This window comes from Canis lupus, chromosome 38 (assembly GCF_011100685.1).
Source record: "Canis lupus familiaris isolate Mischka breed German Shepherd chromosome 38, alternate assembly UU_Cfam_GSD_1.0, whole genome shotgun sequence".
In the NCBI taxonomy this organism is placed as follows: Eukaryota; Metazoa; Chordata; class Mammalia; order Carnivora; family Canidae; genus Canis; species Canis lupus.
Window position 1 is genome coordinate 5,545,928 of NC_049259.1, and position 144,179 is coordinate 5,690,106.

The window sequence follows — 144,179 nt, forward strand, 5'->3', positions numbered from 1 at the left end:
AATATTTGTCATGTATGACTGAAAGTAATAAAGACTACTTTTAAAAGTTTCATGTATGCTATAACATAAAGACAAACATGTTTTGTAAACTGTAAAGAATAACAAAAACATAAGAGATGCACTCAGAAATATTAGATGATTAGATGCAGATGATGAGGGTTATTAAAACAATGTGGATCATATTCTGAAACAAGCAAAATCCATAAGAATATCCATATATTCTCCAATAAATATAGGATTTTCCTGATCTCCAGAATGTATGAATGATTTTAAAAGCATAAAGGCATAGCAAATTCAAAACACTTGGCAAGTTGGAAGATTCACTTCCCATTAACCTAAGATGTTTATATAATACACCATTTACATAAGGTTTGCTCCCCAAGGGTTTTCTGTTTCTTCATGGCACCGATAGAGAACAAAATCTGAAATGAATCATCTTGCACTATAAGAAGACTAAAGAAATACATTATGTCATGATTACTGTTGATGTTTTCTTTCCCTAAAGCTCATATTTAAATGATTATAATAAAGACCACAAACTAATGTCCTCACTACAATGTAAAATCAGAAAAAAAAAAACCTCAAAGTCTTTCTTTACAACAATAAGAGAATTATTAAAAGGATTTATTTGTTCATTTTATTTTATTTTTTTTATTTTTATTTTTTTAGAGGAAATTTTGTTTAAATATATTTTAAATCTTCATTTTGAAATAATTGGATATCTTTCTCCCCAAATTACAAGAATAGTACATAGACTTTCTATATGCCCTTCACCCAGCTTCCCCAAATATTAACATTCTATAAACCATAGTGCCAGCATCTAAACCAGGAAATTAATGTTGCTACAGTAATATCAACTATTCTTTATACTTTATTAAAATTTTGTCAATTGTCCCACTAGCTTTTTTTTTATTCTAGAGTCCAGTTCAGTCTTCAATCCAGGATCCTATGTCTTCATATTGTCACATCTCCCTGGTCTCTTCTGTTTTGTGGCCATTTCTTCATCTATTTCTTTCATGGCAACACATTTCAAGAGTACTGGCCAATTACTTTGTAGAATGAGCCTCAGAATGGATTTGTTGGATATTTCCTTATGATTGAATACAAGTTACATGTTTTTGATAAAAATATGGCAGAAATGTTGTGTTCTTCTCAGTTCATCATAGATGGTGGCACATTATAGAGTCAGTGTCCCTGCTACAGATGCTAACTTTGGTCATGTGGGTAAGGTGCTATCTGTAAGCTTTTTCCTCTTTGTAATTAATAAACATTTTGGCAGGAGGTGCTTTCAGATGATGCAAATATGCTTTTCATCATACTTTCTTTTTCTTTCTTTCTTTTTTATTGGTGTTCAATTTACCAACATACAGAATAACCCCCAGTGCATTTGTTCATTTTAGAAAGAGAAAGAGTGCACAAGTGGGAGGGGCAGAGAGAGAGAATTTCAAGCAGACTCCACACTGAGCACAGAGCACAACAAAATTCCTCAAAGAATTATATTTTAAAATTAACTAATTAGAAAGATAAAAAAAATATTCATTTTGAGGCTTTGTGATATAAAGGGAGAGGGCAATTCCCAGAGTAGCCTTTGGAAATATAAAATACTAAGTCATTAACAGAAGTCTTATGAGAAATTGTACTATGGTTGGATTGTACCATTAGTATGTAGTCGATAAAGACAGTTCATGCTGTTTTCAATAATACATAATATTATTGAATACTTAATTTAGCATTAATAGTAACAGAAAATAATGAATAACAAATTATACAAAGAAAACAACATATTATCAGTAAGCTTATCAGTTAAAAATGGTTACTGTTAATATATATAAGAGAAAATACAGTATCTTAAAAAAGAGAAAAACGTGGAAATTAACACAGAATTGAAGTACCTTGTCCAGGATTTCAAATATATTATGTGGCAGAGTTAGATTTCAAGCCCATTAAGTCTGCTGACTAAACCCATGTGCTCAACTATCACACTGAATCTTAATATCCTAGTGAAATATATTATATTTATGTATCCCACCCTGCTAGATTCTCCTGGAAAAATATCAGACACTAACATTTAATTTGACTTATGTTGTTTTTAAGGCTGATGACCCTCTCTAAGACATGCAGATGATAAATTTAATACATGCAAAATTCTTTTACAAAACTTAGATACAATTGTTTTGAAGTTAATATGATGCTGTTTCTGTTTTCATAAAAGTCTATAATAGCAGTACATATTTGATGTGATTAAAATTAATTCATTATAATGAGCATTTCAAAATTCAGTACTGTTATTTTCAAAGAAATAGTATTACTCAAAAAATCAGTTTTAGGGAATCTATGTAATTACAGTTTTTACTATCAAATAGTTAGTACTACCGATATTTTCCCAATAATCACAGTAAGGATCTTTTGCCAGTTCCTAAACATATCACAAAAATACAAAATAATATATAAGGAAAAGAAAGCACCTAAAATTCAAAGGAGCAGATGGATGAAGATATAAAGGTGCTTTTTCATCATATTACCTTTGAACTAATACTTTGCTCTATTTCAATAACAATAGACTGATATTATGATTCCTTCTCCATTTGTTTCTACAGTGAAATCCTTAGTTAAAAATAAATAATGTAGTTCTAAGAAGTTAATCATTTATATTTCAGAATGTTTCACTTAATGCAGTTATTTGACAATTTGTCTAAAATGATCATACCTACATATTTTAACATTCTAATATTTTTGCCTCAGATAGATACTTTTTATTAGTGGCAATACAGTCAGCCTACAACCATTTCTTTCATCTTCACATGTCACATATTAGAAACCATTAATAAGCAGAATGATGCCTTGGAAACAGCACTATTCCTGAATCAAAGACCTGGCACTGAGTCACCTGCTGTGTGACTCTGGGAACATAATATTTAAAAGCTCTAAGCCTTCTTTTTTCCTTCATGAAGTTGGAAAACATGATTAATGTACCTTTCAGCATTATTTAAGGCTTAAACATGGTAATGCAATGATAAAGTGAATGTAAACTATAAATAATAGACAAATATAAAATTTAATTTTATTATTACCACAGCTTTAAAATCTAAGGTATTTGCAGATCCTTGAACACAAAAAGGATATTAGAAAAGGTAATTGGTTGTACTATTTAAATGCAATAACATTATCCCACAGAATCTATTTCCATAATGAGAATAATTATTATCAAAACAAAGCAAATATGTGAAAAATCGTTAAACATGGCATATTAGTTATCAATTGCTGTATGATGAATTGCCACAAATATTTGCACCATAAGACAAACTTTTCATCTCATGTTTTCTGTGGGTCAGAATATTGGGAGTGGTTCTGTGGCAGCCTGAGCTAGGAGGTTCTGACATGGGATTCTTACTAGGGTGCAGTCAAGATCTTGGCAGTGGCTGCAATAGTTTGAAGGTTTGAGTGGCACTTAAAGATCCACTGCCAAAATGGCTCATTGACGTGGCTGTTTGCAGGTAACAGCTCCTTGCCACATGGGCCTTTCCAAAACTGGACCACTTTCTTATACCACACACAAAAATAAACTCAATATGGATTAAAGACCTAAATTTAAGACTAAAGCCATAAAATTCCCAAAGAAAAGAGTACTCTCTTAGACATCAGCTTTAGGAATATTTTTCTGGATTTGTCTCTTCAGGCAAGGGAAACTAAAGCAAAAGTCAGCAATTGAGACTATACCAAACTAAAAGCTTTTGCACAGTTTAAGAAACCAACAAAATGAAAAGAAAACCCACTGAATAGTAGAAGATATTTGCAAATGATATATCCAATATAGAGTAATATCCAAAAATATAAAGAACTTAACAAAACTCAACACACATGACACACACACACACACACACACAAATGAACAGAGGTCCTAAAATGACAGAGAACCATTTTTTTTTCAAAGAAGTCATACAGATGGCCAACAGACTCATGAAAAGATGTTCAACATCATTAATCATCGGGGAAATGCAAATCAGAACCAGAATAGGATATCACCTCATACCTATCCAAATAGCTAGAATCAAAAAGAGAAGAAATAATCTGAAATTAATAGAACATTGTATGTTAAATATACTGGAATTAAATATTTTTAATAAAAAAAGATAAATAATAAATGTTGGAGAAGATGTGGAGGAAAAAGGGATGCTCATGCATTGTTGGTGGGAATATAAATTGGTGGGGCCATTACATAAAACAGTATGAAGTTTCCTTGAAAAGTTAAAAATAAAAATACCATATGATCCAGTAATTCCACCTCTGGGTATTTATCTAAAGAAAACAAAAGTGCTAATTTGTAAAGATATAATCAGCCTTATATTTATTGCAGCTTTATTCATAATAGTCAAGATATGGAAGGAACCTAACCATCCAATGAAAGATGAATAGCTAAAGAAGATATGATATATATGTATACACACACACACACATACACATATATCTGTATATATGTTGCAAAATATGATATATATAATATATTGCAAAATATATACTGCACTATAAATTTTTTTTCAAATGAAATGCTGCTATTCATGATTACATGGATGGGCCTAAAGTATACTATGCTGAGTAAAATAAGTCAGAAAGAAAAATATTAATATATGATATCATTTATATGTAGAATCTAAAAACAAAATGAAACAAATGAATAAATAAAGAAAAACCAGAAATAAATTCATAAATATAGAGAACCGACTGGTGGTTGCCAGAGAAGGTGTAGGTGAGGATAGACAAAAAAGGTAAAGGAGATTAAGGTACAGTCTTTTGGTAATAAAGTAAATAAGTCACAGGAATAAAAATACAGCATAGCAGATATAGTCAATAATACTGTATAAATACTGTATACAAAATAATTTTGCATGGTGACAGATGGTAACTATACTTAGCATGGTGAGCATTTTGTATTGTATAGAATTGTCAAATCATTAGACACCTGAAACTAATATAATATTCTCTTATTATACTATACTTAAAAACAGAAACAAAAACCACCCAGCCCCCCTTGAAATGAGTAACTAAGTATAGGACTTGAGTGTTCTTGCGACATGACTACTCTTTCCCCAATGCCAATGATCCCAAAAGAGAGAGAAAGGAAGAAACTGCAATGATTTTTATGGCTACTCTCATACGTTATGTACTGTCACTCCTGTCATATTCTATTCGTTAGAAGTAAGTTACTAAATCCAGCCCACACTGAAGAAAAGTATTAGGCTCAACATTCTGAAGGGATTAGTAGCAAAAACTTTTTTAAAAAAATATTTATTTATTTATTTGAGAGAGAGAGAAGGCAGGCACGGGGAGTAGAGGCAGAGGAAGAGAGAGAATCTCAAGCAGACTCCCTCCTGAACTCAGGGCCCAACATGAGGCTCCATCTTAGGATCCTGAAATCATGACATTCATAGATAGTGTTATTGAGATCTACCATAGGACAGGTACTGTTTTGGGAGAAGTAATACAACATGAAGTGATATATTGTTCCTACTCTCATGGAGTCCGTATTTGAAAGTGCCAAATTACATAGTATTTCTTTAATCCTCTACCTCTCTATGAAATGGGGAAAGGGTTACACCCTAGGCGTAATGTTGTTTCTTTTTTTTTTTTTTTTAATTTTTTTCGTAATGTTGTTTCTTGAATTAAATATGATAATTTCTGTACTGAGCTTAACACATACCCCAGCAGATAAAGTTTATGCAATAAATTAATTGATATCTCTGTAATTATAGGACCCATATCATTAATTTCCATGGAGGATTTTCTAGAATTTTGACTTTTTATTATCGGCATCATTTTGACTCTTTATTATATCATCATTGTTTTCCTTTACTTATAATCTTGAGACTGAATTTCACTTTCCTATTTTGCTCCATAGATTATTAATGGTAAGTCTATTAGAGGAAAGAAATTTCTTCTACTTTTCTTCTACTAACTTCTTTCCCTGAAGCACAAAGTTTGAAACAATGAGAAATGTTTGTTAAGCCAGAAAATTAAATAATGAGCTGCTGAGTAAAATTGCATATGATTGCCACCCCATTACCAGATTTATAGCTAACTTCCTTCACCAACAAAATATTTTTCCACAAACTCCATTTTGGGGCCCTATTTCAAACACAGACCTAAAGCAGTCTAGAGGAAGATAAATGTGTTGTTGAGAATGTGGCCTCTGGGTTAGGCAGGGTAGATTCGAATGTCAACAGAACTCAGAAGCTATGTGACCATGGTAAAAGCCTTTACCCATCTTAATACTTATTTTTCTCATCAAATAAAGGAGATAACAATATACCTCCATAGAGTTGTTGTGAAGGTTGAATGAAGGATTCAAGTAGCTCATACATAACAAACACAAACCTCAGAGATAATTATCAAAATTAGTAGTGGATATTACATGTCAAAATGCACACACTGAACTGATTTTGTTATATAAGGCAAATGAGTTAGAGAGTATACCTGGCAACACAGAACAGGAAACCTAATGACTTAACCAGTGTATAAAGGTTTATTTTATTCTTATAACATGAAATCCAGAGGTAAGTAGTATAGGAGGATCCCAAATGATATAACAACCTCAGGCTTTTTCTCTTCTCTTCTTTTCTCTTCTCTCCTCTTCTCTTCTCTTCTCTTCTCCTCTCCTCTCCTCTCCTCTCCTCTCCTCTCCTCTCCTCTCCTCTCCTCTTCTCTTCTCTTCTCTTCTCTTCTCTTTTTTCTCTCCTCTCCTCTCCTCTCCTCTCCTCTCCTCTCCTCTTCTCTTCTCTTCTTCTCTTCTCTTCTTTCTCTTCTTTTTCTCTTTTCTCTTCTCTCTCTTCTCTTCTTTCTTTCTCTTCTCTTCTTTCTCTTCTCATCTTTCTCCCCGGCCATCTTTAACTCAAAGCTCCTATACCCAAAGTATTTTATGTTCTAATATGGCCTCTGAAGCAATATGCCATAACCTCTAGAAGGTATGTAAGAAAAAAGGGAAAACAGTAAATCTCACAGGTGAGTTGGAACCTTTTATAAAGCTTTTCCAGAAACCCTATAGACTGACATACTTTTTATGTATAGCTCTATGGCAATCTTTACCTGCTAAAGAAGCAGGGATATTGCCACCCTAAATAAAATTAAGTTTCACTAGTTTAAGGCAAAAATTCATATTGAATAGTCAAGTAGCAGCTCACTCCTTTACCAGGTTTTCTCAGAAAAGGGGATTAAAGATGTAGATAAAGTTAGCTCAAATGGGTAGCTGACTCAGATTCAATAAGGATCTTACATCAGGAAACCCATTCTAAAGTTTAAACTTGCAGACATAGCACATTACACAGCTCAAATCTTAAATAGTATTTTAGCAATAGTTTCACCTTCACCATAAGCTTTGTCAATAATTTATATAACCACTCATTATGCAGCATGATTCAAGGTCTCTAATTCACACAGAGAGTCAATTTTCATGCCACAGACCTATCATATTAGAACAACTAACTGTTGCTTAAGTGGTAAAATCAGGTAGTAATTTAGTATTTACACTGCAGTAACATAAAGCAGAAAGACTTAAGACATGCCACAAACCCTTGAGCAACTTGGCATTTATATAATCTGATCTTTAAAATTATCATCACATTATGTTATCCTAAGAATAAAGAGAAAATATACAGGGAGGTTGGGAAACTACATCCCTCATCATTTCTGTCTAAAATGACATGGCTTCTTTTTTGAGGCAAACATCAAGTAACAGCTATAATTACCATGGTAACTACATTAAAAATAAAAAGAAAATGTGGAATGTTTTCAAGTGATAAATACACTTAAAATGCTTACTGAAGAATCAAATATATCTTGAAGCTTAATACTGCAAGATATATGTTATGGGATCATCAGTTGTAAACTGAATATTCTCATCTTTCTTAAGAGAAATAATTTCATTAAAGGACAAGTATTGTTATAAAAGGAAAAAAAAGATTTCAAATATGCTAACAGTTGAATATCTTTTACTAGAAATTAACAAAAAAGATTATGTCTAAGATGTGAAAGTGCTCATCACAAACTTCAAGTTGCATAAACATACCGTGAAAATAAGTAGAGCATACATGAAGCCAGACTACTTCTTTTCCACTAATGTGTATTTGTTTCTAGGGGATAACTCTGAATGTATTTACTGTAGACAAGTGTACTTCATGGTTTCAACAACAGACACCTCTTTTGATGCCTCCAACTCCAGTTTTCCTATATCACTTCCTGGTACTTCCATTCCCCCAAATGAGTAGACCCAAAGCACTGAATAGCAGCCTGAATCACATCTCCATGAGACACTTCCACCAAGGTAGATCTTGGTTTTCACCACTGTGCTCTCTATTTCTATCACCTTCTTGCAAGCCAACATTGTATGGTCTCTGGAGTAAGAGAATATTCTTCTAAATGATTTTCCTGTTTCTGCTCTTCCTCTCTCAGTCTATTAGCCACAAAGTAGCTTGAGTAATCCATATAACTTTAAATCATGCCAGTCCTTCTTTACACTCTCCCATGCTTTCCTTTAGTACTTAGAATAGAATCCAAATTTCTTATTTAATCTGCAAAATCCTATGTGATCTTGTGCCCATCTAGTTTATTGATTTTATTAACTCTTAATCTTGCCATTGTAATCTGGCAAATTCAGCTTTTTCTGCTGTTGAGCACCCAAGTTAGTTCCACACATAGACCTTTATGCTATGGTTCACTCTCACCTAGAGGTTTTCCTCCCTTTCAACTGGTCCTTTTGATATTTACTTTTCAGTTAAAATTCCTTGGAGGCTTTTTCTATCCTGCCTATAGAAGAACAACTTACTGCCATTTGGCTCACATTCTTTCCCTGTTTTACTTTCATAATAACCCTAATAACTATTCAATGACTCTATTTTAAAAATGATTTTAATTAACATTTTTATATTATAAAAATTTATATGTGTCCATGCTTCTTTGAGTGTAAGCTCCTTGAAAATAGAGACTGAATCTGCCATTTTACTTTTGTTTTTCCAGTGCTTGATCAGTATTAACACTGATTGATTAATATTGATCGGTATCAATAAGTATTAATAAGAACTCTACATATCTTAATAACTTAGCCTTTAATAAAAGCTTTACAAAGTAAGTGTAATTGAAATAATCCTCCATGAATAAATGATATGATTATTGTAATTGTAAAGGCATCCAAAAATTGGATGTTATCACCTAAAATATGCATTAAAATGCATATGTCTATGGGAGATAGAAATCATTACTTCATTGCTAATCTTTAACAAATTATTAATGGCAAGTTATGAATCACTAAACTAAGTGAGAAGAATATGGACATAATGAAACAATTTTTAAAGTCATCAGGAAAAATAATAATGGTAAAAGGGAGTTAGGAGGAGAAATTAGAAATTTCTCAGACATCTCAACTAAGTTCTCAAAAAAAAAAAATTAGAGAGCTGTGTGCTAGGAAGAAGAGTACTTAAAGGAAAGAGAAACTAATGGCAGAGAAGAAGTAACAGTAACAGAAAATGAAAAGACCCTTTACAATTCCTGATAGCATCATTAGTTTTCAAACAAATGATTATTTTATCTTAGCCTACCCTCACTCAATGAAACTTTTAAGGCAAAGCCTAAAAATAACATAAAATAACAAAGAAGTATAAGTCCAAAAGTCAAAACCAAAACAATAAAATATTCTACCAATTTCAGGAGAATTAGTACAAAAGGTAGTATTATTTACTAAAAGCACATTAGACTGCAAAAATAGGATCTAAAAATATGAACTCATAACCCCTCTTCTTCAGGATCAGATTTCCATGCACAATTCCTCTTTCTTTTAATCTTTTTTTTCCTTTTCCCTTATTCTTCATATATTTCTTTATTTTCTATAACCATTCCTAAATCAAAGCTTGGTTAGAATCTAATCTCTGCCATATTCTAGATGAGTGGCAATGGACTAATTCCTTGACTTATCTGAGAATTTCCTTGTATGTAAAAGGAAATGATGATAACTCTATTCATAAATTTTTGATATATGTCTTAAACTAGTGTTTCTCAATTTTTTTTTTTTAGTCTTAGGATTCTTTACACATTTAAAAATTATTGGGCCCCCAAAAAAGATTTTGTTTATGTCCTCTATCTACTAATACTTGCCATGCTGGCAATTTGAACTGAGAACATTTAAAAAAACATGTATGTATTAATTAACTTAAAACAACAATAATACACCTGTCACATGTTAATATAAAAGGCATTTTATGAAAAGTAACCACCTTTTCAAAAGCAAACAAAAAAAAGAGAAGATTAGCATTGAATTACATTTTTGCAAGTCTCCTTAGTGTCTAGCTTAGCAGAAGACAAAAGAATTCTTATATCTGCTTCTGCATTTAACATGCTGCAATATTTTATGCTTGGAGAATATGAATATGAAGAAGTTCTCATCTGTAAGTATAAGTCATTTCAGGTCGTGTTAAATATTCTTCTTTGATACTATACCAAAACTTGTTAACTTCTTCCTTAAAGAAGAGAAATAATAAATAGGACTTCATCAAAATTTAAAATAATTCTCTTCTTCAAAATACACCGTTAAGAAGATAAGACAGCAAGAATAGAGTAAGAGAAAGTATTTGAAAATTACACATCTGATAGAAGACTTATTTAGAGTACATTAAGAGCTCTCAAAATTCAATAAGAAAGTGAACTGATGAATAAAAAATTGACAAGTTATTTAAGCAGATACCTCAGCAAAGAAGATATAAAGATGGTAAAATCATTGAAATATAGACAAGACAAACTAAATTATAGGGAGACATATCATTCATTGCCAGTGGACATATTAAAAATAGACATATTGAAGTATCCAAATTTAATAAAATTCAACAAGGTTGAATTTTTATATTGGATGATAATGATGTTACAGGGATTACAGTAGGTATAATCAGATATATGACTGACCATACAAAATATGTAGAGTATTAATTATTTCTTGAAAAAAAATAAAACAAAATGATTATTATGGTCACAGATTAGGAAATAATCTGCCTTCTTAAAGGAATAACTATCAAAATTTTAAAAATATATAGATAATAATGGCTAAGATTTGAATTTTAAAAGCATCTTTTCAGTAATATACACATCACCAATCTCTATAAATACAAGAAGTATCAATTATAGAAATTTTCATTTTATTTCATTTTTAAAGATTTGTATTTACTTATTTGACACAGAAAAAGAGAGTGTCCAAATAGGAGGAATATCAGAAAGAGGCAGAGGGGAAGCAGGCTCCCTGTTGAGCAGGGACCCTGATGAAGTGCTCAATCCCAGAACCCTAGGGTCATGACCTGAGCTGAAGGCCAAGGATTAACCAACTGAGCCACCCAGGCACCCCAGAAAACTTCACTTTATTTTAAAGATATATCAGATGTAGTGCTTTGAATCCTGATCTGGGATAGTTGAAGGGCAGGTACAGTAAAGATTGCTGACTGTTGACCTGGAATGCTTCTCTAGCATGGCGCATCAGGACTCCAAGAGGAAGTACTTTTAGAGAAAATGCTCCTGGAAACTCTGAAAGCTTCAGAGTGAAGCTGTGTTATACACAGTATTCAGGTGCCATACTGTTTTGTTTTGTTTTGTTTTGTTTTGTTTTTTGGAACATCCCAGTCAACAATACCAGCTGATTTGGTCTAAACCATCCCAATAGGAGCCAAATGTGTTGGGGAAGGAATACTAACAAACAAACATGTTTGAATTGGATAATCTAGCTCCAAGTATTTCAACTCCATCTCTAAAAGCCACCCTTAGTCATTCAAATCTTCCAGCTGGGGCCCCAGACAAAGTGAAGGTAAGAAAAGTTATCCCCACTTTCCCTTTCTGATTCTTTGACTCCTTAATAATAATAAAACGCTATAGGTCATTTGATTTGGTGGTGGCTTGTTACACAGAAACAGACACCAGAAACACCAGAAAATAGCCAAATTGAGTGCTAGCAACCAATCTTATATTATCCAACATAGAAGAATATATACAACTTAGAACTGCATGCACTGAATATTATTCGCAAATCAAATGTTTGCCTTTTTAAGATAAAATCACATATGCTGTCCTTTAACTCTGTGTAATACTATTGCTTTAAAATATTAAAATAATCCTTCAGCCAACCACTTTTCAGAAGTGTTTGGTTTATATAGCCACATATTCTATGGCTGTATAAGTATATAGAAATTATTCTATTTCATGGTTTACTTTTTATTCTCCTTTTGTATAGATCTTCAAAAAACCCCAGATAACTGGCTTTAGATTTAAGTAGATTTAAGGTAAATTTAAGTATTTTCTTTTTTTCTTCTTCCTATTTTCTTCTTCCTACAAAATCACAATTTGAAAGAAAAGTTCTGTTGTATTTGATGTTACGTTGCATTTTCTTAAAAAATATTTTAACTAAGCTACTTGGCTAAATTATAACATGATTAAAAGGCATAAACATAACTGATTTAATAAATCAGCTACATTTACATATAAAATCTATAAGTTCAATTAAATTTAGGGTCATTTCTCTATTGAGTCAATCAAATATTTTCATAAATTGAAAACAAGGGAAGTAGAATATGTGTGATAATTATTTGATAATAATTTTCAAATAATACTGTCCTGTTCAAGTTTAATTTAAGGTATATTTAAGAATTTAAGAAGGAAATGCTAAAAGTACCATTGTTCTTTGGGACAATTTCAATTTCAGAAGCATTGTTTATGAGGAAGAAAACATGTTTAAATTCTATCCTTATGAACCTGAATCTACAGAAGAATCCAAAATTTAATTGCTATGGAGGGTGAAGTGAAAATCCAAACTAATTTGCCTTCTCATTCTTCTAAATTTTGACAGCTTTGAACATGTGTCTGCTTAACTATGGCTGATATCGACAAATTAAAACAAAAGGACCTGGGTTTGCCAATTCAATGCAACCTTTCTTTAAATCAATCAATCAATTAATAATATATTTAAAACTTATATAAAAAAGTCTAACAAGTCCCACATGACTTTTTTGAAGTAATAATATTATGAGAAATGAATATATATTCAAAATACACACTAGAGAAATATTACAAAGTACTTTATTTAAATAAAGATCTCAATAAAGCTTTAATAACTAAAATTAAAAGCTAAGTCTGGCACTCTTAAAAAAAATCCTGCTAAGAATGTAAAAGTTGAAATATGCATCTCAAAAATTACTTAGAAACTAAATATTTAAATATTGAATGCTTATTTTTATTGAAATTCCCATTAAAGAAACATGCAGTTAATAAATAAAGGAAGATGGTTCCCTAGAGCTATGTTGATATCATTTTTCTGCATATAAATTACTTCCTGGTGAGAGATTCTAGCTCCACATCAAAGAACATGGAGGACAGTAAAGTGGAATTGTGAAAGGTCATCAACCAGGTCACTCTTCCAGATGGTGGTCAAATTGCTCTAGTTCTAACCTGGAGTTATTTTATTTTACTCTGAGTTACATGCTTCCTTTATTAAAAGAAAGATCAACTGAAATAATTAAATAACTATCTGCTGAACAGATAATAAAACTGCAGAAAGCCCAAGCTGAAGTCTAAACATCTACACATTAGTTGTTTTTTTTTTTAAACGGCATCATTTTTCTGATTCTTATTTCCTCAAGAGTTTCAATTAACTTTTCACTCTTATCCATCTACTCCTGCAATGCCTTCCAAATTATTCCCTTATTTTACAATTTTTTTCAAGTTTTCTATTTCAGGAATTTTTTCCCTATAGTCAAGCATATTGTGTAATTAACTGAGAAAAATTGTATTTCACCCTCAGTAGGGCTTATGACCCAATAGAAGAATATGTGATCAAGTTTAAGTCCATAGCTTGAATTTGGTAAAGGCCACAGCAAGATACCTAAAGAAAAGAAAACAGAAAAAGAAAAATGTAATTGCAAGGCAAACTAGAATAGAGTAAGATGTATATAATGTGAAAATAAGATAAAATTGGAGCATAACTATATAAACAAGGAATACCTGTTGCTTTATTCTTTACTCTTATTATTGCACTTCATTACGATGGATACTTTACAGAAGCATAATTTATACACAACAAAATGCTTCAATTTTATTCGTAAATTTATATGAGTTCTGACAAATGTATATATCTGCATTACACAATTAAAACAGATTTTTAACATGCCAGAAAGCTCCCTCAACTAGCTTTCATCATACTGTATTTCAATTCACTGTCTCTTATCCTTAAAGTAGACAAAAAAACCTCTCCGAATGAATGTTGATGATTGTTCCCCAGCACAAATCATAGTATTTAGATCAAAGTAAATGATAAATGTCTATCTGAAGGACGGATTAGTATAAGGAAGACTGAAAACAGATGATGTGAAAGATGACAGCATGTGACTTTTATAAAAAAAACATATAAATTGAGACTGAATATACCAAATGTAAACATACCCTTTAATATCCACAAAAAATATCATTAATATTTGGTAATGTTTTGTTATGACTGAACTTTCCTCACAATAGCCTCTCTAGTATGTTTATACCTTGAATCAAATTTTTAAAAGATTTTATTTATTTATTTGAGAAAAAGAGAGAGAGAGAGAGCACAAGCAAGAGGGAGGGACAAGAAGACTCCCCACGAGCAAGAAACCCCCTGTGGAGCTCCTTTCCAGGACCCTGGGATCATAACCTGAGCCAAAGGCCGATGCTTAACTGATTGAGCCATTCAGGTGCCCATGAAATCAATGCTTTTATTAGGGTTTTATATTAATCATGTACAGTATTAGTTGCAAGTGACCAAGAAAATAATATTCCTAAATACTTATAATAGGAGAATAATTATTAGTAAATATATACAGAAAATAAGGAAAGAAAGAAAACATAGTAGTGCTTACAACTGACAGAATAAATGACTCAAAAGTCATTGAGATTTTCTTTTTTTTTATCTCCTTTTCATTCTCTCACCCTTCAAACTGTCATCTTAGTGTAGAAGAGGATGGCTACTGGAATTTCAGGGATCATACTCTAATGTGTATACTATCAAAGAAAAATTGGGGCGCCTGGGTGGCTCAGCGGTTGACCATCCGTCTTCGGCTCAGGGCGTGAGCGCAGAGTCCCGGGATTGAGTCCCACGTCGGAATCCCCATGTGGAGCCTGCTTCTCCCTCTGCCTCTGTCTCTGCCTCTCTCTGCCTCTCTCATGAATAAATAAATAAAATCTTTAAAAAAAGAAAAATATGACTTATTTATTCTGAGCTCATTAAAAATACACTGAAGCCATGAACTGAAAGAACAGATTTAAAAAAAAAACCCTCATAATTATGCCATGCACGCATAATAACTTTTGATTAGGAAATCATGGCAGAGAGAGAAGATTCTTTCAAATTTACTTCTTCAAAATCATACCTGCTTAACTAGGGTTACTATAAGATTAAGTTGTTCAGAAATCTTCCTAATTAGAATATGACATTTGAAGAAAGAGCTCATTCATAACCAGCATTGTAACTTAAAGATGACAATATCTCTTCTTTAGAGAAGAAAACACTGTCTACTGAAGAGAACAGAAAAAAGATAAGGCAGGATAGGAGGTGAATGTTCTATAAAGAGTGCCTCTGGAAAGTCATGTGGAACCAAAAGAGATAAATGCTGGCCCTCAATAACAAACTAATAAGAAGGAAGGAAAAAATACATACCAGAGCTGGTGAGATTTAAGAAAAATAATTCTGTATTAGAGATGACCTCCATAAGGGTAACCAGATAGTTCAATGCATGTTGAAAAATATACATAGAAAACCCAGTCATGATCCGAAAAATTTCACGTAATTGTGTCATTGTGGGTTGGAGAAGTTACAGAATTTCTAACTTATAGTTTTAGCATTACAGAATATTCCTATTAACAAAATGAAAGATATCAGAGTGATGACACCCAATGAACCTTTCTGTATATATTACATATATGCCCTCTGTAGTCACTTCCACATTGATTCTAGGTTTGGCCATGTGATTTATTTTGCCTAATAGGACCAAAACCAAGGTAATACAAGTAGAGACAAACAAAAAGCCCCTCTTGCACTGGGGCTTCTTGTAATATTTCCAACATGTGAAGAAGCCTAGGCTAATACGCTGTGGACATGCAGCCCAGATGACAACCAGCATGAACCACCTAATGTGCTGTGAGTCCATTTAGCCTCAACTGAATGGCCAGCCACAGGAGTACCTCCAGTAGAACACAACAGTAGAAACAACCAGTTGAGTCCAGCCCAAATCACTGATCCACAATATTGTGAGAAAAAAAAAAAAAAAAAAAAAAAATATATATATATATATATATATATATATATATATATATATATATATATTTTGGTGTTTTAAGCCCCTGGTTTTTGAGGAATGTGTTTGTGTATCTATAATTATAGATGAATGCCTGAAGTAGAAATAGTACCTTGAAATGCAGTACTGCCATAACAAAAACCTGAAATGTTGCTTTGTCTTTGTGACCTTCAGCAGGCGGTCAACAGGGAAAGAGGAAAAGTGGAGAGAGGCCTAATGAGAAGCCTGGAGGAACTGCAAATAAATTGCTACTATATCTATAAATACGGTGAGGAAACTACTGTGCAGGATGGGATACTGGCGACCCACGTGTGCAGAGACAGAGAAAGTACCAGGAAAGACGGCAACTATACCTAATGAGCTAGTGGATCTGGCTAAGGACATGTTCTAGCAGAATTTACAAAGTATCTTCTGGCTTCTTTTATCTGAGTATGATAAGGTACTAGAATAAAGAGAAGTGATAAAAATGAATCATTCATGTTGCAAGGTCAATTTGAAGGAAAAATATGGGAGGCGTCACAACTAGCTGATCTGGAATATAAAGCTTTCACATTTCAAGTCTGTGGACCTGGCAAAGATTCTGAAGCAGTAAGTGGCCTCAAGGTAAAGATCAAAGCAAGGTTGTAGTAGTAAAATCTTTTCTAAAGATCTCAGAAAGATTTAAACTATGCCTAATAGATCTTATCAGCTTGACAAAAATGGAATTCAAAAAATCATATGAATATTGTCACATAGTAGTAGCCTGACGCCCCTAAGGTGGAGATAAGTCTGTCATGAAATTAATGTGACTTTTGGGGCAGGGAGTAAGCCTTCCAAAATGTCACAGGAAACTCACAAAGTTATTTAAATAAGTGTACTATTAAAAACCCTGCCAGCTTGCACTGGGAAGCAGGGGCTGAGAAAATTTGAAATTAAATGAGGTCTCTTGGCCCAATTTTTGAAACAGACACTGCAGGAGGGTTGCTTTGCTGCAAACATGGACCATTTCTTTTGGAAAAAGAAGGACAATCTAAAGGAGAGAGCCAAGCACTACTGAGAAAGCTGGACTAAGAAAGTACTCCTCGGGGGCAAAACTGGGGCCTGATCAGAGACCATTCCCTGCTGCTAGAATAGGAACATCAGAAACATGGGCCTGAATTTCACAGTTTCTCTGAACAAGCTCTTCCTCTCTGTCGGTTTAAATGGGACACACATTAGCTTTCTACTGCTGCATTATCAATTACCACAAACTTCTGCCTTAACAGAATACAAATTGGTTACCTGCCTCAGAAGTCTGGGTACCAGCAACTTGCTTAGTTTCCTGCTCAGAGTCTCACCAGGTTCAGTGCAAGGAGTTGGCCAGACCCCATGAACTCTCCTGGTGCTCCAGGAACTCTTCCAAGATCACTGTTGGCAGAATTCAGTTTCTGTGGTTGCAGGATGAAGGATCGCAGCTACTAGAGAACACCTCTCTTTGCCACATGGTTCTCTTTACAAGCTGGTAGTTTGCTTCCTTCTAAATCAAAAGAAGCATGTGTCTGATGCTTTCCCTTCTTTTAAAAGACTCACTTGCTTAGGTCAGGCCTACTCAGGGCAATCACCCTTTTGATTAACTGAAAGTGAGGTGAATAGTAATCGAATCATATGAGAGATAGATCATCATATGATTGATAGACACCAGTCCCATCGCCACTCAAAGAGAGAGAGTGATTTAGGGCATGTATACCAGAAGGAGGGAATCCTGGGGGTATCTTAGAATTTTGCCTACCGCAGAGTATAAGCACTCTGAGAGTGAGGCAGCATGGATAACTCGTCTTTTTACTTCAGAGAACTCTGAATGAAGAGGAGATCCATCAGAAGAGTTTCATCTACAACCGGATTCGATATGCTCACAAAACTATGGATTATGATTCTGATGACATGATTAGATAAGACTTTGGGGATCTTAGAAGTGAACCCTTGGATGTGAAGTGTTATGAATCATTGGGTCCAGTGACACACTGTGATGGACTTTAACCCGCAAGCATCACTCTTCTCTGTAGCCATGTGCTTAGGAGGCTCCCTGTCCATTCACATGGAATAAGTCTTGCTTTCACCAACATATCAACAGCAAATTGTCACACAGACACTTGGAAAATGTTTCTGCTTCAAGCTTAAAAATCAAAGAACTGTAAACTCATGTTGGACTCCTAATAGTTCATTTTTCATAGCAATATGGATTAGTGAGTCTGAATCATGTACTTCATTTCTATCTGAAGATTAAGCAATATATATATATTTATTTATATATATGTCTCATTTCCCATATATATACATATATATGGGAAATTGGAGACATATTTCTTTCTACTAGACGAGGAAATTAAAAATATACTTTAAAAGATGCCAGAAGAAGCTTGTGCTAATTACGTTGGAATTGGCAGATTTTAAAATGTGTCTATTTTTTTTAAACCCATCTACAGGTAGGTATGTGTGTGGGTGGGTGGTCAGATAAGATACACATAAACGTGTATCTCCTAAGAGTACTTAGAAGCAATGACAGCCCAGCAGCAATGAAATACCAATACCCAGATGTTTTCTACAAACTCTACTTATAGGAAACAAAGCTTCTTGAAGAAATTGATGATCCCACAGAAAGTATAAGATTACCTTGAAATACCTTGCTGTGAAAGGAAGAAAGAAGTGGCAAAGACTGATGCAGACAGGTTATAGAAGACTGCTTGAATTTCTCATTATAAAAACTGGCAAATAGCTATTTTATTCATAACCTACACTAAAAACATTAGCTCCCATGATAGTAAGAAAAATATCTCATATAAAATATTAATTAGGAAAACAAAAAGTCTCAAAAACATGACTGATTCTCAACATTTGAAAAGGTGAACACTAATGATGTGGACTATTACCAATGTTTGTTTTCAGCACCTTTTCAAAATGTACTTTTTTTGTATATTTTTTTTATTGGAGTTCGACTTGCCAACACATAGCATAGCACCCAGTGCTCATCCTGTCAAGTGCCCCCCTCAATGCCCGTCACCCAGTCACCCCATCCCTCCGCCCACCTCCCCTTCCACCACCCCTAGTTCGTTTCCCAGAGTTAGGAGTCTCTCATGTTCTGTCATCCTCACTGATATTTCCCACTCATTTTCTCTCCTTTCCCCTTTATTCCCTTTCACTATTTTTTATATTCCCCAAATGAATGAGACCATATAATGTTTGTCCTTCTCTGATTGACTTATTTCACTCAGCATAATACCCTCCAGTTCCATCCATGTCGAAACAAATGGTGGGTATTTGTCGTTTCTAATGGCTGAGGAATATTCCATTGTATACATAGACCACAGCTTCTTTATCCATTCATCTTTCGATGGACACTGAGGCCCCTTCCACAGTTTGGCTATTGGGGACATTGCTGCTATAAACATTGGGGTGCAGGTGTCCCGGCGTTCCATTGCATCTGAATCTTTGGGGTAAATCCCCAGCAGTGCAATTGCTGGGTCGTAGGGCAGGTCTATTTTTAACTGTTTGAGGAACCTCCACCCATTTTTCCAGAGTGGCTGCACCAGTTCACATTCCCACCAACAGTGTAAGAGGGTTCCCTTTTCTCCGCATCCTCTCCAACATTTGTGGTTTCCTGTCTTGTTAATTTTCCCCATTCTCACTGGTGAGAGGTGGTATCTCATTGTGCTTTTGATTTTATTTCCTGATGGCAAGTGATGCGGAGCATTTTCTCATGTGCGTGTTGGCCATGTCTATGTCTTCCTCTGTGAGATTTCTGTTCACGTCTTTTGCCCATTTCATGATTGGATTGTTTGTGTCTTTGCTGTTGAGTTTAATAAGTTCTTTATAGATCTTGGATACTAGCCCTTTACCTGATATGTCATCTGCAAATATCTTCTCCCATTTTGTAGGTTGTCTTTTAGTTTTGTTGACTGTATCCTTTGCTGTGCAGAAGCTTTTTATCTTGATGAAGTCCCAATAATTCACTTTTGCTTTTGTTTCCCTTGCCTTAATAGACAGTGTGGTACTGGCACAAAAACAAACAGATCAATGGAACAGAATGGATAATCCAGAAATGGGCCCTCAACTCTATGGTCAACTAATATTCGACAAAGCAAGACTACCCACTGGAAAAAGGACAGTCTCTTCAATAAATGGTGCTGGGAAAATTGGACAGCCACGTGCAGAAGAATGAAACTAGACCAATCTCTTACGCCATACACAAAGATAAACTCAAAATGGATCATAATGTATTTTTGGTAATAAGAACAATACTTTGAATAAAGCTTGTTATGTCTTTCAAATAAATGTGAATGTGAATATATTATCTGTTTTTCCCAGAGACTATTTCAATATTTGATCTCAATGATAAAACTAGCTAAAGCTTCCATAGTGCTGTTCAAAGAATCTCATGTACAATAATTTAACCCCAACACTAACCCTATTGATGAATACTATTTATTTCCTCAACTGTAAAGTTGAGGAAAGAGGAACATGGTACCTTTTTCAAAACCATGCAGCTAGTTAAGGATACAGCTGGGATATGAGCCCAGGCGATCTCACTCCTGATGTTAGGCTCTTACCCATTACACTGTTCAGTCTTTAATTGTGATAATAATGTAGTAACATCTTCCCTAAATACCCATTGCTGGCTACCTTTCTTCTGGATCAGGAAATACTTGTACTTTTTGTAAAAATGAAGTGTACCAGAATCCTCATTTATTTATCATGACCCAATTTACTTCTCTAGGTATTATGCATTTGGGGAATCCATTAAAGCTACTCTCTTATCTAAATAAACAAGGAAGTAAATAAATAAATACCTCCTAATAAACAGGAGTTACTTCTGTTTTTCAAACACTGCATAAACTTTATTAACTGAACTTTTTAATGTCCCAAATCTGGCTCAGTCAAAGGATGTTTTCATTAAATGAATCATCACCTTGGTAACAATATTTATAACCCGATACTTTAAAACAAGCTAAATCATATTATTTAATTGTATAGTCTTCCATCAAATGTTGAAAACTTCTAAAGATGTTGTAATGCAGAAAACAGTTTAAATTTCTCTCAAACAAACAAAAACAGCTTTAAAATAATCAACATAGGGACGCCTGGGTGGCTCAGTGGTTGAGCATCTATCTTTGGCTCAGGGTGTGATCCTGGAGTCCCGGGATCGAGTCCCACATTGAGCTTCCTGCAGGGAGCCTGCTTCTCCCTCTGCCTATGTCTCTGCCTCTCTCTCTGTGTTCTCATGAATAAATAAATAGAATCTTTAAAAAAATAATCAACATATATCTGCCACTACCTTCCATATAAACTAAATATTCTGAATGTATATTGCTGGATGTTGATCTTTGCATCACTGAAATTGAAACAGCTGCAGTGTATATACTCCAGTATATACAATGTATATACACACATATATAAATAATATATACCCAAGGCAGTATGTAAATGTCAATGTGAGTTAAAATAATCACAAACCAGTGAACATCAACCAGCAATGTATATTTAATTTGAAAGCTTTTTAGGTAAGCACTTACAGTGATTGAGAACACAAGAATTCACAAGATTCTTACATGCTCTCTGATACAGTCCTCTACCAAATAATTATCTTCTGAAAAAGTTATCATAGAATTCAAACTCATGTGTTATTTAGAGCTATCTTGTAAGTAATTCAACTGCTTATAGCTAAAAACCTACTTGAAACAAAATAGCAGGCACAGAGTTCTCCCCCCACCAACCCAGGAAAACCAAAGATAACCAGAATGGTCTTTAGAAGGCCATGATTACTCGAGTTAATAATAAAAAGTTTGCTTGTGGAAAATAAATAAATAAATAAGACCTATCACTATCCTAAAATGCTATAATAATATTTAAAGTCATTTTTGGTAGCTCAAACAAAATGTTTTGCTTCACTAAATACACTTCTGTTATTGCATTATAAAAAAATTATCTAAAAACTCCAAATAAATACATTATGCCATCTAGTTTCCATAGTATTCATATAAATCTCATTAATAGAACATACTCCTTCTCTAAGCTTACTTCTGCTAAGTATATTTTTCCATTTCCATTGTTTGAAATTTTGGAAACTATAGGAACATAAAAACCAACAAAAGTATAATTAAAAATAAGACTATGGATTAAAAGCGAACAGCACTCATTTTTCAAATTATAGTTGTTACATAATGCTACATTAGTTTCAGGTATACAACATGGTAGTTTGACAAGCCTCTATGTTCCGCTCACCACAAGTGTAGACAGTATCTGTCACCATACAACACTATTACAATATCATTGACTACATAATCCTGATGAATAGTACTCATTTTAACAATGATATGTTTGAATGTGCATGTGTGTCTTCAGACCAAGATCTGTAGAGTTTATTCTCTTGTTTTTGATATTTAAGAATATATAACATGGTAAGAATGAGTCTCTTTTGAGAGATCAATTCTTCTGCCAAGCTCAACTAGAGAATCTACATAAAATACAAAATAAAATATAACAAAAATACTGAAGACACTGGAAAACTTTTGAGGCAACAGTACTTTAGCAGAAAGAAACACAGACTTGAGAAATGTCCCAGAAAGGAGACCATCATACTGCACTAATATTGTCCTTCAGGACATTGGCTGATTCCAGGCAAGTCTGAGGTTCTAGGTGTGGGCCGGGCATAGTACAGACAAGCTTTACATAGAAAATTAGAGATCTAAAGGCTGAAAATTCAAGTAAAACAAAAATGGAGATCTGAGCTCTAAATTGTACCGAATGTTCTACCGAAATTGTTACTGAATTTTCAAGCAGTATAGGGTAGGAGACTGAAAAGCAAAGCAGAGATTTTCTGAAAATTATCATAATTTTCTGAAGTCCTGATGTGTTGAGAAGACAAGAATTAGACTTTTCTTGCGAGACTGGTCTGTACAACAACTTAGTTGAAACTGCTGGGCAGGTTAGACCACAGATCTAAAAGTTCAACTGGAAGCAGAGACTGTCTGAAACTGTAAATCAGGTTAAACTCAATCCCTACTTTACCCATTTTGCAGAGAAAAGGGTGATCTCTCTCTAGAAACATTTACATCATCTAGAGTTTTCATAATGTTCAGTCACAATGTCTGGCTTTTAATAAAAATTTTGCAAAGCAGGCTAAGGTCATGACACAAACAAGGGTAACAAAAGTCATCAATAGAAGTTTACCTACAAATGGGCAGCCCGGGTGGCTCAGTGGTTTAGCGCTGCCTTCAGCCCCTCAGGGTGTGATCCTGGAGTCTCAGGATTGAGTCCCACATCGGGCTCCCTGCATGGACCCTGCTTCTCCCTCTGCCCATGTCTCTGCCTCTCTCTCTCTCTCTCATGAATAAATAAATAAAATATTTTTAAAAAGTTTGCCTACAGATGATCCATATATTGAAATTATCAAAGACTTTTTAAGTTCTATGCTTAATAAATTCTAAGTAATAAAAAATAAGATTCACAAAATAGACAAAAAATTTAGAGCATTTCCACAAAGAACCGGAATCCATTAAGAAGTCGAATAGAATTTCTAGAACTGAAAAATACAGTAACAAAAATTAAGAATGCAGTAGATGGGTTTTAAAATTTCATCCTAAAGTGTTAATCTGTCAATCAAAAATGTCATATTCCATTAAAATATTCACTTTCATATTGAAGGTAAAACAAGATAGAGTACACAAAAACTGTGTGAACACTTATATTAAAGAATCGCTATTATAATGGCTTATAATATAGAGTATAAAAATAAACAAAAGCAGAATATATTATAATCCTACACTGAAAACTATAAAATTTAATTGAGAGAAATTAAAGATGACATAGTAAGTGAAAGGATACCCCATGAGACAAATTAAAAGACTCATTTTTATAAAGATGTCAGTTCACCTCAAGTTCTATATATAGATTCAGTATAATCAATCAAAAATGCCATATTTTTAAATCGAAATGCTATTTTTAAAACTGTATTTGGCAATGTGAATAACCTAAGATAGCCAGAACAAACCTGGAGAAGAACCAAACCAGAGGATTTACATGATCAGATATCAAAACTGATATAGAGTTACATTGGTTAGAAGGATAGATAAATAGAACACAGGAAAAGAAAAATTTGGAGACATATTTTCAATTAAGTTATATGTAAAAAGGTGCCACTTCATTGCTACAGGGAAAAAAATAGTCTTTTTAACAAATGATGCAAAGTCAATCAGATACATGTATATATCACACATTATCAACTGTAGATGGATCATAAATCCAAACGTAAAAGTTAAGACATTAAAGTTTATAAAAGAAAACAGAGAACATATTTATGACCTTAGGAGTAAACAAAGATTTTTAATTAGGAAACAAAAATTACTTACATAAAGGAAAGAAAAACAATTGATAAACTGGGCTATCATAAAACAGATAGTAATATATAGTATATATGCCTTACATATTAATAAGAAAAAGACAGTGGAAAAATAAAGGATTTGAATATTCATTTCAAAAAAGAGGATATTTGAAAAGCAGATAAACATATGTAAAGGCATTCAACTTTATTAGTAATCAGGGAAATGCAAATGAAAACCACAGCAAATACTGCTCACACCAACCAAAATGGCTAAAAAACCAAATTATTTGTTGAAAATATGGGACAACTACAACTCTTGTTTACTGATGGCAAAATTTTAACCTGTTAAAATATCTTTGGGAAATTATTTGTCTCTACTACTGAAACTTAGCAGATGACCCAGCTATTCCTCCCTTGCACATACATGTAATGGAAATACATACACATGTTCAATGAAAGACTGGATTTTTATTAACATCATAAAGACTGAGTATTAATAAACATCTTCATTAACAGGAGAATAGATGCTAATAATATGAGAGTACGACAGACTGAGAAAAGAGAATGAATTTTTGCCACAGAACAAGAATGGATCTCACAAACATAATGTTTAGGGGGGAAAAAAAGGTTAGCTATATAAATGTATCTGTATTATTTAATTTATTAAAAAATGCAAAACTATGGTGGGAGGGGTAGGGATGTCAGTGTTACCTCTAACTGGGGAATGCAAGATAATTTTCTTGGGTTCTGCCAATGCATTTTAAAGATTTCTTTTTAAATTTGTTTTAGGGAAAAGAAGCATGCAGGCGAGAGGAGGAACAGAGGAAAAGGGAGAATCTGAAGCAGACCACAAGCTCAGCAGGAAGCCCAACGTGGGGCTCCATCTCACCACCCTGAGATCATGACATGACCTAAAACCAAGAGTCAGATGCTTAACTGACTAAGCCACCCAGGTGACCCATCTGCCAAAGCATTTTAGATCACATATATGTCCATCTACATTTTAAAATCACATTTTCAATATCCAAAAAATTAAACACATACACACACACACACACACACACGGTGTGGTTAGAAACATCAGGAATCTAGAGATAGAGTTTTGTTAGAATTGGTCTTGATTGTATGGATATGTTCACTGTGAAAAATCATGGAACTATATAATTATGACTTATGCATTTTTCTGTAAGCAAGTTTTACTTGAATAAATTTTAAAAATAACATCTTACACATGTCTTGAAAGGAAGAAGTATTAAATAAAAGGTGTTAGAGTTATTTTTTGACAGGAAAAAATTATGTTTTCTTCTTCATATCACAATTGCCATCAGGATGTACTCTAGATACATTAAAGAGATAAATGTAAAATGAATTTTTAAAAAATGTCTGATAGTATTATAGACTCTTCAGTATAATTTTTTTGTTTGTAAATTTTAAAAATGAAATAAACACAAATCAAGAAATAATCTATGGGAAATAGTAAATATCCATATAATTATAAATATTTTAAAAAGTATAAGCTGAGGAAAACAATAGAAGTGTAGTCAAATATTTGGATATAAATATTGATTTATTGATATTGATATTTACAGAAAAAATCAATAAAAACTTCTAGAAAGTGAAATTTTTTATCTTTTATATTATATATTTAAATAATATTTCATGGATAACATTAGAAAGTAATTATTCAATCATCAAATAATTTTTTTAGCATCTGGGTATATTGGACACCATGGCAGGCATTAGATATAAAGTGGTGAGTAAAAGAAACACACTTCCTACCATCAAAGGGTTTACATTTAATAAAGACATCAATAATATAAGCAGTCAAAAAATATAAATTAACATTGCAAAAATGGTTGGAAGGCAAAGGAAGGAAAACTTAATAGAGCGTTATGGGGTTTACACTGGATTTCCTATGGCTTCCTCCTCTCAGTTTTTCTTCTGGCTCCACTTCTCTTCCAGACCAATCTTTCAATGTAGAGTGTCTTAGGGTTTTGTCGTAGAAATTCTTCTCTTCACTATTACACTCATACTGTAAATTGTCTGGAGTCAATGATAATTATATCGCTAGACTAATCCTATGAATTCTAGTGGCATATAATTTTTCTCTAGTTCAAATTATTTCCACAAATTATAGACCCATATATCATTCCACTAAGTATACGTGTCCAAAACAGTAATTTTGATATCCCACACCCAACATTATCCATCCCCAAATTCTTTATTTCATTATATGTCAATTCTGTTTATGCATTTGCTCAAGCCAAAAACCCTGGAGGCATCCTGACTACTCTTTCTCATACTCCAAATAAAAATAGAAGAATATTCTGTCATCAGCTTTCAACATATATCCCATGTCTGAACATTTATCAACAATTCCACCATCACCTTAATCCAAGCCATCAATGTCACTATTCCGACTATGCAACAGCCTCCATGTGCATATCCTTGTTTATAATTTATAGCGCATTCCTCTTATAATCTATCCTTCATACATCAATCTGAGTAATCATTTCAAAACACAGATCTGATGGTGTCTCTTTACTGCTTACAATCCTCCAGGGCTCACACTTCACATAAAATCAGAAATTTTTACTATATTCCAAAAGGCCCTACATGACTGGCTAAAGGACTCTCTTCAGGCATCATTTTCTACTGTCCTCCCCGAGATGGCCAAATTCCAGCCACATGGGCACCTTGCTCTTAAACTGAGCATATGGCTACCTCTTAACAACAACAATTAATTACTTCTAGAGAAGGTTTGTATATTTGTATTTCCCTCACTAAGACTAGGTTCTGTATATAGCATTCACTAAGCATTTATTACTGAAGATTTTGCACGGCATACATTATTTTGAGTTAGTTTCTATAGTTTATCCAATCTGAGTTTCCAAAATTTCTATTTTTTCCTATAGTTAGACATTATCTTCCCAAAGAGAATAATTTGCTCAGACTTCTTTATGAAAGTTGATAATTTTCTCGAAAGTCTCATATATTCTGTTTCTAAACTACATCAGATACCCAAATTCTATTATTAGGAAATATTTCTATTACTAGGCTATCCTTCTATTTTTAGAATTCTATTAGGAAATGCACTTTTTGGGTAAGAATAGTCCCCCAAATTAATGATATGGAGTTAGTTCATGTACATTCAGAAAGGACAAAAACAATCACATTCATGTCCATATTATACCCCATGTTTCAGAAAAGTAATCCAGTTAAGAGTTCAACAGCCCTTGTGACATCAAAAGGAAATGTTCATACAATTACTGACTTCATGGTTCTTAGTTTTATCCTGAGGGAAGTCAATAAAGGAATACAGGAAATAACTTTCAACTATATTGGCTTTATATGAACATCTGTTTATTTTAGTTGTTAATACCGTTTAAATATACATTTCTTTTATCTTAAAGCACCATTATCAACATCCTATTGTTGATGAAATAATAGATTTGTTCCATTTAATTTTTTATATATGCTAATAAATCAATAAATTAAGTTATTGCTCCTTTAGAGTCTCCTGACTTTTCTCACATATACTTTCTTCTGTAGTGTATATCCACTTTCTTCTACTGATAATATGTTTCAATAAAAAGATTCATAGTCATCATTCTCCTTGACCCTGAGATAGATTTCTCACTTTGTTAATATATATTAAGATTAAGATTATTAGTCCTGCCACCACTTTACCTCCATCTCAGTTGTTCCTGAGTATGGAACTAACTACCAGTTGCCCAATCTCTCTTTCCCTGATCAATGAAATGCCACCTGGATAAAAGAATTTTGCATTTGCAACAGTGTAGGGATTAGAGGTAGTTGTCTGTAATCCTTTACTTGTGCAATATGCTTCAGCCACAGTTTCTTCATAATACTTCTATCCCTTTCTTTACTCCCTGTACCTTGTAAACTAGATGTTCTATCCCTCAAAATGGACTGCAGAGACAAGGAAGCTAAAAGAGAAGGAAAGGGTGAAGCCGTAACTACAGGCTGTAAAGGAAGCAAAGAATGGAGCCAGAAAGAAAACGAAGTGTCCGCTTTGTTCTTGCTCGTCCAGTTTTTGGTAACTGGCCTGTGCTCTGGTTTTATCTTGCTTTCTCTTCACTTTAGAACAAATTACTAGAATGTGTTGCTTAGTGTCAGACAAGCTGACTGGCTTTCCTAAGTAGCACTGAAGTTTCTCCTTCCTTCAGTTACTGGATAGATTTGAAAAACCTCTCTCCTCCCACCTCTCTAAATTTGATATCCACTAATTCTGGAGAGGAACTAAATTTATTTGCTATAACTCTATAAACTCTATAATTCTTAGACTCTGATTAGAAAGCCTCTCCCTCAGAGGTCTGAACTCAAACTCTATCTCCTACAATTCCTGCTGGTGTATGGATAGAACTTTCATTCCCACCCTTGTCCCCACCTTGAGTTACATTTCTCTACTTCCAAGCTAACATAAGACTGGCACACTATCACAAAGCCACCTTGACAACCATAGAGCTGAATATTAAGTCTGAATTCTCAAACCCAGCAAATCCATTATGAGAACATAAGGGTCCTGATCTGGGAGGACTAGGACCCTGAGACAGCAGATTGAGAAATTGGGGGTATATATATATATATATATATATACTTGAAAACCCTGAAATCCCAGACTTTCTTCACTCACAGGACCTTCAGATATAGCTTACCCCTTTGTCTCTAAAGACAATATGCTTCATTCAGAGTAGACTCTGGCTCAGAGTCTACTAGCCATAAGATCAATAACTAGAATTCTCACCACACAACCTAATAAAGAAAGAGCAATGTCAGCTAAAAGAGGAACAATACTATATCTTCAATGATCTGTAGGACTTAGTCCACATACACTAGCAGGACAAGAAAGAGAATGGATCTGGTAGGAGCTAGAACAAAAGGTACAGAACATAAAGTTGGCAAATGTTGGGATCCCTGGGTGGCGCAGCAGTTTAGCACCTGCCTTTGGCCCAGGGCGCGATCCTGGAGACCCGGGCGGGATCGAATCCCACGTCGGGTTCCCGGTGCATGGAGCCTGCTTCTCCCCCTGCCTATGTCTCTGCCTCTCTCTGTCTCTCTCTCTGTGACTATCATAAATAAATAAAAATTAAAAAAAAAAGTTGGCAAATGTTATCGATACAGTAGAAATCTCCTGTGTTAAGAAAGTAATAATATCAACCTACCAATTGACTAAGATTTGGGAGAGTGCCTTGAAGACACTTTGGATGAGGGGTGTACTGGCATTATAATGAGGAAAACAAGTGGTGGGTGCTCTCGGTAGGTCAGAGCTGGTGGTAGGATACACTATCATAGATTTGACCATCTGGATAGCAAAGGGAATGACATAAAGTAGATAATAATGATGCTTAACCCTCAGAAGTAGACTGCAATTCTTGTAAAGAATATCAATATGTGAGTAGCAGACAGGTGAATGAACCCTTAGAGATCCTTGGGGATGGTCAAGAGAACATGAATTCCCTTAAGATAAAACCGATAAGTCACCAAAAAAGGAATTGCTTAATCTACATGAACGAAACAAGCTTGGGCAATTGGTAGTCACCCTGGTTTAAAGTCACAAACTTTATGCCAATTTGGGTCTCAATCAGTTGAACCATGACTTGAATTGACTGACAAAAGAAGTAGCCAGGACCCCAGTAGAAGAATCAGGCAAAGCTATGGCAAATATACACAGGAACAATTCCTTCAGTCTTCCCCTGAAGAGGGACTTGTGGCTATTTCTTGGAATGACTTTACTCATAAAATGAGAACACTCAAACATTTCAAGGAATTTGTCTTTGCCAATATAAAGTCTCTTGGTCCCTGAAAAACAAAGCTTCCATGAATTAACACAACAAATATGCAAATACACCTAAAAAGCTACAACTACTGCCCCATCACTTTTGTCTCTTTGTGCCAGGAATCATCAATCTGATCCTTGGGAATTAATGGTTTGGTTACAGAATGTGGCAAGGGAGGGAAGAACTATGAAATGTCTGAGATTTTTACCTTCTTTATAAAACAAGTAGCTATCCAGACAGTTTCATAGATATTAGCAAGAAATATTAGACTTCTGCATCAGGGGGAGGAAAGGACTCTGTTACTCAGGGCACAGTAGGTACCTTTACCCTCATCTCATGTTCCAATCAGTTTCTTTTACCTGCCATCCCACTAGGCAAAATGAAAAGGCTCATCTGGTGTCCTGAATGCAGAGGTTTGGGATTATAGTCAACGAACCTCAAGCTTAGAGAGTTCCAATCTTTTAAATTGGGGTGCTTGCAAGCCTGCCTAACTGTTGCCATGGAAAGATAGATTATCTAATAAAGATACTGGTTAGGGAACCCATGGGTCCTCTGTCCTAGAGTGAGTGACTATCTCTATCTTCCAATGCTGTTTGTTGTATAATTATCCTTGAAAAGATAGTTCAAACAATACAACTTAATTTAAGCCAGTCAAAAATGGGACTCATGGAGAATTATCTCCCAACAATACCTAACCCTCATTTCTATACCAAATCACTACAGGTAGAATTTTCCCACATGTGTATCCTCTCTGCCACTCTGATTCCAATTTGACTGACAGGGCTGGAACTAAATCAGTCTGAAATGTCTTATGTGGCATTTAACTAAAGCTATTATCAACAGGACCCTTGCAGCAAAATGATAATAACTTGTACTATTGACTTCAACCTTATACTCCTCACTCTCACCTGAATAAACCCTATAAGCCATCAGCATTTAGCTTAGAGAGCCAGGCAGCACCTTTGTACTTGTTTCAAAGCGTCAATTCAGAAACAGCAGGATGTATTAAAGATCGCCCAGATACCACCTTGGACTACAAGTAAGGCAATTCAGCCTATTGAGCCTAACCTGTAGGGATGCCTTCCATGACTTTAAACACTTAAAGGAGTCATGACTAACCTTCAAGTGCAGGTCACTATTTTTTCAGAGGGATGGAAATTAATGCCTGATTCCTCATACAAGAAATACAATTCCAATGACACACAAGATACTCCTGGAAAGAAAGGGTTATATACCATTGTTGGGGACCCCCAAATGAGATTACTTCCATTCTCAGTCATTTTATGGAGTGGAAATGTCACCTTGAAATTGGCATGAACAAACAGGACAGACTGGAATGATTTCCTTCAAGCAGTTTCTCCAAAAACAGATGAGACTTAACGATTCCAAGTGAACTAGGAACCATATGGTCTACCAGTTGGCTGGGTGCACTTTGAACACACTCTCAACCTGTGCCCCACAGGTCAGACTTAAGGAACCTCAAAGAAAACTTTTGAGTGTTGTGGTTATTGTAATGTTCCCATTCCCATGGGAGAGTAAACATTTTTATTTTGAAAATAATTATAAAAGGTAAGTCATTAGACACTTGTAGTTCTTAAATATAACTGAAGTGCTAAGCATACTTCTAATGTCTCTTTCACATGTAGCAAAAATTGCAGTAGATTACCAAAAATTCACATATAAATTGGTGTTTATAAAGTAATATTTTAAAATTAACATAAATACTTATTTTTCTACATATATTATATAGTAATTAAAATGACAACTTGGGCAATATTAGAGCTCTGATTTAATTGAGGGATGTTTGGCTGATTACAAACAGTGTATTCATTTTATAAAGATGAAATTCTAATTAGTGTTGGCTTCCTGTCAAAATCAGTAATTAAGAAAGTTGTCAAAGTCAATCCTATTATTCATCTTGATAATGAAATTATTTAAACATCAAACATGAATGTTCTATTAGCTTGAGGAGTATAATTGTTGTTAACATTGTTCATAGGGCTTAATAAATGTATCACATCAGCTACATTATCTACCTAAATACCTGTACACAGATGCTTGTGATTAAGAATTTGTGAAGCTTTGTAAGATTAAGTTTATGACTGAGATTGTTTAACAAATAATATTTAACTTTCTTGAGTTGGTACATGTGCAATGGGAAAATATGGCTCTATATTTTTCTGAAAGTGAACCAGAATACTTTTTTATGATCTGCAAAAATAAACTGCACTTAAAGTGTCCGATTTTATGACTTTTGGCATATATATCCATGAAACCATTATGCATTACTAAACATATCCATCAATCCTGAATGTTTTCTCCTGCCTATTTAATTCTTCCTTGTAGCCCTTCTCCATCCAAGCTCTTTTGCAGGAAACCAATAATCTGTTTTTATTTCTCTTTACATGTTTGAGTTTTATATGAATGCAATCATAGAGTTTTGATTTTTGTCACGATTCTCTCATGATAATTATTTCAAGATTCATACATTTTGTTTTTGTGTTAGTAGTTAATTCTTTTTTACTGCTAAGTAGTATTCCATTGTACAGTATATTATATTTTGTTGCTCCATTCATCCTTTTTGGACATTTGAGTTGTTTTCAGGTTATAGCTATTACAAAGATGCTATGAACATCCATGCACAAGTCTTTATATTGGGATATATGCTTTTATTTGGCTTGAATAAATACCTAGAAATAAACATGATGGTAGGTCTATATTTTACATTAAAAATATTTTTTCAAACTTCTAAACTTTTTTCCTAAATGGGAAAACTTGTATCTTTCTATCTCATAGGGTGTAAGAGTGCAGTTCGTGCATATCATTGCAAATGCTTGGTTTGAACAGGTTTTTTGGTCTGTTTTTATTATTCTAATGTGCATATAGTGGTATCATAATGTAGTTTTAATTTACATTCCCCTAATGACTAATGATTTTGAACACCTTTTATGGACTCGTTTGCCATCTGTGCATTTTCTTTGGTGAATTATCTGCTGAAATCTTTTGCTTACTTTTATTGTTTTTTATTATCCAGTTTTGATAATTCTCTATATACTTTGGATAGACATCTTTTATCAGATAAGTGATTTTCAAATATTTTCTTCCAGGCTTTATCTTTTAATTTTCTTAATAGTATTCTTTATTCTTTGAATGATATTTTTATTTTTAAATAATATATATATATATATATATATATATATATGAAACATAGGACACAAAGATTTTTTTTTAATTTTTATATATTTAAAATGTGTAGTTTATTTACATGTTGATGATACATTTTGAGTTATTTTTATTATACTGCCCATGGCATGCAATTAAGTTTCTTTTGTCTTTTTTTCTGCATTTTGATATATAAATGTCCCAACACCTTTGTTTTAAAAGATTATTCATCCTATGTATCCTTTCCCTATGTACCTTCTCTCTTTCTCTCTGTATATATGCACACATTGATATCCACATACATTTTTAAACTGTCTATTCTCTTTCATTTGTCTGTTCATCTTTTTATATATCTTTATGTTAGTTCCATATTGATATGGAATATAGAATTTTGTAATAAATCTTAAAATTAGATACTGTGAATCCTCAAATTTTTTGTTTTCAAAGTCATTTTGTCCATATCAGAAACTGATTTCCTAAATAAAATTTAAAATTAGCTTACCATACTTTTTATCCATCGTAATTGGTATCTTTTGAATTTTATTTTGAGGATACTTATTGTTAATATATATAAATAGAAAATAGAACCAACTTTTTTCTTCTACCACCATATATATAAATTATATGTAAATATATATACACATATTTATTGTTTTCTTACTGCATTTGCTACCCTTCCAATTCAATAATGCATAGAAGGAATACAGATGGACATTCTTCCTTTTTCCCTGATCTTTAAGGTATTTAGTCTCAATTATTACACACGATATTAGCATTAAGTTTTTCACAGAGACCCTTTCTCAAGTTGAGGAAGTTCCCTTGTATTTCTATCTGTTGAGAGTTTTTACTAGGAATGTCTTTTAGATTTACTATTTTCTAAAGATTCATTTACTTGTTTTGAGGGAGAGGGAGCCTAAAAGCAGGAGGTGGGGCAGAGGAAAATCTCTTGAGAGAATCTCAAGCAGACTCCCCACCAGCACTGAGTCTGACCCTGGGTCCAATCCCACAACTCTGAGATCATGACCTCAGCCAAAATCAAGGGTTGGACACCCAATTAACTGGGCCACCCAGGGGCCCCTAGATTTGTCTATTTTCTATTTTGTTGGATTTATTGTCATACAATTGTTTGTTATATTCCCCTTATTAATATTTTAATCTCTGTAAAATCTGTAGTGATGTAAACTTCTCAATTCTGGTGTTTGTCACGTGTGTCTTATCAGTCTCACGAGAGATTTGTCAATGTTATAGATCTTCTGAAAGAATCAACTTTTCTCTTCCACTACCACTTTAAATCCTACTCCATACTCCATACACCATCTCTTGCTGCTGTGACACCAACTGCACAGGATGCCATGGGCCAGCTCCACCCCATAGGACATGAAGGAGTACGGCAACATAGAGGAATTTGCAGAAGAATCCAAGGTCCATGTGAACAAAAATCAGCAGGATGATGGCAAAATGTTTATTGGAGGGTGAGCTAGGATACAAGCAAGAAACTTCTGACTGAATATTTGTCTCAATTTGGGGAAGTGGTAGACTGTACCATTAAAACAGATCCTGTGACTGGAAGATCAAGAGGATTTGGATTTGTGCTTTTCAAAAATGCTGCTAGTGTTGATAAGGTTTTGGAACTAAAAGAACACCAACTGAATGGCAAATTGATAGACCTCAAAAGGGTATGTACCTTCTCTCTCTCTTTCTGTATATATGCATACATTTATATCCACATACATCTCTCACTCTCTCTCTCTCTCTGTCTGGGAAAGAATCCCCCCAAAAGGTTTTTGGGGTAGATTTAGCCCAGATAGTTCTGAAGAACAAATTAAAAGATGTTTTAGAGTCTTTGGAGAGATTGAAAAATTGAACTCCATGGAAACAGAAACAAATGAAAGAAGAAGATTTTGTTTTATCATATACATAGACAAAGAGTAAGTAAAGAAATTGTGAGAATGCAGATACCATCAAACTAGGATGGTATGGGAAGTGTGAAATAAAAGTTGTGCAACCCGAAGAGATATATAGGCAGCAATAGCAATAAGAAAAAGGAGGAAGGGGTGCTACAGCTGGTGGACAAGGTAGTACTAGGGGTCATGGAGAGATCAGGGCCAAAAATGGAACCAAGGATTCAATAACTCTTATGTTCAAGCATATGGAAATTATACTTAGTGCCTATGGTGGTGATCAAAACTATAGTGGCTAAGGAAGCTATGATTATACTGGGTATGACTATGGGAACTATGGATATGGACAGGGATATGCAGACCACAGTGGGCAACAGAGCACTTATGGCAAGGTGTCTGGAGGGCATAGCAATCACCAAAACAGTTATTAGCCATACTAAAGGAGGATGCTAGAAAACAGGATGAGATTGCAGGATAACATTGAAGATTGGTCTTCTGTTGATCAAAGATGCTTATTAGGACTTTATAATGTACAAAACACAACTGTGATCAATTGTATAAAGCTACCAATTAATTGTCTTTGCTTTGTCTTTTGCTGTGTTATGACTCAGTGTGGATTTGCGTTCATGCAAATTTTATTTGTATGATTTTATGTTAAACCCCAAGCAAATGCTTCCCTATGTGAAATAAATAAATATAAAAGAACCAACTATTGGTTAGAGTGATTTTCCTTATGACTTTTCTGTTTTTTATTTAATTATTTCCACTCTCATTTTTATTATTGTCTTTCTCCTCCTTTCTTTGGGTTTTATTTGTTCTTCATTTGTTTAGTTTTTCTTTGTTTGTTTAAAGATTTTATTTATTTATTTGAGAGAGAGAGAGAGAGACACAGTATGAGCAGGGAGCAGGGGCAGAAGAAGGATGGGGGAGGGGCCGTGGGACAGAGAAGAAGCCAACTCACTGCTGAGCAAGGATCCTAATGAAGGACTCAATGTGGGGCTCAATCTCAGGACCCTGAGATCATGACCTGAGCTGAAGGCAGATGCTTAACAGACTAAGCCACCCCAGGAATTCTGTTTGTTTGTTTTAAATTAATTCTGTGGTTCTTGATTTGAGACCTTTTTTCTTTTCTTACATAGATGCTTAGTGTTATAAATTATTTCCTAAGCATTGTCTTAGTAGAATCCCACAAATTTGGAGAGCATTTTTATACAGTAAAAAAAAAAAAACAAACAAACAACAACTTAATTTTTACTTCTTCCTCAATGTCTGGATTATTTTAAATTATCTTATTTAAAGTTCAAATATTTGGGAATTTTCAAGATTGACTTCTTTTTGGATTCTATTGTGTTCTTGGAATAATCTTTGTACAGCATAACTCTTTAAAATTTTATTAAGTATGTTTTATTGTCCAGAATATGGAAAGAAAGTCTTATTAATGTCTGATGTGGTCTTTAAAAGGATGTGTCTTCTCTTGATGGTGGAATGTGTAACACATTTCAATTAATTAAAGTGCAGTTAAGTCTTCTATATACCTATTGATATTTAGTCTATTTGATCTATCAAATACTGAGAATGATATAAAAACGTTTAACTATAATTATGGATTTGTCTTTTTTTCCTGAGATCACTGTTTCTTCCTTGTATTTTGAAGCGTGGTTATTAAGTGTACAATAATATTAAGGTTAGTATTGTTATGACCACTTCATGAATTGTACCCTTGGTCATTAAAAAGTATTTTTAATAACTAGTTTATTCATTGCTCTGAAATCTACTTTATCTGATATTAAAAGAGCTAACTCAGGTTTCTTTTGATTAATGTTAGCGAATTATATATGCCTCCATCATCTTTCTAACTTTAAACAATGTGTGTCTTTATATTTAAAATGAACAGCTTAAAGGCAGCATAGAGTTGTTACTTGGTTTTTTTATTCAATCTGACTGACCATTTTAGGCTTTTAATCCGAATGTCCATACCATGCCATTTATAATTAATGTGATGTTTTATGTCTGTGTATAAATCTTTTATCTTGCTATTTGTTTACATGTGTCCCCTCTAGTCTTCTTCCATTTACACCTCTCTCTTTCTCTCTCTTTCTCTTTCTCTCTCTCTTGTCTTGGATCAGTCAAGTACTGTTATTCTATTTTATATCTTCTGTTTATTATCTATAACACTCTTTTTTAAGATTATTTATTTATTTAATCATGAGAAACACAGAGAAAGAGGCAGAGACAGAGGCAGAGGGAGAAGCAGGCTCCTCACAGAGACTCAATCCCTGGACCCAGGATCATACCTGAGCCGAAGGCATATGCTCGTCTGCTGAGCCACACAGGTGTGCCTCTATAACACTCTTTAACAAATTTTATTTTGGTGGTTGTTTTAGATTATACATCATTAGATACCTTCCAGCTGTCTCTAAATGATATTATGCCACTTTATCAATGCTACTTTAAAAAACCTTACCAGAGATTCCTTCTGTCTCTTTGATTTTGTTGTTTTTGTTGGTGGTGGTGGTGTTTGTTAGGGCTTTTTTTGTGTTAAGAACACTTAACATGAGATCAACCTTCTTGGGGCACCTGAGTGGATCAGTCAGTAAAGCATCTGCCTTTGACTCAGGTCATGATCCCAGGGTCCTGGGATGAGCCCCACATCAAGTCCCTACACAGGGCTCCCTGCTCAGTGGGGAGTCTACTTCTCCCTCTCCCTCTGCTCTTCCCCCTTGTTCATGTTCTCTCTCTCTCTCTCTCTCCCCCAAATAAATGAATGAAATATTAAAAAAAAAAAAGAACTACCTTCTTAACAAATGTTGAAGTATACAACAACTGTATTATTAACTATAGACACTACATTGTAGAGCAAATCTCTAGAACTTACTCATCTAACATAATTGAAACGTCATACACATTGAACAATGAGCGGTCATTCAGTAGTTATGTCTTTTTAAGATATGTTAGGCAAGTCTAGGGCAGCATTTTGTCTATGTCTAAGGATCTTCCACTACTAAGGCAAGAGCTTATTGTGTACTAGATCCACAATTTCATAACTTATGGTGAGAACAGGCCCAGATATTTAGCCTGTGTGAATACTGAGTACTATTTCCTTCAATCCTTTCATGTGGCTCTTTTCCCATTCTCAAGTAGTGTCTTCATTATTTCATGTGTGAGTTCATACATGTATTTTAACCAATACTCAATATTTCTGCAGATATTTGGAATTCTCTCTGAATCTCTCCCCTTTCCATTCACTTCCCTGTGAACTTTATCACAACAGTTTCCCTAGACTCTCAGCTATATCACTTCAACCTAGAGAGTCAGTCAGGCTCTGCCACTGGCACCTGTTCCCTGCACCACAGCCTGGAAAATCTTCAAGGTGGTAATCTGGAGAGTGTTCCCCCTCACCTCGCTTGTCTCTGGTATTGAAGTATCACTCTTCTATATTACCTAATGTTCAATGGCTTTAAAACCATTATGTCATACATTTTGATTTATTTTTTAATTATTTCAGTCAGAAAGATAAGTCTGGCCCCTATTTCCCTATCTTGGCTGGAAGTAGAAGTCCTCAGAATGCCTCCTATTAATAATATTAGAGATTTATTTTATAGATCACAATAAACCCTGCTTGCATTTTTTTTTAGATATAGCAAAAAAAAAAAAAAGTAACGTCTTATGCTGCTTCCTTTAAATATTAATGCTCCTTTAGGAATTCAATTCCCTTTAAAATATAATATCTATAGTATATTATGAACTTGTAACATGTAATATTAATATATATAGGGAGGCCTCTATGCTATTTTTAATGAATATCAGATGGCATGAGTGATTATACGTATATCAGTGTATTTTAGAGACTATATTAAACTTGAACCATAATAAGCATGACCCTAAAAAAGGAAGATACACAAAAATATAACCATGAAATATAACTATCTTAGATTAGCAAATAATTCCCCATTTTTATAACACATAGCCATTGAGATATACATATAGGTCACAAGTAGGCTGTATTATCAAATGCACACTGGAAAATACCCATGTGAGTCTCTCTAGTAACTAGCTCAGTCATGCTATAGTCAAAAATAAGCGCACCACTGGCATAAGCAAAAACACTAATGATACTAAAAATACTACCATTACAAAGTTTATGTCATGCTTAATATTATCTGGGAGGAATGGACAGCAGTAGTGTCATCCAAGGCTTTACTAAATACACACACACAAAGGACATTTAATTACTTTTATGTTAAGAAAAGAAACACCTAATTATGTGTGCTTTTCTCACAAAATTCTCACAAAAGGGGCCACATAAAGCCAAGAAAAGAGAGTGATATTATGACTGAGTCTAATTAGTCTTTTAATCCTTGCTCTTCCATTTAATGGTTAAGTAAAACTGAGAGAGTTATATTTCTGAATCCAAATTTTCCACAATTGTAAAATGAAGATACAGTAAATTATAAAAATAAATAATAAGACTAAGATCAACTAGATGCTAAATACAGAATCATTTATGAAGATGTTAAGCAAATATATAATTTTAATGGGCAGAGATCAACCAAAATCCAACAAGAATTAACTGGAAATAATAAACATGTTTTTAATGATAATTATTAAACCAAGGATGTCTAGTCTGAAAAAGATGATGTTGACCTATTTTCCCCACTCTATCCTGCTAAATCACAAACTCTGGAAGTGACACAAGAGAAAACTAAGAGAAAACTCTTAAAGATGGCAAAAAGAAGGCAAACTGGTTTGCAACCTCGGGACTAAAGAAACACCATGGTGTCAGGGCAATTTGTTATCCCTTCAACAAACAGATAAAGAGCACTCAAGACTTCCCTTATCCCAATTCCTGAGCTAACAATAGAAGGCACCTAGGAAAGTTTATTCCTTTGTCAGATTAGATGGGAATCCTTCTGAACCTCAGAAGAACCCGACACTACTAGGAAAGGAAAATCTACTGAGAACCCAAAAATAAGTGGCCAGTGGAAGCATTCTCTCTCTCTCTCTCTCTTTTTTTTTTTTTTTTTTTGCCAGGTCTGAGCCTCCAATTTTCAGCCAAGAGATTCTAGAGTATATAGGTAGCCTCTACAAAAGAGACCCAGCTACAGGGAGCATCCCAATCAATAAGCATGTCCTTCCAGGCAAAGGGTATCCTCTTTACTCAAGGATATTGGGGAGAGCCTATGGAACAAGAAAAAGGGATCTAGTTCTAGGAAGTAGCCTTTTCCTAGAAGCCTATTTGTCCTATGTGCTCCAGAGTTTCCTGGCCTGCCCAGATATACCTGACAAGTAAGTAGAACAGACAGATGGGACTCAATCACAACTAACATCATGATCCAGGCAGCCTCTTTGTCCTCACAAGCCCAAGAATATCTTCACCTGCTCAAGAACATGGGGCAGCCAGGGGATAGCAGGATCACTCCACATCCCCTGCTCCCCTTCCTCCCCAGAGAAGCCAAGCAACCTGCTTTTGCTCTGCCAAGCAGCACCAACAGGGTCCAATGAGAGCAAAGCAGCACTAGATACACTAAACAGACCAAAAGACTCTAAAAATTAAGCTGTCATTAAAAGCACATCACACCGAAGTAAGCCAATACCCGGATACTAACTCTAAATAGTGGTTGTGAGCTAAAATGAAAGATTTAAATAAGACCTAGAGCCTCCTAACATAATAGACAAAAAGTCTAGGATATGATAAACAACTACCTGTCATACCAATAATCAGTAATAACACAACTTGAATGAGAAAAGGAAGTCAGTTAACACTAACACCCAGTTCAATCCAATGGAATTATCTGACCACAATTTTAAGGCAATCCTCATGAAATTATTTCAACATTCACTTGCACATTCTCTTGAATCAAATGAAAAAATAGATACTCAGCAAAGAAACAGAAGTTATAAAAAAATGAATGGAAATTTTAGATATAAAACTATATGCAAAAATTGAAATCTCTTGGGATTTTTATTAGAGCAAGATAAGAGGATAAAAATCAATAAACTGAAGTCAAAGAAATAGATTTCATTCCTTCTTAAAAAAATAATAGAGAAATAGACTGAAAAAGAACAACAACAACAAAAAAAACTAAACAGAGCCTTAAGGTCCAATGCATTGGGACAATAACAAAATATCCAACATTTGTACATTGGTGTCCAAAAAGGAGAGGAAAAACAGACTGGAGCTAAAAGAATGTTTGAAGAAGTAATAGCAGAAAACTCTCTAAATTTGGCAAAAGACACAGAAGTACAGCCCCAAGAAGATAAGAAAACTGTAAACATAAGCAACCAAAGAAATTCACACCAAGACACATTAAATTATACTTTTAAATATTGAAGGCAAAGAAAAAAATATATAAAACAGCCCCCCAAAACCACATTACTCATTTAAAAAATCCAATTAAAATGGTAGCAAATTTCTCATCTGTGACCATGGAGGCCAGAAGAAAGGGGGACAGTATTTTTTAAGTGCTAGGAAAAAAAAAAAAAAATGCTTGGGACTCTCTCTCTCCTTCCGCCCCTGTCCTGCATATGTGTACACACTCTCTCTCTCTCTGTTTCTCTTACTCTCAAAAAAAAAAAAAAAAAAAAGTCAGAAAGGTGCTTAAATGGACTATTTCCACATTTCACTTGAAGTGCTAAATGTTGCTACCAATAGATTGGTTAAGTCTATATATATTATACTCTACATATGTATAATGGAATACTCAAAGCAATCATTCTTAAGTATACAAAGAATACTCTTTGTATACTTAAAAGTATACAAAGAATACTCTTTGTATACTTAAAAGTATACAAAGAGATACTCTCATAATACTAGATTCAGGTGGACTCCCCAGAATGTTCAAGTAACCCACAGGAGAGCAAGAAAAAAAAGGTGAGAAATGAAAACAAGAGGGACCAGAAGAAGCAGCAATTTATCCTTCACCCTAGAAAGAATGATCTCCACATGCCCCACACCCCCTATATCTCTATAAATTTTTCTTACTTTTTTTAAAGATTTTATTTATTCATTCATGACAGACACACAGAGAGGGAGAGAGGCAGAGACACAGGCAGAGGGAGAAGCAGACTCCACGCAGGGAGCCCGACGTGGGACTCGATCCTGGGTCTCCAGGATCCGGCCCTGGGGTGAAGGCGGCGCTAAACCGCTGAGCCACCCAGGCTGCCCTCTAGAAATTTTTCTGAAGGTAGAAGCCATCCGAGTTTTTGTCAGAATTATTTCTCACTATCTTACATGCAAATATCTTACCCATAAATCTAGAATAGTTGCTAGTTCTTCCTCACCAAATCCTATCAGCATAATCTTAGTACATGGAAAAGTATGATGTCTTATGGAAAAGAAATGAAATCAAGTCCTCTGTTTACTAAATCATGATACAGAACTAGAAAGTTGGTATACCACATAGATAGGACAGTGAGGGTGTATCGCTAGCCTTGACAGCTGAAAGCAAACTGCTTCTGGTAGTTTTTATTAAGGGATACTAAGAGAAAAGAAAGAAAAAAGAAAGAGGAAGAAAAAGAAAGAAAAAGAGAAAAAAGAGAAGAAGAAAGAAAGAAAGAAAGAAGAAAGAAAGAAAGAAAGAAAGAAAGAAAGAAAGAAAGAAAGAAAGAAAAAAGAAAGAAGAAGAAGAAAGAAAGAAAGAAAGAAAGAAAGAAAGAAAGAAAGAAAGAAAGAAAGAAAGAAAGAAAGAAAGAAAGAAAGGAAGGAAGGAAGGAAGGAAGAAAGGAAGAAAGAGAAAAAGTATTTGCAGATCAATATCTGCATACTAGGTATTAGGGATGCACTGTGCAATAAAGACACACCTAATACAGCAGCTACAATTGGAGTTGGTTAAATTTATGATAATCCACTGCCATTCTCCAATATCTGTTTGTTTTCTGCCTAGGATGATAAGTGAGTTAAATGAGGATCCTGTGGGAATCACCACCCCTGCATCATTCATGTCCCAGATGGTGGCACTAGTCCCTGCAATCCCTCTAGTAACATGGTGTTGTTTTTAGTTCACTCTTCCTAAGCAGTGCCTCCGACTGGGCTTTTCAGGATTTTTTGTTGTTGTTGTTTTGTTTTTACCAAAATTAGGGAATCAATCTGAGAATTCTACAAACTGCCAAGTATGTCTATTTCCATTTTGCATTCTGGAATTGGGGAAATGACTGAAGGATGGGTCTGGAGACAAAACCAGACCCATTGTGAGATGGATCTGAGATAAAATCCCATTAATCATTTGATCTCCATAAGCTTCTACACTGACTAATGGCTCACAGTGACATTCTGGATCTCCTGGAATTAGTGTCAGTTCAGAGGCAGTATCTATTAACTCCTATAAAATCTGACTATCTCCTTTTCCCTAAATGCACATTCACTGTGACAATAGGCCATAGGTCCTGTTGGGGAAGGTTGGAAGAAAGGTTAAAAGTAGAAATTTATGGTAGTGTGGTGAGGTCCTTCCTCAAGGGAATCTGCTTCACCTTCATTCACACACTGTACATCAGTAAACTGACTCAAGTCTAGGGATTGACTGAGGGACTATAACTCTGTTTTCATGATTCAAGTTGGACTTCTGCTCACTAGATCTAGAATTCTTCCGCTTGATAAGTCAAACAAGAATTTAGTAGATGCCCATCTGTTTTATTTCTTGGGAATCCATGATCAGCTAGTCAACAACATAACTCTCTGTGAATTAAACTATTGTGTAGTACTTTGACTCTGCTGTCCATTACAGTATCCGTGATGACCTCCTGATATCCAATTTTCCTCAATATGGTAGTTCATAATCCAGGGCAGTAGTTTCCACTGTAAATTATGTCCTGCAGAGAAGAGTAACTACAGAGCTCTTCAAGAATGCCAGGGTGGCTCAGTCGATTAAGCATCTGCCTTCAGCTCAGGTCAGGATCCCAGGGTCCTGGGGCAGAACCCTGCATCGAGTCCTGTGTGGGGCTCAGCAGGGAGTCTGCTTCTCCCTCTACCCCTCCACCCTGCTCAAGCTCTCTCTTTCTCTCGCTCTCACACACACTCTCTCAAATAAATAAATAAGATCTTACAAAAAGAAAAAAAGGAATGCCAGGTCTCCTCTCACAAATTTATTTCTTACAATCATGGTAAGAGGAGTTGTTAAACAGGTCTTAAATGAAAATTTCCTTCTATAAAGTTCCAATCTCTCTAAACCTTTTGATACCTTCCTCTATACTATACTAAATCAGTTCTGGATTTTGGCTTCATTTAAGGCCACATTTTGAGCTATTTCAGCCAAACAACAACCAAACAAACAAAGCCCTTACTAACACCTTGAACTACAACAATGAACTGAGAATCTCTACTTAATGGCCCATATCAATAAATTTGTCTTGACATAACTTTGGTTTCTTCCATCATTGCTCCATATCATTAATATCCTCATTCTCACTCTCTTACCCAGCCTTCTGTAGTCATATGGATTAGAAAACTTCATGTGATTATTTTGGAGTGTAGTACAACTCCTCATGGGCTATACTTTGTACCTCTCCCTTTAGATCCTTCTGGAACTGGAGCCTAGTTATAGGTCTTGAAGCAAAGAAGTGTGATAGAGGTAGGTCCTGAAGAGAATCAGCTGTCCACCTAGACAACTAGAAGAGACTATTACAAATTCCTCAGGCAAAGGAGAGTAAACTTTCTCAGACATAAGTAAAAAGGCTGCTTCTATTGGCAAAAAAAGACTCAGCAAAATTTAGGGTTCAATCTCCCCAGCTTTATCAGTGCATATGTCCTCATTCTAATTTTCAGGATCCTATTCATTCCCAATCAATACCCTGACTTTAATAGAAGACATCCTGAGAGATGGGATCCAATACCAAAAACAACCCAACATTGCAGTCTACCGTTTTGAGATGTGATTAAAGTGGACCAATGGTAATTGTAGGGTTGTGATGAAACACAAAGTTAAAAACTGTAACCTATATTGCATTTTGCAGATGACAGAGAGCTATTGAAATTTTAAAGCAGTGGAGAAATCAGATGGTCAAATCTGTGTTTTATAAAAACAACTCAGGTTATGATAGTACATTTATACTGAAAGACAAAGCAGCTACAAAATAGGAAGAAAACTAGGATACAGTGTCAATATTTATTTCTGGAATGTTTTGTCTTACATTAACGATCAACTTCTGTTTTCAAGGCATAGATCAAAAGTTCTTCAGGAAAGATTAGCAGGAATTCCCTAAGGAAAGTTAATCACTTGCTATTACACTGCTTCATCCAAAATGTTTTGAAAACTTATGACAAGAGCATTTTATTGTTACTTTTTGCGCATGAAAAAAAAAAAAAAAACATGGGTTATTGGGGTTGAGCTAATTATACTTCAGAATTCAAGGAAAATTATAAAAAAATGCTATGTAATTTCTGATTATATTAAAATAGGCCTTAAGTATTTACTCTGCATTATTTTCATTCACATTTTCTGTTTCCTCCACGTCCCCAAAGATAATAATTCTAATGATCCTGATATATTGCTTTTTTATTTATATGTGTTCTCTCTGGAACATGTTAAAGTTTAAATTTATATATACTTTAAATATACTTATAAAATTTTAACTCAGATATATTCTTATGTTTCATTCATGTTGAATGGGCACCTTGAATCTGCTTTTTCTAACCACTCAATTTTTCACAGATCTATAAATAACTGATATGTTCTCCTACTAATAGACAGATTGACTCCAAATTTCCAATGTCCCAAAAATGCCACATATAATGCCCTATTGAATATCCTTTAATGTGTCCTTTTATGGATCAGTGTTAGAATTTATTTGAAATATATACTGAGGAATAGAATAAATCATGCACATTCTTGACATGACTAAACACTGCCAGATTGCTTTCCAGGATGGCTGCTTCAAACTACATCCTCATCAGCAGTGCATGAAGGTTTTATATAGATACCTCCTTCTCTACATTTCTAATCTTATTAACATAAAGTAATATACATCATTAGTTTATTCTATATTCCTCTGATTATAAATGAATTTTAATATTCATATGATTTTCAGCTTTCTGGGATTTCTCTTCAATCAAACTGCCCATTTATTGGGATCAGATCTTTTCCTAGTTAATTTTCGAGAGTCCCTTGCATACTTTTTCTCATTTTCAGACATTAAGAATATTTTCTCAAAGTGTTACTTTCTGATAATTATTCCTAGGTTGTGCTTGTTTTACTGAATAAGAATTCTTAATGTTGATATATTTAAATTCATTTTTGGTTGTTACTTTATACCTTTTGCTTTTCGTGTATATAGAAATATTTTCCAACCCTATGATGCAGTAATATCCCATGCTGTCCACATTATTTCCAGTTTTACAGATCATCTTACTTTATCTGGAGTTCACCCTTATATAAGGCACTCACTACCTATTTGGTCTTATTTTTCTTCATTTTGTTTCTCAAATGCCATCCAACCCAAATGTTCTTATATTGTAGTTGGTATTGCTGGTCTACAAATTCTGCTGTATTTCGTATATTTCTCTTGTGGTTGGCAACCTTGCCTTCTTGCCAAGACGGAGTGAGATCCCCATAGCCTAACTCCCCATCTTATTACAATCTCAAAGTTCAAGACATAATAACCCAAATAGCAATACCAGAGGAATGATGAAAAGTTAATAGCAGCAGGTAGATCACAGAGGAAACCACAGTCTAAACAATATGATCCTCAAGTGATCTAATTTCACAGTTGTTTTTCTCAATTTTTTCTCCATTTTGACATGAGGGTGGAGCTGGACTGAACTATGAGTAGACACAGCCAAAACTGCAAAATAAATCCTCCTTTTTCTAGCCAAAAGATTGTAAAGGAACCATAGGAAGCAGAGAATGTGGGAGGAATCACACTTCTTTCCTTTTATTTTTTAATTTTTTTTTTTCCTTCTGGTATTCCCTTTTGTTTCTTCCTTCTGAGATCATCCCATTAGAAAATCTTCATGGCAGTGTTCAGGTTCAGATCCACTGGTTTTTGGCACTCCTCTTTGTATTCTCCTTTCCATGGACTATCCATTTGGATGATTCAAAGTCATATTTAAAAATCCTTCAGAGTCCAAATTATGGATCCTCTGTAGCCTGATCACCAAATTTCAAGCTCTATCTCTTTAATAATATGCATATGTCTTTATGATCTAATTCCACATGCCTCAAACTATATCCTACATCTTTTACACACAAAGTCAGTAATGCTGAGCAAAATACAAAGAAGACCAAGTAATTTTACTCTTGCCACTAACATCTTACAACTCTGTGTGTTTCAGTAAGGAAATCAGGAGGGAAATGAGTGTAGATATAAAAGAGAAATTTGATAGAAATTCAGAGGAAAACTCCCAAAGAGGGATTTCCTTTATAGAATGATATTTTGAACTTTAACGGTAAGAGTCCTGCTTCAAAGAGAAAAAAATAAACGTATAACAGAGAAGTTTTAAAGGAACATTGGTCCTAATTTGTGCCAGATTATTTGCAACTGATTTCTGTGAGTTAGAGATCTCTTGCACTTTTCTTGAAAGTGGTTCAGACTAAACAACAGTTGCTCTACTGATTTTTGGCATCTCTATTTCAACACCAGCTGTAATAACTACATAATTATAAAGCACTCTGAAATTCATCAACCTTCTGAATTCTTACAAAAATATATATTAGTTTATTGTTTTCACTTCTAATACTTTAGTCCTTAAGATTCAAGAGCTAAATGAGATTTTTTCAACATGGCAATAGGACTATAACAATAGAGGGGAGGAAGCAGTTGTAAGAAGGGTAAGTAAAGTGGCAGGCAGATTGAGTGTGAAGGGTTCTGAATGTATGACATGTTCATTCAAACCTCTGACAGGCTCTATGTTAGCAACTGACATTTCTTGATACTGTCCATACGTCATGGTCACAACCAGGACTATTTTCTTCTTGGGCTGAAAATTTCCAAGGTTGATCATTACCATTCTACCCACCCACCACTTAACAGAAAAGTAATCTAGACTTATTACATAAGTAAATACATATTCAAAAAGGATAATGTCAAACGACAGCAGAAGGAGTGGGTAGTGACAAATATAAAGATAAAACAGGGAAGTAACAGAAAATGAGAACAAAGGTGCCTATGTGAGGTCTGGTGTCCATAATTCATTCAGACAGAGAATATTCATGGAGTGTATAGCATCAGTGAAAGGTAGCAAATGAAACCACATGGGAAGGAGTTGTAAAATCTTGAGACTTTTCACTCAGCAATGCTATTTTGTCTAATGCCACAAGTAATAGATTTGCGCCATTAGACATATTTCCTGGGCTTAAGGTAGGTTTGGAAGGGATAGGTTTGGTAGACAGTAGATAACTGTAAAATTTAAAATGTCCAAATGTTCACAGCTCTTCATTCTCAGTGCAGTTCAAGAGCAAGAAGTAGAATTAGAATTATCAATAGAATGAAGTTGATAATAATATAGGTAAAACATAGAGATCCAAAAATATAGGTAACATCAAGCTTGGTTAATCTGTGCTAGTATCAATAGGCAGGATAGTAAAAGAAGACAAGACAGAGGATTTCTTTTTTAAAGATTTATTTATCTATTCATGAGAGACACAGACTGAGGGAGAGGCAGAGACACAGACAGAGGCAGAAGCAGGCTCCTTGCAGGGAGCCTGATGTGGGACTTGATCCCAGGACCCAGGATCACAACCTGAACCAAAGGCAGGCGCCCAACTGCTGAGCCACCCAGGCATCCCTAAGACAGAGGATTCAAAGCAAACACCAATTTCCAATGGGGAAAGCTGTTCCTAGGGAACAGAGAAGCCTATTCATTGCTTAACACTGAGGCCTCAGGTTAAATTAAAATTTAGGAAGATGACAAAATACCAGAATTTTCCACTGTATATTTCCAAAAACATTTGTTACACAGGCTGTTAAGAGATATGATAAAAATGTTCCTAATTTGGGGTGCCTGGGTAGCTCAGTTGGTCAAGTGTCTGCCTTTGGCTCAGGTCATGATCTCAGGTTCCTGGGATTGAGCTCTGCATGAGGCTTCCTGCTCAGCAGGGGGATCTGCTTCTTGCTCTCCTTCTGCCTCTGTCCCTGCTTGTGCACTCTCTCGTGCTCTCTCTCTTTTTCAAATAAATAAATAAAATCTTTTTTTAAAAAATGTTCCTAATTCTTTGTTAGTAATATGAAGAAAAAAATACCCCAACCCACAACTAGCCCAGATTTTGTTCTCTACCTCCTCAGCTCAGCATGTTCACCAGGCTCCCTGTAATTTTCCATGGGCAGAAAATAGGGTTATCATGGGCCTCACTTGGTGAGTTTCTTTTCTCTGAGGAATTGCAGTCTTGTGGTGCCTGAATAAAAATTATATTTTGTCCAGGTTCTCGTGCCAATAAATCCATTGTTAGATGTCAATTCAATTACTCTTTGAAGTCATTTTTTCACTTAACCCAAGACTGTACAAGAACTAGTCATGTATACTACATCTAGAAGCAGGGTCAACATTTCTACAAAATAGTCATAATACAACATTCTTGAATGTATGAACAGTATTCATTTTATACTGTGTAGCTGACAAAAAATATGTTTGAATAAATTTATATAAAAATATTCAATAAATGAAGGGTTATCTTTAAAAAGGTTGCCTAGTAACATTTATCCATCTGAACATTCAAGTCCTTTACTTCTGTGCATTAATTTGTTGTAAAAGAATTAGAGTTTTCATGCTCAGTTCAATTAATTTGACATATAAGCTATTTAGCCATGTTTCTATCAGTTTAAAAATACCAATAAATAAACCCCTACCACTTGAAACGTGCACGACTATGAAATGCTTTGTATTTAAAATGCCCTAGGTTATATGGTTGAATTGATGGGCTGTTCAGATATTTCCCCCTAGTTTTGCAATTCTGCTATTTACTTGAAATGGATATTCACTCTTACATGAAGTTGTTTGCTAACTTTAATGACATTTCTGAGAATTATGAAGAATTTCCTTCAGAAACTAACACTTTTTTTCATAGAAAATGGCATTATATCAGAACTATTTATTCCTATAGGAGCTATGGAAATATTGCATTTACACAGAAAATACACTTAGCTTACCTTGTGCAACATTGTATTACAGTCCTATCTGATTAGGCTCGCTATTTGTCCACTTTGATATTGCCTCAGGAACTGCAGGCTGTGAAGTATGGGAATGACTAGAAATATGAGTTACATACCAGCTGTTGGAAACATTAAGTTCAGTATTTTCTATAAGAAGAGATAGAAATAGCATATAATATTTCCAGATGTTTTGATAGAGGAAATATTTAGTGACACTTCACAATATTCTTTTCTGTTTGTCATCCATATATCTTCCAAAATCAATTTTAAATCCTCTTGCAGCATTTTTGTGAGGGTTTCAGGGCAGTAATATCTTCTTCAACTGGCATTCAGTTCTCAGAAATCAAGAAGTAAAATATACCTTCAAGTAACATAATATAAAAGTACTATTTTACATTTTGAACTTTGAATTATTTCCAAAATGATCCTTCTTCAGCATGAACTTATTTCAATTCAAATCAGAAGTGGAAAAGCATGTAAGAACCTTGATATTTAAGGCTGAGACTAAGCAGTTGCATTATATTATAATGTTTTTCAAAGGTGCTCTATTGATATCAGAGAAAGATGTGTGAATCATGAAATCAATGGCAACAATTGCAGCTCATGCTTATCTAAAGAGTCTCTTGGAATTGTAATTGCTCTAAAAAAATATGTGCTTCCTCTTGACACAAATTCTGGTTTATTAATTGACGATTTCTAATTAAAAACATTGAACTTCATCATTCTCTTCCAAACAGGAACCTTCTGTCTTCAAAATGAGTAAGAGTTACAGCAGTTGTTTTGATTGCTGCATGTCCAAGGACTGAATTCTTAAGTCATTTTTATTTAAGCAGTTTATATAATAAGCCACAGCTTTACCATGACAGAAATGCAGTCCTATGGGAAAAATGAGGATTGTCCAATTTATTCAGGGGTCAGTATCATAAAAGTGTTACCATCTGTGCTTAGGTAGCTTTGCACATACACGGTTGTGGCAAACAGAACCAATCACTCTTATTCTCCCGCTCTCTACCCTAGGTAATTAGATGTGTTTTTGCAATCTTACTTCATCATAAAAATCACCTGGGGTGTTTGAAAGCACACACACACACACACACACACACACATACACACACATTGCTGGAACCACAGAAACCAGATGAATGAAGATGAGGAGGGGAGAAACCATGCCATGGATTCAAGATGTTGAGCAAGATCTAGAAGGATTCTTACACTCACCTAACTTTGAAAAGAATAAATAAAACCGGTGGTTCTTCTTTTTTTTTTTTTAATTTTTTATTTATTTATGATAGTCACATAGAGAGAGAGAGAGAGGCAGAGACATAGGCAGAAGGAGAAGCAGGCTCCATGCACCAGGAGCCCGACGTGGGATTCGATCCTGGGTCTCCAGGATCGCGCCTCGACCAAAGGCAGGCGCCAAACCGCTGTGCCACCCAGGGATCCCAAAAAACTGGTGGTTCTAAGAATGTAATCCCTGGACCAGAAGCATTAGCATCATCTGGGAAGTTTGAACCATCAAATTCTAAGTTCCCATCCTAAAACTACTGACCAAACACTCTAGGATTAGAGCCTAGAATCTTGTATTTAATTAACCTTCCAAGTGATTCTGATGCATACTAAAATTTGAGAACCACTGATACAGAGCAAATTTAAAAAGCATGAATCACACTGAACATGCTGGCTTTCATGTGTTGGAAGAGGCTGTTTCTCTAGCAATATACCTTGAATTAGTTGATAGCTTCCATTGTTCTCAAGTGATTTTTCAACTCCCTGAGCAGAAGGGCCTTTGCTTCACTTTAAAATCAGTCAACCTCATACAATTAACTTGATTTCCTTGTTTTACTTTATCTCTTAATAGAGATATTGAGTCAAGATACTTCACAAAATGAATTCAGCTCAGGAACCTATGATATTTTCCCCAATTACTCAGAAGATTAAAAAGTGTTGTAATTACTTACTAAAATGCCCAACGTGCATTCATTCATATATTTGTTTTTTTTTTTTAATTTATTTATGATAGGCACACAGTGTGAGAGAGAGAGAGGCAGAGACACAGGCAGAGGGAGAAGCAGGCTCCATGCACCGGGAGCCCGACGTGGGATTCGATCCCGGGTCTCCAGGATCGTGCCCTGAGCCAAAGGCAGGCACCAAACTGCTGCGCCACCCAGGGATCCCTCATTCATGTATTTGTGATTGTGATATCTTCAGTAGTAATCATTAGTTTAAAGTTAATTCACTGAAACATTGTGTGTGTACGTTTCAACGATGCCACTAAGTTATTACTTTTTATTATAACAAAAATTTTGTTAAACATAGGTACAGTTTAAAACCATTGGTCTTTCAATATCCCCTGACATATTTTGATTGTTCATTGTACAACACACTGTTCAGGGCCACCTGACAGAAGGGAAACTTTATAACTTTGCATTAAGGGAGACAGTTATACTGGAAGTTTGGTTAGGATTTGGTTTAAAGTTTTCTCTATGGATTTATTTATAAATTTAGGTAGGGTGAATGTCAAATCAGTATCACGGTTCCATCTCAGGGTCAGAAGTTCTTGCTTTTAAATGAATCCTTTTTCTGATTTCACCTCCTCAAAGCAACATTTACTCAGTATAAAAAAAAATCTAATAGCATAGAGAATAACTGGTTTTCTTGGTTACAGGAATAGTCAATGTCTAAGTAAGGAAGATCTAACATCAATACAATCATGGCTGCTTTTATGTCACACAGATGCCAGTACTTTCACTATAGTACTGGCCACGGTCTAATTTCATATCAATTCCAGAGGCCAGAAACCACCTGTTAAAAGATAAACTGAGGCATATTAAATTTTTAAGAGTTTTTTTGGCCAAAAATCTATTCAAATTGGGCAGAGTCAAACTAGAAGTGGTTACTAACCCTCTACCAACCAAGCTAAGGAAAAGACTTATATAGAAGAAAGGCAGAAGCAAAACAAGGAAATGATTGGACCAGAGCTTAAGCATTTGCTTTGAGAAAACTTAGTTGACTGATTGATTGACCTTAGGTTTTGATTTCTTAACCTTGAGGAACTTATAGGCTTAGGTTTTGATTTGCTTATGCAGACTGCTAAGATATTAGCATCACCTGTGTCCAATGGCTTCTTTCTTTATTCAATTAATCATCCATGCAAAGATGTCTTGGTGGTTATACTGCAATGGCAGTTGCTGCTGACAAACCAGATATTAGGAAGAGGATGCATAGATTCTCTTATAAATGCAGCGTGCACCTGCTAGTTTCAGTTAGGGTCCAGTTTAGCATATTGCTTCCTCATAGATATTGCAGGTTTACTGGGTACCATAACTATATCTCAGGAAATTCAGTTGACAAGTTATCCTTGTGATGTCTTCTGCCACTGAATTAAGATTGAGATTACATGATTCAAGTGAGGTAAATTAATCACTGTCTGATAAAATATCTAGTTAGCAACCTCTAGGTACACCGTGATTGTCTAGAGAAGTACAAAATTAGGTATTTGATCTAATGAAAAAAAAAATGGCTACACTGGGATAATTTGTTTAGTAAATATGAGTCCAACTTCAGGGTTCAAATCCTTGATTCACCATTTAAGAGTCGCTCAAATTGGGCAATTTATATCATTTCTAACTTCTTATCCAAGTACAATTATTTAAAAAGAGTATTTCATTATATTAATTTTTAAAGATGTTCTTCCACTTTCAATACAATTATACAAAAGAAATTATATTCTTCATCTACGTAAAATAAATATTTTAACATTATATATTAGTTAGAATTACTTATATAAATATTCTGTTAGCTATCCATCTACTTTCAATGATTCTATTCACTCTTCATTTCAGACAATTGGGCATCTCTCTATACTATTATCTTTCTGGGTAAAGATACTAAATGCTTTCTTCATATTCCCTCATTCTGTGATCAGATCCTCTTCTGGAAGACAGAGTTTTAAATTTCTCCTTGTTTGGCATTTTGTTGAATAATTTCACTCCAGCTCCTAGTTGTGGTATTCCTGAATTCTGAACTGATGTTTTAATCATATAGCTCCAGTGTCTGGTTTATTTCTATATAGATTTTTCATTACTTTTTTCTCATTGATAAAAAGGTTTCTTGTTATTTTTAAAGACTGATTCTTACGTTTAATACCTCAAATTTATAAAAGTGTCTTAAAATGGTTGTACAGTTTTTCTCCCATTCCAAATACTGAAACTCTGGTAAGATGTATAGGATCTGTCAATTCAAATAGACAACACAAATTTACGTCATCTTGGTAAGCAAGACTGGACTCTTGAGTGACTTGACTGTCCTATTCTGATTAATAGTACTATTTAGTCTCTTTAGCCTTTGAACAACAAAGCATGAGAAGGCCATTCACTTAAGTGATTAATAGGTGAAAGGAAGTAACAATTATGAAGTGCCTATTCAAAGAAGGACAACATGCAGCAGGGGTATATAAAGTTGTCTAAAATCCCAGTCCTAATCAAAAGACACAGAAAGCTATGGGGTAATACATAAACAACTATAATACATAAGAAACTGCAGAACACCAGTGAAGTACAAGATATTTTAAGCAGAGATATCTATGCACAAGTTCCAATTGCATCGTTTACTAGTTGTGAGACTTGGCAAGTTACAGAGCTTCTGAAATCCTCATTTTCTCAACTAGCATGTGAACAGAAATAATAACTGCCAGATATTCCATAAATTTGGCTACTAATCAAAGGTGCCACCAATGGGGAAAATGTCATGAAAGTTCTATGAATATACAAAAAGCAAAAATACAGAAATAAAACCTGAAGGAGAATTGAAATAGCATGTTTCAAACATATCTCAAATTGTGATGAAAACTAAAAATTATCAGTAATTAAAGAAAGGTTTGGGAGCTATTATAGATTTTTAAAGGCACTGATATTCACTAAAGTATGCAGAATACTATACATTGTTTAGTTAAAATTTATATAGTAAATGTACATGAAAACACACAATAATAAAGCACCAAGTATCTTGATGGTGGTTATCTCTCAGGAAGAGAGGAGAATTTTATCAGGCATTATTTCTTAAAGTGAATGGTAAATAAGTAGATGTTTTTCTTATTACTCATTTATGCATTATATAAAATATTTACTATTAAAAATAGTATGTCCTAATTTAAAAAAAATAAGATTATTAGTGAAAGACAGCTATGAATTTCACAATGACAACGCAGGGTATCAAAACCAAGTATGTAAGTATAGTATAGAGATATATATCCTGGTTAGCTGAATGTGCTGTTTTTTTTTTTTTTTTTAAGTTTTTACTTAAATTCCAGTTAACATACAGTGTAATTTAGTTTCAGGTGTACAATACAGCGATTCAACACTTCCATACAACACTCAGTGCTCATCACAAGTGCTCTCCTTTCATCCCCATCACCTATTTCACCCATCTCTATCTCTATCCCCCCACCTCCTTCCCTCTGGTTCCCATCAGTTTGTCCTTAATAGTTAAGAATCTGTTTCTGGGTTTGCCTCTCTCTTTCTCTCTCTCTGTTTTCCCTACAATGGTTGTTTTGTTTCTTAAATTCCACATGAGTGAAATCATATGGTATGCATCTTTCTCTGATTGCTAATGATTCTTAATCAATTAAATATATTACTTATTAAAGTATGTATCTATAAATACTCCAGAAAAGTGAGGTTTGTATACTATGGATGAGGAGCTCTGATAGTGCTCCTTACTTTCAACATGATTCACTTGTACCAAAAGCTAACGTCTAGTTAAGGAGGAGGGGGGGGTTCTGTGAGAGCTCTCTTCTGGGTTGACAACTTCTCTCCGTGTCTTTACATGGTGAGAGGGGCCAGGAAGCCCTATGGGTTCTCTTGCATAAGAATACTAATTCCATTTATGAGGGCTTCACCCTTAAAACCTAACACCAATACTTTGTCACATTAGGATTCTAACATGTGAATTCTGGGGAGACACAAACATTCATACCATAGCGCTATTGTTCGATAGCACAAGGACAACTTTTAAGAGTGAAAGGAATATACCGATTGCTCCTGGATTTGGGTAGTAACTATTCACAGTAATTGTCTGAGAAAGCCAGTTGCCCAATACATGATAACATGAGATCCATGGCTAATTTGTTTCATCTTAGAAAATGAGGAGCAATCCCCATTCCCATGGGTAGCTAAGCTGCCATAGCCTCTCCCAGTGACAGAATGGGGACTGTTGTCTTGGTAACTCACTCACTGCAATGCAAAGTAAATATAAGGGTCATTTTTTTTTTAAACAATCCTGCTTCGAATCACAAACTCTACACCCCAAGGGCTCTCAAATCATTGTGACACTTTTCTTCTACAGTGTTTAATTTTACCTTACAAATATTTGTTCAGCTTCTATTTTATTTATCTTCTGTTGTATTAAATGGTGCATTACATAGAATTAAGTCAGAGTCTGATGTCTAGCTCAATGTGATGATGGACTGCCTTTTTGTATGGAGGCATAAAAGTGTCCAGTATTCAAAGACCACTTCATTCTGTAGAATTCTTTGCTCCACAGAAATATATGTATTAGAATATCTTTTCTCTACAGATCAATTACTCTACTTCTCTACTGTTAGAAATATTTTACATTATTAACACTTATTTTGTTTTAAATTTGTAGGATCAAACTATAGATATAACAGAAGCATAAGCTATATAGTACAGAAGACAATATTTAAAAAATTTAAACTTTGTGAACTTTAAAAGTAAAAATATAAATGACAAAAAAAATATATAGATGACAGAATTAAGAGATTGGGAGAAATTATTCGGAAGAAGCTATAGAGAGGCACTACTTTATTTTTCCTAGAATGAATAGTCAAAATGATTAAAAATTTGATTTATTAAGAAATGCAGATTTGGCATAGTATTTAAAGTCTAAATGGAAACCAGTAAAAGGTTTTGTTGTGCCCAAGATTGCGAATCTGAGAAACCACCAAGGAGCCCGCACTGATGCAAGCGCACGAGGGTTTATTAGCAAGCTCGAGCTTGGGTCCAAGTGTGCCCGACACAGTGGAGCAGGGACTTGAACCTCGAAGTGGGTTACAGCTGGGTTTTTTATAGGCTGGTCTAGGGGATTTTCAGAAGGGGTGGAAGAATTTCTCCAAGTTCTGTTTACATTCTGATGTGGGGCTTTCAAGGGCATTGAGCTCTGTTCTCATTCTAATATGAGACTTTCTACCATGGGCATGGGCTCTGTTGTCTTTCTGTTATGGGATTCGCTGCTGAGGGCAATTCTGAGCTCTGTTGTCTTTCTGATATGGGATTACCTGCCGAGGACATTGAGGACATTCTGCAGTTTTTCCCATAAAGTCAGCTCTTATTCACAGGGACCTAAGATGGCTGTACTTGTGCTAATGCTAAACTTTAGGTGGGATGGCCTTAATTTTTCTCAGCCTCCACAGTTTTGCATGGATTGTTTGGTTTTGAGAAGGAAGGAAGTTGAGATATTTTGAGAAAGTTTTTCATCTTCCATAGAGGGTATTCAGAAGAATCTGTCCATAAATTATAATAAAAAAGAGGATGAGTTTGGTATTTCCTGAAATGGTGATATTAAAAGTACCCCCCTCACCGCAAAATGATGAAAATAAATGTCTTTTGAATTTAGAGACTTAGGATGAGGCAGCAAAGTATTTTACAAAATTGTAACACTTTTATAGTTTTTTAAAATTGTGTACATATTATTATTATTAGTAGTAGTAGTAGTAGTAGTAGTAGTAGTATTTAAATTAGTCATTCAGTAACACAATGCTAAATTAATTGGCATTCTTGGACCAATGTCCAACATGGAGGAGAGGGTTTTCCCCCACTCCAACAAATGATTCTGACACTATCTGATGTGAGATCATCGAGCCCAATGGTCAAGAAAGAATTCTTGAGATATTTTCAGTGCAAAAACGGTGGATTTAATTAAAGGACAGAGACAGAACACATAGGCAGAAAAAGCTGCATTATAAATGTGAGGAGTAGCTGATTTTATGGAGTTTTCTGTCCTATGGTGGGGAAGGTGATATTAGGGCTCTAAGAAATTGAGTCTATAGGTTACTGGAGGTTTGGCTATTATTAAGATTGTGTTTTTCTTATAAATAATTAAGACAGTGACAAACTGCTGGAGTTTTGTGTCCTTCATGACTGTGATCTTTATCAGTTGACCACTGGCTTTTTCCTTCCTTTGCTCCTGGGCAGTCTGAGAAGTGTCACATATATCCCACCCCCACCTTGAGGGGTGGGGTATGTTGAGTGTCAGTTTGCCTTTTGCCTTCAGCTTGCCTTTTGTTATCTTGTCACTACCTACCCACTAGATAGCATCAGATTCCACAGGCAGGAGTTCAGTTCCACAAGACTCCTCTCACTTCAGATGCCAGTCTAAAGCTTAGATTGTCATCTGTACTTCTGACCAACTGGCTATAAATCAGATTCTGTAGGGGCCAAGGGCACAGCACCTCAAATTGAGCCACTTTAGCAAATTATTTGAAATAAGAGTTACTTGGGAAATAGCCAGTCCCCCTGAAAGCAGGAAATAAATCTCCCATTATAAAGGTACCCTCCCTGTACCTGTACTAAGACATCCTTATCACCAGAGATAAGAACTTTAAAGAAAGCTGTAGAAACAAACCTTGTTACCTTTTTCCCCCCTAATCCACTACCACTACCCAAATTCTACCTAGAATTCCTTACTAATGATGTGGAGGCTGAGAAAAATCAAGGCCATCCCACCTAAAGTTCAGCATTAGCACAAGTACAGCCATCTTAGGCCCCTGTGAATAAGAGATGAACTTTATAGAAAAAAACTGCAGAATGTCCTCAATGTCCTCGGCAGGGAATCCCATATCAGAAAGACAACAGAGCCCACACCTGTGGTAGAAAGTCCCATATTAGAATGAGAACAGAGCTCAATGCCCTTGAAAGCCACACATCAGAATGTAAACAGAACTTGAGAAATTCCTCCACCCCTTCTGAAAATCCCCTAGACCAGCCTATAAAAAAACCAGCTGTAACCCACCTCGGGGTCCAAGTCCCTGCTCCGCTGTGTCGGGTATACTTGGACCCAAGCTCGAGCTTGCTAATAAACCCTCGTGCGCTTGCATCAGTGCGGGCTCCTTGGTGGTTTCTCGGATTCGCAATCTTGGGCACAACAATGAAAGTTCCCAAATAGGGACGCCTGGGTGGCTCAGTGGTTGAGCTTCTGCCCCTCAGGGCATGATCCCACATCGGGCTCCCTGCATGAAGCCTACCTGTGTCTCTGCCTCTGTCTCCCATGAATAAATAAATACAATCTTAAAAAAAAAAAATAAAGTTCCAAAATACGTTTTCTTTATTCTATTCATTCCTCACAAACATATTGCCTCTTTGTCTAAAAAGTATAAAAACTGTCACCTTGGTCATTTCTTTAAGTCTCAATTTCATTATTGGGCCTCCGTGTACAAAATAATAAAATTTTGGGATTTTTCTCCTGTTGATCTGCCTCATGTAAATTTAATTCTTAGTCCAGCTAGAAGATTTTGAAGGGTAGTGGAAGAATTTGTCCTTCCCTACACTTTCTACAACCTTATCCACAGGTTTGATTAATTTGCTAGTAAGGCTCACAGAACATTCCACTTACTAGATCACCAATTTATTATATAAGGATGTAGTTCAGGAACACCCAGATGGAAGAGATGTATAGGGCAAAGTATAGGGGTAGGGTGGGGATCTTCAATGCTCTCCCAAGTACATCACTCTTCTAACACTACCACCAGTTCACCAACCCAAAAGCTCTCCAATCCTGTCCTTTTGGGTTTGTATGGAGGCTTCATTAGACAGCATGACTGATTAAACCATTGGCCATTGATGATTCATTCGAATTCCAAGCCCTCCCCTTCCCAGGGAAGTCATGGGATGGAACTGAAAGTTCTAACACCCTGCTCACCCAGTTGGTTTTCCTAACCACCAGCCCCATCCTGAGGTGGGGTCAAAATTTACTTCATTAACAAAACAAAGGGTACTTTTGTTTCTCTCAACACTTAAATTCTAGGGGTTTTAGGAACTCTGTCTGTATCAGAAATGGGAGGGAGACCAAATGTATTTGTTATTATAATGCCACAAACGCCATTCCAAGAAACTAAATTAAAATATACTAGTTTCTTTTTTTTTTCCCCCTTTTAAGCAAAACCCTCACACCAATTGTGGTACAGTGTGGAATCTTGCAGCAGATTTCAGCTGTTTGCTATGTTCATTCCATTCTCAGGGAAATGTTCTGTTATCATTAAATAAACATATGTAGGAAAGAAGAGAATATTTATATACATATTTTTGCATATTTTAAAAGTCAACACTATGTATCCTATTGAATATAATGTAAATCTGTCCGTTGCATTTTACTTTGAACAATAATTTATTACATGTTTATAAAATATGGAACACTAGAAAAATAATCATATTTTATTCTAAATTTAGTGACATTGGCAGAAAGACAGAAGTTTACTGGAACTGCAAACAAAATGTGTCCTCATTATGCAAAAGTAAGTTAAATGTGTCTTGATTTAGAAAACATGCAAAATTAAGCTTTAATGTGCTTTTGAATAAGAGTGGTCTTCCTTTTCGTATCAGAAATAGATGCTTAAAAAAAAAAAAAAAAAAAGAAATAGATGCTTACATTTTTCCAGAGACCAGATTACTATATTTTTATTTTCTTCCAAATAATGTCTTTGTTGTTGTTGTCCTTTGACACCAATTCATCAAAATACAAAGTAACTAACATTTATGGAGCTCCCACAGTCAAGATGAAATATAGTTGTTTCGCTTTTCATTAGAAATTTCCATAAAAGTGTCTTTTAAGACAACGAATTATTATGCTTTCTCAATGTGATACTGTCCATTTAGGATCAGAATTTGTTACTTTTAATGTATTTTAATATATTTTTACTGCAGTATCTGTTTTCTAAATACACTATTTTTATGTTTCCATTAAAATAGTAGTAATCATCCTAAGTAGAGTAACAATTTATAGGCTTAGAAAGACATTAACTGTATAGGAAAAAGAGAGCATTTAGTGATTTTAGACTCTTACTAATTTACTCAAACTGTCAGACCCCTACTCTCCATGAAGTGATTCCAGCTTGACCATCAGTGAAAGAAACTGACAGCATGGACCAAGGACTTCATGTCAAATTCACACTTTGTGTCATCACAAACTGGCACTTTTTTCACTCTTTTTTTGTATTGATTTGACGAGGAAATACCATTATTTTTGCATTTTTTGTCTTACTGCTTCTGTGTGTTTAAGTTCCTACTAAAACAGATAACTACACAGTACCTCAATTCTTTTGCAAATATTTTAATGAATTTTAGTAATTCTTCATGTTTTATAGGCATATTAGAAAAGAAACTGGATTGCTACTTAATTAGAAATTAAAACTTGCTAAAGATCACATGTACAGCAAACACATAAAACTACTTACATAAAATTCCTCAACAAAAACTTCGGTAGCAAAATGAAATAATGCTCTTATTTTGGATACATCCAAGGTTGTCTCCTCACATCCAACTTTTGCCCCATCTTTCTAATTATTTCTAACTCTGTATTTTCTAACTCTATTTTCTCTTAGTTACAAATCTTGGTCTCACCTCTTTTTGTATCCTGGTCTTTGCTATTCCCACTTCAGGCCACCTACCCATTCTCCAAAATCCAACTCTCCTTAATCCTATGCAAACTAGCAAAATGTAAATCCTCTCTCAATACACTTGCTCCTGTGTAAATAAGTAAACTATTTTTATATATAATATGATTAACTGTTGCTGTAGAAAGTCACATACTTGTACAAAATGATGCCAATAAAAATCCTGACCCTGCTTTCCCTGTGTTTATCCCTTCTTCATTCCTTTATGTAGCTTTGATCATATGTCATGGTTACAGTGCATTTTCACAACTTTCATCAGGTTAATAAATTTTCTTACTCAATGCCTATAACTCTTGCTCTCAACAAATGACATTGTTTCTTTGAATTCTTTTACTTAGAAAATTGAACATAGCTAATATATTCTCCTTTGATATCTTGCCCACTCACTCTACAAATGTTTCTATTTGTATTTTTACACTCATTTTTATGTCCTCTCCTCATGCAGTCCAGGATGATCCTTATTTGCACTTGATCCTTCGCTCCATCTTTATTCTTCTCTACCAGATTTCTATTCTATCAGTTTTGTCTTTTTTCTCTCATAGATTTTCAAACTTTTTTTTTTTTTTCCAAACCTCTTAATTATTTACTGGCTCCTTTCTTCATGTCTATAAATAACCTCAGTCCTTCTCATATTAGAAATAAGTAAGCAGCAAAAATATAATACAAACAAATCTAAGATACTGTGACCTTGTTTTCCATATTTCCAACAACATCTTCATTCAAATAGACATTGTACATATTTATCCTTAATTTTTTTCTAATAAAGCTTACCTCCATTGATCTATGATAAGTGCCACTAACTCACTGACAAATCATTGATTTTCCTTAAAATCCAAACTTTCTCCTATATTTGACTGTATTGTAGTTCTCAATCTTTACAGTTCTCATTCCTTTGACTTCATTGACATACAGAGAAATATTCTCTTTATTCCTCTTCAGATTATATAGCTATCCTTACTTTGCTCCACTGCCTCCATCCATCCTTTAAATATTTGCTGACCTCCTGGATAGCTTTTTCTTTCCTTCCGCTCTTTTAATGTTATGCATTCTCTCTGCTCTATCTCAACCACTTTTGTGTCCACAGGTACTGTTAAAGAGAGGATTCCCACTTATGTATCTGATAAACGAGTTCTAAACCTGAAGTTAAATGTGTCCATGATTTCACAATATAATCTTCAGTGCTTTGTGGTTAAGATACCCCTTCAAGAATGAAAATGCTGACTGTGGCAGGCAATATTCTAAGCTGACCCCTAAGATACCTTTCTCCTGGTGTAAACACCCTGTATGATTCCACTAACTTTGGATGTGACCTATAAATATGATATATTGTTTTCATAACTCATCATATTATGTTATGTGACACAAAAGGAGGTCATTTTAGGTCTGACCTAATCAAGTAAGATCTTTAAAGTAAAATATTTTCTCTGGCTGTTCATACAGCAAAATGTCTGACAAACACTCTCATTGTCCTGGAAGAAGGCAATAATTATGTCATGAATTTTCTATGGGACCATGGTGAAGGGACTGCAGGTAGATTCTAAGAGCTGAGAGCAGATTTTGGTTGACAGATGAAAGGAAAGTAGGAGCCTCAGACATGTTACTACAAGGAACTGAATCCTGCCAACCACCTGAATGAGCTTGAAAGAAGATCCCAAATTCTAGATGAGAAGACAGCTTGATCAACATCTTGACTGCAGTCTGTGAGACCCTGAGGAGAGGTTCCAGATAAGTCATGCTTAGACTCCTGAACCAGAGAAACTGTGAGATAAAATGTGTTGATACAACCAACTTCTTAAGTTGTGGTAATTTGTTACATAGCAATAGAAAATGAATAAACTAATGAATCTGTTCAGCTATCCTATACTATTCAACCAGTCTGTGTCTTCTTCTCTAGAGCAATCTGTCCAATATCATTTTCTTTAAAAAAATATATATTTATTTAATATAAATATATTTATTTAAATAAATGTATTTATTTACACACAGAGAGAGAGGCAGAGACATAGGCAGAGAGAGAAGCAGGCTCCATGCAAGGAGCCTGATGTAGGACTAGATCCTGGGTCTCCAGGATCATGCCCTGGGCTGAAGGCAGACACTCACCCACTGAGCCACCCAGGTGTCCTGTCCAATATCATTTTCTGTAATGATGGAAAGTTCTATATATGAGCTAATACAGTATTTCCAGCCACAAAAGTCTATTGAGCATTTGAAAAAAAGCTAGTAGGGATCCCTGGGTGGTGCAGTGGCTTAGCGCCTGCCTTTGGCTCAGGGCGCGATCCTGGAGACCCGGGATCGAATCCCACGTCGGGCTCCCGGTGCATGGAGCCTGCTTCTCCCTCTGCCTGTGTCTCTGCCTGTCTCTCTCTTTCTCTGTGTGACTATCATAAAATAAAAAAAAAAAAAAAAGAAAAAAGCTAGTAGAACTGAGCAATTAAGTTTTAAATTTTCTTTAGTTTTGAATAAATTTAAATAGCCCCCTATGGCTAATGACTACTCTATTGGAGAGACTAGTTAAGGTGCGATGCTGACATCCCATCCTTTCCTCACATGGTGAACATACATACTTTCCTTCCATCACTATTAGCATCAAAGAAGGGAGCTCCATTCTCAGGAATGTGGTGTGTCAAAGAACAAACAGATATCAAGGAAGATAGTAAAAAAGGAAGACTGGCATCCCATACCCTGCTTCTAATAGAACAGCTGAGCTGAGCTGATTTTTCTGTCCATTTGAGCAGAGAGAGTAAACAATGAAGGACTCATGATGTTAAAATGGGTAAGACATGCATCAGTAAAGCTCACATTCCTACATTTTGCCCCAGCAAGAAATTTACTTTGGCCCTAAGGAAAGGTAGCATATTATCGAAAGCCCACACAACAGAACTTGTCAGTAATAATATCCCTAAGAGTAGGAAGCTGCAGTGTGTACCAGACATCAACAACACCATAGGTGTTGCTCTGAAGTGGAAAATGTCATTCAGAATAAACTGTTCTGTGATTGGGTAACTTTTTAACTAGGAGAGCATGTAAAGCAGGGCAAAAGTACAAATCAATAGGAAAGAAGTCAGCATTCCAATTAGTCTGGAGAGGGGGATGTTTGGTCATTTTTGTGGTATGAACAGTGTTGTTGCATTTATCTGTGCTCAGCCATGACTACAGAGGGGTCTTGTTTTTGTCTCACTCCATCACTGTCACGGAATGACCTTGTCTGATATTGGTGTTCTGTGAAATGGTTTTTTTCAGCAGAGGAATTCTATGGCCTTGCTGTTACTGCAAGGTCAGCTCTCAGTTGACAGCTGAGGGGCTACTTCTTTTCTTTCTCAAATGCAATAATTGGATAAAAATAAACCTTTGAGTTTGTGCATCACTGATTTCAGATGGGTCAATAAACTGATAATGTGCTGACAATACACATTTTTCATTTCTACATAGGCCACTCACCCAAACTTCTGATTCATGCCCACAGCTGTGTCCTTCAAATCTTCAATTAGATGTCCCACTGCACTTCCAAATCAGCATGTCCAAAAATGTTCTCAGGATCTATGCCTCAAACCTATTTCTCTTCCTGAATTATCTGTCTCCGCTATAGGTACCAATTTATGTTAAGCAAGAATCTCATGTCACATTCTTTACAAAAAATCACTCAACCTATCACATTATTCATCAGTTCAGCCAATTTCAATTCCTATGGACTTTGTAATCTATCATACCTTTTTAGAACTAATTTTTATTCCATGGCTCATGGATAGGAAGAATCGATATTGTCAAGATGTCAGTTCTTCCCAACTTGATCTATAGATTCAATGCAATCTCAAACAAAATCCTAGCAAGTTATTTGTAGATATTAACAAACTGATTCTAAAGTTTATATGGAGAGCCAAAAGACTCAGAAGGAGTCCACTTAATCCTGAAGGAGAAGAATAGTTAGAGGACTGACAACATTCAACTTCAAGACATACCATAAAGACAGTGCACCACTTCAAGGTAGTGTGGTATTGGTGAAAGAACAGACAAATAGATCTTTGGAACACAATAGAAAGTCTAGAAATAGACATATAAGTATACTCAACTCTTCTTTGACAAATGAGCAAAAGCAATGCAATAGAGCAAAGACAGTCTCTTCAAGAAATGTGCTGGATCAACTAGATCTTCACATGCAATCATCATCATCTAAATACAAACCCTTACACCCTTCAATTAACTAAAAGTGGATCAGCTACCTAAATGTAAATTGCAAAATTATAAAACACCTAGAAGATAATATTGGAGAAAACCTAGATAACTTTGAATATGGCAATGACTCTTTAGATACAATACCAAAATCTCAATTCATTAGAGAAATAATTGATAAGCTGGACTTCATTAAAATTAAAAACTTCTGATCTGTGAAAGATAATGTCAAGAGAATGAAAAGATAAGCTACAGACTATAAGAAAACATTTGCAAAAGACACACCTCTTATCTAAAATATATAAAACACTCTTAATATTCAACAATAAGAAAACAACACAGTTACTGAATGAGGCAGAGACCTTAATAGACATCTCACCAAAGAGATGTAGATGGAAAATAAGCAAAGGAAAAGATGCTTCACATAATATGTTATCAGAGAAATGCAAATTAAAACAACGGGATACTGTTGCTCACCTATTAGAATGGCCATAATCTGGAACACTGACAACACCAACAGCAAAGTGTTAAAACAAACAAACAAAAACCCAAAAGACTATTCTAGAGATCTATGCAGGAAGATGATATTTAAGTACATATCTGCATTTGTAAGAAGATACCACTGTCCCTTGGCTATTTAACCATGAAAAAAATTTAACTGAGGTAGAACTGACATACAACCTAATAGTTTTAGGTATACAACATAAAATTTTGATATTTGTATATATTGTAAAATTATCACAATAAGTCTTATTAATATCCATCACAATATATTTACAAAATATTTTTTTCTTGTGATAGTCTCTTGGCAACTTTTTTAATACACTATTTTTAATTATAGTCACTATGGTCTATATTACTTCCCAGGACTTACTTATTTCAGAACTGGAATTTATGCCTTTTGACTACCTTCACCTCTATTCTCCCACCCCCCACCTCTGGCAACCACCAATCTATTGTCTGTATTTATGAGACTTTTTGTTTTATTTTTAAAATTCCACATATAAACGAAATCATGCAGTATTTGTCTTTCTGTGACTTATTTCACAGAGCATAATCCCCTCAAGTTTCATCCGTGCTATCTTTTTTTTTAATGGCTAGATAGTATTACATTATATACATATACCACATTGCTTTATCCACTCCTCCACTGATGGTTTTTTCCACACTATTTACAATGTTTGAGAATACTTTTTAACACTTCCTTCCTCATCTAGTAAATGGAATTGTGGTGGCTATGAGCAGAGCTGTTCTATGGGCATGTGACCTGTGCTACAGTTGGTTTAACCCGCTGTTGTTGCGATGTTGAAATTTTGACTATTTTTAACAAAGCATCCAGCTTTTTAATTTCACACTGGGTCCCACAAATTATATAGCTATTCCTGGCTATAAGAATGGTTCTCACAGACGTCCAACCAGGGGAATCATAACTGAGCAAGGGCCTCAGTCATTGCACTCTGAAATCCACTGCCATGTTTTCTCTGAGGCCATGCTTCCTGGGGGCTGCTCCCAACCAGCACCAGAGTAGGGAAGGGATACAAAGCAAGGTCTATTCCTGGGACAGAGGGGATTCCAATGACTGCTGACTTTGGCTCCAGGGTTCCCTGACAGTCTTGACAAAGCTACTTTAGATTCTGCAGCAGTCCAGATCACCTCCACCCAGCCTTCAGTCCTCCCTCCCTTGAGCATATGTCAGATTGACATCGAAATCTGAAGACTTTCTTTTTCTGCATTCCTCAGTATTTTCTCTCATATAGGCATTTTCCCTGTGGGGAAACATCTTTGCACATTTGGTCCCCTTTTGGTGTCTGCTTTCTGGAGGATGTAGGCTAACAATGAGGATATAAATATCATCTTCACAGATTTGTTCTTGGCATTGTAATAAGACAATATGTGTACAATTAACACAGTGCCTTGTATACACAGGACATACATAAACATAACCATTAATAATAATTGCAGTTGTAGTAATAGTCATTTTAACATTTTCTTGGTTGAGTTCTACTTCTAGGACATTCCAATAAACTAGTCCTTCTAACTTTTCTCTTATTTTCCTCAAAGTTATGCTCCATAATAACTTCCAGGGTGATCTGTCTGAACAGACCACTTACCCATGTTACTGAGTGGCTTAGAAGCCATCACTAATTTTCATAGTTTCTATATTGCATGAAATTGTAACAGGGAATTTGGATTGTGCCTGATATTTTCATCTGACAGTCTATAGTCCATGATCCTTAATGTGCCCTAAAAGCCACCTCTTCCTGACCACAAATCATCTTGCTCCCATTTCTTGCCACTCTCAAATTGTTCTTCGGCAACATCTCCAGACTTCTTGCTCTTTAGCACATGCTTTCTCTAGACTCTCTAACTTTTCCTAAGGTTTGCTCTCTTATCGAATAAGTTCTAATTAACTTCTTAAGCCACAGCTCTAATAGTCAGCTTTTCTCTGTGGCCATAGTTCCTTCTCACACAACAAATCATATGAATACCATCTCCACCATTGCATTCAGTGTATTCTACTGTTTTCCTTTACATGTCCAGTTCTTTGACACAGGTGTCAGATCTTTGAGTTTATATTTTTAACATATCCATCATGTTTATATTTTCCTTGCCTGCCATAGACTCCATTTCAAAGTGTCATCTAACATCTTTGTTAGAGGAAAGAAGACACTAATGAATAAATCAAAATGCAATGCTCTTTCTGGTGTCATGAGTAAAAGTTTTAGAATTCCTTGCCTTTTGATTAAATGCTTAGTTTAACTAGAAAGGCATCTAGTTTTACATTTGTTCAATTTTATACATACAAATTTTAATGAGTTTTGGTATCTTGAAGCATAAAATATTATAAAATTATACTTTGAGATAACACGAAATCAGAACACATCTCCCCCTTTAAAAAAACTTCCTACTTTTCCAATGACTCATATTTCTAAGCTATTTAGTGTCATTTTATTTTTTTGAAATTTCAAAATTTTTGCTTTATGGTTGATTAAGTTAATCTATTTCTATATGTATTTCTACCTTCACATTTAATTTGCATGGCATGAACATGAATATGTAACAAAGAATCACCAGAATAAGCCTCATTTGTATTATCATTATTTTTATAATGGCATTTTTCTTTTGAGACCAGATGTACTAGGGGTAATGTTTTAACATTGCTGAACAAAGTTCACAGGATAACATGAGTCCATTAAAACCAATATTTCTCAGAATGAAGATAATTCAGCTCACACTAGTTTATTTTTAGTCTTAACAGAAATTGCTGATCATCAAATGTAACTATTTTTTATTCATATAAATATTTATTGCATATTTATCATTCATTTTCATAGAAACATTCTAGGAAGAGTTGCCAAATGACAAAAAAAAAAAAAAAAAAGGAAAAACAAAAAACTAAGCATGAATTCTTATAAAATAGGAGAATACATCTACAACCTGTGACCCCTAATTTTTTCCAGACAGTTTGAAAAGTTTTAGGGCCCTAACTAATGTTTCTTAGTAAAACAGCATCAAAGTAGAGGAAATAATCTCTGTAAACTATAAGTTTCGGGAAATATATAATGTCCATAACAATGATGATAAGATACTGTCATGTGAATGCCTTATTTTCTAAGTATAGAGCACCCCAAGGCTTCATCTTTGCTCTACCATTATTTGCTTTCCCATGAATGATTGATTTGTACTGATATATTGGTTTATATTCGTCATTTAGTTCATCATCTGATCAAAAGCACTTAGTTTGGAAGATGTTTTGGAAAGGGAAAATGTCAGTCTAGACCATACATTAGAAGGAATATAATTAATTCCTAAGGATCAAAATTTTATCTTGTGTATATTACCTGAATAGCAGCTAGATAAATAACCATACTAAAATTATTTTTTGAGATTAGCCTCTTTTTCCAGAAAAGAGTGAGTTAATTCAAAATCACCTAAAATATAATCATGATTCATTTCTTATCTGTGCCTTTATAAGATAAGCAAAAGTCCTTTTTTTTTTCTGAATGGATCTATCTATGCAAATTTTATATATTCCCTGAGCCCCAAATGACCTAAATATTAAGACTGAGAATTTGCCTGCTCTAAACTCTGATGCTATGTGATCATGCGTAGCATTTACAAAACCCAGCATTTTCACAGACTTTTTTTAGATATATATTCTATTCTAGAAAAGAAAAATGTTGCTCATCTAACGGATTTTTTGAGTGACTAGGAAGGTTGTATTTCTGGGCAATCATTTTTACACATTATATTTCAAATAAAACTATAAGTTTCTATATGGCAATGATGATATATTTATAGCTTTGAAAACTCTCCAGCTTCTAGCCAAGACCTAGCTAAAAACAAAACAAACAGGGAAGCCTGAGTGGCTTAGTGGTTGAACGGCTGCCTTCCGCTCAGGGCATGATCCCAGGATCTGCATTGAGTCCCACATCAGGCTCCTTGCAGGGAGTCTGCTTCTCCCTCTGCCTGTGTCTCTGCCTCTCTCTCTCTGTCTCTCATGAATAAATAAAATCTTAAAATACAAACAAAACAAAACAAAACAAAACCCAGAAAACTCCAATTAGTTCTTGTGGACCAACACTAAAATAATAAAAGAAAACCACTTTTAATGTTACTACATTATTCAAGGTGTTCAATGTAAACATATCAATGTATATTTAAATCCCAATGTACATTGAAACCATATGATTTTTTTAAGACTTTATTTATTTATTCATGAGAGACACAGAGAGTCAGAGATGCAGGCAGAGGGAGAAGCAGGCTCCATGCGGGAGCCTGATGTGGGACTCGATCCCAGGTCTTCAGGATCACACCCTGGGCCAAAGGTGGGGCTAAACCACTGAGCCACCAGGGCTGCCCTGATTTTTGTATTTTTTAAATAAAATGTACATAATATACACAATGTGTTCTAAGCCAAAAGATAAGGTATTAACTATTTATACATTAAAATAATCCTATGTTATCATATACATTAAAATAGAATAAATAATCCTATGTTATCATAAATATCTATAAATATCATAAAATTAGGAGTGGTTCTTTTCCAAATCTCATAAAGGGTCCTCGTATTAAATTTTTGGTATATATATAATCTCACTGAATACTTTCAGGAGAAATATGTAATTTATATATATGAATAAATATTTATGAATATATATTCTCCATGCTAGAGTGAACAGCAAAAGTTTATGCCCAACATGATTTGGCCTGTCAGAAACCTCAAGGAATATCGAATTAAGTTTCCATAAAAAGGAAAGTGTTTTGATAGCTTATAGTCGTCATTTTTTAAACTCATAAAATAATACAGAATTCTTCACCTCATGTAGTCAGTGCTATTACTGCCAACTATTTCAAAAATTATTGAACATAAGATCATACCTGATATATGATTTAAATGTTAATTGTCAATAAAGTTGTCAAATATTTCTTGTTTTGAGCATCAGGAATGTTTGCTTTAAGATACACAATACTTTTTACTTCAAAAAATATTTTAGACAATCAGTGCTACTGTTATCAAGAGCTATTGATTAAAAAGTATAATAAACATAATTCTCTATTTGAGGATTCAAATATCCAAAACATTCTACATATATTACATACACTACTGAAAAAAATGAATTTCTTACCTTTCCTTCCACCATGTGCTGAACCAAAACTTAATTATTGGTGCAAGATTTCTAAAATAGAAAATAAGGGGGGAAATCAATAATAATCTGGTGAAATTGAAATCAAAATGTACTCTAAGCTGTAAACAAGTTTTGCACATAATAATCAACCATCATTAACAGTAATATTTCCAATCCAATGCATTATTTTTCCTTCAATTTCTTTCCAACTATCCAAGACTCTGATATGTATAAAGAATAGAGACTTTAAATGTGCAATTCTATGAGATTCTATAATAAATGTTTGGCATAACCTACCACTCAGGTAAGTTTTGAACAGTAAGGTTATGGACTTGTCATTAAATTCATGATCAAAGATATTTTGTAAGCATAAAATGATATATATATATATACTCTATAAATACAGTAACTATAGTAAATAAATATAAATATAGTATACATATACTATATAAATAGCATATACACACACATACATACATAGACCAGTTTTGCTTTAGATGAATAACCATCTAAATAATTCAAAATCTTTTTCATAATAAACTAGCAAATCTGCAACAGGATTCAAAAATATGTATCTCAAGTCCCAATCCAGAAGTTTAAAGGAATCCAGAAACATAAAATAAGATTTGTAATGTTTTTCTCCCAGGGTTCTCTAACAGTTCAGACAGAGAGCTGAATAAGAATTAGGGGAGAGATTGATAGCCCAAAGGGATTAGAGCCTAAGAGGAGCAGAGTTGAGGTTCATGAGTTGAGAAAAAATATGTTAATGGCTTGATGATCTTCCTACCCAGGCTTTCAGCTTAGACTCCAGCAAACAGTGCTATAGCTAGAGGGTTAACCAAAATCAGACATGTCCACACAGGAAGTCCAACTTTTAATCATTTCAATATAATTGGATTTAAAGTGATTCCGTTTTATCAGAATAAGAAATAAATCTTTTCTTGATGGAGATAACACCATTCCACACCTCCATTTATTCATAAAAGTTGGCATTTAATTAAAAAGAATATGATGCATATATGCAAACAAGGTAAGATTATACAAACATAAGAGAAATAACAGAGAATAGAAATGGATTCAATTGAGAAGCCAAAAAATGATGCATTTAAATACAAACTTTAAAATAGTTATGCCGGGGCAGCAGTTAAGCGCCGCCTTCCGCCCAGGGCCTGATCCTGGAGACCCAGGATCGAGTCCCACCTCAGGCTCCCTGCATGGATCCTGCTTCTCCCTCTGCCTGTGTCTCTGCCTCTGTCTCTGTCTCTCTCTCTCTGTCTCTCGTGAATAAATAAACTCTTTAAAAAAATAAAATAGTTATGTCTACTATAAAAAAGACAGTATTGTAATCGAGATTAAAGAAAGGAAAGCAAACCAATTTGCAGAAAAATAGAACTACAAATAGGGGAACTGAAAAACACAATAACTGAAATTAATGGCTCAGTGGGTGTGTTTAACAGCCAACTAGACACAGTTAAATAAAATTGTTAAGCTGGTAATTAGGTAGAAGAACATAACCAGAATGACCTACAGAGAGACAAAAATAATATTTTAAAAAAATGTAAAAGTGAAAATAAGAGGTCAAGGGATACTGCAAGCGTCTCAGAAAGAATTGTAGTGCCTGATGGAGAAGAGTGAAGTGGGACATAAGCAGTATTTGAAAAGATGTCTTCTAATTTTCCAAAACTGATACAGGAAATCAAACAACAGAAAATCCAATGACTATTTTGAAGCAGAAAATCTACAACCTTGAGATTTACAAACAATATCTGCCTTCTGGGTCCTCCTCGAATAGATGCTTTCATGATGCAAATAGAGTGCAAAACCCCAAGCGCTGTTCATGAGGTGGTGTGGGGCTTTGGAGTTAGACTACAAAGTAGTCAAAGACTGGTGGCATCCTTTTCTGTCTACCTATTTAATATATTTATGTGAACTTAATGTGTTCAGTATTCATCTTTGAGAAGATTCTGTGGTCCTTTCTCTTCATTTTGACTTTGAAAAGTATCAAAATCAGTCCTATGGACTAAAGTGGCTCTGTAAGGTGCCCATACAGCTGTGAAGGACAAGTCTAAATAGAATTTTTTTTTTAAGATTTTATTTATTTATTCATGAGAGACACAGAGAGAGAGAGAGAGGCAGAGACACAGATAGAGGGAGAAACAGGTTCCACGCATGGAGCCCGATGAGGGACTCAATCCCAGGACCCCAGGATCACACCCTGGGCCAAAGGCAGGCACCAAACCACCGAGCCACCCAGGGATCCCCTAGAAATCTTAATGAAAAAGATAGAGGAAACACTTGGTACCTGTATTAGTATTTTTATTGCTCAGACAAAATTACCGTCTTAAAATAATGCACATTTATCACCTCAGTTCCTGTGGGTGAGCAGTCTGTCCAGTTTAACTGGATTCCTCTCTGCTCTGAGGGCTTTAGTGGCTACAATCAAGGCATCAGTCTGTTGCATTCTTATGAGGCACTAGAGAAAGATGGACTTCTAATCTTGTTCAGATTGGCGGAGTTCATTTCTGTGGGTGTAGAAGCCAGGTCCCTATAGGCATACAAGCTGTGGATCATGGACTGCTCTCAGCTACTTATGCTGCCGTCCCATCTTTGCCAGGGTGGACCCCTCCATCTCAGCAGTGAAAAACTTCCTTGTGTTGGAAGCTTCTTACACTTCAAATCTTTTGTGATTTCCTTTTCTGTACCCAGCAAGGGAAAATTTATGGCTTTTCAACAGTTCCTGTGAATTAGTTTATCTAGATTATCTTCCCAAATCATCTGTGGGATATAACATAACCTAATCACATGACTAATATCCCATCATACTCATATCCCTGGAATTTAAAAGGGAATATGGAATCTTGAGGGTTGTCTTAGAATTCTACCTAACAGAGTGCAGAAATGCTTTTACTAATAGCATTTTACACTTAATAGAACCCCAACCCAACTGAGAGATGCCTGTCCACACATTCCTGATGGCACTGAACAAAGCACCTAAAACAGTGATTTAGTCAGCCCCTGACTGAGCATCCCGCCTGGATCTCAACATTCTCCACTCAGCCCAGAAAGCAACCTAGCCCGATGGGCAAGACTATTTGAAATCACTTTATAGGGATTCTAGCTTTTAGATATCACTCTAAATTCTCTTTCTTGGATAACAAGTGACAAATGGCAAGGTAACGGGAGCAATGGTTCTTTGAACTTAGGCAAGTAACCCTGGGTTCACTACAAACATTAGGATAAAAGGAAACCGAAAAAAGGATGTATGATCGTATCATAATGACTTGAAGAGAAAAAAACAAAAAACTAAAATTGGCACTTGTTTATATCCACAGGCTGAGGAACTCTGAGACACCTGTAACACCTGCCCAACACTGGCTACACATGGAATTGACAGCATGTAATGTGGGACAGAGAAACTGGCAGGACAGAGCATCCCTTCACTTTTCAAATATATGCCAAGTTAAAGGGTAGAGTGGGAAAAAGGAAAAATGAAGGGGGAGAAGATTCTAATAGACGCTCACCCCTAAAACCACATTTTCTTTAGAAATACGTTATATCATAGTGCTTTTAGCTGCAATTCCCATAAAATATATTTTGAGACACATTTTTCTTTTTGATTTTAACTCAGATTATAACATTGGGCACATTTCTGAAGTAGAGGTGTGGTATACACACTGATGTATACTAATCTTGTTTAAATCCAATAATATTAAATATCATTTCTGTCTAGAAATTATTGCTGGCTTTCATATAAATTATATTAAGCCCTTATACCTTAAATAAGTGCTTCCATTTTTAAAATATATCATGTTTGACTTTTCCCAACCAATCTTTATTGCCTGAATTTCTGGAGTACTGAAAGCAGTGCCTTTCATAACTTGGAATATAGAATAATATGTAAGCTTCACTTGGAAAACAAGCATGCTATTCTATTTTGATTCATAAACATGTTCAATGTCATGACGTTAAGAATGGGAAATTCATGGTTATGTTTTTTTTTTTTTGGTTATGGTTGATTAAAAAATTATTTTCATACACTGGGATTTAGAAACAGAATCTACTTTTTGTAATGTCTAAGATTCCAAATTTGATTATTATTTTTCTGCAGCATGGCATGTGGATCAAGCTTTCATCTGATTTATTGGACATCAGATCCAATAGACAATATAGTGATATCACTTGTCTCATTCTATCAAACTAAACATTACACTGAACAGAATCTGCACATAAGAATATTTTATTACAGTGACTAACTGAAATCTGTTTTAATAGAAGCAAAAATGCCAGTTGGTATATGTTGGTGGCATCAATTATAATACTTTACAGAAACACAGTTTAGTAGTTTGGAGGGAAAAAAAATCAATAACATGCAAGAAAAATATTCCACCAATTTCCTAATTATTCAAATTGCAATCTTTGAAGGCTGGATTTCAAACAGCATAATCATCAGATGTTTTATGCATGGCTATTGAATGTTACGAGGTACACTGGAATAGTTAATCATAAAAGTTAAAGATGTTTTATAGCAAAGTCAGTACACATTAAGACATATAAATCACAAAATATCTTATGTGTGTGTTGTGAAAGCACCCAATAAATTATCACAGTAGTTTATGAGAAACCAAAGGACCCCTGAAGAGAGTCTATTGCTGACTAGTAACAATATCTGAATTTTGTAAAAGAAATCACGAAAGATAAAACATGAAATAACGTACAAAAAAATAACTTCAGGAACAAAAAAGAGAAGTGCTTTACTGCTTTTTGAGTCTTTTGTCTTTGGTATCCTTGACAAAGCCAAGAACTGCCCTGAGATAAAAAGAAACATGATATAAAAGAAGATGAACTCCAGGTCAAGGCTAAAAGTTTTTAGAAAAGTTAAGAGATATGATAACATGCACATACAAAAATATATTTATGTCAAGAAAATCCAAAAGATAAAAAGTGAAAATCCATAAAATAAATATTTCTAAACCCCTAACCTACCCTAAAATTTGCTCAACAGAATAATATATCACAACACTTAAGTGTCAAACAATTTAAGTAGAAATATTTGAAAAATATCGTTTTGAATTTTGAAGATTGATACTCTTAAAGTGTTATGTGTTATTTAATATTAGTTGTGAATTATATTGACATTAGGCTAATGATACAGAGAAATTTTAGTTGGCTTAATTGCCAAAGTAAGGAAGACAATGACTGTCCTTTTAACTATTTCCATTTAAAAAGTATTTTTAAAAAGTCATTACTTTTAAAATGGCACTAACTAAATGGCCTCATAATTGATTCAAAGTAATGTTCAACAAATATTATCATCTTTAAAATGCCTAACTTTAGAGGATTCAGCCTACTATATATATAGTATGGAATAGGCATAAAATTAATTTACTAACCACCCCATTTCTCTAAGGAAGAGAGGCTAAGTAATATCAAAAGTTCTAGGATAGTGATCTCTGGGTGGCGCAGCGGTTTGGCGCCTGCCTTTGGCCTAGGGCACGATCCTGGAGACCCGGGATCGAATCCCACGTCGGGCTCCCGGTGCATGGAGCCTGCTTCTCCCTCTGCCTGTGTCTCTGCCTCTCTCTCTCTCTCTGTGACTATCATAAATAAATAAAAATTAAAAAAATAAAAAAAGGTTCTAGGATAAAAGGAACTTTGTAAACATGTAAATGAAATTGAAATTTTCAAAGTTTCAAAGAGTGTTTTGGTATAAAGAATGTCCTAGCTAAAACAAAGAGGTATTCAGTCTAAACTAATTATATTTTTGAAGCTCCAGAGCACCCTGCTTTTTTAAATAATAAATTTATTTTTTATTGGTGTTCAATTTACCAAATACAGAATAACACCCAGTGCTCATCCCGTCAAGTGCCCCCCTCAGTGCCCGTCACCCAGTCACCCCCACCCCCCTGCCCTCCTCCCCTTCTACCACCCCTAATTCTAGTTCGTTTCCCAGAGTTAGGAGTCTTCATGTGCTGTCTCCCTTTCTATTTCCCACACATTTCTTTTCCCTTCCCTTCTATTCCCTTTCACTATTATTTATATTCCCCAAATGAATGAGAACATGCACTGTTTGTCCTTCTCCAATTGACTTACTTCACTCAGCATAATACCCTCCAGTTCCATCCACGTTGAAGCACATGGTGGGTATTTGTCATTTCTAGTGGCTGAGGAATATTCCATTGTATACATAGACCACAGCTTCTTTATCCATCATCTTTCGATGGACACCGAGGCTCCTTCCACAGTGTGGCTATTGTGGACATTGCTGCTAGAAACATCGGGGTGCAGGTGTCCTGGCGTTTCACTGTATCTGTATCTTTGGGGTAAATCCCCAGCAGTGCAATTGCTGGGTCGTAGGGCAGGTCTATTTTTAACTCTTTGAGGAACCTCCACACAGTTTTCCAGAGTGGCTGCACCAGTTCACATTCCCACCAACAGTGTAAGAGGGTTCCCTTTTCTCTGCATCCTCTCCAACATTTGTGGTTTCCTACCTTGTTAATTTTCCCCATTCTCACTGGTGTGAGGTGGTATCTCATCGTGGTTTTATTTGTATTTCCCTGATGGTAAGTGATGCAGAGCATTTTCTCATGTGTGTGTTGGCCATGTCTATGTCTTCCTCTGTGAGATTTCTCTTCAATGTCTTTTGCCCATTTCATGATTGGATTGTTTGTTTCTTTGCTGTTGAGTTTAATAAGTTATTTATAGATCTTGGAAACTAGCCCTTTATCTGATATGTCATTTGCAAATATCTTCTCCCATTCTGTAGGTTGTCTTTTAGTTCTGTTGACTGTATCCTTTGCTGTGCAGAAGCTTCTTATCTTGATGAAGTCCCAATAGTTCATTTTTGCTTTGGTTTCTTTTGTCTTCATGGATGAATCTTGCAAGAAGTTACTGTGGCCGAGTTCAAAAAGGGTGTTGCCTGTGTTCTCCTCTAGGAATTTTGATGGAATCTTGTCTCACATTTAGATCTTTCATCCATTTTGAGTTTATCTTTGTGTATGGTGAAAGAGAGTGGTCTAGTTTCATTCTTCTGCATGTGGATGTCCAATTTTCCCAGCACCATTTATCGAAGAGACTGTCTTTCTTCCAATGGATAGTCCATTTATTAGTCCTTTATAGTCCATTTTAGTCCTTTATTGAATATTAGTTGACCATAAAGTTCAGGGTACACTTCTGGGTTCTCTATTCTGTTCCATTGATCTATGTGTCTGTTTTTGTGCCAGTACCACACTGTCTTGATGACCACAGCTTTGTAGTACAACCTGAGATCTGGCATTGTGATGCCCCCAGATATGGTTATCTTTTTTTAAATTCCCCTGGCTATTCGGGGTCTTTTCTGATTCCACACAAATCTTAAAATAATTTGTTCTCACTCTCTGAAGAAAGTCCATGGTATTTTGATAGGGATTGCATTAAACATGTAAATTGCCCTGGGTAACATTGACATTTTCACAATATTAATTCTGCCAATCCATGAGCATGGAATATTTTTCCATCTCTTTGTCTTCTTCAATTTCTTTCAGAAGTGTTCTACAGTTTTTAGGTTATAGATCCTTTACCTCTTTGCTTAGGTTTATTCCTAGGTATCTTATACTTTTGGGTGCAATTGTAAATGGGATTGACTCCTTAATTTCTCTTTCTTCAGTCTCATTGTTAGTGTATAGAAATGCCATTGATTTCTGGGCATTGATTTTGTATCCTGCCACGCTACCAAATTGCTGTATGAGTTCCAGCAATCTTCGGTGGGGCGGGGGGAGGCTTTTGGGTTTTCTATGTAGAGTATCATGTCATCGGCGAAGAGGGAGAGTTTGACTTCTTCTTTGCCAATTTGAATGCCTTTAATGTCTTTTTGTTGTCTGATTGCTGAGGCGAGGACTTCCAGTACTATGTTGAATAGCAGTGGTGAGAGTGGACATCCCTGTCTTGTTCCTGATCTTAGGGGAAAGGCTCCCAGTGCTTCCCCATTGAGAATGATATTTGCTGTGGGCTTTTCCTAGATGGCTTTTAAGATGTCGAGGAAAGTTCCCTCTATCCCTACACTCTGAAGAGTTTTGATCAGGAATGGAGGCTGTATTTTGTCAAATGCTTTCTCTGCATCTAATGAGAGGATCATATGGTTCTTGGTTTTTCTCTTGCTGATATGATGAATCACATTGATTGTTTTACGAGTGTTGAACCAGGCTTGTGTCCAGGGGATAAATCCTACCTGGTCATGGTGAATAATTTTCTTAATGTATTGTTGGATCCTATTGGCTAGTATCTTGTTGAGAATTTTTGCATCCATGTTCATCAGGGATATTGGTCTGTAATTCTCCTTTTTGGTGGGGTCTTTGTCTGGTTTTGGAATTAAGGTGATGCTGGCCTCATAGAACGAATTTGGAAGTACTCCATCTCTTTCTATCTTTCCAAACAGCTTTAGGAGAATAGGTATGATTTCTTCTTTAAACGTTTGATAGAATTCCCCTGGGAAGCCATCTGGCCCTGGACTCTTGTGTCTTGGGAGGTTTTTGATGACTGCTTCAATTTCCTCCCTGGTTATTGGCCTGTTCACGTTTTCTATTTCTTCCTGCTCCAGTTTTGGTAGTTTGTGGCTTTCCAGGAATGCGTCCATTTCTTCTAGATTGCCTAATTTATTGGCGTATAGCTGCTCATAATATATTTTTAAAATCGTTTGTATTTCCTTGGTGTTGGTAGTGATCTCTCCTTTCTCATTCATGATTTTATTAATTTGAGTCTTCTCTCTCTTCTTTTTAATAAGGCTGGCTAATGGTTTATCTATCTTATTAATTCTCTCAAAGAACCAACTCCTGGTTCTGTTGATCTGTTCCACAGTTCTTCTGGTCTCGATTTCATTGAGTTCTGCTTGAATCTTTATTAACTCTCTTCTTCTGCTGGGCGTGAGGTCAATCTGCTGTTTTTTCTCTAGCTCCTTTATGTGTAAGGTTAGCTTTTGTATTTGAGTTCTTTCCAGTTTTTGAATGGATGCTTGTATTGCGATGTATTTCCCCCCTCAGGACTGCTTGGCTGCACCCCAAAGATTTTGAACGGTTGTATCTTCATTCTCATTAGTTTCCATGAATCTTTTTAATTCTTCCTTAATTTCCTGGTTGACCCTTTCATCTTTTAGCAGGATGGTCCTTAACCTCCACGTGTTTGAGGTCCTTCCAAACTTATTGTTGTGATTTAGTTCTAATTTCAAGGCATTATGGTCTGATAATATGCAGGGGATGATCCCAATCTTTTGGTATTGGTTCAGACCCGATTTGTGACCCAGTATGTGGTCTATTCTGGCGAAAGTTCCATGTGCACTTGAGAAGAATGTGTATTCAGTTGAGTTTGGATGTAAAGTTCTGTAGATATCTGTGAAATCCATCTGGTCCAGTGTATCATTTAAAGCTCTCGTTTCTTTAGAGATGTTGTGCTTATAAGACCTATCGAGTATAGAAAGAGCTAGATTGAAGTCACCAAGTATAAGTGTATTATTATCTAAGTATTTCTTCACTTTGGTTATTAATTGATTGATATATTTGGTGGCTCCCACATTCGGGGCATATATATTGAGGATTTTTAAGTCCTCTTGTTGGGTAGATCCTTTAAGTATGAGATAGTGTCCCTCTTCATCTCTCACTACAGTCTTTGGGGTAAATTTTAGTTTATCTGATATAAGGATGGCTACCCCTGCTTTCTTTTGAGGACCATTCGAATGGTAAATGGTTCTCCAACCTTTTATTTTCAGGCTGTAGGTGTCCTTATGTCTAAAATGAGTCTCTTGTAGACAGCAAATAGGTGGGTCCTGCTTTTTTATCCAGTCTGAAACCCTGCGCCTTTTGATGGGGTCATTAAGCCCGTTCACGTTCAGAGTTACTATCGAAAGGTATGGGTTTAGTGTCACCATCATATCTATGCAGTCCTTGTTTTTGTGGATTGTTCCACTTAACTTCTTCTTAAAGGGGAATTTTAAGAGTCCCCCTTAAAATTTCTTGCAGAGCTGGTTTGGAGGTCACATATTCTTTCAGTTGCTGCCTGTCTTGGAAGCTCTTTATCTCTCCTTCCATTTTGAATGAGAGCCTTGCTGGATAAAAAGTATTCTTGGTTGCATGTTCTTCTCATTTAGGACCATGAATATATCCTGCCAGCCCTTTCTGGCCTGCCAGGTCTCCGTGGAGAGGTCTGCTGTTACCCTAATACTCCTCCCCATAAAAGTCAGGGATTTCTTGTCTCTTGCTGCTTTAAGGATCTTCTCTTTATCTTTGGAATTTGCAAGCTTCACTATTGAATGTCGAGGTGTTGAACGGTTTTTACTGATTTTAGAGGGGGGAATCTCTCTATTTCCTGGATCTGAATGCCTGTTTCCCTTCCCAGATTAGGAAAGTTTTCAGCTATGATTTGTTCAAATACATATTCTGGCCCTCTGTCCCTTTCGGCGCCCTCCGGAACCCCAATTAAACGTAGGGTTTTTTTCCTCAGGCTGTCATTTATTTCCCTTAATCTATCTTCATGGTCTTTTGTTTGTCTCTTTTTTCCTCAGCCTCCCTCTTTGCTATCAACTTGTCTTCTATGTCACTCACTCGTTCTTCCACCTCGTTAACCCTCGTTGTTAGGACTTCTAGTTTGGATTGCATCTCATTCAATTGATTTTTAATTTCTGCCTGATTAGCTCTAAATTCTGCAGTCATGAAGTCTCTCGAGTCCTTTATGCTTTTTTCTAGAGCCACCAGTAGCTGTATAATAGTGCTTCTGAATTGGCTTTCTGACATTGAATTGTAATCCAGATTTTGTAACTCTGTGGGAGAGAGGACTGTTTCTGATTCTTTCTTTTGAGGTGAGGTTTTCCTTCTAGTCATTTTGCTCAGTGCAGAGTGGCCAAAAACAAGTTGTATTGGGAAAAGGAGAAAAAGAGAGGAGAGAAAGAAGGAAAGAAAAAAGAAAAAAGTAAAAAACAAAAGAGAAAAAAAGAGAAAGAAAAAGAAAGAAAGGAAGAAAACAGGGGTGAGGGAAGCAAACAAATCAAAAAGAAAAAAAACAAAAAAACAAAAAAACACGGGGGAGTACCTTCTGATTCTGTGTACTTTAAGTCCCTTGACTTCCTCTGGACCTTGTCCGTCTAGCTGGTGTTCTGGGGGAGGGGCCTGTTGTGCTGATTTTCAGGTGTTAGCAGTTGGTGGAGCTGCTGTGCCCCTGCCTGGCGCAGGGCTCAGTGGGGGTTGTTTACCCCGTGAGGCCCCAGGAGGAACAACAGCAGTGGCGGGGCCAGCTCTGCAGCCCTGGAGTCAGCCCCCGCAGTAGCTCCGGAGCTCTCGGTCTGCAGGGCCTGGCGGCTCCGAGGCGGGGCCGCTGATCTGCTCAGCTGGGGCAGGAGCGTCCTTGCTGTCCTGGGCCCTCCCGGCCTCTGCCTGTCCCGGGGGAGGCCGGATCCTGGGCTGTGTCCCGGCGCCCAGTGCTCTGGAGCCTGCGCTGTTGGGGAGCTCCTGCTCCTCCGGGACGGGGCTCTCCTGTCCTGGGGACACTCGCCCCGGCCTCAGCCCGGCTCCTCGCGGGGCCCCTCCCCCTTGGAGGCCTTTTGTTCCTTTATTTCTTTTTCCCCGTCTTCCTACCTTGATAGAAGCGCGAACTCTTCTCACTGCAACATTCCAGCTGGTCTCTCTTTAAATCTCAGGCCGAATTCGTAGACTTTTCAGGATGATTTGAAGGTTATCTAGGTAATTTGGTGGGGACAGGTGACTTGGGGACCCTACTCTCCCCCCGTCTTGCCCCTCCCCTCTCTTTGCAGCCTGCTTTTTGTTTATGTATTTCAAATGACAACTGTCTAGAAAAGAATTTCAATAGAGCATAGATTTTTAAATAACTCTAAATTTCCTCTCAGTCAGTATCTATGATCTATAGTTAATTGAGAAGCTACAAAGATTTAAAGTCATTCATAAAATGGTACCATAGATTATCAAATCAATAACCTACATGGTATCCTTGATTTTACACTTCCTGACTTTCTTGTTCTTCTCTCTTCATAAAAGGGAAACTATTAATAACCCACTCCCCCCTCAATTAGACAGAAGAAAACAATCACCTTATAATTATATATACATTAATGAGGCCAAAGGGTCTGACAAACAGTACACCACGAGCCTGACCCCTCTGATTCCCTCTTTAGAGTCCTGCAATATTTGCCTGTATTTTCCTGAATTATTTTGAAGCTGAAAAACAGAAACACAATATACCATTCTTGCATTATATTTTATGTAAAATTTTGATGAACTAGAATATTTAGTAAGTACATCTAATTGACAAAAACTCAGGAAGGAAGCCTGCTTTGTAAAATAGTAATATCAAAGCTCTCAGTATAGATTTGAAGAGTACAAAAATGCTACATAAAAAACAGAGCCTACTTCACTCCTAGAATTAACTGGTTTTATAATATAATGTTCAGCTCTGGGGTTTCTTTTAAAAAAAGCAAATAGAAAGGATTACCCCAAGAAAGAATACACCTTACAGCAGCAGTAACACCCAATATAACAATCAAGTCCCTGTTGCAAATACAGTGTGACAAAATATCAGCATCTAATTGCATTTGAGGATCTTATTCAGATTATGCATTAAGAGTTCTTTACGCAGGAGAACTCAAATCATTTTTTTTTCCTAACTTAAACATTAGGAAAAAGCATCTATGCTATCATACAGCAATCAATGTTAAGGAAGGAAATGCTCACAACAAATACAAACAAATAAGAAAGATAATATATATATGAGACATGTAAGACCATTACTATCTTGCTGAAAAAAAGACAGTAAAGTTAATATGAAGTGAGGGGAAAGTACTGTACATTAAAGTGCTTCCATTTCCTAATCTTAGTATTATGATTACTACCATTATTTAGAAATGAGTGTTTAGTCATGATTGGAGAAGTACATAAGACTTTTACTTGAAGGATAAACAGAGTTTTAAGGGGAGAATGCTAAGAAATGAGGGCATTTATGTAGAGCAATACCAAAAAAATAACAGTTCAAACTGTATTCAAGGAAGAGTGTGGGTAGACTTAGTTATGGAATGTAGTCTACACACATAAGGGGAGCAAACCTGGCATGGCATGGTAGATTAATGGATTAGTTAATTGAATTCAGAAACAAACACAGAACTAAAAACTCCAGTGTTAATATAAAACCTCATTTGTTAGAAACTTACATAATACAATCCATCTGTTCACTCGCTGAACAAATATTTATTGAATGCATACCACTTGTCAGAATCTGGAGTTGGGCACACTTTAAAGGTGGAGTAGACATCCTCTCGGTTTTATGGTATTCGTAATTTAGACACCATCACCCTTATTTTAACAAGAAAAATGATAGCTAATATATACCGTGGACTTACTAGAAACAGCACAAGACTATATATGAATGAGCATGGATTTGGATACCAGTAGGTGGGGATGTCACAGTCCCTGCCTGCAACCATTTTATATATTGTCTCCAAGTGTGACATCCTTACCAAAAACTGATTAATACTTATGTGTATTTAGAATATGAAATGACTAGTTATCTTCACTTAAATTACCTTTCTACCCTGAGATCTACTCTATCATTTCTCGCTTTTTTTTTTTTAAGATTTTATTTATTTGTTCATGAGAGACACAGAGAGACAGGCAGAGAGATAGAGGGAGAAGCAGGGTCCTTTCAGGGAGCCTGATGTGGGACTCGATTCCTGGACCAGGATCACGTCCTGAGTTGAAGGCAGACGCTCAACAGCTGAGCCCCCCAGGCATCCCTACTCTATCATTTCTCGAGCTCCTCTGAATTTGTGCATTGTCTGCCTTTTTTTCTAGCTACAGAAGCATTTTGTCAGCGACAGCAATGGGTCTTTTTGGTGCTTTACTCAATGTCCATGTATTATGATTAAAAACTACTAATCTTTAATAAACTGAAGAGGCCCTCTTTCTTGATGCTTCTGCCTTCTGAATTCTTTAATATGCTTAACTTTTTGCACTACACATTTCAACCTGAACTAAATGTTAAGCAGTTTTGGTGTGTACTTTTGGCGGGAAGGGTGCTATTCACCTTCCAACATTCCTGCCTCATTAATGTCTTCTGATCCAACACTTCAAGCTGTCCCTCTGGCTACTGAAATGAGAACTAAAAACATTCTGCCTATGACTCTTTGTAGCTGCTTTCTCTTGTGTATGTGTTGGCTATATAGGCCCTGATATGATAAGTAGAAAGATACTTTTATTCCAATCAATTTTCCTGAAGAATGTTTGCATATATGTACTCATCATTTATAGCTAACTGAAGCACAACTTATATAAAACACTGATGCCAATTTTGGCATCCTAAGAAATTATTTGACATTGAATAACAAAGACAAATAGTTTGTAAACATAATGGGATGTTATACATCCCTTCCTTTAAATAGTAGTAGTAGCTTTCAAAACTAAAGTTAAATACACAGGAAATAGAAGTAATCGAAGAAGTCACCACTATATTATAAACTTGTTATATTTTACTGGTTTAAATTGAAGAATAGATATTTAAAATTGAGAAAAATGTATTTATATTTCCCTAAATATTGTTACATAAGCTTAAAGCAAAAATATCTTATACTTCAAGGAATTATAAAACTATTTGGTATTTTCAAATGTCAAACTGAAATTCTATCCATTTTGAACAAGAAAATTCTCCTCATATAACATTAATTCCATCCTAGTACCTAAAAAAATGATTCATTTGATTTGAAATCTTATATAATGAAACTATGGCTTCCAAAAATCAGCACTCTGTCAAATATAAAACAAAATTGAGCAAGGAGGGAAGTCCTCTAAACCAGCATTATCGAATTTTAAAAGAATTTCCAGATGAAGGAAAAGAGCACACAGCCTTCAAAGCCCAATAATGTCGATCTCCATAATAGCAGAAAGTTTTCCTTTTCAGGTCACAAAAATACAATTAATCATGTTAGACATCAGAAAGCAAATCTGAAGCCGCCTTTGATGATCTATCCTTGTGTGGAAAAAAAGTAATTGTTGTGTATTACCCAGCTGATTAATCTTGTGCTAATTTATCCTGTATGTTGTGTGCATGCAAAATTTCTTGGGGGATTGATGGATATCATATAAGGGCTCTTAAATATATAAGAATGCTATCCTTATTCAAAAATTATTGGTGCCACAGACACAAACATGCTGTAAATTTATGTTAAAATCATAAGGTAAATAATCTACTTCATTAACATTTATATTAGATCAGTTTATATTGCTTTAACATAATCTGTTTCATACACCTGGCTGCCTAGTTGTAGGTACATGATCACAAACTTCATCAAGTTCATTCACAGCATGGTATCTGAATCCAGGGCCTAATATTTGTTGTTAATGCACCATAAAGATAATATTAGGTACTGAAAGTTTAACTACCATGAGATTTCTTAAATAGGAAATAAATCATCAAAGTAAAGAAGTAGTACGAGTAAAAGTCCAATATTCAGCAATTGTCCATTTAAAAAAATTTTATTTATTTATTTATTTATTTGAGAAAGGGAGAGAGAGTACCTGCATGTGCATGTGTGGAGAGCAGGGCATGAGCTGGGAGAGGGACAAGGGGGAGAATCTTTGAGCAGATTCCTTTACTGAACATGGAGCCTGACACAGGGCTCAATCTCAGGACCCATAAGATCGTGGCCTGAGCTAAAGCCAAGAGCTGGACACTGAATCCACTGAGCCATTCAGATGCCCCCAGGAATTGTTTTTAAAATGTCTGAAATTTTCTTCAGCTATGCTATAAATTCCTCTAATAAGACTTCTAACCAAACTTGGTCACTTGTTCCTTCTATGTTCTTATATCCTATATGAATTCCTCTTATAATAACATTTAACAGTATTGTAACTACCTTTTTAGGGCCTGCCTTTTCCATAAGATAACAAAAAATTTTGAGTTCTGTGCCATATTTTTCTTTGACACAGTTAAAGCCTCAACGTCAATGGTCCTTCCTTAGAATTCCTTTCCTGGGACACCTGGGTGGCTTGGTGGTTGAGCATTTGACTTCAGGTTAGGTGGTGATCTCAGGATCCTGGGGTCAAGTCCTCCATCAAGCTCCTCACAGGGAGCCTGCTTCTCCCTCTGCCTATGTCTCTCTCTCTCTTTCTCTCGGTGTCTCTCATGAATAAATAAATAAAATCTTAAAAAAAAAAAGCCTTCCTTTCCTGACTTTCTTGATTAGGATATTTTAGCTGTTAATTGCTCTAAGAATAGCCTGTATATATTGCACTTAAATATTGATTTGTTTTATTCATGTTCTATCACCGTATGCAACCTGACGTCAGAATTGCACTTATGCTCTTCACTACTTAATTCTCAGAACCTAATACAATGCCTGGAACAGTCAGAGCTCAACAAACATTTCTGTCGTCAGCCATTATGCACTCAATAAATGCTAATTCAATCAATGACTTTCAAACTTTTTTTTCTACATAAAAGCCTTTATTTCAATAAAATCATATGTATCATTACAAATTATATTTATAGAAACTAGATATGTGTGTATTTATAGAAACTAAATATATGTGTGTTGTATATGTATGAATGTAAAACAAATCATAAGTCAGTTAGAAAAGACAAAGAACACAAATAAAAAATATCTGAGGAGACATTTCACTAAGAAGATATCAAATGGCCAATAAACAAATAAGAATATGAAAATGTGCTACAAGGAAGAGTAAATTACAGCTATAATGAAGACCTAATCAGCTAAAATGAAATAGAATGGTTAAAAAATAAGATAACATCCCCTATTAAATATTACTGGCAATATGGAGCAACTGTAACTTTCATACAATCCTGGTGAGAATATAAAATTATGCAACAGTTTTGGACAACTATTAGAAGTTTCTAATTAAGCATATATCTATTTAATGGCCCAGTGATTATATTTTTCTCTATATATCCAAGATAATAAGTGGATATATCAATTAAAGACCTTCAGGAAAATGTTCATAGCAACATTATTCAAATAGTCAAAAACTGGAAACAAACTATTAACAGGCAAATTATGAAACTGCAGCATAATCACACAATGCAATGCCACTCAGAATTTTTAAAAAATCTGATTACATCCAAAAATGGGTGGATCTCAGAATTATTATGTTGAATGAAACAATATAAACAAAACAAAATATTTTTAAAAAGTATAATTATATGAAGTTCAAAAATAGTCAAAATAAATTCATGTTTTAGAAGTCCAAATACTGGTTAGAAGTTTTTATAGAAAAAAAAAGTTTTTATAGACTTGTATTATTCATAAGAGACACGCATACGGTAAATATTCTATATCTCGGTCTGGGTAACAGTCGCCCTGATGATATATATATGTAAACAAAAATACATAGTGCATATAGTTAACATTAGTGTCCTCTAGCAATATACATGTCTCACTCTTTCAAAAGGAAAAAATAATGAGGGAAAACTTATGAATAGTAAAATGATGGGATTTGCCCCGACAGATATTAAGACTGTGTTGATGACTGAGTTATTGACACAAGAAAAAAAGAAAGAAATCGATACAGCACATGACAGAGCAGAGTAATCAACTCATGCATGGATGAATACTTGGCCTAGGAAAGTGATGGGATTTCATATCACAGAGGAAAGTATGGAATTTTCAACTAATGGTGTTTATGCAATTGGTTCTCCAGGAAGGAAGAAAGGTAGGGAGGGAGGAAGGGAAGAAGGATGGATTCCCGCCTCAGATTCTCCACAAAAATCACTATCTAGTTGACTATAAACTTAAAAGTACAAGACTTTAAAAGTTTTAGAATAAAATATGGAAGACTATATTCCTCAGATTAAAATCTATCATTGGCATAGTGTTCACCTCGTCAAGCATTGTGTACTGCTAAGCACTTTCAAGTCTATATTGATTTAGTCACTCATGCAAGCTTGACAACAATCAACTCTATGAACTAGAAACTACTGCTATCTTCATTCTACAAATGAAGAAATTGGGCCTCAAGGGTGCATTAATTTTCTACTGATGAATAATCACAAACCTACAAGCTGAAAACACAAATATATTATCTCAACATTTCTGTGGGGGAGGAACTTCACATCCTTGACTGGGATGTCTGCTCCAGGACTCACAAGGCTGAAATTAAGGTGTTGGCTGGCTATGTGCTCATCTGGAAATTCCATTAGGAAAAGATCCCCTTCCAAGTGGTTGGCAGAAATAATCTCCTTGGGACATATGACTAAGGTCCCCATTGTCTTGCTAGCAGGTGACCAGGGACTGCTTTCAGGTCCTTCCCACATGAGCCTCTCTCTTTCTCATATTTGCAATCTATCTGATGTAAGGACCTCTCCATAGGCATAAGCTCTTGCACACTTCATCTCCTCTAACCTCAGAAAGGATCTCCTCTAACCTCCCTTCTGAAGACTCACTGGTTAAGTCAGTAGCATCTCAATAATCTCCCTTTTGATTAAAAGTCAACTGATAAGTAACCTATCACAGATATGATATCCTGCAATATCTATAAGTTATCCAATCACCAAAAAAGGGGGAGATTATACAAAATATGCATAGAAAAAGGCAGAAATTTCAAGGTCTATCTTAGAATTCCACTTACCGCCCAGGACTTAAGTAATATGCCTGAGATTACTCAGCTAGTCTAGGAGGAAGTGAAGATTCAAATCCAGCATCACTGGCTTAGAACTATGTTTTAATAATGCTAATCACAGCATTATTATTTGCATAATAATGTCTTTGTATGAAAACACAAACATTCAAATAATGGAAAATAGTAATAATACCTTTTTCTATTTTAAAAATTGAAAAATCTTATCCACAAAAGATGCATTAGAGTCAAAAGACAAGCTACAAACTGGAAAACACATCTGCAACTAATACAAATGAGAGATCAGAGAGAAAGAGGTAGGGAAAGAGGAATGAGATAGAAATAATATTCATGTATGGGTATAACTATAACAACTCCATAAGAAAAAAAATTAGAAACTTTATTTGCAGCATATAAGGAGATCACAGGGAATAATTTTCAAAACCATGACTTCCCTGAGCAGAGATGAATGGGTTCTTTTTATTTAGGATTAGGATGAATATTTACATAGGGGAACCTTGTCATCATATGTAGAAGTGGGCATAAGGTCATGCATAAGACATGGAAACATACCTAAATATACATTGTATATTATGTAAATGAGGCTTGTGCTCCTCTGGCAGAGATTTTAGTATTATAAAGGGGTAAAGATAGGTCGGTAAAGATAGGTCATTCTACAGGTCACTGCATGGTCCATCTGCACAAAGGTGAATTGAGGATTAAGTTCAAACTAGTCTGGGTGGTCTGGGCAGTTGTTATTGCTTGAGGAGTAGTTTTGATTTCCATTGAGGTATGTTATACCCATGGGTCTTTTGCCTGAGTTAAGAGATAAGCTGTAAAGAAGAGCTTAAGGAAAAATAGAGGACAAAGGTCAATGTATACAAGCAGTTGTGCTGTAAAGGTCAGGCTTTGGGGTCTAGCTGGTGATGCTACTGGTACTGTAATAGCCATACTTTAATTTTTATTTTATTTTATTTTATTTTTTTACTTTTTAGTAATACATATAATTTACCCTAACATACATATGTGTAATTTAATTTATATATGTGTGTTTATAGATTTCCAAGGCTAAATTTAAAACTTGCTGTTTTGCCTTTTTATCTTGAAAAATATTTATTTATTTATTTATTTATTTTTAAATATTTTATGGGCAGCCCGTGTGGCTCAGAGGTTTAGCGCTGCCTTCAGCCCAGGGCGTGATCCTGGAGACCCCGGATCGAGTCCCATGTCCGGCTCCCTGCATGGAGCCTGCTTCTCCCTCTGCCTGTGTCTCTGCCTCTCTCCCTCTCTGTGTCTCTCATGAATAAATAAATAACATCTTTAAAAAATAATAAATATTTTGTTTATTTAATCATGAGAGACACAGAGAAACAGAGACATAGGCAGAGGGAGAAGCAGGCTCCCTGCCGGGAACCTGATGCGAGACTCCATCCTGGGACTCTGGGATCAAGACTGAGCCAAAGGCAGATGTTCAACCACTGAACCATCCAGGTGCCCCTTGGAAAATACTTATTTAAAGATAATATTAATTAGAGAAAGACAAACCATACTTATATCAAGAATATCTTGTTTCATTTAAAACATTATTTTAAATAACTTTTTAAAAGATTTTATTTGAGGGATACCTGGATGGTTAATTCAGTTAAGCATCTGCCTTCAGTTCAGGTCATGATTCGAGGTCCTGGGATTGAACACCATGTTGGGCTTCCTGCTTATTCTCCTTAGCTCAGGGATCCGGATCAAAAACTCCTTCTTCTAAGTGACTATCCCTGAGTCATCACACATTTCTGATAAAGATTCTGTACTATCTCTTTCAAAACCCTAATATAATTGTTTCCCTTATAATCATTTAATGAGTTCCCTTATCATCATGTAATGTCTTAAATTTATGTAGGTTACATGATCAAAGCACATTTTTTATCAAATTTCAAAGTGAGAATCTTTCCAACTTTATATGTAAGATACTATGAACAAAAAGAATAATAAAACAAGGTTGTTAGTAGATGATACAGTTTTAGGGAAGATGACTACATTAACCAGCAATGAAAATGTCTCCGGAAGATATTAACATGTACATTGAGGTAACAAAAGCCAGTCAATCTAATATTGAGTCAAGTTGTACAAAGCTTGTTCAACCTCCCATACAAAATAACAAGACTTTACATTAAGAGAATTAAGGAGTTTTTCTGAGATTTTCTTGAGTTTTCTGTTACTCCATTATACACTTACCTCTAGAAAGGAAAAGAAATATATGATGATTGAAGGAATTTTTTAAATTTGCAAATATTTATCTCCTATTCACTTTCAAAAATAAAAGAGTGTTTGCAACTTATTTATTCTGCGTCTGATATCAGGATGAGATCTATTGTAAGAGATACAGGAATAAACTGCCATAGTCGAGTGAGACACAAGAAATAAATCTATGTAAAGTCACCTCACAGAAATCTTAGGAGATATCTGTTAAGAAGTAATAAAGGTAAACATAAAGAAGATAAAAGTAACGATAAAGTGGATCGAACACAGAACTTTTATTCTTGAATATCAAAGTCAATAAATGGAAAGACATTTTCCTACTGGCCATAAAAGCAAACACATACACACATACACACACAAAAAAAAAGGTTTTTAAAAAGATATCTTAAACGTGACAAAATTCTCAAACAGCTTTTTAGAACACACAGAAGAGGAAGAGTTGAAAGAGAAACTGAATAATAGAACAGAAAGAGAATATAATATATAGAACATGAAAAGAGAAAAAAAATCCTTGGTGACAGGTGGTTTTTTTTTTTTTTTTTTTTTTCCAGAGAGAAAAAGAGCAAAATAAAAGAACTAGGCTATTAGTAAGGCTACAAAAATGATAGCAGAGTAAAACCTAAACATACTTCTTTTTGAAACAAACATTTAAACAAAGTTCATATATCGCCAAAAGATAAGCACAGTTGTTCCAGTGTAAGAGAAGGTCAAAAAATGATTTAAACTGATTTCAAATATAAATAAAACTTCAGGTATACAGGTCTATATAAGATAATATATATACATTTGTCTGTTTTGTATAATATTCAATGATTGAGCAATAGTTCATATAATTTCCAGATAAGAACAATTAGACAATTCATAAAATAGGTTATGGTTTTGTATATATATCTTCAATCACAAACAATCTCATTTGAAGAAAAATTTTGCTTGAATTGGGGTAATTAGTTTTAGCTTAGAACATAGAATCATCTTTGAATTTCTCAGAAATATTATATATGTTTGAGCGTGGTTTATGGATCCAGATTTTCTGGGTAGAATCTTCACTCTTCTTGCTGGTTTCCTAATTTGGATTCGGCTTCTGTGTGCTCCGTTTTCTTCATTTGTGAAGTAAATATCAACACTACATTTCTTGATTTTCAGTAGGGACATGAATTCAAAATTCAGCATTTTCCTTTGGTCCTCACATAAAGTAATAAAGAAATATTTAAAAAGTACGTTATATTTCTGGTAGAAGTAAGTTATCACCTGCAGTTTTAATCTGTTTCACAGCTAAAAGAAATGGTAGCAGCCATCCGAAAGGATACAAAGAAAAGAAACACAGAGACTTAAGAAGGGACCAATAAGAGGTCTCAGGAAATACCAGAATAAAAACACTTAATACAGGTGAAGAAAAGATGCTGATGTGAAAAATATGCATTTATTGTTTGCAATAAAAGAGGTAGAAATGGGATTAGTAGTGTTATAATCATAATTTGAGAGGAGCCAGGGAATCAGTCTACAGCAAAATCAAATAGGGCAGGACTATTTTAATAATATTGTCTACATTTGAAGCATCAAATAAGAAGAGACACAATGGGTCATGAATGCCAGATAACCTGGAAGACAACACCCTTTCTAAAGGAAACTTGGCAAGTGGCTGATCCAGGAAAATTGATACAGTCAAATCGAGGAATAAAAATGAAGGTGGTACAGTACAAATATTATAAGAAAAATAAAGAAGAGATCAGAAAATCATAGTTATTTGGAGAACATGTGCTGAAAGAACGTTGCAAAAAAAGAAAATAAATATGGTTATTTTAAATTTTATGAGAAAATTAAATATTATTTGTGAAGTAATTATCTCCATAAACATCACAAGGCAGGGATATGAGAAGTTAGGGAACAAGTGGTAAGAAACAGAAACAGGCAAAATAGGACCTGGCAGAAATAAGGTATGAAATACAGTAAAAATAGTTATAGAAATAGCAAATTGAAAGAAGGGGGAAGAATAATGGTCATTGTAGAAATCACAGCAAGGGACGTAGAAAATGGAAACAGAAGAAAGGAAAGAAAACAAAAGGAAGGAAGGAAGAGTCAGAGGGAGGAAGGAAAGGAAAGAGAGGGAATCAAAGAAGGAAAGAATGACAGAAAAAAAAAAGTTAATATAAAGAGTTAAAAGATACTAGAGTGGGAAATTATAGACATAAAGAAATATGCAAAGGCAAGCCAACATATGCAAAATTGCACTCCCCAATGAAGGGAAATCAAGATCTAATTCAATAAAATACCTAAAATAAAAGGTGATTCACCCCCTTATACTGAAAGAGAATACCATAGAATACTGACATATAACAGGAACACAAAGACGTCCTAGGAAAGGCACTGCTCTTCAATATAGAGAGTTCTTGGGATCCCTGGGTGGCGCAGCGGTTTGGTGCCTGCCTTTGGCCCAGGGCGTGATCCCGGAGACCCGGGATCGAATCCCACATCGGGCTCCCGGTGCATGGAGCCTGCTTCTCCCTCTGCGTGTGTCTCTGCCTCCCTCTCCTTCTCTCTGTAACTATCATAAATAAATAAAAATTAAAAAAAAAAAAAAGAGAGTTCTTGAGCATCCAAACAAGAAACACAAACCAATTACACAAAGAAAAACCATGCTGGAGTCAGATTTCTTCATTTAGCACTAGAACATAGGTAAAGATCACCTGTAGAGCCATTAGGGAGATAAACTGAAGCCCAATAAATCACCTTTCAAGAACAAAGATTACAAATACTAAAATATGCACAAATTCAGAGAATATTTTTCTTTTGAATCCTTCCCTAGGAAATGAAAAGAGTGTGAACCTCATCCAACACAAGGTAATGAGGGAAATTACTGTAAAAGAACTAACGGTAAGCATTAAATATATTTAACTCTAGAATTGAATCAAACCTGGAATTTAGGCTTGCCAAGTAAGAATATATATGTTACATGTCCTAACCATCATGTAGAGATAACATTACTAATGAAATTTAAGAAAGGAAGTGGGATAGACAAGATAGCAGTAAGAGTTGTATGTTTACTGATTCTTTATAAGAATTTAGAGTAATATCTGTGTATCTATAGATATATCTATATCCATATATTTGTATATCTATAGATATTGCTCACACATATGTATATGTAATATATATGTATTTAAAGCTAACAAGGCAATATTTTCATGAATATATTAATAGTAAAAAATCTTAGAAGGTACATTTAAAGCTAGAAATAAAATATTGAAGGCATACACTGATTTTACAACTACACATGTAGGGAACAAATAGATACTGGCTTAAGCAGAAAAGAAATATGTATATCACTTAAAATTATCACTTTTTATAAAACCTAAACACTTAAAAGATAACAATATGACAACAAACAAAGACAAACAAGATTTGTACAGACAAATGTAAATGACTTACCTCTATTAAAAACGCACATACATGTATCTAAATTGAAAATCACATATATAAAACAGCATTCATATCTACATATCTACTATATATACACACACATCACAATTTCATTGTTCATCATACTTAAGCTGTTTTCCTGTCTTGGCTACTGTAAATAGTACTGCAATGAATATGGAGGTGGAGGGGTCTCTTCAAGACAGTAAATTTATTTCCTTCTGATATAAATCCAGAAGAGGTATTGCTAGATTATACGATAGTTCTATTTTTGATTTTTTTGAGTAACCTCCACATTATTTTTCATAATGGCTGCACCAGTTTACCTCCCCACTAACACTGTATCCATGTTCCCTTTTCTTCACATCCTCAAAAAAATGAATTCATAGAAGCAGAGATTAGATTGATGGTTGCCAGGGGTGGGCAGCAGGTGGAGAAAATAAAAAGTGGTCAAAGGGTAGAAATTTCTAGTCATAAGAGAGATAAATTCTGGGAACATAATATGGAGCTATATTAACTATAGTTAATACTGTGTGTATATTTGAAAGTTGCTAAGAAAATAGATCTTAAAGTTTCTCAAAACACATAACCCCCAAAATTATAATTATATGAAGTAATGGATGAGTTACCTAAAACTGTGTTTATCATTTCACAGTATAAACAATCATCATGTTGTAGACATTAAACTTACACCATTTTTACATGTCAATTATATCTAAAAAAAGCTGGGGGAAAAAGAAACAGTAATATATTTATGGTAGTCTAGAAAAATATATGCCATTACATAATAGGTTGGATACTGCAAAGACATTTCTAAATTAGTTTTATGTACACCAACTAATAAGGCCTTATTTCTCTTGGAATTCATCCAAAAACAAAAATCAGTTGAAAATATGCAATGTACATAGACTGAAATAGTCAAGCAGTAGCTTATTTTGAGAATTAGCCTAGGCAACTCCAACCACAAACAGCATGATGGAAAGCAGAGAAAAATATTTGGATATTAACTTTATTTATAAATATTTTCAGAACAAGAATTTCCTAATGTCCTTTATTTGCTTTTTTAAAGCCAGGTTAAAAAAAAAAAAAGAAAGTCATTCTGAAACTTTTCTGCTTAACAAATTTCAAAAAAGGATTTTTATGTCATCTTCAACTCTGAAAATATGAGGTATTTTACCATCATTTACCCTTGCAAAGTAAACTACCAGCTATTTATGTGAAAGCAATTTCAATTGCAATTTAATCACAAAGAACTTCATATCTCTCTGGGGGAAAAAGTGCAAGGTCAGCAGATAACTTTGGTATCTTTGGTCCTTGATCTACTGCAAGATCAGAGTTGCCAACCAGATTCAGTAGAACATTTGTTATGAGTAGTCTCTCTGGGATGAGAATGATTGTCTACTGAAGACTGATTTCTTCAACAGGAAGTCTGTATATACAACTATTCCAAGAAACAGATCCAATAATATTGGGAAAGTTAATAAAGTTAAAAAAAAAAAAAAAAAGTATCATTTTTCTAGATTCTGATTATTTTAAATATCAGTAGTCTAAGGTAATATTAACTTGTATTAGCTACATTGCATATGTATAAATTAGAGACAATTTCAAATAATATATTTAGAAAAATAAGATGCAGGTACTCTGACTTATTAGAGTAAAAAAAAAGCATATTCTTCCACTGATAATCATATTTAATTAAGTAAATATATATTCATCTAAACAGACATTTTTATTTGCAGTTTTTTCACGAGAAATCCGTGGAACTGAGTCCCTTTCAGACTTTTAAGTGAAGTATGGTAGAGCCGAATTATTTTGAATCACTGATTATGTACTTTATTTCATAATCTTAAATGTGAGTTTTCAAACAAAATCATCATTTTTGTTACCTTAATTTACCTTTTCTTACCTATATTGCCCTCCATAATGATAGTGATACAGGATTGTCAAAGACAAATGGTCTTTATAAATTCTAGGGGGAGATAATGGAACATTTTAGTAAACTGAAGTTTAGCAGGATTGGCTCCTCACAAGGCCTATAGTTGTTCATGTCTTACATTCCAGGCACATAATTGACATTCCAGGCACTGATTTGACAGCACAGAGTAGTTTTGTTGTGCTCCCTCTCACCAAAATTCTTAGATCAATCTTTGATCATAATCTAAATTTTCAGTTTATAAAATATACTACTTCATCAGGGATTTGAGCAATGACATGGGATTACGGTAGAAATCTTTGAAAGGGAAAACAAATGAAAATCATTCATTCTTATATATTCAAAAGTCAGAGGGGAAAACAAAGTTTATTATATCATCATTAATTGATATTAGTATGTTGAAGACTAGTAATAACATTACCAGATATACACAGATTATGTATGACTTGTACACTACTGTAAATGAGAAGAATAGTTAGGTGGCACTTTTTAAAACATCCCAAAAGCCTGCTGGGGGATCCTGGGAGGCTCAGTCAGTGAAGTGTCTCACTCTTGCTCAGTCATGACTCCAGGGTCCTGGGATGAAGACCCAGGTCCGGGTCCCTGATCAGTGGGGAGTCTGCTTCTCCTTTTCTATGTGCTCTCTCTATCTCTCTCACTCTCTCTCTCTCTCAAAAACAAAAACAAAACAAAACAAAACAAAAACAAAAAACAAAACAAAAAAACAAAAAATGTAGAACAAAACAAAAAAAAACAAAAGCCTGCTATATATAACAGAGAAGATCAGAAGAGATGCTTGCTTTCTCTTTCTCTTTCCCTTCCTTAACTCATCTATCCCCTCTCTTCCTTTCTTTTTATCTTCTCTTTTTTCCTTTTATTTTCTTTTTTCTTTTATTTCCTTTCTCTTTTTTTCTTTTGAAAAAGTCACATTTAATAAGGGAAACTCTTCCAAAAGTAGAGTTGTATATTAGTGAACAACCTGGCTTCTCAATAAAAATCATCTGGGGAGCATTTTAGCAGTACTGATATGCAGGGCCCAGCCTTAATTGGTCTGGGGTAGAGCCAAGGCATGTTTATTTGTCCACTTTATTTTTTGTTTGTTTGTTTGTCCACTTTAAAGTGATTCTCCGGGATCCCTGGGTGGCGCAGCGGTTTAGCGCCTGCCTTTGGCCCAGGGCGCGATCCTGGAGACCCGGGATCGAATCCCACGTCGGGCTCCTGGGGCGTGGAGCCTGCTTCTCCCTCTGCCTATGTCTCTGCCTCTCTCTCTCTCTCTCTCTCTCTGTGACTATCATAAATAAATTAAAAAAAAATTAAAAAAAATAAAATAAAATAAAGTGATTCTCCTGCACAGCCATGTTCAATGAAAACTGTTCCTATTTTTACTTTTCAGGATTACATAATATTTTCCAATTAAGTTTCCCTTCTTGGCCTTGATATCCTGTCTCATCACATCCGGAACCTAACTATAGTATTATGGATCTCAGTATCACAGTCACCTAGAGTTCTCATTATTTATTAAGTATTTATACCTCCTGACTGAAGGTGAGAGATTAAAATTCTCAATGATACAGATATTAGGAATCTGCATTTTTCATGAGTTTCTTGGTTGTTTCTGATGAAGAGAACACATGGACATACTAAGAAAAAACTGAAGTCCATAGGATTATAATCTCTGAAATTGGTCAGATGAGGACTAGCACACTCACTCCAGTATTTGTTGCAACAATGACAAGAGGTAAGTGGATACATCTTTCCCAGATAAAAACAGTATCACTTCCAGGTCCTGTTGTGGTGATTGCATTTACTAAACTTAAAGCATTTAGCACAGTGACTGGCATACATTTAAATATTCAATAAATATTATCTTGCAATATTGTTTACCTGTTGGCCTCTGTATTCAATTACTCTGATCTACCCAACCAACTACCTCACACAAATTGATACGAATATCATAATCAGAATTTTTTTTCTTTTTTTTTAAAATTTTTTAATGTTTTTATTTATTCATGAGAGTCAGAGAGGCAGAGACATAGGCAGAGGGAGAAGCAGGCTCTCTGCGGTGAGTCCCATGTGGGACTAGATCCCAGATGCCAGGATCATGTCCTAAGCAGAAGGCAGACACTCAACCACTGAGCCACCCAGGCATCCCATAATCAGAATTTTCTATGAGGCCTTAGCTTCAGATGATTTTAGCTATTCCAAAGATATCTGATGTTGACTTTGGTTATGATAATTATACACATTTTATAACTTAAAGATAAATGCATATAATTATTAAATCCAATATTGGCTCCTATGCAGTCTCTTTTATGTGGATGAAAAAAAAAATTCTACACAAATTAAAAGGCTACAACTAGAGATGGTTAGAAAATCTGAAGAGTATCTAGTATAAGGTAGCACCTCCTCTTCCCAGAGAAGAAAACACTAATACCTTTATGAATCTTGCTTTAGGTACAGAATAAAATAAGATAAGGTGGTATAGAGAGTCCCTTCTTCACTCAGCTAGACTCCCTGAGTTTGAGATATTCTGAGATTTATTGTCTGTATCCTAGATAGCTAAAAAAATAACCTTACATACAAAGGAAAAAGCTTAAAGGGCAGACTTTCTCTCTTTTCACTTACAATTCATAGTTCCCCCAAAGAGAAGAAATGTACCGTCAGCATGGACTAACACACCAGGAAAGCATTCTTGTCTCAGTTTTGAGTTGATTCGTCTTTTGCTGAGTCTATATATAATTATCTTGACAGCCATGTGAATCACTGACCCAATCATCTGTGATTAGAGTAATAGGTTCAGTGATATTGCTCAGAAAGAATACAAGATGAGACAAGTCAAACTACTCTTCTTGTGGGCGAGGGGCAGTTTCAGTTCTTCTGGTTTTCTACTCTAGAGTACATTTACCAATAGTGATCATGGAGGAGCCATAAATAGACAAAAAAGAAAAGCTATAATCTATTGGACAGTAAAAAGTTATAGGCAAAATAGCACAGGGTTTTAAATTGTGATTGCTATTTAATAAATGTTTATTTTTAAAATTGAAAGACTTAACTTTAGGGGAGGCCCGGGTGGCTCAGCGGTTTAGCACCGCCTTCAGCCCAGGGCCTGATCCTGGAGACCCAGGATCGAGTCCCACGTCAGGCTCCCTGCAAGGAGCCTGCTTCTCCCTCTGCCTGTGTCTCTGCCTCTCTCTGTGTCTCTCATGAATAAATAAATAAAATCTTAAAAAAAAAAAAAAAAAGACTTGACTTTACTAAACACTGGTCTCTAAAAACATGGATAAATGAAAAATAATTATATCCATTTCTTGCTTATTATACTGTAATTTGCTATTATTAATCTTTTTTTTCTTTAGGATTTTCCTTAGTCTAAGGGAAAGAGTAAATAAAACTCCATCAGATTCACTTCCATGTAGTTTGTCCTATTTCTTCAGAGAAGAAATAGGGATTTTGAATAGTTTTGCCTCTAGGAATAAATTTTAGGAAGTTGGAGTCAGCCTAGCTTTTGAAAAGTCTCAGAGGTAATTAAACGAGTGGACATAACAGAGGGGAAGTGAGGCATTCAAAAAATTTATATCCTAATTTAATGTTGATATTATTCCTAAATAGGTATTAAGTTTTAAGGTTAAAGTGAAATGATATGGATTTGTATTAGTCATATGTTAAAAGAGCAAGCCATTTAAATTGGGACAGTTGAAACGTGTAAAAGAATCTGCAAATTTGGGATCCCTGGGTGGCTCAGCGGTTTAGACCTGCCTTTGGCCCAGGGCATGATCCTGAAGTCTCGGGATTGAGTCCCGCATCAGGCTCCCTGCATGGAGCCTGCTTCTCTCTCTGCCTGTGTCTTTGCCTCTCTCTCTGTGTCTGTCGGGAATAAATAAATAAAATCTTTTAAAAAAAAAGAATCTGCAAATTTTTTAATATACTGAATCAGCCTATAGAAGGTAAAACAGCAATAAATCTTCCAAATGCCACGATAAATATTGATTTAAAATGGTAGTTTCTATAACCAGCAATATACAAACTAAATGCTCAAAAAAAAAAAAAAAAAAAAAAAAGCTTCTGGGTACCTCATACCTAAAAATTGCTGATTAAAATGAAAAGGAAAAAAAAAATGTAGACTGAGTTGGCAGTCCTGTCATCCTCTCTGTTTAAAAAAATAAAAAGAATCCACATAGGAGGTTGTTGTGCATTGGAGCCATAAAGCAGAATGCAGGATCTGATTGTAGAACTTTGCAAAAAGTTAGCATTCCCAAAAGGCAACACAATTGGTGAGTCACTCAGGAGAGGAAAAAAAAAAAAAAAAAAAAAAAAAAATCCCAAACAAGCAGAAACCTGTCCTAATAAGGGAGAAAATGAATAAAATGACCTGTTTGGATCTTGTCTGAATTGCAGAGGAAGAAAGATCAACATGTACCTTAAGGATTGTTTTATTTATTTTTTTAAGATTTTATTTATTTATTCATGAGAGACACAGAAAGAGAGGCAGGGATAGGAGAAGCAGGCTCCATGCAAGGAACCCGATAAACGACTTGATCTTGGGAATCTGGGATCAGGCCCTGAGCCAAAGGCAGACACTCAACCAACCGCTAAGCCACCCAGGTGTCCCTGCCTTGAGGATTCTTGATCACAATTTCACACATGCAAAGTTTGGGGGTAGAGCTTACTTGACATCTGGGTCTTAAAGAACCCACGCACAAATTTAGACTCACCATGGTAACAGGATAACAATATCCTATAAAACTGAAAGAAACAAACAAATCCTCTGGAGAGGAAATTTTTTAAACCAAGATAGAAAGAGGAACCAAAGATAAAATTTAATGAACATGAATAAACAATAAATCACTAAACACAAAAGAATATGAGCCATAATAACTAATAAGCAGAAAGTAGCCCCAGAACTATAAAAAAACTGTGTGTAAAAATCATAATATAAAAAATAAAAATATTTTAAAAGATATATGAGTATTTTGAAAGTGTGATTAAAAATAGACTATTAAAATCGACAAGTGTTGGAAGATAAAAGGAGAATGTCTAGAAATAAAAATGTAGTAACAAATTAGAATGTCAGTGGTCAGTTTAAACAGTAAAGTGTGGATAGATAGTTGAAGACTGAAAGGTACATATGAAGGAATTCCACAAAATGCTACACAGGGAATCAAAGATGGAAAATGTGAAATACAACTTAGAAGATACTGAGGATGTCTGACAACTGGCTAATTAGAATTTCAAAAAGAGGTAATAGAGGAAATAAGGAAAGGACAATATTTGAAGAAGATAATGACTACGGATTTTGTTAACTAATGAAAAAATCATAAGCTCCAAGAATAGCCCCACATTTTAAACAGAATAAAAAAATCTATACCTCGACACATGAAAGATAGGAGGATACTAAACATTCAGTTAGAAAAGACAGATGCTTTACAATGGAAAAACAGAACACTGAACACTGACTACTCTCAGCATTGATTTTCCCAGTATGTCCAGCCCTTGAGGTCAAAACTATTTTCCTAAAAACACTGCACTCATTCTCTCTGTTAGATAATCTTACTTTTTATTTATAATACTATTGATTTGTGTTCTTTTCTTTTAGCAAGTTCGGTCAGGTTATTTCAGGGATGTATAAAATTTGTTGATCTTTTCTGTTTTTGTCTATTTTGGTCTTGGTTAAATTTCTCTATCATGTATTTGCTTTTTTGGTTCATTGATTTCTCTTATCTTTATTACCTCCTCCCTTTCACTGATGTAGGCCCACTTATCTCTTCTTCTACTAGCTGGTAATGTAAATCCTTAGGTCCCTGGTGTTAGAAGCATTAAGGATGACATTTAAACTTTCCCTCCATGAAATGCTTTGCCGGTATCTCATGAATGTTTATATGTGATATCATTTTTTGCTATTTCCCTTCAAAATACTTTCTTTTTTTTTTTTTTTTTCAAAATACTTTCCAATATCACTTTTGATTTTACCTTTGGCTCCTGAATTATTTAAAAATGTGTTTTCTAGGGGCAACTGGGTGGCTTAGTCAGTTAACCGTCTGCCTTTGGCTCCAGTCCTGATCCTCAGGTCCTGGGATGAAGCCCTGGGATGGGCTCCCTGCTCAGTGGGGAGTCTGCTTCTCCCTCCTCCCACTCACGTGAGCACACACTCTCAAATCAATCAATCGACCGTTAAAAAAAACATGTTTTCTAATATCTTTATATTAGAATTTTCCTCTTATTGTTGTGAATTTTTTAATTTAATTTTGTTGTGGTCAGAAAACATTGTATGTCTTCAATTCTTTTAAATTTATGGAGATATATTTTACAACCAAGCATGTGGTCCGTCTTGGTGAAAACATAATGAGAACTTCAAAAGAATACGTATTCTCCAGTTAGTGAATATAAAGTTCTAAAAATCTCAATTACAGCAAGTGTTTACCAATTTTTTAATCAGATATTCTAGATTTTACTTATATAATTTTATGTTCATGTTAAAATATTCTACTACATTTTTTGAGGATCATACATATTTATTCTCATATTTTAACTGTTTCTTTTTGAATTGTGCAATATCTCTTTTATCTTTATCTTGGAGACTACTTTTCTGTCATTAAAGTAGGTATTCTGGTCTTTTGATGTATATACTTTTATAAGCATAATAGTGAGGACTGGTTCTCTTAGCCACTCTGAGGATCTCTGCAACAGGCAAGTAAAGTATTTACAACAATATAATGTCAATTATTCTTGATAAGCTTATTTTAGATGTGTTCATTTTTTTAAGATATCGTTTTCCTTTGCCTCATGGTACACAATGATAATACCTGAGTCTTTGATAGCTCCAACTTTGGGACAACTGAATGTGGGTATATACTCATTGTTTTTCTCCCTGAGAACCGGTTGCATAATCCTAGTTGTCTGCATGCCAAATAATTTTGCATTGTATCTTGGATAATGTGAATTTTATACTGTATAGAATCCTATTTATATTTCAGGAGGACATATTCCAAGCCGGATTCACACTGTAAGTTTGCTTCCCCTTTTCTGTGGTGGCTTAAATCTTACTAGCTCTGCTGGTTTGTGTCTGCTGTGTACATGCATGGTACCCACAGCCTTTGTTACAAGCTCAACATTACCAAATCTGAATCTTGGTGAGATTTTCTTTCATGAGTTAGGGCTTTCTAGACATGAGGTTCTCACACAAGACTTGTGGTGCAGGGAAAAGCCTGAAACTCGAGGGCTCAGGCCTTTGGTTATTTTATTATATTATCGTATACTCTTATTTAACAATAAGAGTAATGACAATTGCTGACTCAGGTCACAATTTAAAAAGTCAGGATTTCTGGCTCTGTGGTGTAAGGTTTTCAAAGCATTAATGAGAGTATTTTCTTGGAGAAGTGCAACCATCAAAAAATTCAAGCTTCAATTTTTTGTTTTGTTTTGTCTTGTTTTTCACTTAGAAGAACTTCTTCATTTGCAAAAGTGAAATCCAGAGACACCCAACCCACCAGACGGCAGAGCCCTTTGAGTTCTTCTTAATTAAATAAAAGTCTGTTTTCCCTGAATACTTAAAATATTTGTTACTTGAATGAAAGAGAAAATAAATGAATTATTCTTTTATTGAAATGAACTCTTATACAATTAAATAATTTGCATTATTAAATTTTCAGCAGTGTTTTCTTTTCCCAAAACAAGTAAGAACTTAATAGAAACAAACAGAAATGGCTTTTTATATTCTTGGAAATTGCCTAAATATACAAAAAAAGGAAACGATTAACAAACAAACCTCTGACTCACATATTACCAGATTTAAAATTTGTGTGTGTGGGATCCCTGGGTGGCTCAGCAGTCTAGCCCCTGCCTTCTGCCCAGGGCAGGGATCCTGGAGTCCCCGGATCAAGTCCCGCATCGGGCTTCCTGCATGGAGCCTGCTTCTTCCTCTGCCTGTGTCTTTGCCTCTCTCTCTCTCTCTCTCTCTCTGTCTCTCATGAATAAATAAATAAAATCTAAAAAAAAAAAAAAAATTGTGTGTGTGCTGTGATAGGTTGAATTGTGTCTCCTTAGAAAAGATGTGTTGGAATCCTAACCCCCAGTATCTCAGAATATGACCTTTTAGGGATAGAATCTATAATCAACTTAAAATGAGGTCATTAATGACTCTCCTAACCCAATAGGACCCACGTCCTTATTAAAAGAGAAAATTTATTTTCTATTTTTAATTTTTTTTAATTTTTAGATTATATTTTTTTATCAAAATAGTAAAACAAGTTTATTTAGAAACATTAGAAAACATGAATAGGCAGAAAAATGTAAGATGTTCATTACAATTCCACTATTAATATTTGGTTAATATATTTCCAGAAATTGTTCTTCATATATGGATTATATAATTTTTAAGTGAAAAGAGATTCTATCAAACATAATTTTTGCAGTTTTTCATTTTATGCTATTTGTTGAAGATGGTACATATGTACATAATTTAAAACATTTTATTGGAGATCAATTTGCCAATATATAGCATAACACCCGGTGCTCATCCCGCCAAGTCCCCCCTTCAGTGCCCGTCACCCAGTCACCCCAACTCCCCGCCCACCTCCCTTTCCACCACCCCTTGTTCGTTTCCTAGAGTTAGGAGTCTTTCCTGTTCTGTCATCCTCACTGATATTTCCCACTCATTTTCTCTCCTTCCCTTTATTCCCTTTCACTATATTTTATATTCCCCGAATGAATGAGACCATATAATGTTTGTCCTTCTCCGATTGACTTACTTCACTCAGCATAATACCCTCCAGGTCCATCCAAGTCAATGGTGGGTATTTGTCGTTTCTAATGGCTGAGGAATATTCCATTGTATACATAGACCACAGCTTCTTTATCCATTCATCTTTCGATGGACACCGAGGCCCCTTCCACAGTTTGGCTATTGTGGACATTGCTGCTAGAAACATCGGGGTGCAGGTGTCCTGCCATTTCACTGCATCTGTAGCTTTGGGGTAAATCCCCAGCAGGGCAATTACTGGATGGTAGGGTGGCTCTATTTTTAACTCTTTGAGGAACCTCCACACAGTTTTCCAGAGTGGCTGCACCAGGTCACATTCCCACCAACAGTGTAAGAGGGTTCCCCTTTCTCTGCATCCTCTCCAACATTTGTTGTTTCCTGCCTTGTTAATTTGCCCCATTCTCACTGGTGTGAGGTGGTATCTCATTGTGGTTTGGATTTGTATTTCCCTGATGGCAAGTGATGCAGAGCATTTTCTCATGTGCGTGTTGGCCATGTCTATGTCTTCCTCTGTGAGATTTCTCTTCATGTCTTTTGCCCATTTCATGACTGGATTGTTTCTTTGCTGTTGAGATTAAGAAGTTAATTAATAAGTTAATAGATCTTGGATACTAGCCCTTTATCTGATATGTCATTTGCAAATATCTTCTCCCATTCTGTAGGTTGTCTTTGAGTTTTGTTGACTGTTTCTTTTGCTGTGCAGAAGCTTTTTATCTTGATGAAGTCCTGATAATTCATTTTTGCTTTTGTTTCCCTCCCCTTCATAGATGTATCCTGCAAGAACTTGCTGTAGCCAAGTTCAAAAGGGTGCTGCCTATGTTCCTCTTTAAGATTTTGATGGATTATTGTCTCACATTTCGATCTTTCATCCACTTTGAGTTTGTTTATCTTTGTGTCTGGTGTATTAAAATGGTCTAGTTTCATCCTTCTGCACATGGCTGTCCAATTTTCCCAGCACCATTTATTGAAGAGACTGTCTTTTTTCCAGTGGAGAGTCTTTACCCACATTATTTTAAAAATCTGTATAGTATTCCAGATTATGGTTATGCTATGCTTTTTTATTTTTTAAATTATTTTTATTTTTTTTCACTTTTTATTTTATTTTTAATTTAAATTCAATAATTAACATATAATGTATTATTGGTTTCAGGGGTAGAGGTCAGTGATTTATCAGTCTTATATAATACCCAGTGCTCTTTACATCATGTGCCCTCCTTAATGCTTGTCATCTGGTTACCACATCCCTTTACCCCCCTCCCTTCAGCAATACTCAGATGCTTTCCTATGATTAAGAGTCTCTTATTGTTGGTTTGTTTCTCTCTCTCTCTCTCTGATTTCATCTTGTTTAATTTTTTCTCTCCTTCCCTATGATCCTCTGTTTTCTTTCTTAAATTCCACATACGAGTGAGGTCATATGATAATTTTCTTTTTGTGATTAACTTACTTTGCTTAGCCTAATACTCTCTAGCTTCTACCCACGTCTTTGCAAATGGTAAGATTTCATTTTTTGATGGTTGAATAGTTTTCCCTTGTATATATACACCACCTCTTTTTTATCCATTCATCTACCAATGAATGTCTAGGTTCTTTCCATACTTTGGCTTTTGTGGACATGCTGCTATAAACATTGGGGTGCAGGTGCCCCTTCGGGATCACTACATTTGTATCTTTGTGGTAAATACTCATAGCAAAATTGCTAGGTCATAGGGTAGCTCTATTTTCAACTTTTTGAGGTACTTCCATACTGTTTTCTAGAGTGACTGCAGTTTGCATTTCCATCAACAGTGTGTTAGGGTACCCCTTTCCCTGCATCCTCACCAACATCCATCATTTCCTGACTTGGTCTTCTTAGCTATTCTGCCTGGTGTGAGGTGATATCTCATTGTGATTTTGATTTTTATTTTCCTGATGCTGAGTGATGTTGAGCAATTTTCTCATGGGTCTGTGACCATTTGTATGCCTCTTTGGAGAAATGTCTATTCATGTCTTCTGTCCATTTCTTGATTGGTTATTGGTTCTTTGGGTTGAGTTTGATAAGTTCTTTACAGATTTTGTATACTAGTCCTTTATCTGATATGTCCATTTGCAAATATCTTCCCCCATTCTGTTGCTTGTCTTTTGGTTTTGTCAGTTGTTTCCTTTACTGTGCAAAAGCTTTTTATCTTGATGAAGTCCTAATAGTTCATTTTTGACTTTGTTTCCCTTGCTCTTGGAGATATGTCTAGCAAGAGGTTGTTCTGGCCAAGGTCACAGAGGTTGCTGCCTGTGTTCTTCTCTAGGATTTTGATGGAGTCCTGTCTCACATTTAGGTCTTTCAACAATGTTGAGTCTATTTTTGCGTATGATGTAAGGAAATGTTCAGGTTTCATTCTTCTGCATGTGGCTGTCCAATTTTCCCAACACCGTTTGTTGAAAACACTGTTTTTTTCTTTCTCTTTTTAAAAAGATTTTATTTCTTAAATAAAATATTTATAATATAATATTTATATTTATTTATAATTTTATATAACATAATTATAAACATAATATTGAATAATATTTATAATTAAAATAAAAATCTCTCTTCTTTTTCTTTTTTAAAAGATTTTATTTCTTAAATAAAATAATATTTATAATATAATATTTATATTTATTTATAATTTTATATAACACATATAATTATAAACATATGTTATAATATTTATAATTAATAAAATAAAAATTTCTCAAAGAGAGAGAGAGAGAACAAAGGAGAGTGAGAGGGAGTAGCAAATTCTCTGCTGAGCAGAGGGTCCACTGCAGGGCTCTCTCCCAGGACCTTGAGATCATGACCTGAGCTGAAGGAAGATGCTTAACTGGCTGAGCCACCCAGGAACCTGAGACTTTTTTCTGTTGGATATTCTTTCCTGTTTTGTCGAAGATTAGTTGACCATAGAGTTGAGGGTCCATTTCTGGGTTCTCTTTTCTGTTTCATTGATCTCTGTCTGTTTTTGTGCCAGTACCATACTGTCCTGATGATCACAGCTTTGTAATAGAGCTTGAAATCCAGAATTGTGATGTCATTAGTTTTGGTTTTCTTTTTCAACATTCCTTTGGCCTATCCGGGATCTTCTCTGGTTCCATACAAATTTTAGGATTATTCGTTCCAGCTTTGTTAAAAAAAAATTGCTAATATTTTAATAGGGATTGTATTGAATATATAGATTGCTATAGGTAGCATAGACATTTTAACATGTGTTCTTCCAATCCATGAGCATAGAATATTTTTCCATTTCTTTGTGTCTTCCTCAATTTCTTTCAAGAGTTTTCTGTGGTTTTCTGAGTACAGATCCTTTGCCTCTTTGCAAAATACCTAGGTTTTTTCCTAGGTATTTTATGGTTTCAGGTGCAATTGTAAATGATATTGATTCCTTAATTTCTCTGTCTTCTGTATCATTGTTATTGTATAGAAATGCAAATTATTTCTGGGCATTGATTTTATATCCTGCCACTTTGCTGAATTCTTGTATGAGTTCTAGCAATTTTGGGGTGGAGTTGTTTGGGTTTTCCGAAGAGTATCACGTCATCTCCAAAGAGTTTAAGTTTGACTTCCCCTTTGCTGATTCGGATGCCCTTTATTTCTTTCTGCTGTCTGATTGCTAAGGCTACGACGTCTAATAATATGTTGAATAGCAGTGGTGAGAATGGACATCCCTGACATATTCTTGACCTTAGGAAGAAAGCTTTCAGTTTTTCTCTATTGAAAATAATATTCGTTGTGGGCTTTTTACATATATGGCTTTTATGATATTGAGATAAGTGCCCTCTATCCCTATACTGTGAAGAGTTTTAATCAAGAAAGGATGCTATACTTCTTCAAATGCTCTTCCTGCGTCCATTGATAGTATCATATGGTTCTTGTCCTTTCTTTTATCAATGTAGTGTATCACACTGATTGATTTGCAGATGTCGAACCACCCCTACAGCCTGAGAATAAACCCACCTGGTCACTGTGGATGATCCCTTTAATGTACTGTTGGATCCTATTCGCTAGTATTTTGAAGAGAATATTTGCACCCATGTTCATTAGGGATATTGGTCTATAATTCTCCTTTTTGGTGGGGTTTTGTCTGGTTGGGGATCAAGGTAATGCTGGCCTCATAGAGTTTGGCTTATAAAAATGGAAAAGAGAAAATTTAGACACAGTGACACAGACACAAGTGAGAATGCTGTGTGAAGATTATTTTCTTAGCCAAATACCTCTATAAGCCAAAAATGATAACTACTACTAAGCAAACCACCAGATTCTTGAGAGCCAATGAACAGAGTCTCCTTCACAAATTTAAGGAGGAACTAAACTTACTAACACCTTGATCTTTGACTTCTAGCCTCCTGAACTCTAACTCAACACATTTCTGTTTTTTAACACACTCAGTTGGGATAATTTGTCACAGCAGCCCTAGCAATCTAATACAGGAGCCTAGAGATCTACTTATTTTTCCAAGTAAAGATATGTTGTGTTAATACTGTTTATTTTCTTTACAAAATAATCAACATTTGTATTTTAGGAAGAAAATTTGTCAGAAGTTAGAAACATCTCATTTATTCTCAACTTGCTGTTATTTATAACTATTAATTATTTTTATTTTTGAAGTTTCTTTTATGAAAATGTCATTTTCATAGAAAAAAGATAATTCCTTTATTTCATCATCTTCTAAAATGCATAAAATGGCAAATGCCAATTTAAATCTAATAATTATAAAAATTTTATACATAATATATTCATCTTGGACCATGAGCTTCAAAAAAATATAACAAAAAATGGATGTATAAGATCTCAGAACAAGAAAGATACATAAGTCAATGTGTATGTTATAACACCAAACTAAAATCAGTTACACACCCACTTACAGATCATGAGGGATATAAAATATAAGTAAAGGGAAAACTAATAAGAAAATTGTTACAGATTTGCAGGATGATCGTCAGAGAATTACTAAAATAGAATCACACTTTGTGTTTATTGATGCTATGATTCTCACTCCATCTTCATTCCTGGGAATATATATGAATAACTCAATCAATACTAAATATTATTGCTGTGTGCTTTAAAATATTTATTTAAAATATTGTAGTGGCTCAAAATATTTGACAACAGAATCCATATATACTATGCCAGATCTATTGCCATCAGCAAGCAAATAAAAAATATATTTCCTGGAAATATAATCATTAATTTGGATGTAAGTATGGCAGTTAAGACTTAAAAATTAGGTACTCAACTAACAGATAATTCTGTTATCTTTAGCCCACTCTTAGTAATAAATTATTCAACATAAAAATGACTATAATCTGAGTGAAAGTATTTTCTAGTTAAAAAGTTAAGTTGCAGATGAATACCTGATAGAGCTATAGCAGTGATAGGTTTAAATTGTTTTTAAATGTTTACTTTAACAGAGACCTTTTTTGTTGTTTAAATCTAGCAGCCTGCTAAGACAGATGTGTTTGTTCAATTTTCAGGAAAGATAGCAGCTGCTCAAATTCAAAAATAATAGATATGGGTAATTTTAAATAGCAAACATGAAAGTTGATTTCCCAACCTTACTTTCTGCCAAGCATCTGGGCAGCCATAAGGCACACTAACCTAATTGGTGCCAATTAATTGCCATGTGTGTTCAATTTAGTGCTGAATCCAATACTGGTTCAGAAGCCTATGCCTTCCACTGACTCAATAGACACACTTTAAGAAATGCTATGAACAACAACAACAAAAAATGCTATGAACATTTGAACATAATACTTTTCAAAATGTGGGTGACAACTCCTTCAATTACTCACTTGTAGAAGAGAAATACTAAAAATGTACGTCTTATGGGAATATCCGCTCTGCCTATGACTATCTAAGCCCCTAACACTTATCCCTCTCAGTGATTACATCTATAGCATTTGGAGACATTACAAAAGAAAATAAAACAAACAACTACTTGAGAACCTGGAGAAGTAAGCAAAAGCAGGCAGGTGATGTAGATGAGTCGAAACTAGAAGAAGTAATACAGTCACAGGTGAGTTTCCTGGTTTTATTTTTCTTTCTTCTCACTGCTTTATACCAACAGTAGACACGGGTTGCACAGTACAACAGTATTTGCATCTAAACCTCTGACAGAATGTCTGAATACTTCGGGCCAGTAAACAATGTAACAAAACCAGTTAGGTCAGAGTATATGGAGAAAACCCTAGTGGAAGGAAAGATTGAAAAGAGAAGCTGGTGTTTCTGTGTAGAAACCTATAAAACTGGATGTAATGTGAGAACCAGACAGGCTCTGCACAAACGCCAAATTAGCATAGCAAAGACTTTGAGAACTCAGCTCACTTGTAAAATCCCATCCCAACCTCTGAACTTCACAAGTTTAAATGAGACAGGCCCAAATCAGCATGACCAAAGCTTTGAGAAGAGAACTGAGATTTGAATCACTGAACAAAATGTGAAACACGCTAGCAGTCTGAACCTAAAAAAGAGTAGATTGCCTAAAGAAACAACCCAGGGACGCCTGGGTAGCTCAGTGGTTGACTGTCTTTGGCTCAGGGTGTGACCCAAGGATCCAGGATCCAGTCCCACATCGGGCTCCCTGCATGGAGCCTGCTTCTCTCTCTCTGCCTATGTTTCTGCCTCTTTCTCTCTCTTTCTAAGTCTCTCATGAATAAATAAATATTTAAAAAAATACAGATATTATTAGAATGTATCAAAAAATAAGACCTAGTCATACATTGTCTACAAGAAGCCCCCTTTAAATATAAAGGCACATATAGATTAGAATTAAAAGGATAGAGAAAGATAAAACATACTAATATTAATATATTAATTTCAGACAGAGAAGACTTGGTTGGAAGCAAGGAAAATTATTCAGGTTAAAGAAGGGCATTACATAATGACAAAAGGATCAATTCTCTAAGAGGACATAACAATCATTAATATGTGTGCACTTAAAAAGAGAGCGTAAAAATGCATAAAAGCAAAAACTGACAGAATTGCAAGAAGTAGATGAAACCAATATCATAGCTATAGACTTCAACACCCCTCCCTCAGAAATCGACAGACTTAGCAGAAAATCAGTAATGACAGTTGAACTCATCAAAAGAATCAATCAACTGGATATAATTGACATTTATAAACTATTGCATCCAAAAGCAGAATACACATTATTTTCAAGCTTACAAGAAACATTCACCAAGACAGACCAAATACTGAGCCATAAGACACACCTTAACAAATTTAAAAGAATAGAAGCCATGCAATCTCTGCCCTTAGATCAAGATAAAATTCAACTAGGAATCAATAACAGAAAGATAACTGGAAAATCCCAAAATACTGGGAGATTTAACAACACTAGAAAAGAAGAAAGATCTAAAATCAATCATCTAAGCATCCACCTTAGGAAAAAGAAAAAGAAGAACAAACTAAATACAAACAAAGCAGAGGAAAAGAAATAATAACAAATGGAGCAAAAATCAATGAAATCAAAAATAGTAAATCAACAGAGAAAATAATGAAACTAAAAGCTGGCTCATTGAAAAGATCAATAAAATCAAAAGTCTCCAGGAAGCCTAACCTGAAAAAGGAAAATAAAAATTATGAATGTCAGATATGAAAGAGGAGAGATTGCTACATATCCAATGGGAATCGAAGGGATAATCAAGGAATACTATGAACAATTTATATCTACAAATTTGATAACCTGGATGAAATTAATCAATTTCTTAAAAGACCCAATCTTCCAAAAGTCACCTATACAATGTGAATAGGTCTATATCTATTAGAGAGATTAAATCAATAATTAATATCCTTCCAATAGAGAAAGCCCTAAGTATATACATGGGCTTATTGGTGTTTCTATCAAGTGTTTCAGGAAGCAATTATATCAATTCCCTATAGTCTGTTTCAGAGGATAGAAGCAGAGGGAATGCATGCTAAGGCCAGATCACACATATCAGACAAAAAGATTACACAGAACAAAAAGCTACAGATCAATAACTCTCATGAATATGCATATAAAAATCTTTAGCAAAATATTAGCAAATTTAATCTAACAATTTCTAAAAGAATTTACAGCACAACCACAAGGATTTATTACAGATATGCAAAGCTGGTCCAAAATTTAAAAATGAGTAAGCAATCACTTACATGAACAGGCTAAAAAAGATAACTCAGATGACCATATAAATAGATACAGAAAAAGTATTTGACAAAATCTAACAAATCCCCTCTCACCACTCCTCTTCGACATTCATACTGGAAGTCCTTGCTGATGCTACTAAGCCAAGAAAAGGAAATTTAAAAAATACAGACTGGGAATTAAGAAGTAAAACTGTCTTTGCACCGAGATGACACTGTCTATATAGAAAAAAGAATCAACCAAAAAACATTTGAAAGTAATAAATGATTATAGCAAATCTGAAGCATACAAGGTTAATACACGAAAGTCAATCACTTTCCTATATAACAACAAAGAACAAATGGAATTTGAAATTTAAAACATAATACCATTTTCATTAGTACTCCAAAATGAATAACAGGTACAAATCTAACAAAATATGTTCAACATCTATATAGGGAAAAATATAAGACTCTGATGAAAGAAATAATTTTTAAAAATCTAAATAAGTGGGGAGATAGTCTGTATGCATGGCTAGGAAGACCACATATTGTCAAGATGTCAGTTCTCCCAATTCGATCTACAGATTCAATGCAATCCCAATCAAAATCGCAGCAAATTATTTTTTGAATATTGACAAAATGATTCTGAAGTGTATATGGAGAGGCAAAAGATGCAAAATAACCAACACAAAATTGAAGAAAAATGTTGGATGACTGACACTACCCAACTTCAAGACTTAACTCTAAAGCTACAGTCTTTAAGGCAGTGTGGTATTGAGGAAAGAATGGAAAATAGATCAATTGAATTAAATAGAAAGCCCAGAAACAGACTTATATACATATAATCAGCTGATTTAGATAAAATAATAAAGACAAGACAATGGAGAAAATCTTTTCATCAAATGATACAGGAACAACTGGACATCCATATGCAAAAGAAATAAATCTAGAAACAGACACTACATACTTCTTTATAAAATTAACTCAAAATGGGTCATAGACCTAAACATAAAATGCAAAACAATAAAACTTTCAGACTATAGGAAAAAACCTACATGACTTTGGTATGACAATTATCTCTTCAGATACAACACCAAAAGCATGATTCATGAAGTAAATAATTGATAAACTGGACTTCATTACAATGAAAAACTTCTGCTCTGTGATAAAAAAACAGTATCAAGAGAATTAGAAGACAAGCCATAGAATGAGAGAAAAAACCTTCAAAAAATGTATACTGTAAAGGACTGTTATCCAAAATATACAATGAACTCTTATAACTCAACAATAAGAAAACAAACACCCTGATTTTAAAATGGGCCAAATATTGGGGCACCTGGCTGGCTCAGTTGTTTAAGTAACTTGATTTCAGCTCGGGTCATGATCTTGATTTCAGCTCTTGATTTCAGCTCGGGTCATGATCTCAGCATCAAGACATCAAGCCCTGCAACCAACTCCATGCTGAGGACAGAACCTGCTTAAGATTCTGTTTCACTCTGCTGCTCTTGTGCTCACTCTCTTAATTAATTAATTAATTAATTAAAATTAAAATGAGCCAAAGATCTTAAGCAACACTTCCCAAAGAAGATATACAGATGGCAAATAAGCATATAAAATGATGCTCCATACCATATGTCATCAGGGAAATATCAGTTAAAACAACAATGAGTTTCTTCCACAAACCTCTTAGAATAGTCCCAATCCAGAATACCAACAATGCCAAGTGCTGGCAATTATATAAAGCAACAGGAACTTTCACTCATTGCTGTGAGAATGCAAAATGGCATAGCCACTCTAAAAGGCAGTTTGGTAATTTCTTACAAAACTGAACAGATTCTTATCATAAGATCCAGCAATTGTACTTCTTGATGTTACACAAAGAGCTGAATTATCAAGGCATGAAAAGTCACGGAAGAAACCTAAATTCATGTTACTAACCAAACGAAACCAATGTGAAAAGTTTGCAGAGTGTATGATTCCAACTATATGACATTCTGGTAAGGCATAAAACTATGGAGGCAGTAAAAAAAAAAAAAAAAAACACAAAAAAAATAAGTGGTTGCCAGAAGTTAGAGGAAATGGAAGGACACAGGTAAAGCACAGAGGATTTTTAGAGCAATGGAAAGATTCTGTTGACCTTATCATGATGGGTGCATGTCGATATACATTTGTGCAACCCGATACAAAGCAAAATACCAAGCACAATACCAAGAGTGAGCTCCAGTGTGAACTATGGACTTTGAGTGACAATGATACGTCATTGTAGGTTGGTCACTTGTAACAAATGTACCAATCTGGTGGGGATGTTGATAACAGGAGAGGCTATGCACGTATGGGGACAGGGGTATATGAAAAAATCTCTAAACCTCCCTCTCAATTTTGATTATGATCCTGTCTGCTCTAAAAAAATGTCTTTTTTTAATCGATCTATATTTTAGATGTTTATTATTAATAAAAACTCACAGTTGAGCAATTTATCTAGAGGCAATCAATAAAGATTTTGCAATCTTTATAAGATTTCTTCATTCGTCCAAGCACAGAACCTAAAATAATGAGTAATACAGAGAACAATGAGGGATATGGGAATTCATCAGCTGAGTGAGAAAAAAGATACTTAACTGGTTATGATAATAGTCTTTAAATACACTGCTTTGTTGAAGAGGGAATACACTTAATCAGTATTGTCCCCAGCACTCTGGAGATCGTAAGCAAATATATAAAATAAAATAAAAAGATGTAAAGTGCAGGATCAGTATGTAGAAGTTTCTGAGTAGTAATGGAATATGCTTAATGGATACGGTATTTAGAGAATACAAATTCCATTCATTTACATTCCCTTATCCCATCAAAATCTTATCAACAAGATCGTTACTACAGTCACATAAATGTAAAATACTTACTAAAGCTAATAGAAAATATGACCAAACCAGGACTTAAACTCAGCACTTTTTTCCTTAAAAGATACTGTCTTAAAATATATATTCCATGATGAGTAAAAATAAGAATTTAAGAAACACATGAGACCGTCCTCAGTGAAAGCAGGTACGCATAAAACTTCGATCTGATACACCAACAACTGCAAAACTGCAATGGAGCGATACTTGTATATTGAAGAACCTACGGTCTTCCGTATTTTATTTATAGAAAGATAGAAAATATGGAATGCTGGTGTACCACTGCTCTGGAAAAAGTGAAATACCTTTTGTGAAGTATATAAAAGATAATGTAGGAAGGCAAAGATAGTAACTTGACCTGGAAATGAGTTAATTATTTATTATGATCATTATTATGCTCATTACATGAACATATAGAAGTAATTATTTATATTTATGACAGCTGAACACAAGATTAAATAACTGGAGATTGTGTTCAGACCAGAAAACAGAAATTAACTTGGTAGTGAACAAGAGGGGTGGACTTTTGAAATAGACAAACAATATGACCTTGGTGTTTTAGGATTTGGTGTGAAGGAGTCTGGTCCCTAGGATTATGGGGTTTGCCTGTCACTATGTGAAATTTCAAATGTAATTTATGACATTAAAGAAAAAAGACATCAAAGTGTAGAATAAGTTTTCAACTGTTCTTTCAGTATGAACTTGTATGGGTGCCCAGGGCACCTACCTTAATTCTACTGTCCCATTGTCAGTCATGAGGAATCCCCCATACATGAACCTCACCTCATACCTTCCGGCACCCCTGCCCCTTGGCCAGGCACCAGCAACCACACTCATCACTTGGTGGAGACCCAGAGGACCTACAGGATTTTCTCATTTCTTCTCTCTGCCTTCATCAGAGTTCAGCAGAATCACCTGCGCCTCCAACTCAGGGGCTATTTCTCAGCAACCCTACCCCATCCCAGATATAGTTTCTGTCATGTATTCCATGGCACCCAGAATCCAGAAGTTTTCTCTCACTGCTGCCCTACCCCCAGCTGGCAAGAATCTGCCTCAGCCTCAAGGAAGGTCGTCATGAACTCTCCTGCTCTTACGTAAGTGAGAGGCCCTGTTGCCCTGAAGGCTGAAGCACTTGGGCAGGGTGAGTTTCTCTTATCTCTTGTTCTGTCCTTTTTTTTTATTTATTTATTTAATTTTTTATTTTTATTTTTGTTCTGTCCTAATAGCACTGATGAAGTCCTATGGGAAAAGATTGGTGGTTGGGGGCCAACTCTGTGACCAGTGTGCCCTTAGGGATTCTAAATCACCGTGCTAACCCTCACTAAACTACATTTTTTTTCTTTTTTCAAATTCCTGTTTTCTTTTGCCCTCATGAATGGATATTTTCTCCTCTCACCTCTGCTCTACGAGGCTAAAAGCAGCTTTGGGTCTCCTCTCTCCTAGGAGTACATCACACTTACTGGATTTTGTTCATTTATATTTCTTTGTGTCCTCAGTTCTGGGAGGGATTTTAAGAAACTACGATTTTGTAAGTTATCTTACTTTCCTGGTTGCTACATTGGGAGTGATGTTCTTTTATATTTTCTTATCCTAAGCAGAGGCAGAAGTATTCAAAGTGGAGGATAATTTTTAATACCACATTAAAGAATATATTTTAACTACATATAACAGGCCTATGGAGGGTAAGGAAAGTATTTCTGTACCTCCCTAATTAAGCAGAGTCCCTGCTATAAATTTGTTGATTTTAATTATCAGAGAGCTCTAAGCTTGCATATGCCTAGATAAGCCTGTGTGCTCTTAGCACCCAGATTCTTCCCATTGCTAGTGAACTTTGTAAAAATCCCTGAGCTGAAGATTCTTTCATATTAGCTTTTAATTAGCACTATATGTATGAAAATATTTCACAAACTTCTTGAATAATTCTAAGTAATATGTTCAAAAATAAGCCTGGAAAACACATATCACAGCTTACCAAAAATGCATGTGATTTTTTTTCATCTATTTTTGTATAAGCTGCTTCAAAAAACAGAGATAAAATTACTTAGAAACAAAATTTAGGGGGGATCCCTGGGTGGCTCAGCAGTTTAGCGCTTGCCTTTGGCCCAGGGTATGATCCTGGAGTCCCAGGATCGAGTCCCACATCGGGTTCCTTGCATGGGGCCTGCTTCTCCCTCTGCTTGTGTCTCTGCTTCTCTCTCTCTCTGTGTCTCTCATGAATAAAATTGAATAAAAAAAAAAAAAAAGAAAAGAAACAAAATTTAAACTAGAACAATGATGCACTGGCCTGGTGAGTCTACATTTGGAATTGAAATTTTAAATATTTCGAAGACCAAAAATGAGAAAAAGAATACTTAACTCTGATTTCAAAATTAGTATTTCAGAAATTTGCAGAATCCATTATCTAATATGGAGTCTTTTTGATGGCCACTGGTTGAAGACAATAATATAAGTCAAGATTGTATTGTTTTCCATTTCCTAAGCACTGTTCTGATCATTTTATATACCTTAAAATAATTTCTAATTTTGTCTGCCAAACAATCCAGTGAAGTAAATACTGTAATTATTGCCATTTCACACATGAGGATACAAAAGAACAAAAAGGTAATCAATAACCAAGTTCATACAACTAGTTAGAGGCGGAGTCAGTTAATCTAGCTCTAGACTCTATATATTTTCCCATTTTACTCGAATTAGCAAAATTATAGATCAAATCACATCTAAAAACTATTAGTTAAAACAATGTAATATTACAAGATTTTTATATTTATGTTTGAAATAGTTCTGCTGCTATGGATTTAGATATATTTTGAACCATAATCCTGATTTTCTTTCAAATTAATTTAATTATATATTCGATATTTATTACAATTAGCACTTTGGTTCATAAAAATTTTACTACTCATTTTGCTGTATTTTCTAATGACTAAATTTACATGAAACCACAGTATTTTGTATTTATCCACAAGGTTGTACTTATGATCCACTTAAAAAAAAATCGCAATGTAAAGACACACATTTATTTTAAATGATGCATTTTTATCATCATTTTTGCAGTGGCATTGGAAATGTTCTCATGGTCCTACAAAGATTTATGGCAGTTTCTTTATTTCTGTAAATTGCCTGATCATCCCATTGAGTACATTTAACATGGAACACTATCTCAGCTTTTCCCGGCTTTAAAATACACTCTCATTTAAAGCTGTATCAAGATAAAGTAGAGGGATAAGATCAGATTCCTCCTTCCCTTTACTGTTTCCTACAGTATGAGTCTCATGTTGGCTCTTGCATTGGACTCCACTGAGGCACAGCTGTTCTCTTCTTAGGGAGAGGGCCAACTGGTGTTTACTGATGTTTGGTTAGTGTGCTCCCATCCCTGGGATCCTATTGGTTTCTGTTCCTAAAGTGTGTAGCTGGAGAACTAACAGTCTGTTTTTGTTACTCTGCTTCATTCTCCACATTTCCTAACTCCACATTTGAGCTACATAGGTTGTCCCTGGCCTGGGACAATATTCTGAGGTCTGGCTATGGCTTCCTAGTCTAGATAGCTTGTCCTAAACTATTTGACTAGAATGCTATTGGGTACTCTTTGTGTCAACAACACATATGGAAGCTCTTGAGCCAGATTTTTAGTGATATTCAAAATAATCCATCTTTTTTCTATCTAATCTTGTTCTGCTTTGCAGTTAACTAGAAGAAACTTCTCAGTCTCTTCAGTGTCACACGGAAGTGACTGAGGATGATCTGGATATTTACCTCCCTCTACCACAGATGTATTTTGTACCTCCACACACTGTGTTTATGCTGAATTGCCTTGTAGGGTCATCTCCTTCCAGGGTTCAAAAAAAGGAAATAGGATAAAACATTTCTGCATTTAGTTTACCCTTCGACCTAACAGATCTAACCATGAAGGACTCTTGTTCAAAATGGGAAGGGAAACCATGACATGAATTACCTCCTGCTTCTCCTGTCTCCAACTCCTTTCTCCTTCCTACTATTGAAGTCATTCAGATATTTCTCCTTTTCTGGTAGAGATTTTGCATCTATTGTATCCTGATTCCTGATCCATCATAAATCTTTTTTCTGGATTATAATAAAATTAAATGTTCCTTAGAATCACTTTACTTGTTTTGGGATTTTTTGTTTTGTTTTGTTTTGTTTGCAAAATAATTGCATATAGTTTTGTCAAGTTCAAACTTTCAAGAGTTTATCTTTGAAAATTTCAAGTTCCTGAACACGAATTTTTATACTTTCAAGTGATTCAGTAACCATCCAGTAATTTCTCACAGACATATGGATGTCTCTGAAGGCAAGGATATTATGGGTCCTCTATTGCAAAAGGCAAAGCAATAGAACAACTTTAATACATTTCCAAAATATGTTTTATCTTTTAAAAAACATGATACATTTTTGATAAAAAGGTAATTTTCTACTTTGTAGTCACGTTATTTTCTGAAGATGAGATTGATGAGGAACAGAAATGTATGAGCAACTTCAATGACAATTTCTCTAGAAAGTCCTATTCAACAATGAAATAAGCCATTACCACCATCATTATGAAAGCTCAACAGAAGTAATATTTTTCTTACCTATGTTATAGTAGAAAAGAAGATTTCTACCCAAAATAAATTAATACAAAAAGAGATACAAAAGAGATTTAATATAAAAGAAATTAATTTTATTTCAATTAGTAAGAGATGACATAAATATCACATGAGGTTAGTCATTTGTCAGTAGAAGCATCTTTATTGACAGTTTTATATTTGGTGTAAGTAGAGTAATATAAATATTTGGCTTATATTACATTTGATTTATAAATATTTGGTTTTGAATAAATCCATGATAGTGATGGATATACACCAAAACCATACCACCTTGACCTAGAGAACTTGTAAAACCTCAATGTTGATACAATTAAAAATAACTTTTTAAGTGGGTTCCCCTCTCTCTTTGTCCACTGAAAGAGGTTTTTTCTTATAACAGTTGGTCATAAATAATGAAACTTTCTTTTAATGGGAGAAATATTCTTTCTGCAAAAATGCCTTGGCAAGCCTATATTTGCTAGTTGAGTCTTTGTGAGATATGTGGGGTTGTCAAGTTCCAACCTTCTAGAGGAACTTAACAATACCACGTTATTGACAATAACACTATTTAACAATACCACGTGGGTGAAAAAAGAAAGGTCTAAGGGATAAGAGGAGAGAATTAGAAAGATGACAAGACAATGTGACTGAATCTACAGCCTCATGAACCCAATTTACACCTGTTTCCTTTCTGATAACCAAGTATCCATTAAATTATTATTAATTTATTATTATTAATCTAGTGTTTATATTTTTAATTTTCTAGAACTCAATTTTTTCATGGTCCTTTGTTTTTGTTTTATGGATATGATTGACTTAAAATTGGACCTAGGATATTTTATTATACTTCGTATGTTTCTCATTAGAGCTGCACCCACCTTCTTTGTACAACTATGTAGTAGGATAGCACTTACACACTCTCTTAGAAGTTAAATGTGAACATGAGACTTGCTTTGCCAATAAAATGTGAGCTGACTTGCCTGGGTACTATCCAAGGATGATCCCATTCTCCCTCTTTTCCTTAGAAATTATTACTAGAAATGTTCTAGATATTGGCTATGCATTCAGTTTGGGTTCCAGAATGAGAAAGATCAGAGGCCCCAGAGATAAAACTGCACACTGTACATCTGTAGACTTTGTTGTTCTAAACCATTGAAAATTTAGGGTTGTCTGGTAATGACTGATGTATGTTATATTTTTTTTTCTAAGTCTCAATTGTTGAATTTGGTGTCTTGATTTTAATGGTATTGGATTTTTTTCCCCTCAAATATTTGTTGTTTCTTTGCAGTTTTAGTTTTTTGGTTTGTATGTGTGTATGTGTGTGTTAAAATTTTATTTATTTGAGAGAGAGAGGAAAAAAGAAACATGAATGGGGGAGGAGCAAAAGGAGAGGGAGAGGGAGAATTCTCAAGCAGACTCCCTGCTGACCATGGAGCCTGACATGAGGCTGGGTCTCAGGACCCTGAGATGGAGACCTGAGCTGACATCAAGAGTCAGCTGCTTAACCAACTGAAGCCACCCAGGCGCTCCTGTGGCCTTAGTTTTATTGACTCCTTATCTTTGATAAAAGTTCTTCAAGGGAATATAAGGAAAGGATGCCACTGTGGTCTTAGTAGAATATGAGTTAGTCTAAGTAATCCATGATGCTTAAGCTGGATGGCTAAGAGCAGAATACAGTGCCTCTTTTCTATTCCACTCCTCTATCTTTGTTGTAATCTGGGTTACTCTGGTTATTTTTCTGCTTCTTTCTCAAACCCTAATATTTATATTCAGAGTCTTTCTCAGAGAGTAGTTCACGGTGTGAAAGCAGTTTTCAAAATTTAACCTTGGAGTAAATATTGCTGCTTCCTGGTCATAATAAGGTGGGTACAATACCCATCTGTCTTTAACATAACCCTAATTAATTATTCTGACAACTGGTCCTGAACCTCCAGGTTCTTTTGTGTATACTGTTCTGAACTTGAATTTTTTTTTTTTTTTAATACCTTTTTACATTTAGAGAAGTTTCTTGCTAAACACGCTTTGACCTATGGATCTCTCTGCTCTTTCTCATTCCTGCCATATGATTTCACTTGCTTTCAATTTTCTAAGAGTTCTTAAAAAATGTTCTGTTGACAACATACTTTTTTTCCCATCAAATATGTGTTAATTGGCTATTTTTAAAATGTCTTGTTTTTTGTTGTTGTTGTTGTTGTTTGTTTGTTTTTAGTAATCTCTACATTCAGTGTGGGGCTCATGACCCTGAGATCAAGAGTCACCTGCTGAGCTATTCAGGCGCCCTGCTGAACAGCATCCGCTTCTAAATTTCCAAAGCTAATATAAATTTATCTTATTACTTCAAGGCATTTTTGTAATTTTAAGATATTCTTAGTGAAAAGGGTGGAAATAGAGTACATTAATCTCTCTTGCTGTAATTTCCAACTTGCATTCCTATTTATATTGAAACAATGTACCAATGAATAACATGAACAAGTAAATTATAATTTTTTTGTGGTAGGGATTCATAGTAGAAGCCATATATTCACTGGGCACCAAACAAACAATTTTGGAACTTCTTTTTTAACTATTTAATTCTTATTAACACTCTATGCCATTAAAATGCTGGTAGAGAACTCTAATCTAACCTCTCTCTTTTCAGGAATAAGTAAACTATAAATCAGGGAGTGAAATGACCTCCATGAGGACATTTACTGAGGTTTCCCATGGTCAAGACTGGAACATGGCCTTCGGGGTCTTAGGCCAAAGTTTACTTTCGTTTTTAAACCCTTATTTCATGATCTCTTTGACCAATGGGCAAACTGGTATTTGTGAGAACATGGAAAATTAATTTTTAAAGATAATAAATTTTAAAATAATAAAATTTGTGTGTATATATATGTACAGTTCTTGTATATGTGTGTGTATATATGAATATTTCTTATATAATAGTTATATAATAATATATAATAGGTTATATTTTTTCCAAATTCTATGGACTTAAATTTAATGTTTCTCTAACTGAATAAACCTAAAAATACAATTAGCTGAAACTTCTTTTTCCCTTTGCCTTTAAAATCGCTTTCAATTAATGGCTATAATCTAATTATTCATGAAAACTAGCATTGAGAATAAAGAAATTAAAGGAACAAATGATTAAGGAATAAAGGAAAATAAATCATTTCTCAACCTTTTCTTTTAGACCTAAAAATCTCATTGTAGGTCAACGTTGTTTTACATGAAACAATGTTAGCCAGGTATGTATTGATGAGCTGTTTGTGTCCTACTTTTGTGGTAGTTTTGAAAAGAGTGCCCTAAAAACATCATATTTCTCTAATCTCTAAGGTAGAAATAAATTCCTTTTGAATTTTTATCCTTCCACAGTCAGATCACTGCTTCAAACTTGTATCGTTCAAATATACATTACTTGAGAGATATTTCAAAATAAAGCAAAAAAAGTTATCACTGTGGCTGACACACAACTAACAGCATATATCAGTTTTCTGAAGTATCTGAGTTCAGGTATCAGATGAGAACACATTATCCAAGGAAACAATCTTTAATGTAATGTCATGGCAACATGTCATACACTCACTTATCTTATAATTGAAAGTGTTTTTAATTTTTTTTCACATTATACGGGCAAGAATATATTCTTTTTTTTTAAGATTTTATTTATTTATTCATGAGAGACACAGAGAGACAGAGAGGCAGAGACACAGACAGAGGGAGAAGCAGGCTCCACGCAAGGATCCCGATGTGGGACTCGATCCCAGGTCCCCAGGATCAGACCCTGGGCTGAAGGCAGTTTCTATACCGCTGAGCCACCCGGGCAGCCCCAAGAACATATATTCTTAACTAAATAAATAGATATATTTTTCTACTAATCTCTAGTATCTATTATATCTTAAGTATCATAACACACATTAATATGTTAATCCAAGATTAATGTGACAATTTTGGATTCTCCAATCATTTAGATTTGAAATTATGTATTATATATCCACTCATCCTTTACAAGATATCTTTTCATCATTAATGTTTAACCAAATCCTACCAGGAATGTTGGCTAAAGTTTAAGTAGAGATTTAATCCTCCTTTAGCTCTCCTAAATTTAGGGCAAAAAAATTTTTTTAAAGATTTTATTTATTTAAGACAAAGAGAGAGAGAGTGAGCAAGAGTGAGGGGCATAAGTAGGCTTTCCATTAAACAAGGAGCCTGATGGAGGGCTTGATCCCAGGACCCTGGTATCATGACCTGAAATGAAGTTAGCCGCTTAACCGACTGAGCCACCCAGGTGCCTCCTAGGAGAAATATTTCAAGTAGGAGAAAAGCACTGCAATACTTTGGGATAAAAAGGTTTAGGAGATAATTTTTTTATTAGAAAAATAATTGAAATGTACAGTAAAAACTATTTTGAAGAAGAAAAAAATGTAAACTTTCTCATAATTTTTCTCCTCAGTTGTAATAAATAAAAGCTTTTAAAAATTGACAAAATCACATTATGAACACTAGTGAACTAGATATTCCAATAGATTTTAAATATTGAAAAGCTTCATGGATGACATTAATCCTTAAGTTTACTTGCTCAAAAGCAATCTAAAGGCAATTAAGATTATATATAATGTTTGGACCTGTGAGAACATAATTTTCTTGGCACCTAATTAACCATTAATATATAATTCTTAAATCAGTCACCCTGACACTTTAAACTGCTACAAGACTATTTTTTAACTAATAAAATGCTGCTCTAATTATTATTCCAAGCTTTTGTCTCAAATTCTTTGTAGTTTTAACAAAAATCTTGCATTTTCTGAAAAGTTTCAAACCTATAATACAAATTCTGAAAAAATATTACACTTCAATTGAATCTGAAAAGATGTACCTAATGCAAGATAAAGTATTACTTGAACGATTGTAAATTCTTACTAATAACATGAAACTGCTCTTACTGCATTACAGTAAGAATACAATGTGCCAGCTACCCAATTCTATTATTTTAAGGAAATGTAATTAATTGAGTATCAACTCTTCCTCCTACCACTGAATCATTTCTAATTAACACACTTGTTCTCAAAAAAAAAAAAAATCAAAGAAATGCTGTGGCTGAGTTCATCCTCTCATTAAAAGGATTATTTGCTTCAAACTGAGTCAAGAGTTGTGTTTTTTAATCTCCAAAGGGGGAAAAAATGCTATCAAAATGACTTAGTATGAAGGATTCAAACTGCAATTTAAAAATGTATACATGGGGCCTGATAGAACCTCTACTAGTGAACCAAATAAAAAACCATTATAATGAAGTGTTGAGACAGGAAGATGGATGAGGATTCTTACCTATCCTTTCTGTTAAAAAAAAAAAAAGGTTGTGAATAATAGCATACTGTACCTCTTTCTTTTGATAGAGATTAAAACCAAAAAAGAACTCTACATTACCAACCAAGCCTTTGAAGAAAATTATCATTTATATTCAGTACATCAGAAATAAGGTATACAATGTATTCTGAAAATGAATCAATTTTACTTTAAAATTAAAAGATTAAAAGGATGAAATATCATTTCTGAGGTCATCCATCTATGGTATCATTATTAATTAATAATTAATAATACAGATTGGCAACTATGTAAATTTCACATTCTAATTTCAATATGGGGCAGAGCACAAGGATTTTTAGAGCAGTGAAAATAGACAATATGATATCATGATAATAAATAAATGTCAATATACATTTTTCCAAACTTTTAACCCTAAGGTAAACAATGGGCTTTGGATGATTATGATCTTTCAATGTTGGTTAATTCGTTTTAACAAATGTACCACTCTCGTAGGAGATGTTGATGACATAAAGGGACACCTGTACCTCCCAATTTTGCTGTGATCATAGAGCTAGCTACTCTAAAAAAATTGTCTTAAAAAATTGATGTGGATTAACATTTTACTTATAAGTATAATGTATTTGGCAGCCCAATGTTAAGAATGTGGCTGAGTGCGTGGGTGTGTGTGTGTGTGTCTTTTTGTATACACACAATTCATATATCACAATTGATCAATGGCAAATATGGTAGATTTATTTTTGAGACTCTGTGAGTGATTTAGTTTCAGAGCAGGTTTGAAATCACCGATCACCGAGCATTTAACATATCAAATCTGAGTAGTTAAGTCTAAAATGGTGCCCCATTCCTATACAAATATTTCCACCTTTCAGGTTTGGTGGTAAAAAACAACAGAAGGCAGCTATCAGCTCTAAGAGAGGGTAAATATTTAGACTTAGAATTTAAACTCTCACTTAGTAGTGCAGTATAATTGTTTAACTTAGTGTGTCTAACTTTCAGTCTTTTCATCTATAATGAGGACAAAAATACCTTATCTTCAATGTTGTTTGTAATAAAAATAGCTAAAAATTATTGGGTACCATCTATTTGCATGGCACTGTGCCTTGTAGGCATTCTATATAATTAGTGCAACAATACTTTGAAGTCATTTTTAGCCACAGTTTACCAATAAAAGACCTTAGAACTATTGAGATTAAGTAATTTGCCTAAAGTCACACAGCTAGGAAGCAGCAAAGCCCAGATCTGAATCTGAGATGTTTTTTCCTCAAAAGCTCATTCTCTAAACCACCAGCAAATTGAGAGAAACATGAAACATTCTAAATGTACTAGAGGTGTTTGATTAATGTTAGTTATTATTATATTTTTCTTCCTCTACCTTAGAAGAATTCTACTGATAATTCTCCATTTAGAAATGATAGCAAGTCAGTATAGTAAAGGTTCTTGGGGTAAGAAAAAGAAAATGGTTCTGCTAAAGTTATAAAAGTATAAAGCCACCTTATCATGAAAGAATGACTACATTCATTGATACAAGTCTTTTCAATTAACCTTTCAGTTCTTTGTAGTCAACTGTATGGAATCCATTTTGAAATATATGAAAACTTAGAGAGTTGCTTTCACTTGTATTAGCACAAAATAAAATCTCCTACCAAATGACACTATTTTAAGAAATATGTATTTTCATAGGCTATTATCCATGTTCAAAGAGAATTGAAATATTTTAAAATGCTTTATACTCCTTTGATTTTCAAATCACATTTTACAGATAATAAAAATCTTTAGAAAAAGAATGTTCAGAATGACAGTTATAGGAAATGCAATTGTAAAGGTATGTCATTTACGCAGTATTTGGCAATATCAAATGCATTTGGCTTAATATACTTAATAATAATTGTAGAATGTTTTGGTAAAAATAGCCTGACTCTTTAAGCAATGTTTAAGCATAAAGTGCTTGTAATGGCCATGAGATTTGGAAGATGAATGATTCAGAGGAAGCCAGAAACAGAATCACTCAGGCCAGTATGACTGAGAAAGTAGGAAGCAGTACAATAAGCTATAGTTTAGTTATAAATGTAGGCACATATATAATGTACTTTATACCCCAAATTAGAGATTTTTGTCTTTTTCCCCTCATTTCTCTATTCCAAATACCTATGCAATGTAAATGATCAATAAATATTTGTTAAATGAATTAACTTATTCAACAAATACCTATTGAGTATCTCACACAGGAAATTATTACATATATGAATGAAGCATGGCAGGTGTGAATGAAACATAATAGGTGTCTTGTTAGAAGTATTATAGAAATAAGACTTGGGGATAACTGCAGAGAGAGTATTATGTATTGCTGAGTGAATTGCAGGTCATAAAATTGAGTGAAGGTTACTTTCCTAGAAATTGTGACCTGTTCTTGCTTCAAGATTCTGGAATTTCATGTCCTAGGGAAAAATTAAAATGGAATCAAGAGAGTGAGACATAGACTATTAAGCCACTGTGATAGGAAAAATCTCATACGCACCTCCCAAACTCATACCTGTCTCTTTTAAGTTCAGCGATTTTGAGGTGCATCTTGGCAGGGGTCAAAAATCAAGGGCTCCAATCCAAATTCATCTGACACTGAATATGGGCAAAATCAGTATAGAATTTGAGGAACAAATCTAATAGAGATGTGCAGTAAATGGTTGTGAAAACTGACATAAAGCTAAGGAATAAAACAGAAGAAAATATATTTGGGTATAATAAATACTTTCACATGATAAAAAAGCCATGGATGTTCATCCAGAATATACACCAAAGACATAAGCCTGAGGAACAGCAATATTTAGAGGAATGGTGGATGAAAGCAAGCTGCTGAGGACTGTAAGGAAGATCCAAAGAAGAACCAATAAAACTCTGGGCTGCAGAAACCAAAAAATGTAACAGTTTCAAAACACATTCTGTACACTGACTTCAAGGTTCAAATACTGGCAACATGGCTTATATCACTCCACCCCTCACACTGGTAAAAATTCTGGACTATGGAATATAAATACATATACAGTTCAAAGGCCCTGGGGAGCAATCAAAAGCAGGCTGAAAGTGGAGCAGACAAAAACACTGAAAGAAAGGACAAACAGTGACAAGATCCCATTTACCAGGTTTTTATTGTAAGGGTATTTCTCGGTCCACTTGGCACCCAAAGAATAGAGATTATGTAGAAAATGGCCATCTAACTGGGTTGAGCAATCATAGGCAAAGTTTGGGACTTGGAGAACAGATAAAAATCTAGGGGAAAAATACAAGAAAGGAATTCCAGATTTCTGAACTATGCATGTGAAGAGAAGGGTCCCAATGGCCAGGATAAAACAAGAACAAATAACCTTAAAAAAGCTGATGACAGATTGCCCAATGGTTGGAGAACTACATTTGGAGTTGAAGTCCTGCCAATTTGGATGGGCTTGATAATCATTTTGAACTTTCCATTGAAATCTCAGAGGAGTATTCTAGGAACAAAGGCGATATCAATAGAAATCTGTCCCAATAAAGCTATAGTCAAGCCTCCATGAAAGAAAGTAGACCATCATTAATATAAGCACCTGCTAAAACAAAGCCTAGCACTCTTTAGAGAAAAATTTTGGATTTTGGGGTTCTCCAAATTAAAATAATAAGTATAGATTCAAATGTTATTAGACTTGCAAAAAGACAGAAAAATATAACTTAGAGTAAAAATAATCATAAAATAGAAGTTAGGCCCCACAATTGAAGGACTTTAAAATAACCATTAACTAAGGGGCTCCTTATGGCTCAGTCAGTTTAAGCATCTTCCTTCAACTAAGGTCATGACCTTGGGTTCCTACGATGGTGCCCCACGGCCAGCCAGCTCCCTATCCAGTGGAGAGTCTGCTTCTCCCTTTCCTTTTACCCCTCAACCTAGTCATGTGCATGTGCACACACTCTCTCAAATAAATAAAATCTAAAAAAAAAGTCAAAAATAATCATTAACTAATGTTTATATCTTGTTTAACATAATGTTAAATAATTTGAAGAAATATATAGGTTTAATTGTTAAAGAAATAGGAAATTGCAGGAGAGATACAAAAAACAATTAAAAATAACCAAATGCAAGTACTAGGAATGAAAAATGTAATATGTGCAGCCAAAAATTCATTGCATGTGATTTTTTAAAAGATTTTATTTATTTATTTATTTATTTATTTATTTATTTATTTATTTGAGGGAGAGTGCACACAAAAGAGAAAGCAAGAAAGCACAAGTGGTGAGGTGGGTAGAGGGAGAAGCAGACTCCCCATAGAGCAGGGAGCCCATGCAGAACTAGATCCCAGGACCCTGGGATCATGACCTGAGCTGAAAGTAGACGTTTAACTGACTAAGCCACCCAGGTGCCCCTCATTGCATGTAACTAATAATAGATTGCAAACTGCACAGGAATGGATCGCTGAACTTGGAGACAAGTCAACAGAAATTATTCACACTGAAACACCTATTAATAGAGCTTTGGATTTCTGAATGCATGAAGCAAAAACTGTTTGCACTAAGGGGATAAATACAAAAATTTTTATTGATATTCCAATCATATTTAGAGATTTCTTTTTATACCCACTCTTAGTAAGTAGAAAACAAAAGTTTTAAGAAAATTTGGCTTTAGAAAATTTAACACTATCAACAATTTGACTTCATCTTTATTCTCAGACTCTTAAACTGTTGTAGGATTCACATCCAATTCACTCTAAAATACATAAGGAACATAAAACAAAGTAGACCATCTGCAAAGCCATAAAACATTATCAAAAAATGTCAAAGAATGTAATCACATAGATCATGTTTCTCAGAAAATAGATATAATATAAAATGCATAACAATAAGACATCTCCAAAATCTCCAAATACGTATAAATTAAACAAAATGCTTCTAATACCCTAATGTATCTTATGAATAGGACTCATTATTAAAATATAAATGCTCTCTACAATGTTACATAGGTTCCATGCAATCCTAATCAACAGACATCTTATATAAATATTGACAAGCTAATTCTCTATTTTATATAAAAATGCAAAGGATTTAAAAGAGCTAAATTATTCTGAAAAGGAAAAATAAAATTGACAAGTTTATGATAGCTGATTTTAAAGGCTACCATAAAACCACAGATATCATGACTGCGTTATCCACTTAAGCATAAACATTGAAGTCAATGAATCAGAATGGAAAGCATGAAAATCAACCTACACATCCATGGTCAATTGATTTTTGACAAAGATATCAATATAACTCAGTGGAGAAATGACAGTATTTCCAACAAATCATCCTGGAAAAATTATAAATCCATATGGGGAAAGATTTACTTTAGCCTCTAAATAATATCATCCATAAAAATCTATTTAAAATATTTTTGAGGACCTAAATGCAAAAGCTAAAAATATAGGGCATCCAGGAGACAACATAGAATATCTTCACAAAACGTATGAGATAGATGTTTTTTAATAGACAAAAGAATTCCAACCTAAAAGCTAGAAGATATAGAGTGACAAAATAAAGTTCATTAAAATTAAATTTAAAAAAGCAAAATAAAGTTACAATGAAGAACACATAACAAACATATGAAAAGTCTATGTATACATATGAACTCCTACAAATCAATAATAGAGAAAACAAAGCCCTCACCCATTAAAAGTAGTTAGACAATTTGAACAACAGGCACTTAAAAATGAAAATGCATGAATGGTCAATGAGCATAAAAAAGTTGCTCGTTATCATTTGTCATTAGAGTGATAAAAATTAAGCAACAACAAAACGCACCTAAACATCCAATTAAGAGACTAAGATGAAAAAGATTATTGAAAAAAAAAATGAAATAATTGATATTCCCTTACTAGTGCTTATGAGGATATAAAATGATACACCCTTTTGAAAAACTCTGATAATATATTTTTTTCTGACAATATCTTTCAAATTTAAATATAAAACCACATTATAACCCCAGGAATGAGACACTTATCCTCTTAAAATAAAACAAAACAAAAAAAAAGGAAAAGAAAGAGAAGAAAATGTATATACAGAAAAAGATTTATATGTGAATGCATATAGCAGCTTTAATCACCTTAGGGCAAAAATTAAAAGAGCCCAAGTGTCCATCAACAGGAGAATAAACAATAAATTTTGGTACATTCATGCAATGATATATTGCATTCCAATAAAAATGCAAAATAACTGAAGCATGTTATACCACAGATGCCTCTCTAAAATATTAACTCAATCCAAATAATCCAGATACAAAATTGTATGTATTCTATAACCCCATTTAAGTAAAGTTCAGGACAGACAGAACTAATCTATAGAGTAGAAATCCCAGCAATTCTTACCTGTGGACATAGGACGATTGATGAAAATAAGAATATGGAAAACCTTCAGGATGATGTAAATACTCTATCTCCTGACTAAGGTGGTAGCTTCACACGGGGCTACACAGGTTAATTAGAGATAATTAGAGACTCAGTCCTTTTATTTTATGAAGATTGTTGTTCCCATAATACATAATGCAAAGACTATGTTGGAAAAAAACTAAAAAGTGATATTTGCATTTGGAAATAAATTTCTATGATGAAAAAAATTCTTTGATGAACTCTGTCAGAGAACTATCTCTAGGGTAGTCACAATAGAAGTCAGACTATATTAAAAAAAAGAAGTCAGACTATATAATTTAAGAAGCGAATGGCAAGTTATATTCATAATTAGTTAATTCATTCAACATTCATTTCTGAATACATATTTTTTGTTGGATTCTGGTCAAGTACTGAGGATACAGTGATAGAGAACAAAATTCTGCCCTCAAGGGATTTATAATCTAGTAGAAATAGACAATGAATAAATTAATGAATGAGACTATATTGAGTTAGTGCTATAAAATAATTAAGTCACTCAAGAGGGAACATTGGGGAAAATAATTTGAAACTTGAAATTCAAATAACCTTTCAGATGGCTATCTATTCTTCTGTAAGGCAACTAATTTCTACAGGCCTCTTATCCTTATTTTTAAAATGAAAAGACCAATCTAGAATGTTTCTAAATTCTTTCTGCTCTAAAATCCTGAGCTCATTTTCATTATATTATGCACATTTTCCCACAAAGATTTCTGTCCTTTTCTATTTGTCCTAGAGAATACTTTGAGTTGCTAAAAATAATTACTCTGATTTCTGTTATTATTCTAAATCATTAAATCTGATTCTAAATTATATTTGTTTAAAAAGATCATGACATGTGCATTTAGCAAAATAGATTTGTTTTATTTCCCTATATCTGAAAACAAAACCAAAACATCTCAGTGTGAGTGTGCATGTGTTCATGTGCAAATGCATGATCATGTATGAAGCAATGTCTTCGGATTCCATAGATTGTTTGGGAGCAACTCTCAGAAACAAAGGCAGAGCTAGAAGATCTAGCTCTATCATTAGTACATTTGATAAAAATTATTAGTCCATTAATTCACCAAATTTTTACATTTAATGTTATTATTCCAAAAAAAATTAGGCAATAACATGGGTCATATTTGTCAAGTATACATAAATGGAATTTTTTAATTGTTATTTTAGCAAGTTACTGAAATAAATGCTCTTTTGTGGGAATTAAAAAGCAATAATTGGTATAATTTTCCTTGAAAATTGTGTTGGGAATTTTGAAAATAATAATCCATATAATCACTGTTGAATTACAAAGACAATTCTGCATGTTTTGTTGCCATATTAAAATGGAATAAAATGGGGCAGCCCAGGTGGTTCAGTGGCTTAGCACCACCTTCAGTCCCGGGTGTGGTCCTGGAGACCCGGGATCGAGTCCCACGTCAGGCTCCCTGCATGGAATGGAGCCTGCTGCTCCCTCTGCCTGTGTCTGTGCCTCTCTCTCTCTCTCTCTGTGTCTCTCATGAATAAATAAATAAGAGTTTAAAGAATAAAATAAAATAAAATGGAATAAAATGTTAATCATTGCAGATTAGTTCATAATTAACACAATAATGTGGAAGTGGCAACAATGTAGCAGTAATTTAATTATTTTTAAAATTCTTATAATTATTTATTTTTACACCACACTTTCTTTACCTAACCTAGTTTTAGATTCTTATTTGAGCTTAAAACTTGGTGGGTCCAGTAAAATCAATGCAGATACCTTAATAAGTAATAGGAAATATTTTCATACAAATATGCACACTATGTAACTGCATGCCCTCTCAGCTAGACAATAATGATTAAAATGAACAGCCCCTATGACTTCTTAATTAATACTTAAACCAGAATTTTATTATCTTCGTGCTCAGAATGCCTGCTTAAGCATGTTGTTGACAAAGTAGCTTGCCAACATCTCACAAAGTGACCAATTTAAGCACAGTATTATGATGCATTAAACAAGGTTACTTGAACTCATCAGAGAATTTTAGTAAGCAATGACATTTCATAAAATAATCTTTTTATGTAAGAAATTATAAATAAGTTTGAATTTGCTGATTATTTGATAACTGAAATAATTGTTATAAAACAAATATAAATAACCTTAATTTGCACTTAACATATGAATACTGATTCTTGAGGATGGCATAGTGTTTCACCTTTGTCTAATTAACTCTAACAATAGTGCCTTTAAGAACAGATGATATAATAGCTATTATGCCTTTTTTCCACAGACCCAGGCACATAGAAGCAAAACACATTGAATGGTCAATGATAACTTTCTGACTCCAAAAATGTGCTGAAATATATAGTAAAAATCAGGACCAGAAGCACTAAAGTGGTTTAATATCAGTGATATACCTTCTTTGATTGAGAGATACCTCTAATAATCTCATTAGAAAAAATTCTCATACTTCCATCCCACCTCATCTTTCTTCTTCCCCTTCTTTTTTTCCCTGCTTCCCTTCAGCAAAACGCAAACTGAAGTAAAATAACTTCATTGCATTGGAAGTACATTTTCTACACAAGCTAAATTTAAGCCAATCTTTATAGAGATTAGCTATCTCTTTTGGTCACACAGAAAAACAACCCCTTCTAAAAATTGAAGTAAATTGAAAATGTGTTAGTGTATTTAAAGAGTAAAGTTCAATTCTGCTCAAACACTAAATTTCAATAAAAGACTCCCCATGATTGGAATAAGAAAGAGATATTTTGAATTTTTCCATGACCTGGAAATGCACACATTATCTTTGACATTCAGTCAGTTCTGAAATTCTCTCCTGATGGAAATGCGTAAAGAAAATGCTTTCTCACAAGAGTGGTTATTAATAAGTAGAATCCATGCCCCCATCACAGCTCTTGTTTATCTAGCATAGGCCTGTGCAAAGCAATATTGAGATTTTCCAATATTCCTTGAGTTGAATTCAAGTCACACCACTTCTTCCCATGTACTCTAAATAATGTGTCCTCACAGGCAAAACGTAGGACTCAGGGAGTAAGCCAGGACTGAATAAGAGATGCATTTTAAAATATTAAGATTCCTTAAGCAAAGTGTTATTTAGTGAAATCTGCAGTTTTCCTGCTTTTGTTTTCCTGCCAAAGTTGCTAAGACTTTGACACTCTGTTGCATCTTATAAAACACTTAAAAAATAAGAGCAGCATTTACTCAACAAATGTTCATTAAGTTTGTTTATCAGGTGCTATTAATTGTGATTGTGGCAACTGCTGGGGATACAGCAATGAGGAGCACATGTAGGAATCTGGCCCCACAGAGCTTCCTTAGGAACATGCCAGACAGAATATAATGAAATAAAGAAATGAGTAGTAGCAGCAGGCTGTGAGTATTGCCATGAAGAAAACTATCATAGTAATAGAATAGAGAGCACAGATTTGGAAGTTATTTAGGGAGGGAAAAGCCAACCTGTGCAGGCAATATCTTAAATAAGACCTAAGGATAAAAGAGAGTCAAAGAGTGTTCCAGAAAGGGGGAAGGTACGTGTAAGTCCTAAACTGAGAAACCCCAGAAAAATCAAGAATTCCCTTTTGGATATAGTAAATTTGAGAAGTTTATGAAATATCCAAGTGAAAGATATTATGAGCAGTTGGATTAAAAAATTGGAGTTCAACAAAGCGATCTGTGCTTGATATGTTTGAAAATGATTACCATACAGACTATTTAAAATCTTGGAACAGAATGGTATACAAAACATATGAAGAATGATCCATTCCAAAACTTAGTGATCTGATTGTGAAGAAAGAAAGCAGCAAAATGACTCTGCCAAGGAGTGGCCAGTGGGGAAAAAAAATGAAAGAAAACCATAAAATATAAGGGATAGGAGTATTTTAAGAAAGAAGGAATAAATGACTTGGCAAATGCCACTGTTAGATCCATTGAAAGATGAATGGATAAAGAAGATGTGGTTTATATATACAATGGAATATTACTCAGCCATTAGAAATGACAAATACCCACCATTTGCTTCAACGTGGATGGAACTGGCGGGTATTATGCTGAGTGAAGTAAGTCAATTGGAGAAGGACACACATTATATGGTCTCATTCATTTGGGGAATATAAAAAATAGTGAAAGGGAATAAAGGGGAAAGGAGAAAAAATGAGTGGGAAATATCAGAAAGGGAGACAGAACATGACAGACTCCTAACTCTGGGAAACGAACTAGGGGTGGTGGAAGGGGAAGTGGGCAGGGGGTGGGGGTGACTGGGTGACACTTGATGGGATGAGTACTGGGTGTTATTTTATATGTTGGCAAATTGAACACCAATAAAAAATAAATTTAAATAAAAAAATAAAAATAAAAACTAAAATATGAAAAATAAGTATTTCATTGGCTTGGACAACATGCCTGAAACATTTGAGACTGTTGAAGTGAGTTGAAGAATGAATTTAAACTTCCATTTCTATCAGTACAAAGGAGTAGATTCCTTGTCTGACCTTTCTGATAAAAACAACTCTAAGAAACTGAAAGATAAGAAAAACAAACAAACAAACAAACAAAAAAAAAACCAAGCCAGACACCACATACACACACACACACACACACACACACACACACACCACACACACAATGCTGCCAAGAGCAAAACCCAGATTAAAAAAAACAAGTCCGCAGCCTAGGAGTAGAGTATATATAAACTTATTATCCTCCTAATTTTTTTCTTTTCTTTCTTTTCTTTTCTTTTTTTCTTTTCTTTTCTTTTCTTCTTTTCTTTTCTTTTCTTCTTTCCTTTTTTTTTGAGTATAGTTGACATACAATGTTACATGAATTTCAGGTGTACAACTTAGTGATTTGACAAGTTTACACATTATAGTATATTAACCATAAGTATAGCTACCATCTGTCCCATTGCATTGCTATTACAATATCATTGACTGTATTCCTTTTACTCTGCTTCTTATTCCCATGACTTACTCATTCCGTAACTACATCTCCCCTTCTGCTACAACCATTTTTCCCAAACCCCTACCCACCTCCCCTCTAGCAACCATTAGTTTGTTCTCTGTATTTATAGTCCTGATTTTTTTTGTTTATTCATTTTTTATATTCCATTTATGAGTGGAATTGTCTTTCTCAGTTTGACTTATTTCACTTAGCATAATAGCCTCTTGATCCATCCATGTGTCTCAATGGCACAATCTAACCCTTGAAAATAAGGTGAAGGAAGAAAGTGATAAAGGGGAGGAAAAAAAAAAGAAAAAGAAAAAAAAGGAGGAGGAAAATAAAATTCTCACACAAGGAAGAGCACACAGCTGCACAAATTGCTCAAGAATTTTTTTAAAGCAATATTAGGTAATACTCAGAATGAGAAAGTGAATCCAGAGGTTGAAGAGATTTTAAAAATAAAATGGTATTTGGGCATCTGGGTGGCTCAGTGGTTGAGTGTCTGCCCTTGACTCAGGTCATGATCCCAGGGTACTGGGGTTGAGTCCTGCATCAAGCTCCCCACAGGGAGCCTGCTTCTTCCTCTCCCTTTGTCTTTGCCTCTCTGTGTGTGTGTCTCATGAATAATTAAATAAAATCCTTTCTAAAAAGGTATTGCAGAAATAATAAGAGGGTTTTAAAGGAAGTATATCTGAAAACAGATGAGAAAGGACTTACCAATTATAACTCACCAAATGGAGCGATGAAAAATTAAAAGAATAGATATTCCTATTACATTTAAAGAAATTGAATTATTTGTCAAAATTATTCTCACAATTAAATTTTAAATGAGATTTTAAATCTCATGCCAAAATATTTTCTCTGGTGAATTTCTACCAAGCATTTAAAGGAAGAAAAAAAAAATCCAACCTTATAAAAATTCTTTCAGGGAATAGAAACGGAGGAAACATTCCCAGAATTTATTTTATGGAGTCAATATAACCTTTACTTTTAGAATAATCCAGAAGAGACCATAGGAAAACCAAGATACAAAGGTATTTCATAAAATACAAAAAAAAAAAGATTTCTTAAAACACAAAAATAAAGTTTGGCAAACTTGGCTATTCTAAAATTAAGAATTTATGTTGACCAAATGACCTTTTCTAGCAAAAATGAAAACAGAATCTGCAAACTAAAACAAGATATTTGCAATACATTTAATTAATATTGGATTTTATCTTGAATATGAAAAGGATTACAAATCAACAAGAAAAAAGGCAAATAACCCAAAATACCAGTAGAGAAATAACATCAATAAGCAATTCATCAATAAGGAAAAATATACATTAACTAAAACTCTAGGATATTTTATGCCAACAACTTTGAGGAAAAAATTAAAAATAATACCAAATTTCAGTTAGGATAGAGAGCAGCAGGAATTTCTGAGCAATGATAGTTCTGGGAGTGATCCTCCCACCAAATATAGAGAGATAAATAAGAAACAGAGATAGAGAAATAGAGAGATGTAGACATGTAGATATTAGAGATAGCAAGGATAGGTGGAGTGGAGATAGAAATATAGGTGGAGTAAATTATTCCAGGCGCTGAAAACCATGTATCATATAACAAAGTGCATGAATTTTTCATACTGACATTTCTTTAACAAAGTATGTTGCCACTATTGTGAAAATATCAATAGCCTTTTAAGATTCCAACAGTAGATTTTAAAAACTCTTTGACAAAAAAAAATAAAAAATAAAAACTCTTTGACACATCAACAGTCATCTGGTTGCTATAAACCAGAAAATTATACAAAGTATTATTACTTCTACCAAAGTGGAGTTCAAAAGCAAATAACATAACTATTTATTCCATAACCTGCTTGATATTCATGAAATGAGTATTTGTGATTTTAAAGTTTGTTTCATTCTACAGAGGCCCTGCTTCACTTTTCTTCCTTTAATCTGAGTTTCAAGAAAGCTTGACCATTCCAGACATTGGGGTTTTCCCAAACATTTGAATGGTGTTTCCAATCACATCAGAATTGTGATAGAAGAAATTTACAGTTTGGTAAAGTCCCTGTCTATCTAATAATGACACTCACCAAAGTTAGTATGAGGTTTTTTGTTTTGTAATTTGTATTTTATTTTTGAATTGTGACTTCATTGGGAAACATCTTTTTATACATGATTCACCGTGGCTTCTGCAACTCATGTTTTATAATGGAAGTTAAACAATATAGCAACTTTAATGTTCTTTTTCTTCTTAGATATTTTGAAAATTGAGTTGGGCCCAATATGATCAAAGGCACATATTAATAGTCATATTTTATTTAATTTCTAACAATGAGAATTTTTCTATAGGTATCATAGTTATGTTACTATTTAAAATTGCATTTTGTGCCTATCATGAAAAAATGAGTTAATAATATACTTGCACATTTTTCATATATTTTCTCAGTACCAGAAATAAATGTAATCATCATTTTCTTCTTAACCTGACTCATAAATTCCTGGAATGTTTCCATTGGACTCAAAGGTTAATAATTCCAAACCTATATTGTCTTGTGTGAATATGTCAAGTCAAAGATTAAATATTGATTCAATTACATACAATTGATTGAATGAGATTGAATTACATGATTATATAAGATTGAATTATAACAATCTGAGTTCTCCCTTCGAGGCTAATATTTATTTTGAGCAAGACTATTTCCATGAATATGATAATACCATAAAATAAAAAATCTACATTTGTTGAACACTTACTGTGTGCCAGTGTTCTGATAAGCTTTGCATGAATTATTAGCTCATTTAATCATGATAGCAACACAACATCCTCAATTTAGAGATGACAAAACTGAGATATAAAAAAATTATATAGTTTCCCCAAGTTATCACAATTCGTAAGTGGCTGAACTGGGAAGGGAACATGAGAAGCCCTGACCCAGAGTCCAGATTCTTAAGTACCACATATTTATCTCAAACTGAATGAAGAAATCCCATAATAAGTATAAAAGATCTTTAACAAATATCTTGCATTTAAAAATCTTACACTATAGAATACCTCAGTGGCTCAGTGGTTGAGCATCTGCCTCTGACTCAGGGTGTGATCCCGGGATCCTGGGATCGAGTTCTGCATTGGGCTCCCTGCAGGGAGACTGCTTCTCCCTCTGCCTATGTCTCTGCCTCTCTCTCTGTTTCTCTCATGAATAAATAAAATCTTAAAAAAAAAAAAAAAAGCTTACACTGCAGAGCAAGAATCTAGATTTAGTAATATTAAGTGCTGCCATCTGTTATTGTACAAAAATTTCATAAGTTTTGGTGGTCGGGCTAGGCTGGGAAAGACAGATTTGCATGTGTGGTGTGTGTGTTTGCACACTCATACACATGCATGCATGTGCTCATGCCCAAAGGTAGACTGACTGGAGTTAAACTTGCCACTGAAAATAATGAAGAGAACTCAGTTCAGTTGCGCAAGGATGGTATATCTGGCAGAGAAAAAAGTAGTCAAAATCAAAGAGAGAAATTCAGAATAACAAGCCTGTTGATACAAACAGTTTAAACCACACAACAGAAAATCTAGCAGCCAAAATTATGCAGTGATTCAGGGTGGTGGTGAATAGCAGGGCCCCTGAAATAGAATTTAAGATTCAGTGTAAGATGGCTGTCATTGAGCAACAGAGAACAAATACCAGAAATAAGGTATAAATTGAGGACAATTTCTGAACCTTATTATAAGGACAGAGGTAAAAAGAGAATTTAGGATTTCATGTTCAATCATCTGTGTATTGAACTAGGGTTTTTGCGATAACATTTCCTAAATTCACATTTCCCTTAAGCCTGATGGCTTGGTGTAATGAATTTAAACATACAGATAAGTAAGAACCACAATATTAAAATAAGTCCCATATATTTATCATTTCCTGAGAAGAACAATGTGGGAAGTACTTACTTACATCTTCTAACTGAATCCTCAATAGCTCTTTGTGTAGGTTATCATGATGAAGATAACATAGTAAATAAGAAAACTGGTTCAGAGTCAGAAATGTATCTCCTTTTATAAAGAAGACAGAGGAGAAGGATTTCTGGTTAAGAGTACTCTCTTTCTAAATAATCAGTATTTCATTGAGAATACTCACTGAGGAGAAACACTTTGAGGAGTTTTCTATATCATACCTGATTTAATTCTAACAATAGTCCTATGGCATAAATATGAGTATACCTTTTCCTAGATTATTCAGTTAAACTTATTTTTCACATACAGGTTCTATGTAATATTGACATGTTAACAATAACACACAAGTATTGCTTATCTTGTAGTGTTATCTACATGGAGATGGGACAAAAGAAAGCTCTAGCTCTCAACAATTGATTTACCAGAATATTGGGCATTCAAATTTGACTCCCTCTGACAGCAAAGTATATATTTTGAACAATCTGATTTAATGACCTAAAGGAGAAAAAAAATTCCAGATTTGATCCTTTGTTTCAATCCCTTTCATAAGAAATAACTGAGAGTTACCTCTGAGTTTGCATGTAAGTATACTTTCATAAGCAATTGATCTAGTTATAACTAAAGCAGTGATTTTCAAAACTAATTTAAAAACAACATGAAGTTTCTACTGAAGTAAAAACTAGGGTTCCTTCTGACCTCACAGTCATGTGTGGAGGAATGCATACATATCTTGCAATTTCCTTTATAAATTGCTTACCTTGGGATTGGAAAGCACACACTCTGGAAAGTAGAGGGGAGAGAGAAAGGTCTAGACATACAAGTGACAAAGGGTAATGAGCTTCCCTGTAAATTTGTAAGAACACAGAGAAGTGATGAACCTATCTTTCCATCAGTATGCTTTGCTTGGATTTTCTCAAAGTTCCTAGAGACTTTCTGCAGAGTCTTCAGGACTCCCAGACCCTTCTTGCTTTGGTTCTTGTCTTCTGTAATAAATCAGCCCTGT

At 34.6% G+C, this 144,179-nt stretch overlaps 1 long non-coding RNA gene and 1 pseudogene across 1 annotated transcript; one reads left to right on the forward strand and one right to left on the reverse strand.

The window, feature by feature from the left end:
* Window positions 1-13,168: 13,168 nt before the first annotated feature.
* LOC111094580 lies at window positions 13,169-83,175 on the reverse strand. Its single transcript, XR_005385506.1, has 4 exons — window positions 83,123-83,175; window positions 72,074-72,124; window positions 17,583-17,817; window positions 13,169-13,888 (listed from the first exon to the last, which is right to left on the reverse strand). It is a non-coding gene; the product is annotated as an uncharacterized LOC111094580 (long non-coding RNA).
* On the forward strand, window positions 34,907-35,958 carry LOC100686495 (annotated as a pseudogene).
* Window positions 83,176-144,179: the final 61,004 nt, after the last annotated feature.